This window comes from Vicugna pacos, chromosome 3 (genome assembly GCF_048564905.1).
Source record: "Vicugna pacos chromosome 3, VicPac4, whole genome shotgun sequence".
Taxonomy (NCBI): Eukaryota; Metazoa; Chordata; class Mammalia; order Artiodactyla; family Camelidae; genus Vicugna; species Vicugna pacos.
The window spans coordinates 10813614-10936931 of NC_132989.1; the positions used below are offsets into that span (position 1 = coordinate 10813614).

The window sequence follows — 123318 nt, forward strand, 5'->3', positions numbered from 1 at the left end:
ACAAAAGTTATAAAAGTTATAATCACTAGTCACTTTTTGTCAATAATTAGCCCCATGTGCTTCCTTTCTCTGTAGCTGAGAACATAGGTTTCTGATTATGCTGGAGAATGAAGCCACCGTGCAGGGTGTGTGTGTGAGAGAGAGAGACAGAGACAGACAGACAGACAGAGGCAGAGACAGAGAACAATCACAACGGCTACCACAATCTCCCCGTAGTAAACCCAGGAAAGCGGCAAAGATAACACCTGGAGAAAAATGTTTCCTTCTAGGGGATATCCAGAGAATCTTCCCGGCATCACTCCTCCGGAAATCACAACACCCCACCCAACCCCGCTCAGGGAGCAGGACTGACAGGAGCGGAGGCTGCAAAAGAGCACATGCCCAGCAGCAGGTGCGAGGTTCTCACCAGCCCCGCGGACACACGGCACAGGCCGCTCACACGGGCCGCTCACACAGGCCGGCTTGCTCCCCCTGCCTCTGCCTAAGCTTCCCAGTCATTCTGGCCCCCGGCTTTGTACACAAGCCGTCCAAAACTCTGAAACCAAAGAAAAAAGTCTTCACAGTCCTGAGTTGCATACCTCCAGCTCCAAATCCCTCAGCCTTCTCTTTTTAAAAAAAATGCCTATTAGCGCCATTTCATTTCATCTCATTCTAAAATCCGCTAATTCATTTGGGGAACTAGCTGTTCCATTTTGCTATGTCCCAGAGTTTCAATTATGGAAGCCCCATTAGTTGAACAGAACTTTATTCCAACAAGGAGAATCAATAGGGATGAAGGGGGCGAGGAGGAGCAAGACAAAGAGAGACAGAAGGAAACAGAGAGACAGACCAGGAGTCCAACCAATCGATGTGGAGAGGGAGGAGCTAGAAACACAGAGAAAGGATGAGTTCTTCAAAACTCAAAGGCCAAAGCAGAGCCCAGGAAGGTTTTTAGCACAATCCTGGTTGTTTTCCAAATTCAGACTTGGTGAAAGGGCCCCGGCACGTCTTACTTCCTTCATCACAGATAAGAATGGGAAGTGGTGCTCCTTTTTCCTGAAGTTCCAAGACCCTACGGGCAGGAGTGACCTTCCAGCGTGCGCAGCCATTACCTTAAAGGCCTCAGCAGCCGGCAGCCTTCAGAATCAGCAATAATGGGGATTCTCTGTGCACTTAAGGTAAGTCACAAAAGTTTAAGCGTAAACAGATGAGGTTGGGGGGAAGAAGCGCGGGGAGGTGGTTCATAGGGCTTGGGGGGTGGGGAATCCTGGGAATGCGTTCAAAGGAAACACTTAATTGCCATGAACTTTCAAGTCATCAGCTCTTCTTAAAAGAATGCTCTGTTGCTGGGTCATTTATATGTGTCTTGGGTACAACTTCACTACTCAGGAAATACGTGTACAGTGTTCAATCACATCAGTTCTGGTGGCAGTGGAATGCTTAAGATATGTGAGCAGAAGGCTCTTTTCTGGAATATTCTATTGCAATGCAAAACACTACACACACACACACACACAAACACACACACATCAAGGGACCTGACCCCACAATAGTTTCAGAGGCACCCAAAAGCCCCAACAAGGAGACTGCCCCTACCAAATCTAATGTACAGAGGCTCAGTAGGAAAGAAAGTTGGCATTCAACCACCACAAAAGACAGCTTACAGAACACAGCTTCAGCGTCTACTTAATTCTTATCAATTTGCTTTGAAAAGCCTGACACAGGCATTTTTGAGCCCTTAACAGGGGTGACTGCAGCTCTCCTCGGAAAATTTGATCAGCAAGCTAGTTGCTGCATTCAATGTCCAAATCCCTTAATCGTGGGTAACATGGTTTCAAATAATGATACCACCTGGAAATTGTATAGCATATGATATTCCCACTGGGCCTTCACCCACGTGGTCTCGGGGTGCTGGCAGCCAGACAGGGCAGGCAGGAGGAGAAGGCCACTAGAGGCAGTGTCGTGCCTAAGGTCATACACGTGGGAGGTGATGTCCCAACTGCACGTGTGGTTAAGTCAGGGACAAAATCCCGATTGCAGGGATCTTTCTGATGCCCAGGAAACCTTGCACAGTGACTGAGCCTCACATGTTAAATGTCACTACTCTGCTGGCTCACGGGGGCAACAACACTCACTACCTTCCCTGGCAAGGCCCCTGCTCCTCCCTTAGCCTGCAACGCTCTCCCCCTGGGAACAGCCACTCATTATTCACATCTTGGCTCAATGTCACCTCCCCAGAGAGGTCTTTGCTAGCTATGCTTTCTAGAAGGTAAGCTTTCACTATGACACTTCTTGCTTTATTGCCTACATAGAACTTAGCAATTTCTGAAATTATTTTCTGCACTAGTGATCTTGTTCATCACCTGTTCCCCTACCAGAACCATGAGGAAAGGAACCCTGCCTAGCTGTGCACCACTGTATCCTCTGTGCCTAGAACAGTATCTGGTATACAGTAGGCGCCCCAGAATATTTTCTGAATGACCACTCTATTTCATTAATATAGTCAACCTTGTAAAACAAACAGGAAAGCATTATTATTCCCATTTTACAGATGAAGAAACTGAGGCCCAGAAAGATTGACATGTTCAAGATCTCAGCTAGAAAGTGACAAAGAGTTGGGAAAAGAGCCTGAGTCTTTGACATCAAGTCCTCTGCTACCTGCATTATATAGATTTTATACCAAAAGTTTGGGAAAAGAGAAATTCTTACTAATCAAGAATTATTTTACATACCATTCATTCATTCAACAAAAAAATCCCAAGCATTTACTAAATCCAAGAAGTATATTAAAAACTATAGGAGATAAAAGGATATAGACAAGATATACTTCCTGCCTTCAAGGAACTTAACGTCTTTTAGGTGGATTAAAATAAGCACACAAGTATCAATAAAATAGAAAGTTTTAAGTGCTCTTATGGACTGAACTGTGTCCACCTCAAAATCCAAATATTGGCGCCTGAACCCCCAGCCCCTCAGAATGTAACTGTATTTGGAGATAAGGCCTTTTTAAAAAGTAAAGTTTCAGTGAGGTCATCAGGGGAGCCCTAAACCACACACCCATATTTGGGGATGAGCTTCAAAGAACTGGTTAAGTTAAAATGAGGCCACTAGGGTAGGGCCCTAATCCAACAGGACCAGTGTCCTTAGAAGAAAGAGGAACAGACATCAGGGATGTGAGGGCACAGCAAGAAGGCAGCCGTCTGCAAGCCAAGGAAGGAGGGCTCAGAAGAAACCTGCCAACACCTTGACCTACGACGGTCAACCTCCAGAACTGAGAAATTAATTTCTATGTTCCAGCTACCCAGTCTATGTCTCTCTCCTCCCCTTATAAGGATTCTGGTCACACTGGATTAATAGCCCACCCTAATCCCATATAACCTCATCATAAATAATTGTATCTACAACAAAACTATTTCCAAATAACATCACATTCAGGAGGTCAGGGCTTCAACACATCTTTTGGGGGAATATAACTCCCATCTTCCAATGACAAACCAGGTAAAGGAGCAATTCATTCTCAGTGTGATCACAGCCCAGCCTTCAACAAGTGCCTTCAAACACTCAGTTCCAGTGTCCCCATCCCTAAAGTCAGGCAAGTGACCTAAGTGACTTGTAAGGACCTCGTCAGCCCAGCTGTTTTGGATGTCTTTGAAGGCCACCCTCGCCGTGACCCAGAGTTAAACAATTTTCTTCCCAGTCAACAAACCAGCCACACACATTTGAGTATAATCATTAAACACCTAGCAAGAAAAGCTACCCCACATACGGTTTAATAATTCACATTCCAATCCAATTACTGCACGTTTCATAAACAAGCACTTATTTGAGTACACCATTCCTCTGAGCAGGCAGGGTATTTAGAAGGGGAAGTACAATTCTTATCTTCAAGATACAGGCATGATTAACTTAATTATTCCTCCTCATTTTTATCATTTCCCTTCTACACTGTCTTAGATGAAGACTTCTAGCCAGTGGCTCAACACAGCCACCTCCCCCACTGTGGACCTCTTTGTCCCTCAACATAAAATGCTCCCTTTCTCTCATTCAAAACGCATGTGTCCTGGGTCCCAGGGGAACTTAGAGATTTGACAAGGGTCCAACTTGTTACTTCTTCATCTCTGACTTTTGATTGCACGTGAAGTCAGAGGGAACTTGGTGGGGAGACAAGCAGCAGACTGACGGTGAGGAAACTGTATTGCTTGGAGTATTCGTGACATCTTTCTGGGTCTCTGAATCCCCATCTCTAAAATGAGACTGGATTGGACCAAAAAATTTTAACCTGGGGTATGTGGGCAATTTGGGGGGGATTTAAGGATAAGCCATAAGCTATCTGCAGTAAGTTGTGTGTACAAGGAGCATTCATGTCCCCAGTTTCTATTTGGTGAATAATGTGGTATGAGGGACACTACCTCCGTATCAGAACCACAGGAGAGCAAGTGATCTAGCTAGGGCAATCAGTGCTCTCTCTTTCCTGGCCAAGGGACTGGTTTGGAGATGAGCATGTGCCTAAAACTTACAATCAGATCAAATCTTGAGACCTTTACTGGGAATGCTAAGTCAGAGACATTCTTTCTAGCTGGACATATACAAGTGAGAATCAATTGTCAGGAGATTCCACCAGCAGTCTGGGAACCCACAGGGGAGCCAGCCTTGGGAGAAAGTGGACACTGTAGAAGGCAGAGCAGAGAGACAGAAGAAATGAGTCTTGGTGAAATTGTTGGAGTGCTGGATCAAGCTTCACCTGATATCCCTGAAATTTTATATTACAGAAACCAGTAAATGTCCTCCACTGTTTAAGCTGCTCTGAATATGGCTTATGTACTTTGAAATTAAAGCAACTTAAATGGTAGTATGTTTATATGTGAAATGCTGTAAGGAGAGAAGCCATAGTTTCCAGGAGATCTTCAAAGAGATCTGTGACCCCTCCCCCCAAAATTTTAAATTCTTAAAAAAAAACTAGTAAAATCGTTAAGGTCCCTTTGCAGCATTAGCATTCTATAATCTCATGAATCTATGAAATTCTAAATTGTTGGTTTGACTGATAATGTGTAACCCGCATCATTCTAAAAACAGCTTTATTTTTAAATAAAGTCAATTTTTTCCATTACATCTTATTCCAGAAATGTGTAAATAGAGCAATAAAACTAAACAGAAGGGCAACCACTGTTAATATTTTGGCAACTTCCTCACAATTTTTTCTACTTTTCAATGCATAACCTTAGGGAGGTTTTAATATAGCTGAGTTCATACTACACGTGCAATTTTGTATCAGGCTTTTTTCACTTGACATTATCATATAATTCCCACCTCTTCACAAACCCTTTGTAAACAGCCTTTTTAAATGACTTCCTAACATTCTGTTGAATGGATATTCTGTAATTGACTTTACCATTCCCCAAATGTTGGGCAAACGAGGCTGTTTCTAGGTTTTGTTTTTGTTAGTTTGTTTGGGTTTTCTGTTTTGTTTTGTTTTGTTTTGGCTATTCTGTTTCCTTTTGTAACAAAAGACTCCTTGCTGAATGTAAAGGAAGGAGGCACTGACCCTGGAACGCCCATCATCGTATCAGCCCTCGAGGGGAAAGAGGTGGGAGCACCATCTGGACACGAAGAAGCCCCCACCTCACCATGGAGACCACTCCTGGGTCCTCCATCAATCCAGTGTTAAGCCACCTCTGTCCCTCTTGTGACATCTTCCATATGGATGGAGCCCCACTGGCAGCATTCCTGGCCTCCCTCCATCTGGAGACAGAGTGTCTGCCCTGACTGGTGGGCTTGGGAAAGAGCCCCCTTCACTGACGGCCAGCACTGTCCCTTGTTCCTTCCTGCTGTGTTTTCAGCAGGTCAAGCCCCAGTCTGGATAGCTCTGCAGTGACCCAGCTTTGCCTCTAATGGGATGAGAAGTCTCTCCCTGGTGTGCAGCAGTAAGTCCTTTGAATCTCCAAAATCTATTTGATTGGGATAAAGGTGATATTTTGGTCACCTATTTCCTTAGGTTTTGTTTAATTTTTCCACTGGTTCCGGACTCAAGCAAGGAAGAAGGATGCTGTTCATCCAACCCCTTCAAAACACAACTAAAACAGTAATATCCTCCACTGTTGCTGGATCTCTTCTCTGCCCATCCTGCAAGCAGGCTGTTGGGGTTGGGGATTCTGTTTCGAGGACTCAGCTGAAGGCAAATCCTTCTTACTACCTGTGGATCTTGGCAATCAATACTAAGCTCAGACAATACCAGAGAAGAGAATTTATTACTACTTATAACAGCCACTACTGCTTACTGAGTGGTCATCGTGCCCCCTGCACTGAGTCAGATGGTTACACACTTAGTTCAGGCTTTTAACAAACGCCCTGTGGGGTAGACATTGCCACCTCCATCTTACAGGTGAGGAAGCTGAGGCTCAGAGAGGTCCTGTAACATCCACATTCACATCAGCAGCCGCGGCCAGGCCAGGATTCACACTCAGATCAAGGCCCCTGAAAGCTCGTGCTCTTAACCTCTCAGCAGCCCCGGGGGTTCCTCTGAGGAGCGGTCAGGGCAGCAGCAGGCCAGAGGGAGTGAGGACCCCCACGCCCCCTCAACACTCAGTCCAGGGAATTCCACGAGGCTCAGAGCCTCACCAGAGTCTTCATCTTTCCAGAGGCCACTTTCACAGCCTCAATGTGGTTTAAAGGGACCTGGGCAGGGGAGGAGCGGTTCATGTTATTTATTTGGGGCTTCTGTTTTTTGGGACAAAACTCATATAAACATAAGACTCCCCATTTTCATTTGTACAATTCAATGGCATTTAGTACATACACAATATTGGACAATCACCACACCACTGTCTAGTTCCAGAACATTTCTGTCACCCCAACAGGAAACCGTATTACCATTACAAAGTACCACAAACTGGGAGGCTTAAAACATAAACTTACTGTCTCATACTTCTAGAGGCTAGAAGTCCAAAACCAAGGTGTTGGCAGGGCCATGCTCCCTCCAAAGGCTCTAGGAAAGAATCCTTCTCAGCCTCTTCTGGTTTCTGGTGGCTGTAATAACCACAGACATTCCTTGGTTTGTGGCAGCATCCTCGCAGTCTCTGCCTTTGTCTTCACGTGGTGTTCTCCCTGTGTGCCTGTGCACAAATTTCCCTCTCCTTCTAAAGACACCAGTCATTGGATCAGAGCCCACCACAATCCTGCATGATCTCATTCTAACTTGACTACATCTACAAAGACCATATTTCCCAATAAGGTCACATCACAGCTACTGGGAGTTGGTACTTGAGCATATCTTTAAGGCTGACACAATTCAACCCACCACACCCTCTAATAAGGACCAAACCATTCACACGTTAACATGTTAACAGAAAGATTTTCCTGTTGTCAGTTCCTCGGATCTCAGACCTCAGAAACAGATCCTCATCAACACTACAAAATACCAGTATTTACTGAGCACCTAGTAAGTGCCAAGCATTCAGCTATTTTACGTGGATTTTCTTGTTAATCCTCAAACACACTATGTGAAGTAGGAACAATTATTAGCCCCATCTAACAAGTGAGGAAATTGAAGCTTTAGAAAACTGAGTAACTTGCCCAAGGAATATAGTGATGGATCCAGGGTTTGAACCTGGGAGACTCTCTGACCCCAAAGCCCACCAAAGTTCTTCCATGCTTTCCAAGCTAAGCTGTGTGACCTGGTGCAAGTCAGTACACCTCTCTGGGTTTCAGCGGTCTTATCTGTAAAAAGGACGGTTCCCCTAGGTTCCTAAGGGCTCTTTCTGCTGTGAGTCCACAGTTCTTTGAGCCTTTTCATCCAGAGTGACCACTCACTCTGGCCAGCTGATCCACTTTTGAAATCCACTGCAGAAAGTTCTGCTTCCTCCTCCCTCCCCTCCCCGACAGGAGCCGACATCTTGCAGAGTGTGTTTATCCATGAGTCAAATAAACAGGATTTCAACCCCTTTCCCAAATTGGCATACCTGGCTCCGACAGCCTCATCAGAAGCAGAAATCATTTCCATCTGCATATGTGCTTCGGGGAGAGCCTGCCTAACTGACCCACAGGGAAAAACCAGCTCCACCAGCAACACATATCTTTACAGCACTTGGGGGAAATAAACCCTGAGTTTCTAATTTGTTTCTTATCAGCATTGTGCTTCTGGAACTAAGTGAGACCAGTAAGTACACAATGTCTTTCACTTGACTTATATGAAAGTTCATATTCCAACTCCAGAGAACAGGGTAATGGAAGGGCCTTCCATCTGTCCTGACCCCCCTCCTCCTGGCATTTTTTTCCTCTGCTTTTCATCCCACTTTCCAACTAGGCCACACGTATGGGACTCTAAACATCGTGACAGGAGAGAAGCAAGCAAGGGAAGGGGGTGGGGAGCAATGGAAAGGGTAGTGTCAGTAAGGGAACGGGTGGGAAGTTAAACAGCAGCGCTGAGGGCGAGCTGAACCCAAAATGATCACAAAATCGTAAGATGAATCATACTTACTGGTTGCTACTGGTTTCAGGCATATTTCCTCTTGTAATGCTCTCAGCAATTATGTGGGGCAGCTGCGCTCTGGTCCCCACTTTGCAGATGAAAAAACAAAGGCTCAGCTAGTAAATGAGATTCAGGACCAGGTGTGGCTGATTCCAAAGCCTCTTTCTCTACAACCTGGGGCCCCCAAGGACCACAAATAATAAAACAGTTGCCTCCCTCTTCCTCCAGTTCTCACTGCTATTGGTGTCACAGCTGCCAACCTTCAAGAGCATGTTCTCACGTTTTTTTCACGAAGGAGACGACAAGATTCTGTTCCAATGAAGCCACTAACAAATAAGATTATCTTAGCTCCGGATTCTCAGACAGAATCAATGCTTGGGAAGAATTAACACAGAGGGAAGGGGAGAAAGCGGCCCTCTTCGTCCTCAGCTCTCCTCCCTCTGGCTCCTGCTGCACTGTCAGAATCAAGGGCTGAGCCATTCCCACCATCTCTGCAGGACCTTGCTCCGCTGAGCTGCACTCCCCACATCCCCCCAGCAGAGGAAGCAAGTTGTACAAAACCAGACTCTGCCTCTCTCAGCCTCCCTCACCGGCATGATGAGGACGATACTGGTACCTACTCCATATACCCCACAGCTTCTCACTACCCCTACCCTGAGGCCATATCCAAGCCCAATCCCCAGCAATCGCCATCCAATTTATCTTCCTCCGTTCACTCTTGCTCCCTATAGCCATGCTGTCTACCCAGCAGGCACAGTGATCTTTTTAAAATGTAAATTAAGTCACCTAACTGTCTCGTTCAAAACCCTCCAGTGACATCTCATCATTCCTAGAATTTAAAAAACTCCTGTCATGGTCTTCAAAGCCTACCCCTGCCTGCTTCCCCTACCTTCTTCTAGTTCCTGAAACATGTCAAGGTCACTGCTGTCTTTGCACTAACTGGTCCTTCGGGCTGCCATGCTCTTCCCCAGAGTTTCACACACTTCCTTCCTCACTTCATTTGGGTGTCTACTCAAATGTCCTTCCTCCAGAGCTTTCCCTAGCCTCCACAATCAAAAAAACAGCTTCCCTAGTAAACTCTGAAAACTTATTTGCCTCATTTTTCAGTACATTTATGATTACCTGAAATTTTACATGTGTATAAATTGTCATTGCCTCTCTCTTCCACTAAGGTACAAGCTCTGTGACCACAGGAGTCCTGTCTACGTTGATTATCCAATACTTTTCCTACAGTAGGTGATCAATAAATAGTAGTAGAATGAATGAATGAGATACACAAGTTTTAGCAAAAGATTGCTAGTTGTCCCCAGTATCCATTCTCCTCTTCTTCCTTTAAGTAATCAAAACCCCAAGCTGTAGTGCAACACATCACCACCCACCTGAAGACTAAGCTTCCCAGACTCCCTTGCAGCTAACTGTCTCCATATGACTAGGTTCTGACCAATTAGAGTTGCCAGATAAAATAAAGGATGCCCAAATTTGAATGTCACATTAACAACCAATAATTTTTTACTATAAGTATGTCCCAAATTAAAAGTTCAAAAAATGTTTTAGTATAAGTGTGTCCCATTTGGACAAAAAAAGAGTATTAGTTGTTTATCTGAGATGCAAATTTAATTGGGTGTCTCTCTCATTCGCTGCTGTATCCCCAGCACCTCAGACAGTCCCCAGGTGATGAGGAGGTGCTGGAAAGATATTTCTGAGTCAATAACAGAAGACAGAACATGGATATGGATATAGACATAACATTAATATAGATACAGATGTATCAGAGCCTCTGACAAGCCAAGCAGATTTTACCAGTAGCTTCCAGCATATGGTGACAAGAAAAGTGACAAAACCAAGTGCGTGATGATGCTAATGTTTTGCTAGAGAAAACTCAGCCTTTTAGCATAAGATTTGACTCCCTATTGACATGGAAAACTCTGCTGGGTAGAAATAATGCTTCCACACAATATTAGGACCAAAAGCATCTGAAGTTCAAGTCCCTGATGGGGAAGTGAAGACCAAAGAGGGGGCAGGGTCATACTAACCACAGCAACTGATACCTGCAGAACACTTTTTAGTTTAGAAATGATTGTCACATCCTTTTTTCTCATTTGGCCCTCACAACAATTCTACTGGGCACATGGTGGTATTACTGATAGCATTCTGTTATTTACAATTGTCCAGGTATGGAAGTTACCTAAGTGTCCGTCAACAGATGAATGGATAAAGATGTGGTATATATAAATAACAGAATACTACTTAGCTAAAAAAAAAGAATGCAATTTTGCCATTTGCAGCAACATGAATGGACTTGGAGGGCATTATGCAAAGTGAAATAAGTCAGACAGAGAAAGACAAATACTGTATGTTATCACTTATATGCAGAATCTAAAATAATACAGCAAACTAGTGAATAAATAAAAAAGCAGACTCACAGACATCGAGAACAAACTGTGGTTACCAGCTGGGAGAGGGAAGGGTCAGGGGCAATATAGGGCTAGGGGGAAACAACGGGATTACAAGAAACCATGTGTGTGAAACTTTTGAAAATTGTAAACCACAGAATTTAAAGAACTTTCGTTCAATAAAAAAATGTTAAAATAATAAAATAAAATATAATAAATAAAATAAAAATATTGGTAGCATTATAATTATACTGAATTATCATAATACCTCCTGAACTGTGCACTTAAAAATGGCTAAGATCATAAATTTTATGTTGTGTGTATTTCACAACAACTAGAAATTAAAATTACACATGGGTATATATAACATTAGCCACAAGTCTATTTTGTATATGAAGCAAGTAACACTCAAGAGGCTGTGACTTGTGAAAGTCACACAGTAAGTGATGTGTTGCGGAGCCAGGCTCACACCGGAACTTACTCTGGATCTTTTCTACTTGGAGAGAGAAACCTCACCCCACAGACATGCTAAGAACCAACCTCAAGCTAGATCAATGCCTTGAGTTTTCAAGGAAGCAACTAACAAGTTTAGTCCAGCACAGCTCTTCATGCAGCTCTACTGAAGAGGCCTGCCTCCTGTGTGACACCATGTCAAGGGGTGGCTGATCCAACAGGCCACAGCTCAGCAGACTGCGTGTCATTTACTCTCATTTTGTGATGATTAATTTGCTCAGGGACCAAGGGCATTCAATGGTCATATTAAGATGCAAAGAAAAATTAAACACGTATGCATCCTTTATCTCTTCATTTCGAGACAGGTTAAGTCCTGTCAGTGTCTGCAAAAGGTACTTTCATTGACATTGTTTATCAGTTCCACTTGACTCCAAATTACACTTGAGAAACAAGAACACACACACCACAGTGTTTTTCTACGGAAGTGGTGACTACAGGGGGCAGGATATTAAAGAGAAAGTATCCAGCCTGAGATTCTGGTGCAGCATTAAACTCAGTACAAACATGGCAGCAAGAATCAGGTTCAAACACGCAGGAGCTCAATAAAGCCTTCTTGGAAAAACCCATCCAGGCTTCCTAAATCCTCACTTAATACACAGCATTGTGCACAATGGGTTCCATCTCATGTGCCAGCTTTGCTCCAATGTCTAAACCACTGTGTCAAGAAAGAATCTGAAGCCTGATAGGAAGAGTTACAGCATGGAGCACATTATAACGTAACTGCCTGTTTTCGGCGCCTCCCCCAGCTCTCCCACCTCACTTCCCTAGATCATGCATATGGGCTGCCAGGCCCTGACTCGGTATCAGAATTCTCAAGGTAGGGTGGTATAAAGGTGAACTTTGGAACCAGAGAGACCTGCATTGGAGTCTTAGCTCAGTCGGTGACCACTTCTGTGACTTGCGAAGTTACCTAACCTCCCTGATCTTATTTTCTCATCTCAAACAAGGGGAACAATACTGCCTAATAATATTGCCTGCCCCACAGGATTATTAAGTGAATTAAATGAGATATTTTGCACAAAGCCCTGAGCACAGGGTCTGGTGGCAACAAGGGTTCCAAAACCGGGCTATTCACGATGTCCCACAGTGCCTAGCCCTGCGTCAACCCCAGAGCCCACTTTCAATAAGCATTCATTAGCAGATAGTATCTCAGGATCACGAGAATGAGCAGTCTCTTGGTCGGTTTTCACTGGACATAAGTGAACGCTAATTAGACTTTCTTGAGCACACAGTATGCGCTAGGCCCACCTGCACGTGTTTCGTGTCTGAACTCATCTAATCCTCACACACTGATCATTCTGTTGGGGGTTGGGGGGCAGGCGTGCAGGACCCCACACTGAGGCAACCCAGCTCCCACACGTGCCCTCTGAACCTCACTGCCTCTGCCCAGAAGCAGTTGCTCTATCTCTTGTAATCTGAAAAGCAAAACCTTTTTTTTAATGATTTAAGATGTTAAACACTCACCTGTTGAATGACTGTCAACTCTCATCCGTTATCTGTAAGATCATGAAGATTGAGAGATGGACACTTCTTTAAATTTAGATAAAAATTTTTCTTGAGAACAGGGTGTTAGGGACTAGGCAAGATGCTGTGGGAAATATAGGGGGAAAAAAAAGAATGTCTTCCCTTCAGGGTTCTGAGATGTGAAAGGTGAAATACGACCGCTAGTAGCTGACATTCATTTGGTGTGTGCCGCGTGCCCAGCCACTGTGCTAAAAGCTTTGTCTACATTAGCTCATTTAATCCTCATGCCAAATCGATGAAACAGGTACAATTAATACCCGCGTCGTGCAAATGAGGAAACCAAATATTAATAACTTGCTGGAAGCTGCATGAAGAAAAACCTGTGTAGGCGAAGTGTCACGTGGCTGCCACAGGCAAGGATTCCCGTCCATCTTTCTCTTCCCCACTGTTTTCAAAAGCAGACTGCCTGGTAGGCGCTTGAAACATTCCCAGTGAAGTGAATGCCCACTTCTCAATACATTCCCATCACTAAATCTTGGTGCACTTACCAGACATTAAACTTCACACGCTCACAGTTACAGAGCTGGTGAGTTCTACAGAATGCCTCTCTCGGAGTTTATGGGCCTCTTTGTCCATCCTGCCCACCAGCACCGCCTCTCCCACCTTCAGCACGTGGAGACGGGCCTGAAATGGAGAAGACCCCCTGTCTCCCTGCTCTCGCCTGCTAATTCTCAATTTCAAGGCATTCCATTACACCTGATTTATGGCCTGACATGGCTCATTCTAGCCCACAACCTTGAGCTTGTAAAGCACGCAGGGAAAATTTACTAACGACTGTGTTCGTCTTAATGCACTGCAGGGAATTTTTTAAGTGAAAAAAGCTCAAGAAGCAGGGACATTTCAAACAGCCAATTATGAATAACAATCGTTTGATGGCCAAGCACCGTAGATCTTCCAGCTCATTCGGTTTTCATTTAATTAAATCTTTCATTTCCACGGGCAGCGTGCGGTACAAGCTTGTGTCTGCTTTTGTCGGCGGGAGGTAATCAATAGGAGAAATGTGGACGCATTTCAGCATTTATTAGCAGCTTAACTGGAAGTTGTTTTATTTTAATAACATCCCTGCCTTCATTCTGTTCAGGATAAATCGACAGCTTTGATAAATAATGGACGACAGAAAACTGGTTTATATTATCCCATTAAGAGTAAAGAAATCGGAGAATGAAAGGGAGCTGAGAAAGAAATTGAAAAACACTTTAAAGCTGCATTTTCTTTGTTACCAAGAAAAGGGAGAGACAAACAAAAACTCCTTCCCTTCACTCTAAAGGAGCATCAGACCTATTTGACTTCAACTAAATATTCCTTCCAAGACCGAGACAATACATTCCCTCTTTCTGAAGCATTCCACCACTTTTATTTGCAGACATTTAGTAATTCTTGTTTAATTTCCCTGGGAGCCACAATCTGGATCAGAAAGGGGAGAACCAGGCACAAAGTGTCATTTGTTCACCAGAAATGAACCCAAATAACCAAATGCTCACACCCTCAAATGGTAGGCACGGGGGCAGGGGTAGGCCACCTTAGAACAAACACAGAAGGCCCACCACGGTGAGGCACTTACAAGAGCCTGCTGCACACCTTGGTCAGTGGGATCTAAACTGACCTGTGGGCCAGAAGACCTCTCTTTGAGAACCCTTTTAGCACAGCCAACTGTTTACTGAAGAGTGTCACACGAAGATCTTTCAGGCATCATAAATATAACATCTAACAACTTGAATGTTTTACCACAGTGAGACAACACTTCACATCCATGAGGATGGCAATTATCTAAATAAATAAATAAATAAATAAATAAATAAATAAATAAATAACAAGTGTTGGTGAGGATGTGGAAAAACTGGAACCCCTGTGCACTGTGAGTGGGAATGTAAAATGGTATAGTCACTGTTAGAAAAGTTCGAAAAGTTCTAGAGATGGACAGTAGTGATGGTGTGTCTTAGTGCCACAGAAGTGTACATTCTTAAATGACTAAAATGGTAAATTTTATGATATATATATATATATCGCTACACATGCAAGAAAAAAAACTGAGTATTTTAACCCCCAGATATAGTTGTCTTCCGACATTTTCCATTTGAGCATACTGTGCGTCCATTCATTCATCTGCTCCAGCCAGAGAGCTGGGAGCCAGTCCCGACACCTCCCAACTCCTACCTGGCTTCCCTGCATCGGCTCAGGGCCCACCCTCTGCAAGTAATTCTCCAGCAGCAGCCAGACTGGGCTTTTACAGACCTAAACTGGGTCCTGCCACCCGCCACCCTGGCTACGAACCTTCCACTTGCACTGAAAATCCCATGTGAACTTTTTCTAAAGCCGACCGCCCTTGACCTCGCCATGTTCTCCTTGCGCTGCGTTCTCCCTCACTCTGTACTTCTGTTAGTTCCCCAAACCAACCAGGATCCATCTTCAGGCAGGGCCTTTGCCTGGAACATTCTCTCCTCACCCTTTTCTGGCCACACACTCCTTAGACTTGAGGCCTCAGCACAGACGGCACTTCCTCAAGGGTCCTTCAAAGATGCTACCTTGCAAAAAGAGTCCCTCTCTTCCATTATTCACTCTCCCCACAGCCTCCATGGCACTTCGTGTACATCTATATTTACATGTCTCAGGAGATGGTCAGGTGCTGAGGTCTGTAGTCCCAGCACGTATTGCAATGTCTGGCACAGAGGGTAACTCATTTGTTGGAAGCAGAATAAATAAAAGAATGCATGTTTTTTTAAGTCACCCAAACAATGGGAAGCGGAAACCCTGCCTTTAACCCAAACAGCCTCTGCCTTTTACTTTCTTAGACACTCGGGACAGGGCTTTGCACAGTGACCTGAAATCTGCCCCACTTACACCATCCCACATACCCACACTCATAACCACTGGCGTTGGACATACACACCCAAAGGCAGCCTTGCAAAAGGGCCCTGCTTTTCCCAAGATGGAGATAAGAGCGATGCTTGTTGAAGACAAGGCAATTGCTTGAGTTGTTTCATGCAATGATAAAAATCTGTTGGCCAGTGCCACACAGCCGTTCCCATTCCTTGGTTTTCAATGGCATACTGCCTGCTGTATTAGTTAACAAATTCCTTGAAACAACATGAGATCGGCAATATAGATGGAATATAAAATTAGGTCTGCAGTTGCCAAGCTCCCTGGAGCAGTCCTGACTCCTTACCGCAGCAGTAATGATGAAGCCCGCAGCTCCCTGGCCATCCTTCTTCCCTTTGGCAAGCCATCCTCCTCTAGGTAATGCTCCAACAAACAGTAACTTGGGTAATGACCAATGCTACGGTGATTATTATTGTTATTATGGACTCCATTTTATTCTCATTTAATTAGTAATTATTTTAAATTACATGGCTGAAGAGCTGCTACAGTGGGTGTTTCCTGGCAGTCAGGGGCTAATTCTCCATCAGTGCAGAAATATTGGCTATTTTGAGTTCAGCCGATAGACACCGTAGTGATGAACGCCTCTCAGTGCCATATGGTGTAGTCTAAACCTAGTGTCTTTTCACAACCACAGTTTCACTTCTATTACCATTACACAGAAATACATCAAGACGGCTTCCTCTCTAAACAGAGCTTCCATGCCGGCAGGCCCTTGAGTATTCAGGAGGAGGAAACCAAACTACCCTGCAGCACAGATCAGTGCCAGTTCCTTTTTGCACCCGGCTCAGGTATGCTTAAGTTCACCACTTATTTAACAGGCCATAAAGTGCATGCATCACCTGTTGGACAAGCAAATCCGGTAACAAACCAGGGGTGAAATCTCAAACCCATGGGGCTCACCAGGGGTGATGCATGTGAAGCCACCTGGGTAACACACTGTTTATGCATTTTTAACGCTGAGGAGTGGCTTTATTTCTATGGAGAAATATACCCTCTTCAAATAACTGAATCCAGGGAAAGAATAAGATGAGCTTGGAACATCTTCTTGTGCCATAAAGTAAGGAAGTGCTCAATGACGAAGAAATGTCAAAAGGACATAGAAAGCAACTTGCAATGGCTCCCACTGGCCAAATCTGGGATGTTTTAGCATTAAAATAAATAATGACAGCAAGAGATTAGAATCCAATGAATAAAGAAAGTACCCATGAATCCATACTGATAGAAATAAATGAATAAATAAATGAGAAGGGAAAGCTCTTCTTTACAACAGACAATAAATGCAAAAGGAAAGCTGATGGTATCAGAAAGTTACCATTTGCTAACCATCAGAGTAATGAATTCAGTCAAGAAATGTCAGCATTTGCTAAACTCTAGTGGGTGAGAGACTGATGAGAAAGGAGACATATAGCCTGAAAGTATCTCCTCACAAGGCACTTAGTAATTGCAAAAAGACTTTACAATAACTTTACAGTAGAGACAGCTGGTAGACACCAGTACAATAAGCGGATCAAAGTTAAAAAACACCAGTAACCAGACATCATGAGCCACCCTATGGTATGTGATTTAAAAAAAAAAAAAAAAAGGCATCTGTGACATTCCAGCCAAAACATATAACCTGGGTCTAACCATGAGAAAACAGATCAAGACCAAACTGAACTCCTGCACTCTACAAAATAACTGACCTGCAATCTTCAACCACGTCCAGTCAAAAAAACATAGAATTACCATAGGATCCATCAATTTCATTTCTGTATAAATACTCAAGAGAAGTGAAAGCAGGGACTTGAAGAGATATGTGTACACTCATATTCAGAGCACCAATACTCACAATAGCCAAAAGGTGGAAGCAACCCACGCATTCATGGATGGGTGAATGAACAAACAAAATTGGTATATAATTACACAATGGAATATTGTTTACCCTTAAAAAAAAACAAAATTCTGCACATGCTACAGCATACATGAAACTTGAAGATACCATGCTAAATTAAATAAGCCAGTCACAGAAGGACAAACACTGTATGATTCCCCCTATATGAGGTGTTTAGAGTGGTGAGATTCATAGAGACAGTAGAATGGTGGTTGCCAGGGGCTGGAAGGAGAGAGTAATGGAGAGTTAGTGTTTAATGGGCCGAGTTTTAGTTGGAGAAGACAGAAAGTTCTTGAGATGGATGGTGGTGATAGTTGCACAACAATGTTTCAGTGTACCTAATGCCACAAAAGTGTACACTTAAAATAGTTTGAATGATTAGCACAATTTAAAAAACCAAAATGGAATTCAAGCTTTGGAGTCAAGCCTGGGTTCAGGAGGCAGGAGGAAATTTTTGGAGATGGGTAAGTTTACGGCTACGAATGAGTTTGTGGTAATGACAGTTTCACACGTGTATACTTATCTCCAAACACATCGAGCTGTATGCATTAAATACCTATAGCTTTCTGTATGTCAATCAGATCTCAACAAAGTGGTTTTAAAAAACAAACGCATCTGTGTTCAAATTCTGACTGTGCCACTTACTGCGTGACCCTACGAAAATTATTTTATTTCTTTGAACCTCAGGTTTCTTGTTCATAAAAAGGGGATGCTATTCAAGTCTATAAGACAGGACTCTTCCGTGGCAGAAGATACTACATTTAGCACAGTGCCTGGCACATAGCAGGCATTGGATAATATTAGCAAGATGATAAATATCCCTAGACATGAGCTAACAGGCCACATGTGTTTAAAGAACTAAAGCTACTTTGGTGGGGTTGGAGTATGTGGTGCTGAGCGATGATGCTAGAATGAAAAGCAGATCTTTTATGCCGAGATGAAAGGTTTACACTTTGTCCTGAAGCCTGTGAGGAGTCACTGGAGGGTTGTAAGCAGTGGAGGGAAATATGAGAGAAGGAGAGAGGGCAGTAGGCATCTGTATGTTTCACTCCGTCATGGGCTTTCTCCTCTCCATCAACACAGATAATTAAACTGCTGGCTTCAGGGAAAGCAAACCACTAAGGGAAATGCCACATGTAACACTCTTGTTTTGCATCCAACACCTTATCAGAACAGAGAACTCGGATATAAAGAAGTAACTAGCCACACAATAATGTCAAGTGAGGCTCAAACAAACTCCAAGAATACTGATCTGTCTTTATCTCCCACTTAATCACTGGGTGAGGAGTGCAGGGGCTTCCCAGGCTTCTGTGACTTAACCAAGGCTTCCCACTGCCTTCTCCATCTGTCTCCTAGCCTGTGCCAGGCTTTCTTTGGCCCCTGAACATCTGTGATGAGCAGGGCTTGGTCAGAAGCATTTTGCTGCACATTAAGGATGACCTGTGTCACATGACCTCATCTCATTTCAATGTTCTAATGTGGTCACATTTTCATCACTCTCACTGAATGTCATTCTAAAGCAGCTGCTCTGTACTGATTTTTTCTCTCCATCTTATAAGGCTTCCATTTATGTGAAAGTCAAGGTAATGAAAGTAGCCAAAAGCACACATTTCTCCTGGGTAATCTGCACTTTTTACTTGGTTCTGCTCAGTTCTCTAATGAGATTTTTTATTTAACTGGTTTTTCTAATTACCGAGGTAATACACATTTCACCTGGAAAATATAGAAAATATAGAAAAACACAAAAGAAAAAACAAGGCACCTATAATCTTATCAGCCAGATGTAATGCTCTGAAAATACTGGTATACATTCTTCTAGGTTTCTATTTTCTAGTTTTCTTTCTATGCATATTATTACTTACTCTTTTTTTTAAACTGGGCTCACACTGTACACACTGGAAAACTTACTTTTTAAATAATAACTAGGAATTAGTCTTCGTGCATCACATGCTTAATGTTAGTAGTCGTGTATTGTGACCCTAACCCTATGTCATTAAAAATTATTTAAAAATGTGTTGTAATGACTCCACAGGACAACATCACATTGTGTATATCAGAGCCATGGTCTCCACTGCCCAGGTGGCTGCCTACAAGCTGTGGGCCTGGAATGGGTGGGGTCTCCTGGAATAAGAGAAGCCATCTTTTCTAAGCCACACGATGGTACCACTTTGGCTAGAAAATGCCCAGGCATACAGAGGGAATGTAACCCAGCCAGTCCCATCACTGGAATATTTCAGGTCATTTCTAGTTATCACTATTACCAACATCTTTGTGCACATCTTGTTAAATCAAAGAATACCCAATTTTTAAGGTTTTTGTGTTGCTGAACTGCTTTCCCACCAACACTTCAGCGTGCTCTTTTCTCTACAACTTCCCAATTCTAGGTGTTTCCATTCTCTTTAGTCCTGGATAACTGGATGTGTGACAAGTGTACACCTTGAATGGGCAACTGTTGGGTTACTCAAGAGAATGAATACTTTAAAATGTTTATTAGCAGTATGAATTTCTTCCCTTAAACACAGCCTTAGCCATATTTCTTGCCTGGTTTTCTATTGGGATATTGGTCTTATTGATTTTAAGGGCTCTTTGTATTTCAAGAATGTTAACCCTTTATCTGCCACACATTTTTACACATTTACCCCAATTGTATGTTGCCCTTCAGTTTTGCTTTGGTGTTTTAAAATCTGATCAACATTTTTAACTTGAGAGTAATCAAATCCATCGATCTTTTCCTTATAGCTTCTGCCTTTACCATGATGATTTAAAAGGTTTTCTTCATTCCAAGTCAGATTGATTTCACCCATATTTCTCCAGTTTTTTTTTACTATACATCTCATAACTGCAAGATACACTCTTTTTAACTGGGTTTCGTTTATAAGGTTCAGGGTCTGCTAATCTGTACTGAGCCATGTGCCTGCTTTGGCTGGTAGAGCATTGGATAGGAAATGGAGAACTGGATGAGGAAACGGGGCAATTAATCTTCACCAATGGTCTTAGCCTCTCTGTGCCTAAGTCCTCTATATACAAAATGTAGGAAATTACATTTGGACCCCAAGTTTTACCCTTTTTTAAATTATAAAATATGAGACATGTACAGAGGGCTGTACAGTATGGTGAATAATAATACAAATGTTCATGTAACTGCCATCCATATTTTTGAGATAGAGTGTGAGGGGGAGGTGGAGGAAAGGAGGGTGGGTGGGAGAGAGGAAGGGAGAGTGACAGAAGGGATTCCTGCAGTGCGTCCTTTCTCAAGGACACACTCCTCTTACCTCTTGACAGTCACTATCCTGACTATTGAAGTCTTCACTTCTGTCTTTTACGTGTGCTTTCAGCCTCCTATGTATTCATCACCTATCTTTCCTGTGTATTTCTTAACTTTTTAAAACTCTTTAAAACTCTTAACTTTTTAAAAAAGAATTTTTTTATTGAGGTTTAGTCAGTTTACAATGTTGTGCCAACTTCTGGTCAGCCTAATTCTTCAGTCATACATGAATATATATATATTCATCTTCATATTCTTTTTCACCATAAGGAATAAGATATTGAATGTATCTCCCTGTGCTACACAGGATAAACCTGTCTATCTCTTTTATATATACCAGTCAGCATCTGCAAATCTCTAACTCCTAGTATATCCCTTCTCACCCTCCTCCCCCATAGCAACCACAAGTCTGTATTCTATGTCTGAGTCTGTTTCTGTTTTATATGTAAGTTCACTTGTCCTTTTTTTTTTTTTTTAGATTCCACATGAGTGGCATCATATGGTATTTTTCTCCCTCTTTCTGGCTTACTTCACTAAGTTCTTAACTTTTCTTCCATTCTTATCTATAATCCATTTGGGATTTATTTTATCATATTCTGTGAGGAATGAAAAGTTAATTTTCCACAAGTGGGCTACCAATTATTTCAACACTGTTTCTAGCATGATATTTTCTTCCTGAATCATTTTTTTAAAAGCAGATCTCTCAAGATGTAATTCATCCTCTTTAAGAGTATAATTCTATGAATTTAGACAAATACATAATGTGTAGTCACAACAATCAAGATACACAGCCGGAGTATTTCCATCATCCCCAAAAGTTCATTTGTGCCCTTTTGTAGTCAATCCCCCACCCCCACCTGACAGGCCCTAGCAACCACTGATCTGTCCTGTCCATATAGGTTCTGCCTTTCCCCGAATGTCAACCAAATATAATAATGCACTACACAGCATTTTGAGTATGACGTTTTTTACTTACCACAATGCTTCTGAGATTCAACCACTCCACTGCTTGTACCAGGAGTTCATCCACTTCATTGATAAGAAATATTCCACTGCAGGGACATACCACAATTTATAGATTCAATCTTCCACTGTTAAGCATGATGGTAGCTGTAAGGTTTTTGTAGATGTCCTTTATCAGACTGAGGAAGTTCTAGTTTGCTGAGAGTTTTTATTATAAATGGATGTTCAATGTTATCAAAGGCTTTTTATGCAGCTATTAAGCAAAGCATCTTGTCTGTCTGCCCTGGGAGTGACAGACTCTGCCACCCCAGAAACTCGAGGCTGTAGTCTACTATCCAGGGAAAACTGTCCAGGGAAGCAGTCAGGGCTTTGGGCCCCACATCCACTGATCCCTCTGAACTCTGTGGGCAACTGAGTTTGCTGCCTGACCCCTAGAAGCTTAGAGCTTTTGCTCCCTAAGGGAGAAAAATCCAGGGAAGTTCATGGCATTCTGTGTGCCCAGCATCCAGTGACTGGCTCCCCCTGCTTGCACCTCAGAGGTGGGCTGGCAAAAGCCAGTCTCGTTCTGCCCTCAATATTTCTGTGAGCACCTGGCAGAAGTCTGTGGCAGAGTCTGTAGTTGAGTGGGAACTCCTCCGCTACCTCAGCTTTTCCAGCTTCACACACTCACCCACATGTGTTACAACTCAGCCGTTTTCTTCTCCCAGGTGGACAGAGGCGGTGCCTCTGCTCCCTGTGCTCTGCCAGAGCGGAGACGGTTTGTGAAGCCGCTCTCTCCTCGGAGGGACTTCCTGCTTGGCTGCCTCACAACCTCAACTGTCCCATGGGCTCAACAAAAATAATGATTCTATAATTTATCTATCATTTTGTCATTATTAGGGCACGGGCAATATGCTTAGCAGCTTTCTGAATCTGAAGCATAAGTATAAAGCATTTCAAACCCACCTTTATCCTAAACCAAATGTGTATACTGGAGCCTATTTAGGGGACTATTTTTATTCTTACACAGAATCAAGCTGCTTTGATAATAAATCTTTCTTTCTAGCAGTGTAAGTCACCCTTCAATCTTCTAAAAATTCCTCAGCCTTTTATTAAGCTTCCCAGGTGACCTTAGGATTATATTGTCTAGTTAAAAAAAAATACTTTTGACATTTTTATTAGAAATGAAATGACTGAATTATTGAGTTATGCCATCCAAGAATGTGGTATGCCCTACCATTTATTTAAGTCTTCAAGTCTCCCAGGAAAGTTTCACAGTTTTATTTATATGGGTTCTGCATACTCTCCTTATGTCAAGTTTATTCCTAGCTATTTTCTATACTAGTTTCTGTTTCAATGCCTTTTTAAATTGTATTTTCTGATGATTGTTGATTTAAAGCATAAGCACTGACTTCTGAATACTGATTTTGTAACCAGCTGCCTAACTGAACTCTCCTTACTTCTAATAATTTTTCGGTTGATTTTCTTGGGTTCCTGTAGGCAATTACATGCAACTAATAATTTGTCTCTTCCTTTCCAAAGATCTTCCTCTGATTTCATTTTGTCTTACTGCTCTGACTGAACTTCTGGGAAATATTAAATGACCACGGAAGTGGGCATACTCGACTTGTACCTGACTTTGGTGGGAAACCAGAGCTTCATCAAGAAAAATGATACCTGAGGCAGACACAGTAAACTCCTTCGAGCTTGTATTTGAAATAGAAGAGTAAAGAGCAGCCCCTGACATTCGGAAGCTGGCCAAGCACTCAACGCTGGCCATGCTGTTCTCTTGTTGGACATAAACCATCTCACGGAATACCATCTCAGACAAGGTCATTCTGAGAACATGATTAAATGAGATAAATGAGATGATGCAAATACACACCATAATTCTGTCTGAGAACAAAAATAAGGTCACTAGGCCATCCACAAAATACCAAACATCTCCCTCTTGTCTAAAATGAGTGACTGTTAATTCTTTACCAATTAATCACATCTTTTTCCGCATCCTAGTTTGCCCTCTCTATACATAAAATTTATTGAGATACTCAGTCACATAATTCCCCACCCCAACTTTCTAATGGCATCCAACCCGGGCAAACCCTAGCTTCCTTAGACCCCCCACAAGTCACCTAACCAAAGCCCAGATTCTATAATGGGTTCTAGCTACCATCCTCCTGCTGAGGATTCCCCATGGTTCCCCACAGTGCGTTCTCCCTTGATGTGACAAGTAATAATCCTGACTTGTTCAACTATAATTGTGTTCACAGTGGTCTCTGGCTGTGGGACACTGAGATGTTTTAGGACACTAAAAAGTACAATTCTAGACTTCTTTAGTTAAGGTTTAGTTATAGGGCATTTCTGCCAGTCACAGATACCCAAGCCTGGTTCAGATTAGGAAGAAAACAGAGTGAGGAGAGGGTTTGCAGACTGGGGCAGTGGGGGGGCAGGTATACATTCTAGTTCTTGGGCCGACTTAGAAATTCTTTGACCTATCTAATATCTTTAATAATTCCCTTTTGCTTAAGTTAGTCTTAACAAGATGCTGGAATGGAACAATGGCTGCCTTAGACTGCGGCACCACTACGATAGGCATCAAGATGCTGAAATGACTGTGAGAACATAATTTCTTAACTCCCAAGTATTACTCAAGTTCATCTTTTGGTCAATTCTAACCCAGATCCATACAGAGAAATAGAACGATCCAGCACAGTTCTACAGAGGACTGTCTGTATGTTTTATGCCCTTGTCTATAAATATCATTTTTAATTGTATTTCTTGATTGGCCTTACAGGATCTATCCATTTCAATGATTTTTTCCCCCAAGGAGTCAAGAGTTAGGAGTGTCTTATTATCAAGTAGATTATGTTTAAACTTTCTTAAAAAGAACATATTTCTGGGTTTAGGGCAGTATACTTTTTAAAGTGGTCTATATAATTCTTATTTGAGAGAATCTGAGGTCTTCTCTGTAAATCAATTTTACAACTGTAGAATCAATTTAGATTCTACAACTGCAGAATCAATTTTACAAATTTTTACAGACATTTGAAAAGGACGGGTGTTCTCTTCAGGGTATGAAGTTTGAAACACTTATCACAGCTATTACTATGCAACTAACCACCTTCAATCTCAGGGGTTTAAAAAGTAAGAACTTACTAACTTCTTCATGAGTCTGCAAGGTCAGTTTGCAGTGGTTTTCCTACCCTCAGCTGGTCTCACTCATGCTTCGATCATCAGCTTTTGCTGGGTCGGCAGGTATGCTGATGTCAGCAGGGCGCTCTCTCTGTTTAACAGCCGCTTGGCTGTAAGCTGGGGGTCATAGCTCTCTTCCTTGGGCTCTCTCATCCTGGAGCAGGTCAGCCTGGACTTGTTTACATGGAGAAGCAGATGTCCAAGACAGAGGAAGCAAACAAGGCCGAGGCTGAAAACCTACAGACTGTCACTTCTGCCACATTCTGTGAGTTGAAGTCACAAAGTCAGCCCAAACCCAAGAGGTCAGAACAGACTCCACCTAATAACAAGAGGACCTTCGAAGTCACATTGTAAAGAGGGTACATATAGGAAAAGAGTGAAGAACCACTGCCAGATAGATAAAATGAACTTAAATCATTTAAATCAGAATGTCTTACCCTGGAGTCCACTGTGGAAATTTAGAACTTTTAGATGACCTTCAGGAGGTTTAGAAATTGTCTCAAATTGACTGCAGAATGTGTTCCTCCATATGTACATTAAACAACCCTTAGGTTCATTTAATGCCATTTCCTTAAATTCCACTTCGGTTGATATTAATATTGCCATCCCTTACTTTCCAGAGTGGAATTTTTATGAGTCTCCTTTGGCCATAAGTGAAAATAATAATTCATTCAAGTCCCTATTGAACAAACATAAAAAACATTTTACTTGAGTACGTATGATTCACTTACCAATATATCCTCCCTTCCATCCAATGTATCTGTGATTCCGTAACAGATATAGCCTAAGTTATGTATTAATGTAACTTCCTATAGGCTGCTTTGCCCTCTCTCTCTGAAATCTGACCCTAGACAGCTACATCAGAGACAGGCTTAACAAGAGGTGCCCACTCCTAGAGGTGTTAATAATATCACCTCCGCAATTGTGTCCTGCTTTAGACTTTTTCTGGAAGGTCACCTACTCCAAAAACATTTCCTGTTTTAAACCTGCACATGTGACTGAGCTCTTCTTAATCAACTAAAATTGTTATTAAAATGAAATGCTTGGGGAAAACTAATCATTTTCCATCACTTATAGAAAAACACCTCCATTTTATTTTGCAATGTTCGCAAGACACTCTCTTCAAATGTCTTTCCCCTCAGGCTTAGCTGGGGACTCAGAAAGTCAGCTCCAGTATATTCCCCATCCACATCCCACATCCCACATACATCTTAACTTGTAGAAGGACAAAGTGGTTCTAACATTTATACCACTGAAAACAAAACTCAAAAGTTAGCATTCTGACAACATAATCCTTTACTGATCCACATGACATTTTTCATTTTTACCCTTTCCCTGTCTCTTCAAAAAAATAAACTTTCCCAAAAAACCAGTGACTTTTTCAGGGCACTCCAACGTCTGCTCCCATAGCCCCATTCCTCTGCTTTCACAGCACACAGCACAATGAACACTTGCAATTACTGATTTATAGTCTGCCCTTCCCAGCAGAGTGTGAGCTCCATGGGGCAGGAGCTGATTCCTCTTTCGCTGCATGTATGTTCAGCACCAGGCATACAATGGCTGTCCAATAAAATACGTTGAGTTGAAAAAAACAAAAGCTAACCTTTGAAAAAGAAAATCTGTCATATGATAGCAATCAGGCTAACAGTTACCTTTAGGGAAGAGAGGTAGGTAGTGACTGAAGGGGGCATGAAGGGGACTTCAGGGTTGCTATCATGCTGTTTCTTCATCTGGTTACTCAGCCATGTTCACCAATTGGTCGTTTATTGAGCTAGACTTGTGACTGGTGAGTTTTCTGAATGTGCTACACTCCAACAAAAAAGTTTAAGTCTATCATAATTCTCTGCCAAAGAAAGAAGGAAATTACAAGCATTCAGATAATGCCATTAAAGAATAGTTAATAGACATTAGTTTCTGAAAATGCAAAGTTAAATTTTAAGTGGGGACCAAAATGTTCATTTACATTAGAAAGTGCACCCTCAGCCATGAAACTAACCAGATGTATTCAGTCACAATGGGAAAGATTCATTTTATAATGTATATACAGTGCTTAAAATAGTGCTAGGTACATAGTGCTACATGTTAGCTATCATTACACTTTTTAACACAATAGAAGCAGTTCCAAATGAAGACTTAACCTATCGCAAGCAAACTTCCTTAGAATCCAAGGTTTGTTTCATTTTAAATAGCTTTTGTGTGTGTTACTATTATTTATATATGTATCTTTTCAGAGGGCGGTTAATGAAGTTTATTTATTTAATGTTAGTGGAGGTACTGGGGATTGAACCCAGGGCCTCGTGCGTGCTAAGCACGTGCTCTAACTCTGAGCTATACCCTCCCACTTAACTCTTTCAAAATAGCTTTAACAGCCTGACTGAAGCAGCACCTTCATCTACATAATTTATAGTTATGGAGTCCACGTTACCACTTCACATGTTTTAGTCACAGCCTAGGAAGTCAAAAACTCCAAGGCTAAGACTCGTGGTACACCTGCACTGAAAGCGAGCCCAGAGACCACCTGGCCCAGGGACTGTCCAGCCGCTCATCACCAGGGCGCTCGTTACAAATGCAAGCCCCTGGTGTCCCGCTCCAGATCCTGACTCACTCAGCCTGAGAGCCGGGTCCAGGGATTTGCATCTTCCAGTAAGTCCTTCAGGTGGTTCTGAAGAAGGCAGTCTACAGAGCACACCGAGTCTCTTGTTTTCCAGACGGGTGGCATAGAGGCCAGGGAGGAGGAGATCTGCCCAGAGTCTCCTTTCTAGTTAATGAGCGTGCCAGGACTACAATGAGGGTCTCCTTCCACCACTCCCCTGTCATTTCCGAGATTCCATGCTGCAATAGCTTAGGACCCAGAATGAATCTGTCCTAAACTTCAGTGGCTTATTTCACTGAGCCCTTTGCCTTTTTACCTGCACATTAGGTTAACTACAGAGGCACAGAAACCCACCTATATATTCATTAGGTCTGCAGAACCAGGTACTTGAGAAACCTTGAGTTTAAATCATAGCCTCAATATTCACACATTGTGTGACCCTGAGATAGTTATTTGAATTTGTGTGTTTAGTTTCTTTATAAAGTAGCAAAACAGTATCTACATTTGCAGGATGTTGTGAAGAGCTGTAAAAAATAGAGCACAGAGCATGTCAAATAATGAGGTTCCAATTAACAGTAGCTATTACTAATGCCACCTTCAAACATGGCACTAACACTACATTCTTCATTCAACTAGAGGGGTATTCTCAAAGTGTGGTACCCTACAACAGAATCACCTGTAATTGCTTGTTTAAAACATACATTTCAAGTGAATCAGAATCACTGGGGCAAGACCCAGACGTCTGTATTAACAAGCACACACCCCAGGTTCTACCTCTGCAAAAAACTGTGAGAAACAGTGGGCTGTGAAAAAGAGTGCCTCTTGTCAATGAAAACACAGGTATAGAAAACACAGGCAGAACACTGACATAAATCACAGCAATATTTTTCGAACCAGCTTTGAGAGTAATGGAAATAAAAGCAGAAATAAACAAACAGGATCTAATTAAACTTAAAAGCTTTTGCACAGCTAGGAATACCATCAATAAAACAAAAAACCTACAGAATGGGAGAAAATACTTGCAAATGACACAACTGACAAAGGACTAATTCCCAAAATATACAAACAGCTCATACAGCTTAATATCAAACAAAAAAATACGCAACCCAATCAAAAACTGGGCAGAAGACCTAAATAGACATCTCTCCAAAGAAGACATGCAGATGGCCAACAAGCACATGAAAAGATGCTCAGTATCACTAATTGTTAGAAAAATGCAATATCACCACACACCAGTCAGAATGGCCATCATTAAAAAGTCCACAAATGAAAAATGCTGGAGAGGATGTAGAGAAAAAGGAACCCTCTTACACTGTTGATGGGAATGTAAATTGGTGCAGCCACTATGGAGGACAGCATGGGTGTTCCTTAAAAACTAAAAATAGACTTACCATATGATCCAGCAATCCCTCTCCTGGCCATATATACCCAGAAGAAAATATAATTTGAAAAGACGCATGTACCCCAATGATCACAGCACCACTATTTACAATAGCCAAGACATGGAAACAACTCAAATATCCAATGACAGTTGACTGGATAAGGAAAATGTGGTATATACATACAATGGAATACTACTCGGCCATAAAAAAGAATAAAATAATGCCATTTGCGGAAACATGGATGGACCTAAAGACTGTCATTCTAAGTGAAGTCAGGAAGAGAAAGAAAAATACCATATAATATTGCTTAAATGTGGAATCTAAAAAAAAAAAAGGACACAAATGAACTTATCTACAAAACAGAAACAGACTCACAGACATAGAGAACAAATTTATGGGGTAAAGGAGGTGGGAAGGGATAAACTGGGAGTTTGAAATTTGCACCTCTTGGGGAGCAATGGAAATGTTAGCTATCTTGATGTGGTGGCAGTGGTTCCACTGGAGTATATATCTATCAAAATTCATCAAATTGTACATCTGAATTATGTGCAGTTTATTGTACAGGAATCATACCACAGTAAAGTTGTTTTAAAAAAAGTGCTTCCATATCTTGGCATTTATAAATAACGTCGCAGTTAATAGCAGGGTGTATGTATCTTTTTTAATTAACTCTTATTTTGTGGTTGGCTTTATTCCTTTGATAACTATGTAAGCTTAAAAAGCTAAAGCTCTAAAAGTTCTTAAAAACAATAAACTACATATATGTAAATTTTAAAAATATGTGCAGTATATTATATATACGTATTTACATGCAAGATATTGTATATGTGCAAATTGTAACAATTCTACCTAATCAAACTGAAAAACGAAAAAGAAAACACATGTATCAATGAGAGCCAGGTGGTGTTCAACACTAATTCTAAAAATTTTATGCTAACAAGAGGGAAGTCAGTGCCACCTACTGCCTGATTTTAGAACGCAATCCCGAAATTGGTTCTATTCCTCTCTAGGAAATTGAATTCACTCTGAAAAATTAATCAGTACTAAACAAGATATCCAAGCAATAGAAACTATTGTTGGAAGGAGACATAAAAGTCTTTAACCAGAATGAAACTTTCTAAGTTAAAGGGCTTTCAGAGTTTTAGATTAATATTTCTAATAAACTCCTGTAATTCCAAGTTACTGCTAAAACAGTAAAGGAAAATACAATCCTTCATCCACTGAAATATGCCAACAATTAAAGGATAAACAAAACAACAGAATGCCCTAAAATACTGCAGTGAAACAACATGCAGCAATGCTCACCTCCACCACCCCTTCACCAGTCCCAAGAGAAAAGTCAAGTGAAATAACAAAGACAAGCTTTCTTATAACTTTCTACTCAAGTCCAGTATCAAAGCTGCCACCTGCGGGGCACTAGCTGCAAAGTTAACGTTCCCTTCATACGGTACTCAAAAAAGCCTTCTGAATTACATAGTCTGTTACTATGTTTAAAGGAGATTTTCCCTTCCAAGCTGCAAATGCATAAAATACACCCAGAGGCTCATGAGAGCTGGGCAAAGCCTTATAAATATTCATGTAAAACTAGCAGTTGTGTTTCGTATTTCAATAATTCAATGACAAATTATAAAAAGCATTTGTCTTTAATTTTTGTTGGTTTTAGGAAATAAATGTTAAAATATGTACACTGTGGAGTTGAATACCCCCATCACAGAGTGTGAATGATGGTCCGGTTGCGAAGCTCCTGGATATACTCTCTGGCATGGGCGACTGCTGACTTCGGTGCCTCCGGTGGAGGTGGGGGGCCTTCCACCAACTTCACAAAATAATGGCAAAAAACCTTCTCCATAATCCCAAAGCGACCTCTGCCATGGTATCGGATGCGTTTCAGGTACTGGCCGCGCCCTGAAGTGGACTCCGCTAGATGGGGAAGAAAAAGAGAATAATAGGAAATGACTGCATCCACAAGACTAAAGCCTGACCAGCTGAGGAATGTCCGTCCTCTCCCACACAGGATTCTAAGACTACATGAGCTCATGGCTGGTGAAAGCAGGCTGGTCTCTCCAGAGTCCTTCCTTCCTAAGGACCAGACTCTACTCCAAGTGCTAGAGAAACAAAAAAGAGTGAACAAGACTAGCAAGGGCCCTGCCTCCACGCAGCGCATACTCTAAAGGAGAAAGACAGAAGACAAACAACATCGTTTAGGTCAGTGACAGTGCTACGAATAAAACAGAACAACTACGTGACAAAGACTGATGGGGTGCTGGGGGGCAACTTCAGACTGGGCAGTGTCAAGGGGCATCCTTGAGAAAGAGGCATTTGATCCAAGTCCAGAATGAATCACTCATGCAACTATCTAGGGCCAACGAGTTCCAGGCAGAAGGAACAGCAAGAGCAAAGGCCCAATGGTGGGAATGTGCTTGGCCTGTTTTAGGAAGAGGAGCTGCTAAATCACGTGTAGGAACGCGAAGCATGACACAAACAAGGGGAAGAGGTCAGAGATAAAGGCAAGATCAACAGAGCACTGCAGGCTGAGGGAAGTTCTGATTTTATTCTAATTGTATGAGAAGTCCCTGGAACCAGTGGTTCCCAAATGCTGTCCTCAAGTTAACTGAATCAAACTAACCCAGGGAACATATTTAAAATGCTGATGCTGAGACCCCATCTCTGGAGATTCTAAGCGAATCCAAGGCTGGGCCTTGGAAATCATATCCTGAGCAAACACCACTCCTAAGCAAATTCTGATTCATAGCCAGTTTTAGGAACTCCTGCATCACATCTGCCCCCTCATGTCTCCTCCCCCGTTCTACGTGTCAAAGTTTGACCTTGTAAAATTGGAAGAAACCTTTTAAGTAGTACAAGAAGAAATCATTTACCTGTTCACTCACAGTAAATCACAGTAGTAACCACCTTCTACTATCTTCTGAATTTATTTAGTCTTACTCTTTTAAGCAAATTTAATAAGCCTTTTAAAAAGGCAAAATCTACAGAACACATATCAAATTAATCCACTTTGATACTCACCATTCTTTTATTCTTACTGTGACAGAACTTTATGTTACAGGGACTACATCAAAGTATGTGCTCCACAGCCCTCTAACTACAATTCTCTCATGAAATGGGTTTCAGCAGAAGCATCTAGCTTTGGCCAAGAGAAATCTAAGGATGAAAATGATTAAGAAAACTGCGTAGGGTCTCAGTGAGACAAGGGGAGAACTACTGCCCTTTTATTTACTTCATCTTCGGGGCACTAAAGAAATGGATGTAAGAATTTCCAAAGATGGGGCTGGGGGGGAGGTGGGCGAAATGGGTGAAGAGTCAAAAGGTACTAACTTTCAATTAGAAAATAATTAAGTCATGGGGATGTTATGTACAGCACAGTGACTACAGTTAATAATACTGTACTGTATATTTGAAAGTTGTTAAGAGAATAGTTTTTAAATGTTCTCTCATAAGAAAAAAAATTCTGTATGTATGGTGACTGATGTTAACAAGACTTGTGGTGATTACTTCACAGTACATACAAATACTGAATTATTATGTTGTACACCTGAAATATAATGGATGTATGTCAATTATACCTCAATAAAAATTTTTTTTTAATTTTCCAAAGAAAAAGCGGCAGTATACAAATCACTTTATAATGAAGTATCACCATGTGCCCTGGGTCCACCTGTGAGGAGGAAACCTACAAAAAAGAATAGTGACACTGGGAAGAGTGTAGAAAGCCTCTAAGAAGATTTTACATACATGATGGCTGCTTTTATCCAAAACTGCTACTTTACCCAGTTTGAGCACCACTTTCCGAATACTTTGAGAATAAAGAATACTACTCCAGTGAAAGAAGTATCAAAATTAGCTAATTGTGCAGCACTACACAATCTATCAAAACACAACGACCAACCCTATCAGGGTCTATGTTAACTACCATTTTCCCCCCATCTTTCCCAAAACACTTAAGAGCAGACACTCAATATCTGCTAAATGCCAGTTATGATTTCATCCTTAAGCCATAAAATACCATCTGCCTATCCTTATGCACATAATGCCACCATTTTTTATGTAAAAGCAAAAACATTAATTCTTCTGAAACACCAGGATTCTTTAATACTCTGGAATGGGAACACACAACACAGCCACTCTGAGGCCTGAGTGAAATCAGGACTTCGCCACATTGACTCCAAATCGGTGTATGGTCTCCCCTCCACCAGTCTCCCCTCCACTGATTCTGTATGACAGGGGTTTCAAACTGCTTCTGAACAGAACCATTTCAATTAAAATAAGGCAACTTGTAGATGCCCTTTTTCATCTGGATCTGTTCCTACTGAAACATGGGTGGGGGTAGACCCAAAAGTGTGTTGCCATTCATTCACCCAACAAATAGAAATTCTTAGCCCCTACTGGGTGCCAGGCTCTATCCTGAGCTCTAAGGATACAGCAGTGACCAAGATATCAAGGAGCCCTTCTGTTTGCCCCAGGCCCCACTCAGAAGGTCCCACAGCACAATTTCAATACCACTGCTTAGAGTTACCAGTCTTAGAGCACTGCCTTAAATAACAAAAACCTCTTATCCAAAAACTTCCTGTGGTTCCTTTTCAATACAGTTTTAGCTGAATGCCACAGCCTGCCTTGCTCAGCCCCTGGAATCTAGGCCCAACCCACCTTTCCAATGTTATCTACTCCAGGTCAAGCCTCTACTTCGGTCACACTGTTCTACTCACTGAGCCACATAACTACTGCTCACTGCAACCTATGTGCCTCTGCTGAAGTGGTTACCTCACTTTGAAATCAATCTTTTCCCTTGGACACTCTTTCAGCTCCACAAAAGCCTATCTTTAAAAGCCAAAATGTATTCTTCCCAAGGACTATTACTGTCAAAGAACAAAACTATGTGTGTTAAATGTTTTAAATTGCTATAAAAGACACACCATCACCTAGCTGTACAGGTAGTACACCCACTGAAAGCACTCAAATATCTTTTGAATGAAAGAAAAAACATTAAGACATCTGGAAAATGGAAACAACCTTCTAAAGATAATGTTCAAGATAATGTTCTTTAAAGATAATGCCCAACAGACATCATATATTTAAAATATTGTCAGTATTTCCTATTACTGGTATTTAGGTAAATGCGAACCTTGACCATTTTAACTTTAAAAACCCTCTCCCTCTTCCCCTCATCACTCTTAGCCCAGAAGACTGATTTTACGAAGTCAGTCGGTCACTTTCTCCCTGAAGCAAACCACGTTAGATGTCATGAAGCACGAAGCAGTGACATTTTATTAGTCCACATCCACTTGTTAAGGCCTATTCACGGTGTCATTAGTCATCGTTGTAAGGCTGAAAAGGAAATGAACTTTCAAAGTCTGTTGTCACGCAACACCAGGTATTAGCTTTAGACTGAAGACAAGTATTTGAAGGAATTACCATATAGTGAGAACATATGCTACCAAAGGACTTTCTCTCAAATGCCCGTACTTACTTATCTCAGGGAACAGAAAGAGCTATTGCTGAGCCAAAATGGCAGCCAAGTAACTATCTTTCAAAGCTCTAAAATAAGTCTATGGAGTGAAACATCTAGGCCTTTTCAAAGACGGTAAGCTGATAAACGAGTTTCCCACATTTTATAAGAATCACTAGAGTACTCACCCAGGCCTCTCTTCTGGGGTTTCAGATCCATTGAGTCTGTGGTGAGGCCTGGGAATCTGTATTTTCAGTAAGAACCTCAAGTGATTCTTATCAGAGAAGTTTGGCAAATACAGGGGTAAGATGCCTGAATGTCATGGTCAGATACTTCATCTTCCTGCAGTAAACATCTCTTTTTACTTCATAATAGAGTAAGGCAACAAAATATTTAGCTAATGAGTTTTTAAAATCATAAGACAAGGGGGAAGGATAGAGCTCTGTGGTAGAATGTGTGCTTAGCATGTACGAAGTCCTGGATTCAATCCCCAGTACTTCCATTAAATAAATAAATAAATAAACCTAATCACCTCCTCACTGCAAAAAAAAACAAAAAAATTTTAAATAAATCAAATATTTACTAAAATCGTAAGACAAATCTGAACTTACCAGAGGGTACAGGAGGGGCAGAGCTTTTTCAGCAGAAATGTACATAAGGAGACCAATGAATTACAGGCCCAGTCACATAAAATTGGTTAAGTTTATTTTTGCTTAAAGGCAACACTGGACTTTGCTCCTTCATTTAGGAAGACAGATTAAGCTCTTCACTCTCTCTCTCTATACTACAACTACTGAAATGGATTTAAAGACAAAAATCCATTTTATTTACATCTGAATTTCATTTTGAAGTGTTATATATCAGCTAAGAAGTCAATATTCTTATGAAACGAAAAAAATCAAATTTCACTTGACATTGAGTCACAGAGCAGGAAAGATCACCAAGAGGTTTTAAGCAAATGGTCTTGCTCTTCACTCATTGCATGTCTTCCATCAATTCTGGGCCCTCCCAGCATTATTTACTCATGTTATTCCCACAAGAAAATGTTTATGATTAACTACTGTGGGCTACATCTTCTGAGTTTTAATTTCCTTCTGCATCTATGCATGTATCAGAATATAATTATGTAAGATTCAGCTTTAAAATATTTCAATCAAAAATCATAACTCATTTGAATTTCTGAAGTAGGTGTGGTTGCCAGCATCAATTATAGATGAGTTAAGATTTTAACTTAACCAGAATAATTTTCTGCAGTAGGGCAGAGGTTAAGTGACAAAGTGGAATTTAGATTTCTTTAAAAATTCTAACTGTTGAAAAATTATAAGGCACAGCTAACTTCCTCCATAATGATTCAGCCCTTTCCCCTCTATTTGTAGAGTAGCAGTCCCTAAATCTTGAGATTAAATGTTCTTAGATAAATAGTCCTTCTTATATGTAGGTTTAGGAGATTGAGAAAATTCTGCTTTGACATTACCATCTTTGATTACAAAACTGCTGAAGTTAGGAGTAACTGCTGCATTAACTCCAACCACCACACGACTTTACTGTGGTGTCGGAAGGGGGCAAGAGAGCTTCATTATAAACAGTGATCTCTTTCTAGAAAAAGTGTGTGAAGGTATAGTACTAAAAAATCTCTTACCTTTGCACAGTGCTTCATGCTTCCCAAAGCATCTTCACTTATATTAACTTAATTTGATGTGGAACAGGCATATAAAACTGGAGATGATGCTTCAGGATATAATAATAAAGGGTGGACAAACACATCTGAGTCACCTGAGCCTTTGAAGGCCTTTTATAAATCAACAGACTTTCCATGTAATTGGAAGTTTAATTTATAAGAAACCTTTATGGATGAAGCACCTGGCCTGGCACATCATAAATAAAGATTTTTTAAGTCTACGTGTGATCCTTTATATATATTTCATTTGGGATGACCAATACTTCATTTAAAAAATCAGCTATGTTTTTCTTAGTTTTATTATGATTAAAAAACCACATACTATGTACCACCTTGATATCCATTATTTAATAATTATCAGCAATAGGTTTCATGATCTCAGTCACATTACAGAACAAGTAACAATAAAACAATAAAATTATGACCATTTACAGAAGACTAACAGCATGTAGAAGGCTGAAGAATAAGTTATTATCAGCATTCTCACTGGTAAACACAGTCCTAAGGAGTTAGATATCAAAGATTATTGTTAGATAAAGAACTTGGCATCGCTATTGGAACATATTTTCTAAAACTAAGAATATTAAAGATCTTACCTACATACAAATTGGATCTAAATTCCACATTGTGGTCTCTCACTGCCATATCTTGTGCTTCTAAGAGAACCTTAAACAAGAAAAAGAAAGACATGTATATGGCAGACCATGAATTAAAACAGAATTAAATTTCTCATTTCTTGTTATCTCTGTAACATGACTGCTACTCACATGCCTCCCTTTTATAGTCAATTTTAAAAAGAGAATATCAGATGATAACGATGCTAAGGAGAAGGAATACAGTGAGCTTTCCTTCCTCAGACAAGACCTGCAAGTGCAAGGAACACAGTCCGTCCTGCTCAGTTGTAAATGGAACGTGTCAGCTGAAAGGAGGAGATGACAGCACTTGCAGCAGCACCCTTGCTAATGAACACTGTATCTTTGAGTCAAAAGCTAGCCAAAACCTTCAAGAAGCTCAAGAGGTAAATCTTAATGAAAATTCTTAAACTTTGGATCCAAAATAACCATTAACAACATCAGACAAGTAGAGAAAATCATACTTCAAAATTTCCTTTAAGAATTACTAAATGTATACTCCATAGATATTTTAAATTAAGTTAACTTCCTCCGGAACACATTTTTAAATAGGACAATTGTTGCCAGAAAGAACAGAAATCAGATCTTTCACTACTTTAAGGACGAGAATGTGCTTCAAAGCTGAGTACAAAACAGATACTCAGTCATTGCACTCTGAATGGAATTAAATATAGGTGTTACAATAGAGCCTCTTGGAAGTCTGAATCCAACAATCTCAACCATTCAACTACAAAACTAGAAAATAAAAAAACACTGAAAACATAACATCTGAATTGAAATTTTAGTTAACTGAAAATTAACTGAAGTATAAAAAATAATGCTGATATCCCCAGATAGTCTCAACCATGCCTTTTGAAGCAAGAATGCTCATGCACCTACAGTAAGTCAGCACAAATACCATGAGCACATTTGCACCTAGTAAATCAGCTACATTTAGAGCTAGAAGGGTCTTTAGAGATAATCTAATCCAATCCCACCGAGTCCACAAATGAGAAAAATGGAACTAGACAAGGGTCTTGCCCATGGTCACAACAGAAATTGTCAGAGAAAACAATCAAGTCCCCTGAGTCCCAGTCCAGTGTCCTTTCCACTCGGTTAGTTACAAAATCACTCAGTCACAGAACTGACCCAAAAAAAACTTCTAAAAAATTTATCAAGCCCCCAATCATTAAAAATAAGGCGTATCACTTCATAGACTGACCACAAAATAGAAATTGCCATCTGATGCAAATAAAAGCATCTCAGGAAAAAAATTACTTAAAGCACACAACAGTCCTGGGGTATGAGAACATTAATAAACTGAGTACCCTAAATCTGTGTTATATAAACTATGCATTTACACCAAGAAATTCAGGGAATTCAGGACTCAGGCCAAGCTTACTAACATCTGCAAGACAGCTATGCGCTCCCTCCCCATCAATCTTAGTTTACCTCTTTAATTATCTGGGCCCCTTTTTTGTCACTGAATTCCAATTGAGCCAGAGCCTGGTCAATGGACATTCCTCGTATCTAGAATTAATGAGTAACAAACAAGAGAAAATAAATTAGTTTATAAAGTCAGTGTTCTCTTTTCAATGAAAAGAACCTTACATAATTCAAATAATTTCTAAAAATAACTAACTAGTTACATGTTACTTATTCCTCAATAAGATGGGGAAAACCTTTTTCATTAAGTATAAAAATAGCTAACTAAATGCAGGCAAAAAGGAAGAAAACAAGTTTGAAAAGGGATGCCACCACTCTAAGTCAAAATCAGACTTAAAACATTTTAACAATAAAACCTGGATTATAATGGTTTCAGTGATAATAAAAAAGAGAGCAGACATAACAGAGAAAGACTACAGGTTGGCAAGGACCACACTAGGCATTTGAGATATCTACTATAGAATAAATGTATTACAAGTATATTTGGTGCTTTTGTATTCTCTCATATATAAATTTCATTTTCCAAGGGAAAAACTTAAAAAAAGTCAATAGTTTTGAAATAGGCTGAATTTGCTTCCTGGATTCTTAAACTGTAGCCAAGTTTTTGATACCTTTGTTCTAAATATCTATGGATCCAACATGGTTTAGTTTACCCAAAGGTAAAAATTAAGCAAAACCACTCATCTCTGAGCTATCCTTTTTGGATTACCAACCAAATGTCTGAAAATGCAATTATATTCCTCAATTTCTCGAGAAATCAGGACAGGTTTTTTTGCTTTTCCAAATTTCCTGGGACAAAATCTGTGGCTCCTTTGCCTAAGTGTAGGCATTTTAGCTTACCAATTTTGCCAAATACCACATCTTGTCTTTGCTGTACTTTATCTGTCTTCGACAATGGTAGATTTCCTTAAAACGGGAAGAGAACAAAAAAACAAGTTTATCAAAATGACAGTAACACACTGTTAATAAAGTTTCTAGTTTCTATGCCTAGTGAAAATGCTGCCATAAGAAATTAAAAACTATTAAGAATTTGTAAAGTTACATTTTTCCAAAGTCTCACTATATTATAAAGGTTACTAAGAGAGAAACAACTATAAAATGGCTAGAGGGTGCCAATATTTGCAACATTGCTATCCAGAGGCATAGTAAAAGATTTAAATGAAAGTATTTTTGAAAACATTTACCTGGCTAAAAGAACAAAAGAAAAGGTACATTAAGAAAAAAGTCCCTTGTTAGGAGAACAATGGTGAAATGGACAAAATAACTATTTTCATAAGAAAACCAGTATTCTACGTGTTTGGTCAAGAGCATAGGTTCTAGAATCAGACTATGTGGGTTTGAATCCCAACTCTACCATTTACCAGCTACAAAACCCAGGCTATTCAACCTCTCTCTGCCTAAGTTTCTTCTTTAAAATGAAGATAACAGTACCAAACATATAAAACTCTAAAAAGGATTAAATGAAGTAACCTATGTAAATAAAGTACTTTACAGTGGGTAAGATTTTAGTAAATGTTAGCTCCTATTACCTTCTATTTATAGTAGTAGGTATATCCTATTGAATCTTTTAATCAATCATCCATTAAACAATTTATAGTTCATCAAGCACTTCTCAAGCCTATTATTTCATATGATCTAACTCTGAGAGTTGGGAGAGAAAATATTTTATAAACCTTTTACAAAATGAAAATCAGAGAAATCAAATAAATTGTCCAAGATTGCAAAGTACGAGACAAAGCTAGTGCCACCCAAGGAAGTATGTGAAGGGCCTAATACAATTTCTGGCCAGTGTATCTTTAAAGTTCCCCCTTGGGACTCTAAAACCCACATTCTTCCCACTACTACAGCATACTGACACTTGAAAAAAATTAGAAAACATTTTTCAAGGCAAATAATAGCAGAAAAAACTCAGAACTTTCTAACATTCTGACTCCTGCCGGAAATTTCCAAATGCCCTTAGAAGTAACAGAGCTTTCTCAAGTGGCCATACTTTTAACATGCAGCAGATTTCATTTCAGCTGCAATAGAAGCTGACAAGCTGAAAACTGTAGCAATAGCCTAATTACATTTTCAGCAATAAAGTGTTCTGGGGAGCAGGGAGAGGAAAGAAGAACTGTCATGACTGATAATATTAATCTGCAAAAAATTAATACACTCTATAAAATCTTTTATATAGAAAACTTTCAACTCCTGGTTTGTCACGGTGGGGTATCTTTAAATCCGAATTGTACATGATTATCCTCAAATTGTTTTCTAATGTTTTCCCCCCTTTAAAGGAGGCACTGGGGATTGAACCAGGACCTCATGCAAGCCAAGCATGCATTCTACCACTGAACTATACCCTCTACTCACTATCCTCAAATTTTTAAAAAAGATACTTGTAATCCTGACAAAACACTGAGAAAAAAGAAAGCAACTGTTTACAAAAAAAGGGGAGAGTTATTCAATCATCCTTTTCAAAAACTAGAGCTTAACACGTACTTTGGGCAGATACAATGACTAAGGGGACTTTCTAAAGATAAACTGACGTCTCAGTAAATAAATCTACCACAGGAAATAAATTAAGTGGCAAGGTTAGAGGTCAGAAGGCCTGGTTAAATATCACTGCTATTAATTAACCTACACGGCAAAATTAGGTAAAGTTACATTACAATGTAACGTGTAAAACAGTTATTCAAATGAGGTAAAAGTAAGTCTAAATTATGAAATGTCTAAACCAGTAACTTTTAAACAAGTTAATTTATTTTTAACTGCACATAATAACGCAAGTAACAAAAAAAAAGTCATCTAACTAAAGCTCTAGAATCTCATGGGATCCACATTAGTGACTCATAAGGATCACGCATTATCAGTATGTCAATTAATCCACAAATTAAAAACATGCCTCTTATAGAAATGACTGTTCAAATAGTTTTGATACAGTCTCAGGACGCTTTCAATTTATTTAACATAGGTTTCTTCAAAGATACCATAAAGTAAAGCCCAATTTAACAAGTTTTGACTATTACAAAGAAAGCCTTTTCATTTCTCTCTGGCTCACTTTCTTCACCATGATGAAGCCACTTGTGAGATAAAGTCCACATATGAATCTACACTGTCTGGAAACTGGTGCTAGCTAAACTAGGAAGATAGTCTTAAAAATAACAGGACTAATCTAAATTGGTGACATTCATTTTAACTTACCGCTATCAGATTTACACACTGCTCCATTCACCATGATTTGTTTAACAGCATATTCTAAATGATGAAGATCAGAATGAGGTAGAGTGATAAACACTACCTGGCCCTCTTTTAAACAAGAGATAAAACTGGTTTTTTAAATGTCTGCAGCTAGCAGGCTGGAAAGCCTAGGGGCCGCTGCACATAATGGCACAGTGTATAAACTATGTGGCTAAGTGAGCAAACTACTCCCTGCTAGTAAACAAGGTATTTATGAAGGGCATTAATATTTCAGTCATAACAGTCATGTATAACTGACACATCAGTATCAATTTACCAAATACTATTTAAAGTCAGAAAATGTTAATGTATTTTCCAAGTCTTAATTTGTCCCAAAAAAGGATTATTCCTTCAAACAAAAATCTGTGCAAAACAGAGAAATTGGGTTTCTCCAAAGTGCCTACATAAAATCAAACCAAATGTCTTCATACAGGCACTAAGGAGTATATAGACGCAAAAAGGTTAACCAAAATGTTCCAGTAAATTACAGTATATAACAAATGATCCAATCAGCACTGTTCTTCATTTGCTAGGGTTAAATAGATGATCTACTGCTAACTAAATGAATTTTGCTATTTGGGATGCAGCCTGAAGTACGTTTGTTTTAACATCCAAAAAGACTAGTACTACAAAATAAAAATTTTGCTTTTAGATTCTAGACCTGACAGATACTGTTATGATTTCTTAGTTTCCAATTAATACCTAAGTCCAAGGAGCTCAAGACAGAAGAAAGCTCATTAATTACAGAAAATATTTTATTTATGATATTTGTAAAAAGGTATAACTTTTTCTAAATTTTGGTTGATTACAAAAGGGAGCCAACACTTAGCACCAATTCTGGGACAAATCAAACTTCTAAGATCTTATGGCATAAAAAAGTATGAAAATTTAAGTTTGTTTTCAGATGGCTTCACAGATGAATCCTACCAAACATTTAAAGAAGAGTTAACACCTATCCTGAAACTATTCCAAAAAATTGCAGAGGAAGGAACACTTCCAAACTCATTCTATGAAGCCATCTTCACCGTGATACCAAAATCAGATAAAGCTAACACAAAAAAGAAATTTACAGGCCAATATCACTTACGAATATAGATGCAAAAATTCTCAACAAAATACTAGCAAATGGACTCCAACAACGCATTAAAAGGATCATACACCATGATCAAGTGGGATTTATCCTAGGCATGCAAAAATTTTTCAATATCAGCAAATAAATCAATGTGAAAAACCACATTAACAAATTGAAGAATAAAAACCATATGATCATCAATAGGCGTAGAAAAAGCTTTTGCTAAAATTCAACATCCGTTTATGATAAAACCTCTCCAGAAAGTGGGCACAGACAGAATATACCTCAACATAATAAAGCCATATATGACAAACCCACAGCTAACGTCCTACTTAATGGGTAAAAGCTGAAAGCATTTCCTCTAAGCAGGAGCAAGACAAGGATGTCCACCCTTGCCACTTTTATTCAACGTACTTTGGGAAGTCCTAGCCATGGCAATCAGAGAAGAAAAAGAAATAAAAGGAATCCAAATTGGAAATGAAAAAGTAACTGTCACCATTTGCAGATGGCATAATGCTGCACATAGAAAACTCTCAAGAAGCGACCAGAAAACTACTAGAATTCATCAACAAATTTGGTAAAGTTGCAGGATACAAAATTAATATACACAATTCAGTTGTATTTCTAACAATGAAATAGCAGAAAAAGAAATAAAGGAAACAATACCATTTACCACCACACCGAAAAGAATAAAATACCTAGGAATAAACCCACCTGAGGACGCCAAAGACCTGTTCTCTGAAAACTATAAGACAGTTATGAAAGAAACTGAAGACAAGGGGAGAGGGTATAGCTCAAGCAGTAGAGTGCATGCTTAGCATGCATGAGGTCCTGGGTTCAATGCCCAGGACCTCCCCTAAAAATAAATAAACGTAATTACTTCTTCCCCCAAAATAAAAAAAAAATTAAAAATAATAAATAAGAAACTGAAGATGACATAAACAAATGGAAAGATATACCATGTTCTTGGATTAGAAGAATCAATATTGTTAAAATGGCCACACTACCCCAAGGCAATATACAGATTCAATGCAATCCCTATCAAATCACCAATGGCAGTTTTTAAAGAGCTGGAACCAAAAAATGTTAAAATTTGTAAGGAAACACAAAATATAGCCAAATTGCCTAAACAATCTTGAAAAAAGAAAAATAGAGCTAGGGGAATTATGCTCCCTGACTTCAGGCTATACTACAAAGTTACATTAATCAAAAGAGTACTGTACTGACACAAAAATAGACCACAGATCAATGGAACAGGAAAGACTGTCAGGAAATAAACTCACACACTAATGGTCAATTAATCTACAACAAAGGAGGTAAGAATATACAATAGAAAAAAGACAGTCTCTTCAATAAGTGGTGCTGGGAAAGTGGACAGCTACCTGTAAGAGGCTGTAATTAGAACATTTCTAACATGATATACAAAAATAAACTCAAAATGGATTAAAGACAGATAATATAAAACTCCTAGAGGAAGACATAGGCAGAATACTCTTGGACATAAATCACAGCAACATATTTTTTTGAACCAGCTCCTGGAGTAATGGAAATAAAAGCAAAAACAAACAAACGGATCTAACTGAACTTAAAAGCTTCTGCACAGCTAAGGATACCATCAACAAAACGAAAAGACAACTTACAGAGTAGGAGAAAATATTTGTAAATAATGCGACCGACAAGGGGCTAATTTCCAAAATATACAAACAGCTCATACAACTTAATATCAAAAAACAAGCAACCCAATCAAAAAATGGGCAGAAGACCTAAATAGACATCTCTCCAAAGAAGACATACAGATGGCCAATAAGCCTGTGAAAAGATGCTCAACGTCACTAATTGTTAAGAGAAATGCAAATCAAATCTACAATGAGATAACACCTCACACCAGTCAGAATGGCCATCATTAAAAAGCCCACAAATGAAAAATGCTGGAGAAGGTATGGAGAAAAAGGAACCCTTCTATACTGTTGGTGGGAACGTAAATTGGTGCAGCCACATGGAGGACAGTATGGAGGTTCCTTAAAAAACTAAAAACAGACTTACCATATGATCCAGCAATCCCACTCCTGGGCATATACCCACAGAAAAATATAATTCAAAAAGACACATCCACCCCTATGTTCACAGCAGCACTATTTACAAAAGCCAAGACATGGAAGCAACCCAAATGTCCATCAACAGATTACTGGATAAAGAAGATGTGATATATATATACACACACACACACATATACATATACATATATATACATATATATATATATTATGTATATATATATATACATATATATGTATGTATATGTATATATACATTATATATATATGTATGTATATGTATATATACATTATATATATATATATAATGGAATACTACTCAGCCACAAAAATGAAATAAAATAATGCCATTTGCAGCAACATGGATGAACATGGAGATTATTATTCTAAGTGAAGTAAGCCAGACAGAGAAAGAAAAATGCCATATGATATTGCTTATATGTGGAATCTAAAAAAAGGACACAAAGGAACTTACCTACAAAACAGAAACAGACTCACAGACATAGAGAACAAACTCATGGTTATCCGGGGTAATACAGGAAGTGGGAAGGGACAAATTGGGAATTTGAAAATTGCACCTCTTGGGGAGTGATGGAAATGTTAGCTATCTTGATTGTGGTGGTGGTTTCATTGGTATATAAACATCTATCAAAATTCATCAAATTGTACATTTGAAATATGTGCAGTTTACTGTACAGGAACCGTACCACAATAAAGGTGTTAAGAAAAAATATTTGTTTAAACTATCAGAATCTCTTTTTCTTCTTAGTTCCCAAACATCTGGGAGGTCTGTAAATAAAAAAATTAACTCCCTTAAATAAGAAAAAAAAGAAAAAAACCCCATAAAACTAAGTTAATTCAGACTAGTATCTAGACAGCAATTGAATTTTAATGAAATGCATGCCATCAAGTTCATAGAAAACCTAAGCAAATGACATTACTTAGATGATACTGTCTAGTAGCGTTAAATTCCAAAGGCCATTAAAAGATGTTTGCTGAACTGATTTATAATTAACCCAATTGTTCTATTTCTAAAGTACTTATCACAGTCTATTTTAAGGATTCAAATGTTCCCATCCTGTTTATGCTATTATTACTTATTTAAACTTTTTAACCAATGTGTATGCATCCCAGAGAAAATTTACATTAGGCTAGAAATGAGTCTTTTATCTCAGACTAGAGCAATCTCTAGCAGTGTGGTGAACATAAAAGGATTCTGAGCAGCTAAAGATAAAACTCTAGAAGAAAAAAGATATCTCTGGAAGGAATCTAATGATTAAATTCAAACCTCAGCTTCAAATTTTTGTGAAATACAAAAGAAAAGAAAGAAAAATCCCACAACCAAGAGTGTCTATGTTAAAATATAAAATACTGAAAAACCGTATATATGATTTAAATACTGGCCAATGGTTTAAGCCACTCTTGTCAACTTCTCATGCTCCATTATCAAGAATCCATTATCAAGCCTCTGGGAGTCAAAAAATCAAACTCAATCCCAAGCTATTAGCTTAGTTTTAGAGTTAAGGTCCCTATCCAGGAGGTTATGTCAAAGGCAAGCAAATAAGTCAAAGATGATCTTTTTAAACTACCAAAATAATAAATCTAGAACATTTTCTGTATCAATTAAAGGATCAAGTAAATTGCTATATAATTCTTTCTTTTCTCAACATGGAAAAATAAACCATTGCTTTATTGAGTGAGAGTAAGAGCACTTTATCAAAACCAAGGGATTATTTCTCCCCACAAACTTACAGCTGGTCTCCGAGGTTCTCCAGGCAATTGTGGAGGATAAACAATTTTATTCTTCTTCTCCCATTTTCGAGATATTTCAAGAGACGTACTTGTGTGGATATGTGATTGGGGTAAAATGTTGTGAGCTGAAAGAAACCTGTAAAACAATGGATACTCAGAATCTTTTCCAGAGCTTATTTATCTTTCTGAGCAACATGACCTCAAATTTGATGGGAAATATTTAAGGATCACAAGTGGAAACATTCTACATGTATTCATTAACAGAGACCATTATTACATAAAAAACCACAAAGAGCTAGTTTGTTGAAGGCTAAGAAGAGTGAAAAGTTAGTAATTCACATAAGTCAAATAATAAACAGGTATTAACCCAAGATCTCTTGCCCAAACTGGCCAATAAAATTTATTTTTTAGAGATTTTCCCACTACATATATATATAAATATATATATATTTATATTTATATTTATATATATACACACACACACTCACACATTTTTAATTGCGGTATAGTTGATACACAATATTACATAAAATTTAAGAGTACAACATAGTGATTCATAATTTTTAAAGGTTACATTCCATTTGAGAGAGCCCAGAAATAAACCCACACACCTACAGTCAATTAATATTTCACAAAGGAGGCAAGAATGGACAATGGAGAAAAGACAATCTCTTCAATAAGTGGTGCTGTGAAAGCTGGACAGCTGCATGTAAATCAATGAAATTAGAACACTCTCTTACACCATACACAAAGATAAACTCAAAATGGCTTAAAGACTTAAACATAAGACAGGACACCATAAATCTAGAAGAGAACATAGGCAAAACATTCTCTAACATAAATCTTTTTTTTTTTTTTTGCCAGGGGGGAGGTAATTAGGTTTATTCATTTATTTATTTACTGGAGGGACTGGGGACTGAACCCAAGACCACGTGCATGCTAAGCACGCACTCTACCACTGAGCTATACCCTCCCCTCTAATATAAATCTTAGCAATGTTTTCCTAGGTCAGTCTATCAATACAATAGAAATAAAAGCAAAAATTTTTTAATGGGACCAAATTAAACTTAAACGCTTTTGCACAGCAAAGGAACTATAAACAGAATGAAAAGACAACTCATGGATGGGAGAAAATATCTGCAAACGATGCAACTGACAACGGTTTAATTTCCAGAATATACAAACAGCTTGTACAACTCAGTAAAAAAAAAAAAGTGGACAACCCAATCGAAAAATGGGCAGAAGACCTACACAGATATTTTTCCAGTGAAGACATACAGATGGCCAACAGGCACAAGAAAAGATGCTTAATATCACTAATTATCAGAGAAATGAAAATCAAAACTACAATGAGGTATCACCTCAAACCAGTCAGAATGGCCATCGTTAAAAAGTCCACAAATAAATGCTGGAGAGGGTATGGAGAAAAGAGAACCCTCTTACAATGTTGGTAGGAATGTAATCTGGTGCAGCTGCTACGGAAAACAGTATAGAGGTTACTTAAAAAACCAACAAAATAAAAAGAGTTACCGTATGACCCAGTAATCCTACTCCTGGGCATATATTAGAGAAAACTCTAACTCAAAAAGATGTATGCACTCCAATGATCACAGCAGCACTATTTACAGCAGCCAAGACATGGAGGCAACTTAAATGTCCATCAACACATGAATGGATAAAGAAGTTGTAGTAGCAGGGGAGGGTATAGATCAGTGGTAGAGTACATGCCTAGCATGCACAAGGTCCTGGGTTCAATCCCCAGCACCTCCATTAAAAAAATAATAATAATTAGATAAACCTAATAACCTCCACCTCCCCCCGACAAAAGAAGCTGTAGTATATATACGCAATGGACTACTACTCAGCCATAAAAAAAATGAAATGCCTTTTGCAGCAACATGGATGGACCTGGAGATCATCATACTAAGTAAAGTATGTCAGAAAAAGAAAGGCACAATATGATATTACTTATATGTGGAATCTAAAAAAAAGACACAAATGAACTTATTTATAAAACAGAAAGAGACTCACAGACATAGAAAACAAACTTATAATTACCAAAGGGGAAGAAGGAAAGGGATAAATTAGGAGTTTGGGATTTGCAAATACAAACTACTGTATATAAAACAAACTAGGTCCTACTGTATAGACAGGGAATTATTTTCAATATCCTGTAATAACCTATGATGAAAAAGAATACATATGTATAAATGTATAATTGAATCACTATGTTGCCCACCAGAAACTAACGCAACAATGTAAATCAACTATACTTCAATTAAAAATTTTAAAAAGTGAAAATAAAAATAAAAAAACGTAAAAAACAACTGCTTCCCCCCACTGCCTTAGTATTTTGTTCTTGTCACTCATGCAGCAATGAGTTGGACTACTCCTTTACTATAGTTAGTTGGGTGTAGAAAAATGAGTTCCCCTAGTAAGTATATAGATTTCAGCACCTTGAGGGCAAGTATGGCATCCTTTGTACTCGAGCACCAAGGACAGTATCTGGTACATAGATACCGAGTAAATATTTAACCCAGACTTAAATATTTGAAGTTGTTGTATACTGGCAGATTCTCACACAATATATGCTACTAGCTTATATACTTGGCAAAGCCTTTGTTTTTAATCCTCAAATCATTCAGGCTAAAGAATTTAAAAAATCTATTCTTCTTCTAGTGGCTCATTTCTCCTACTCTACACCTCAAGCTCACTGATGAATGCCATCAAAATACCTGACAAAATCCTTTGCCATCCACATTTAGGTTCCACTATTTTAACTGAAAAGCACAAAACTAGAATACATGATATTAGAGGGCAGAATTTCCTAATAAAACCATAAGCCAGGTGATGAGGGCAGAGACTATGGAGTCAAATAGACCTGATCTAAATCCTAACTCTAATACTAGGTGAACAGCCTTGGGGAAGTCACATAACTTTCTAGATCTCAGTTTTGTTATCAGTAAATGGAGCAATAATAATTACCTCATAGGCTTTCTCAGAAGCTCAAATGAGATATTGTAAGTTAAATACTTAATCTGACACATATTATGGCTCAATAAATTTTAGAATGAGAAGAACAATACCTACTTTATTCTGTTAGTGGTGGATAAATAATTACTGCACACCACCCTACAGAACCTAGCACATGATGAACACTGATAACTAGTATTAATTTTACACAGGACTTCTGAGCAGTTCATCTTTTCTGTTGTCCAAAAATAAACAAACACCGTGAACTGTAAACTTCATGTTAGACAATTTTAAACCATCTCATGTTTATAACCATGGTCATTTGTTTCTATGAAGTTGTACTTTGTTGATGCACTAAGTTTGTCAACTCCTGGAACCTCATTTTCTATATCTATGAGAAAGGGAATTTGAGTACTTCATCTCCAGGGTCTCTCAGAACCTTAATCCTATATCTAATTTCAAGGTTGACAACATGATTACAAAAATAAGAATGCCTTGGCTTTTATTTAATTCTTCTTCAATGAAACCACTACTATACTGAACAGTCTGAAAGACTGCTTGAGGGTGAGGTCGATGCTTGCTGTATCCCCCATGTCTAACACAGTGTCTTACACTCCTCAAATCCTCAATACACATTCAGTGAATTAAATACAATGCTTAATAAATTAAATACATTATGACTGAATAATGATAAAGCTTTCTGAATACTTGTAATTCTTTCAGGGCTCAAATGCTTCATAAAATGTATTATCAAGCAAATAGTAAACAACTGTAATCTAGTTAAATTAAAATATTATTCCAAATGAGGTACTTAATTCAGAACTGTATTGAAGCAAAAAGTTTTTAGGTGCCCTCTCCTGGCCAACTGTGGGAATAACACTGAATTAAAGCAGGAACCGATCCTAAGGTCCAATTGAAAATAGAACTAATTCAAAACTTAAGGCTTTTATGAGAACTTTTTATGTAAGAAAGCCCATGAAGAGTCACTAGAGAAAACAAATTCAAGAAAAGGAAGCTGGTAGAATTAACCTATGATAGCATGGGTTATTGCTAGGATCCATTTCCTTCCGTAAAACTGTTTTCTAACAAATATTAAATTTTAAGTCTGCCTAGAGCTCTAGCTTACTGTTAGCATTCTAAAGAATGAAAATGAGTTAAAATCTTTAAAAAAAAAAAAAGCAAGTAAACAAAAACACTGAAAAGCAACGAGGATCAACTTTTATCATTTTGAAATTCAAGTATCACTACTGATATTTACTTCCTTCCATTTACTAGAAAACCCAAACCCCTTTAGCTTCTATCACTGTAAATTGAGTGAAGGAAGGCAGGCATGAACCAACACTCCAGAGTGCTTGTACACAACACATACACACAGGTACCCAGAGTACAGTGAGACTGCCAGAGCTCAAGAAGAAAGTAGACGGTATACTGGAATTAGCACATGAATTCCCTTTCTCTCATTATTCTGCTGTTTACTATCTACCAGTACCTGAGGATTAAGTTTAAGTACCACTTTTCAAATCCTGCCCATAGTCATTAGGCACTAAAGAGAAGCAAATACAAGCCAAATTTTAGGATTAAGAGTTAACTCAGATAAGGCAGAGTATCTGAAACTTTCTAAAGTTAAAATCTGATAGAATACTTCCTCTTTGTTACTCAGAGTTCATTCTGAAATTTAGTACAAGGTATACCCAAATCCCAAGTGAAGATAATACTGGCCTCAGGCTCAATCTTAAGAAAATCATGTTCTTAGATGCATCAAGGTAAAAAAATTCTTTGTTCCATATTTACTTTCGACAACATTAAATTAATCCCACACTTGAGACTGAATAAAAGAACATCCTCCCTCTTGCCTCAATTAAAATCTAAAATAAAAGGCTGAAGTGATGTGTACAGTCTCATAACACAATATAGTTTTACTCTGCAAAAGTCAAGGACAATCCAACAAGGAAACAAAACTTTAGCAAACAAAAAAAGTGAAATCCCAGCAACTTTGGGCTATGATAAGCTCAGAGTTTTTCGATCTCTGCACTACTGACATTTTAGGCAGATCATTTCTTGTTGTAAGGTTTGTCCTGTGCCTTCCTCATAGGATGTTCAGTAGTGTCCCTGTCCCCCACCTCTACCCACTAGATGCCAGCAGCACCTCCTATCTGAGTTGTAACAACCAAAAATGTCTCCAGACATTGCCATATGTCACCTGGGGCAAGGTATATGGCAAAATTACTCCCAACTGGAAGTCACTATTAACTAAAGTAGCAGCTAAAAAAATTGAAAACAAAAAACAGCTAATTTTTGCAGACTACTGAGCATGACCTCTCTGTTCCAAAAGGCTGCTGTTACCATGCTATACACATGTGGATGGTTAACAAGCCAGATTTTCTCACTCCGTAATCAAAGATGACTAAATGCCTAAATTTTACATTCTTATTCATAAACCCCAAGCGGGCCCTTAAGGCTGCCTGGCAGTCCTAATATATTTCCCTAGTCCATTTATTCTCCTAGCCTGTGCAGACAAACTTCATATCTCTTCTTGCTACTCACAACCCCCTATATCTCCTCCCTTATCCTCAATCTCAGCTGACAATCACGCCTACTCACTGAGAAAATTGAAGAAACAGAAGAGACAATCCACAAGCTCCCACCACCTAATCTATATACCTGTATTCATGTTCATAAATATTTACTACCTTCTCTTGTTACTATGCCTGCACCGTCTATGCCCTAGCTTGGACCAATCCCATCCCTTGCTCCCTAGATCCAATTCCTTCCCACCTACTCAAGGAGACTGCTCCAGCAATTCGTTCTTCCCCCTTTTAAATCATCCATTTTTTTCTTCTCTATTGGACTGCTCCCATTAGCAAACAAATATACTCTAATATCTCCCAACTTAAACCGTCCCCTGACCAAGTTCCTCTAGCTACTGCTGAACTCCTTGAATGAGTTACCTAAACTCTCTATGCCTAATTCTAGCCCCACCCCCATTCATCCTTCACCCTCTCCAGTCAGGCTCTTTTGCGTGCATCACTCCACCAAAACTCCTTTATCAAGGTCACCAAGATATCTGTGCTGTAAAATCCAACGGTGAACTCTCAGTCCTTATCTCAGAATGATCTAAATATCTCTGGCAAAAGGGGTCTGACCACCCAACAATTCCAATGCTGGGAGAGGTTCCTCACACCACCAACAATCAACGCTCCAGCTAGGTGTCCTACAACTGAACTCAATTCTAACACTACCTACCTAGAGACAACATCAGATTCCACGAGTTAATGGCCCAGTCGCACAAGACCACCCTCCAATTCAGACGCCAATGGCAAGCCCAAGTTGTTACCTGTGCTTCAGAACTACTGGCTATAAATCAAGAGGTTCTCATGATCCCCTCCTAGGGTTTAATTAACTTGCTAGAGCAGGCCATAGAATTCAGGAAACCTATTTATGCACTAGATTACCAATTTATTAAAAAAGATATTAAAAGATGTGAATCAGCAGCAAGAAGAAGAGACACATAGGGCAAGGTCCTGAACATAGGCTTCCGTCCTCTTGAAACCTGGGGCCCAGCACAGTGGCACACTGAAATGTTCTGGTTCCCCAACTCAGAAGTTCTCCAAACCCTCTCCTTTTGGGTCTTCAGGGAGGCTTCATTACGTAGGCATAATTAACTAAATCATTGGCCATTGGTGACTGATTCAACCTCCAGCCCTTCTCCCCTCCGTGGAAAAGTTCCACCCCTCAATTCATGGTTGGTTCCCCTGGCAACCAGTCCCTAATCTTAGCCGCTTCCCAAAAGTCACCTAATTAACAAAAGGCCCGTTGTGGTGGAAAGCGGCTTGTCAAAAATAACAAGACAGCTATTTCACTTTTATGGCTCCAAATACATTTCAGGAACTGAGGACAAGAGACCAAATATGACAGAAGATGCTCCCATTACCCTTATGGCTCAGGAAATCCCAAGGGTTTTGGGAGCTGTAAGCCAGAATTACAAAAACTAAATATATATGAGAAATATTCTCATAAATCACAATATCACATCTGGTCACGTGCTCTTCCTTGAAACACTTTATTTGGGTTCTAGGACACCACACACTCTGGGTTTTCCTCTCTACATACATCTCCAGTCTCCTTCTGTCCTCCTACCTGGATCTGTGAATGTTGGCTGTCGCAGTAGGAATCAATCCTTGGACTCTTGTGCTATCTATATTCACACTCATGGTGAAGTCAACCACTCTCCTGGCTTTAAACACTGTTCATACACTGATGACTACCAAATTCACATGCCTTCTCTGAACTCCAAACCTAAAAATGCAATTGCCTCCTCACTTCTCCACTGTTATGTTACTGGATCTCCCAAACTTCACAAGCCCCAAACTGAGCTCCTGACATTCTCCCTAAAAACTGCTTCTCTGGAAGTCTTCCTATCTCAGTCAACAGAACTCCATCCTTCAGTTGCTCAGGTCATAAACCCTGTATCACCCTTCTTTCTCACACCCCATATCCAATCCATCAGTAAGAACTGTCAGCTGCCACTGATATACTGCCAAAATCCAACCACTTACCCACCTTCACAGCCACCTAATTCAAGCCACCAAAATCTCTAACCAGAAATATCCAATGGTCTTTGCTTCTATCCTGTTCTCCATCCCTGCTCTGGTCTAGTCTCAGCACAGAAAGAACCACTCAGACAAAAGTCAGATCACAGCACTCCTACACACAAAACCCAGCTATGCTTTCCCATCTCACTCAGAATAAAAATCAAAGCACTTACAATGACCCACAAAGCTCTACATGATCTCCTAGTCCTTTTTCTGATCTCATCTCCTATTACCAACTCTGTCCTCTCACTCCCTGCTTTCAACCATACAAGGTATGTTCCTTCCTCGGGACTCTGCACTCATGGTCCATCTGTCTAGAATGCAGTCGCTCGATGCTGGCCTAGTTTGACAGCATGATCCCTTATTTCCTTCAGATCTTTACCCAAATGCTTTCTTCTTCGTGAGGCCTTTCCTATCCAAAACTGCAACCTCCCTCTCATATACACATACTTCCTATTTCCATTCTCTGCTTTCATTTTTCTCCTAAGCAGTTGTCATTATCTAACACACTCTGTATTTTACTTATTTTGCCTATCATTTGCCTCACCAGAGTGTACTCGCCATGAGGGCAGGGATTATTATGTTTTTTGTTCACTACAAAATTCCTGGTGTTAGAACAGTACCTGGCACAAAGCAGGCACTAAATACGTATTTGTAGAATGAATTCAAAAATACAGAGAACAGCCAGGTAATATAAACATGGTAAGAGAGCTGGGTATGAATAAGTAGGCAAAACTTTAACATGTGGTTAGAAAATGAGGAAAACTGAAGAATATATGGCCCATCTAAACAGTGGTACACTCTTCTGCTCTAGAAAATTGTTGCCATACCTTACAGTGCGTAACAGAATCTAGAAACCTAGATTTTGATGAGAAGGCCACCAGTTTTTAAATGTTGATTTAAAAGGAAGTTTTTAAATACTGTATAATCCAAGCAAAACACACCTTTTGGCTTGACTTATCAAATAGATCTCCAATCTGTAACCTCCTAGGGTAAGCTACCAGAGGCCCAAAGCAACTACTTAAAGAAGTCTCAGTCTTCCCTGCCCCCATGTTATTCTTCTTTTTCATGACATAGCACATGTATGTGTGTGTATATACATATATAAATATCTGCATGTTTATATATTTGGGGGTGTTTGGCCTACTATAGAGAGGGATGAGAACAAATAAAAAACAAAGTCACAATTCTCAGAACAATTTTTAACAAAGAATTTGAGAGTAAATCAAAAAGTTTATAAATATATTCTTGATCAACTTCCTACTTCACAGACTTAACATCTTCCCTCAGAGAAGCTAGTGTGAGCCCCTGACATCAATAATCAATTGAAAATAAAGCATTAACCCTTTCAGATCACTACTGTATCATTCATAGTAATAACAGTCATATTCTAATGAGTAACTCATTGCATGGGCAAACAGAGCTTCCGAAGGCCTTATTTTAACTTAAGGAATAATTAGAATAAAGAAAAATAAATAAAATAGAATAAATAAATGAATTTGGATAATCAGCACAAACTATTCTATTACATAACGGTAGAAATCTGTATCCATGCTAAATTTGCCATTAGGATTTCTTCTTGGTACTAGAGTGGAAAAAAAAAATCTCAATTCCTGGCAATATTTGAGACTACAACTTGCCATCTGTCAGGCTGACTTATACTTTACTAACTTATACCTACTGACCAACTAATAAGGATAGGGTACTCTGATGTCTTTTTCCGGACACCACTTCTGACACCAACGAGTAGGGAGGTTTTCTATACCAACAATCAATTCTCTAACACTAACTGGGTATCCAACAATTGAATTCAATTCTAACCATCTACCTGAAGGTTAGCTTCAGATCCCATAAGTTAAAGGGTGCAGTCCCACAAGACTGCCCCCACTTCAGAAGCCAGACACAAAAGGGGTGTCGAGATTACCCACATTTCTGCCTGGCTGACTACAAATCTAGTTCTCATGGTCCCCACCCCCACCCCCAAGTTCAATAATTTGCTAGAAGAGCTCACAGACCTCAAGGAAATACTTTTCCTATGTTTATTATAAAGGATTCAACTCAGGAACAGCCAAATGGAAGTGATGCATAGGACAAGGTATGGTGGGGAGGGCACAGAGCGTCTATGCCCTTTCCAGGCACACCACCTTCCAAACACATCAATGTGTTCACCAGCCCAGAAGCTCTCAGAACCTTGTACCTTGCTCCAGTTTTTGTAACCTGATTCCCAGCTCTTATCCAATCTCTTTGTTTCAAAAGGGGCTCATTATGAACAACAAAAGACACTCCTATCACTCAGGAAGTTCCAATGATTTTAGGAGCTCTGTGCAAGGAACCAAAGACAAAGACCAAATATATTTATTATACTACAGATACTATACTAGGTGATGAGAAGGCCAAGAAACATAAAGCTTATTTCTAGCCCTCGAGTGATTTGAAATTCAGAGAGAGAATTAACCATAAATGTTTCACAGGCATTAGAATGTCAGAAGTAACAGGAGGACTATAGTAACTGGGATGGCTTTAAGGAGCTGGAACTTGAGCTGCATGTTGAAGAAAGTGCAGGCTTCCACATTCAGAAACCTGGTAAAAGAGCACTCCAGGCTGCAGACACAGCAGAAGTAACGGTGTGATTTACAGGGCATCTTGCTGAAATAAAGATTTGAAGATGAGGTACAAGACGTCTTGTGAGGGAGAATGCAGTGGACTGAATGGTGGCCTCACATCCTCTTCCCCAGAACCTGTGAATAATACCTTCTACAGCAAAGGAGGTAATTAAGTTAGGGATCCTGAGATAAGGAGCTTATCCTGGATTACCTTGTTCAGTCCTAAATGTAATCCCATGTATTTTAATGAGAGAGATGCAAAGTTTTGAAGCAGACAAATGGAGGGAACTGTAAGTTGAAGACAAGCCAGATGTTGGAAGAGGCAAGGAATGGATTCTCCCCTACAGCTTCCAGAGAGAATGGCCCTGCTGATTTTGGACTTCTGGCCTCCAGAAATACAAGAGGATAAATTTCCATTGTTTTAAGCCACCCAGTTTGAGGTAATTCGTTATAGCAGCCTTAAGAAATTAATACAGAAACTTTTCAGATACAAACCAGATCAACCAGATACAAACTCTAATGGAAAGAGGAGTCTTGAGAGTGCTTGAAAGGAATAAAGGGTCACGTAAACAAGAGACTCACTAAATGAACATAAATATTATGGAACTGAAAATGTCCATCTATAAGGTCTCCTCATTTTAGGGAATGGCCATTTTAGGGCTTACTGACAAGCTACAACTAATGGTCAATTTTTCTTTTTCAAAAGTAAATGTCAGTATATACTGGATTTCCATCTAAATCTATTTAACTAAAACATTAAAATAAAAGATCATTAAACTGCACCATTTTGATCGTGGTTTGTAGTTCTTGCAGACTGTCTTCACTTTTAGGAGATATAGTCTGAAGTGATTAGGAATAAAGTACCATAATGTGTACAACTCACTTTCAAATGACTCAGGGGAAAAAAGCATGTATATTTATAGAAACACTTAAAGTCATGTTATCAACTGATGAATCCAGATGAAGGATTCTTTCAATTTTCCTGTAGGACTGAAATTTTCAAAATAAATCAAGGGAAATATTTCACCCATTAACACAAGGGTCACTGCCTGACATATTTTCCAACATACTTTACACCATTAATCATTATTGTGTAGTTATGTTTATTATTATTATTATGTGTACTATTACTTATGTTTACTTATGCTGTCCCAGTGCAAAGATTCCTAGATTGAGGATTATGAAATTACAAGTCAAACTATGAATGTCATATGCATTTTTTCTGGGAACACGTTTTGTGATTTTTGTCATAATTTCAAAGGGGTCTGTGACTCAAATTTAAAAACCACTGTCCTAAAACAACCTCTCAGATCACAGGGTAAGACTTAATTAAGAGTACACATCAATGTGGTTGTCAAATGTGGTCATGGCAATCAGAACACTGAAAGCATAAACACATAAAAACCAGAGATAATTTCTACCCTTTACTTTGGAAAAGTCCCTTAAGAGTGACTCGATTAAATAAAAAAGTAACCTAATGTATGTTTCAGTTTATCTTCTGCGAATCGTCCTATAAAAGTAGGGCTGACAGATGAAATACGTAATCTCATCTAGGGGTGCTGAGTAGCTACTGACTGGTTTCAGCATAAAATCTGACTCCTCTCAAAAAACTTCATGGCAGTAGCATCTCCATCACCACACCTCCACAGTGCCAGGCACTATGATAGACATTTTATGTACTAGTCTCTTAATTCTCACAATCACCCTTGAAGTTAAATATTATTAAATATCATTTCTTGAGATGAGGAAACTGAGCCTCAGAGAAGTTAAGCAAATGGCCTAAGGCCACACACAACACATGACCCTGACAGCGACCTAAAATCCAGCTCTGTCACCTGCAGCCCAATGTTTATTCAAATATATCACACTGCTGTCATCATTTTTCCACCAAACTGCTGATTCATGACATTTCCAACTTGGCTTTCTTGTGGAGAATTTTAACTTATGTACAGTTTAGTAACTAGTGCTGTCAAACTTTTACACTGACCTTTCTATTTCTAAACCACTAAAATGTACTCTTCACTCTTTTAACTAGAACTTTAAAATCAGCTCTTTCAGACTCACCCAACAGGGCTCATCACTGTTTTCCTGTGATGTCAGAGAACACGACTTACAGCCAGAGAATTTTCTGTTTAGATCCTAGATTTACCATGTCCTTGCTGTGTAACCTTCAGTAAGCCACAGAACTTCCCAAATGCATGCATACGTAGAACGGGAGACTTGAAATTCAAAGGTTGGAAATTGTCAGTCTACTACCAAATACAGCCTGCAGAAAAGTTTTATTCGGTCAGCACCACTGTTTCTTAATCCAATTCAATGCTTTTAGATGAGGAATGCACGCTACTGACAGCCAGAGGTCCTACCATTCTCTCTTATTTTACAAAGACCACTTCTAGTTCATTCATTTCTATTATCTGTGTGGTATCTGTATGCAGTTAGGTATCCAGTCACTAAATCAGATGATCTCTAAGATCTTACACAGTTATCATGAGCATTATTTTCACCTTTTGTACTTAGTTTTCATATGGTCATTTCCCCACTAGGAAGTCCAGAACAGGGTTTCATAAAATTATGTAACTTTGAAGCTAGAAAGAGCCTTAGAGATTATCTAGCAAAATCCAACCCTCTTGTATTACACAGATGAAAAGGCTGAAGCCAAACTGCTTCAGCTACTTGCTCAGAGCTTCCCAATACATGTCAGTGCCAGACAACTTAAATCAACCAAAATTGACAAAATATTCCAATGGGCAAGACCCTATGATGGAGCTACAAAGAGAAGCAAGAACTGTTCCTAACTGTCCAGGAGATATAAGGTAGCAGACACCTACCTATACATGAAGCCATTATTTAAGGAACACATGTTAAAAGGAAGGAAAAATTAATTTCTTTCATTTTTAGTGAGATCTGAGAAAATCTCATGAAGTTAAAACATTTAAACAGAGGGTCTGAATAATGAAGACTGCTGTTAATGACAGAAAGTGAGGACAGAGAAAAAGCCAAGAAACAAGTAAAGGCAAAGCACTCTCAGAAAAAGTAAGTACATCAGCACGGCCACGGGTGAACTGATAGAAGACAATCCAACATAGCAAAGTGAAGACAAATCCTAAGTGCCAGTACTTTCAATTTTATTCTTTAGCCCACATCTTCGTCTCTCAAGCCAGGAATCTAAGACAAGGCTAAATATAATGGAAACTCAGTAATAATTCATAATGATAAAAACACTGATGGCAGTTAAGATTTAAGGTGGGATCATTATATGCCATGCACTGCGCAAAACACTTCACATATATTACCTCACTTAATCCTCATTACAAATCTATAAGGTAGGTATTAACATTCCTCTCATATCAGGAAAGAGAACTTAAGGTTAGAAAGAATAAGTAACTTTTCCAAAATCACAGTCTGTCTCCAAAACCTACGAACTAAACCTCAATTAAGTTTAACAAATGCACTGAGTAGAAAATTTACAATCAATTATCAATCTCCAAATACGAACAGCTGTACTACAGAAGAGGCCCTATGAGAAGGACGCAGAGAAAACTTCTTGCCAGTACTGACTCAATTGCATTCCTTAACCCTAAAGAACGATATTGTCCTAAGGTCAAAGAATACTGTAAAAAAATATAGTATAAAACTTCCAAACTTCCTATAAATAGAAACCTTGGGCAACTTATTTTACTTTGGGGACTTCAATTTCCTTGTGTGAAAAAAGGGGTACAGCAGTACCTACTCTACGTAGAATGTTGCGTATGAAGATTTTAACACAACGTCAGGCTCAGTGTAAACCGCATTTGTCCACAACACTCCCTGCTCATGTAAGCAAGTTAACTAGAGAGGGAGCCTGAAAAGTACGCTCCCAACATGGTTGGGAGAGTCTAATCTTACCAGAAAGAACAGAAAAGAGTGTTGGGAAGACATATTTACAATGTTGCTCGGTCACAGGTAAACCTGAGCCCTGGAGGTATATGCAATACGGCAGCGAAAAAACGAAGTGCAAAGTGGACTCTGGCTGTCTGGTTCGCTAGCCTCAGAGCCTAAAGCAGAGCCCGACACCTAGACTCTCAGAAACGGACTGGCACATAAGGGAGCCTTGACCCTTTCGCAACTCCAAGACGAGAGACTTACCCCAACGCCAGCTTCCCCCTCAGATTCTGCAACCATAACGCACCTGCAACATCAACGCAAGCCGTCAATTCAGACTCACCTCCACTCCCTTCTTCCATCCCTTAAAGAAACCCTTACCCGAACGTTCCAGTATTGCCGCAGCCATCTTCTCCCACCCTCTACGGAAGCCTCCGAGGTCAGACGCCGACTGAGCAATACGCATGCGCAATTCTCGGGTTTTTCTCCCCACCCACCCTTTTTCTCCCCACCCATCCTTTTTCTCATCGCGAGACCGAGCGGCACCTACTCCCCAGGTGTCGTCATGGAGATTGTAAGCACGCTGCTGGCGCTTCCAGCATGGTCCCGCCAGCCTGGCTTCGGATGAATGAATTAATAAACGCCCTAAATTAGCGAGTTTCCGGAGATTCATGGGGATCCAGAAAAACTGTGAAGCCTCGCCTCACAAATGACCTGGAAAGATTAGGAAAACAGAGATCGTGAACAAGCCAACTAACGGGTGGGCTTCAGTTTTCTCGTCAGTAAAACAGTCTGACATAAGTATTCTGTGGCATAGGCTTGTAAAGATCACTAGAGATAAATGAAAGCTCTTCTAAAGAGCAAACATACAAACTACTATTTATAAAATAAATAAGCCACAAGGATATACTGTACAGTTCAGGGAATATGGCCAATATTTCATAATAACTTTAAATGGAGTATAATCTACAAAAATTTTGAATCAATATGTTGTACACCTGAAACTCATATAATACTGTTACTCAACTATACTTCAATAAATAAAAATAAAAAACAAACAGTTCAAATACAAAGGATAACGCTAATCTCCAGGTTGACGTCCAAAAGATGAATTAATATTCATCAGGCACTTGCTACCATATATGCCCGGTAAGCGTTTCACTAAATTTCAGATATTCCTCTGGCAATCCAACAAGGCATGGATTATCATCTTCCTTCTCCAAATGAGGGAAGAGATGTAGGATGGGTTAAAGTCTCTCAGATAACAACTGGCAATACTAGCTTACCCTTGAGTATCAACAACCCAGAGCCAGATTTTCGACCCAGTTGCAGAAACTCTTCCCTTTTTGATTTCTTTTTCAAACTTTCATCTTTTTGTTAATTGGCTTCTTGTAGTTATCTTTAAAGCATCTTCAGAGCTAGCAATACACACACACAGAGCTTTAAAAAAAATTTTGATGGCATGCTGTAGAAAGTGAGAATGCCTAAACCCGGGTTTGGGCTCAGGCAGCACCCGACACTCGGGCCGCAAGCGGCGCTGGGAGGCAGAGCGCATGGCTCCGGGCCCCGCCCTTCCCAGCCAGAGCGCGCGGTGTAGCCTGGACCTCCGCGCGCGCCGTAGCGGAGGGCCCGAAGAGGCGGAGCTCCGGGCCAACTCCGCCCCCCTCCCGGCTACGGCGTGAAGCTACTAACGGTCTGCCGCAGAGGTTGCTTCCCTCGTCCCTGGTTGCCGGTGATCATGGGGCAGGAGCCGCGTGTGCTGCCGCCCTCCCCTAACTGGTATTGTGCCCGATGCAGCGATGCAGTGCCCGGGGGCCTCTTCGGTTTCGCCGCGCGGACCTCCGTCTTCCTTGTCCGCGTGGGCCCGGGCGCGGACGCGATCCCGGGGACGCCCCCATTTCGAGGTAATTCCCCCACTTCTTAGCCCCAGCCTTCCTGCACTTCTTGCGTTCCCCCGGGGAGCCGAGTGCGCGTCTCCAGACACCCCTCTCTCTATAGATGGGGAAACTGAGGCTTGGGCAGGGAGAAGGGTCTGCTCAGTCATCTAAACTGAGTCGCGTCCCGGTCTCCAAGGTTGAGCTCTACACCACGCTGTGGCTGAGCGATCCCGCCTCCTGGCGCGCTCACGTGGATCCGCGGACTTACTGCAAAGTTATCCCTGTCTAATCTCAGTCGTTTATAATATCTAGGCCTTCCTCCCCAACCCCGTGTGTGTGGGCCCCTGAGAGCCTCCCTGGGGTTGGGGGCTGCCTACAACTCCAGGCCCTAAGCGAGATCCTGCCAAATACTCTATTCCTAGAGACTTCTGGCCAGATCTAAGAAAGAATCCCTTTTACATTGTTCACTTGAGCTGCTCCTCAGCCTGAGAACTAGGCACTTAAAGGGATATAAACAGCATTTTATAGCTGAAAAGACCTAGGCCCAAGAGGATAAAATGACTTGTCTGAAGTCACGTGACAGAGCCAATACCAGAACTTTGGGTTTCGGATCATGAGTCCCTGGATATTTTTGTCATACCATTGGATAAGTGAGATCCCACAAACCATTTAACAATAGTATGATTCTACCAGAAATCTTAGGTAGCACTTTAACCTGGAGTCTGGTTTTGCTTGTAGTCATAGGGGAGTTGGTGGGACACACCGAAAGGGTCTCTGGCTTCACCTTTTCTCATCACCCGGGTCAATACAACCTCTGCGCCACCAGCTCGGACGACGGGACTGTGAAAATCTGGGATGTAGAGACAAAAACAGTTGTAATGGAACATGCACTCCATCAGGTACCATGGCTTACTGGTTTCTCGGACCATAATTGTGTATCTGTGCCAGGCTTCTCTTGCTTCAAGTATAGTTTTGCTAGTTCATCTGTGCAAGGTAACTTTTATTACTGTGTTAGCTCATTAGATAAGAAGCTCTATATTGTAAGGTACCTCAAAACTTTTTTGGAAGGAAATGCATACAGACCAGAGGTCAGCAAACTGTACTGTTGCCTGCTTTTACAAATTGTTTTATTGGAATACAACCACCATCTTCAGTTAAGTGCTGTCTACAATTTTAAGTCCTGGCTGCTTGCGTGCTACAACAGCAGAGTTGAGTAGTTGCAGCAGAGACAATATGGCCCACACAGACTAAGATACTTACTCTCTGGTTCCTTACCTGAAAAAGACTCTTGATGTACACTACAAATGAATGAAACTTGTTGCCAAACTAGATGATTAATTGATACACCTGCCTTTTAAGAGAATGTAGGAAACGAAAGGACTCACTTAATCTTAGTTAAGAATTTTGCATTAATCTATCAAAGGAAAAATTTTGGTTCTTCAATTCCCAGTAAGCTAAGTCCTCCTATCACTTGGTGATAATGTCTTATTGCTATACAAGTGGTCCTGACAGTATTTATTAAGTACCTAGATAATGTGCCTAGCTTTATTTATACAGGTTAAAAACTAAATAAAAATTTAGCCTTGACAAATGAAAAGCCAATACATTTTTGTTTTGTTTTAAAGCATACAATATCAGCATTGCATTGGTCTCCTCGAGTAAAGGATTTAATAGTATCTGGAGATGAAAAGGGAGTAGTTTTCTGTTACTGGCTTAACAGAAATGACAGCCAGCACCTCTTTATTGAACCCAGGACAATTTTATGTCTTACTTGCTCACCTCATCATGAAGATTTAATAGCCATTGGGTAAGTCCTGTGTCATCTGTATGATTTATTCTTGTTTATGACCTTATTTTGCATTTGCTTTACCTTCTATCCCTTTATTCTTTAGAGGAAACCGTTTATAGGTATTAACCACTCTCCCTGCATTATTTGTTCCTGTAACCTCCAGGTCCTCACTATCTCTCCCACTCTCTCTAGTTTCCATGATACTGCACTTTCCATGATACTGCACTTCATATCTGGTTTCTTCAGTTAACCTCCAAATGTCAGAAATGCCCTCTCACCTTTTTTTCCCCTCCATACTTAACCTTAGTATAACATTTACTTCCAGGGTGTCACATGACTCAGCTCTGTCTCTGGTTCTCAGCTCTCCCACTAGATTGGGAAAGTGATCTGGTATTGGGATCTACCTCCCCAGTGATCACCAAGGTTGTATCACGTAAACTGGCTGGGTGGGCATACCCCTCTCCTTCACCACTCCATTTACTTTTCTCCCAAAGATGTCCATTCACTCTAGTTAGAAGACTAGACACAAACACAGAATGCTGGAGGAGAAAGTCCAACCAGAGTTGATTCAAAAGACCAAGGGGTGAGGTAGCTAAACATGGAGACAACTTTTCCACGAAGTTCATTGTGAAAATGTGCATAGACATGAAGCCAGAGGAGGTATCTGGGGGTCAAGGGAGTATTAAATGGAAGATAACAAAGGCATGTTTTTATGCTGATGGAAATGAGACAGAAGAGGGAGAGCTTGTTGCAGGCGTAAACAGTGATAAATACAGGAGTGATACTGAGAAGCCAAGAGGGAACTGGATCCAGATTACAAGTAGAAAGAACAGTTGAGAATATGGAAATAGGTGCAAGTAGGTTGGTCGATCTGTTTGATTCTGATGGCTTCTGATTTTCTTAGTGAGACACAAGTCAGAGAGATGGAGTCAAGTTCAGGGTAGGGAAGGAGCTGGATGCAGCAGGAAGGTATGAAAACACTCATCTTGGAGAATAGGAAAATGAACTTACTGAGGGAGATTGCAGGTCCAGTGGTCCCTGTTGAGTGCCAAGCTAGGGATCATGGTTATGAATTCTAAGTAAACTACTCAAAGTGATTGAGAAAGAAGATGGTTGGATTCAACCAGGTTTGGGGTTTTGTAGCATAAATATCCCTGGGGGGTGGGGCAAAGGAGATAAGGGTGTTTTTTAAGGACTAATTATAATGATGGATCATGAAAACCTTGCTGCATGGATATAAGGACAGGAAGACAGATGTGGGTGAGTAACAGTGCAAATGGAAGGGGTTCTGTGGATCGGTGGTCTCTTTGAAGTGGGAGCCTTGTTGCCATGGGATACAAGAGAGGGGGAGCAGAAAGGGTGGTAGGCAGGGGCAGAAGAAGGTTGAATCAAACTGACCTTGAAAGATAAGCAGGAATTCACAAGAAGAGTTTTTCAGGTAGAAGACAGACACAGGATTGGATTAGAACAATTTGTTTTCAGAGGTTCTTCAAAACAGTGATTATTCCATGAAGTCTTGACTGAAATTGCAAAACACCTTGATCATATGACTGATTAGGTTGTATCGCTTGATGGTTTTCAAAGTCCATGTCTTCAAAGATTTGATATAGTCTATGATTTGATTTTTTTTAATAAAGCTATAATGGAAAAAGAAATGTTTTAATAAAAGGAGAAAGACAAAGAAAGCTATAGTGGTGTTTTTCCCAGTAGGATTGTCAAGTATGTAGGAAATATAAATAGGTACACCTACTTTGGAGAGGAGTTTCACACTTTCTAGTAAAGCAAATATATATATATCAAAACATCCTGGCAGTTCTATTACTAGGCATAAAACCTGAAATTGTATTGTGCATAGGATTATTAATAGCAGCATTTTTTGTTTGTAGTAGTAAAAAATGGAAGCCCTTCAAAAGGGAAATGAATAACTAAACATGTAGTGTATTGATGCAATGGAGTATTATACCACAGTATAAATGATCAGGAGCTAAAGTTATATGTGTCAGGTTGGATGACTCTCAAACAGAATGAGTATAAAAAGCAAGCTACAGAAAAGTAGACTGCATGATACCATTTAAATGAAGCTTTTAAATATACAAAGTAATTCTGGATCTTGTTTAGGAATATACATAAAGAAAGGCTAGGAATGATAGAACACAAAATTCGTGAATACCAGTTTACCTCTGGGGAAGAAAGGGGGAGAGAAGTTTGATGGGAGTGGGATATACAGAGGACTTTAACTGTATTGGTAATTTTTCTTATGCTGGGTGGTGGATCCTTCTTTATGTATCTGAAATACATCATCATTTAAAAAAACAGAAAGAAGTATTAGAATTTCTCGGTTTCTTCTGAATTCAAAAAACAACAGCCTGGGAATATCCAGATGTAGATGCTAGAGTTCTGCAGCCTTTGTTAGAAAAGTAAGATCATTAGTAAAAATGAAGGGTTTTTATTTTTTTAGTGTATTAGGACAAATTCATCTCCAATTAGCGGAATTGCTGGGCCTCTGTAACAACTATTTTTTTGTAAGTTCCCCTTTGAGCACAAGCAAACTCCACTGTTTGACCTCGTGCCAGGCAATGTGTATAACTCAGTGCCAAGAGTTTGATCATGGGGGAGGGTTTAAAAGACAACAATATGAAATAAGCACTTTGGTTTTAAAAGGACAAAAACAAAGACTGTTTCTTGCCCTCTCCTCCCCACCCCAAATGCACTTAACTTTTAGAAATGCACAGTAATTCCTACAGTGAAATATTTACTAGGGAGACTGTCTTCATTTTTCAATAATATTTCCAACTCTTGCTTTTCAGCTACAAGGATGGCATAGTGGTTATAACTGATATCAGTAAGAAAGGAGAAGTTATTCACAGGCTTCGAGGCCATGATGATGAGATCCACTCCATAGCCTGGTGTCCCCTGCCTGGTGAAGATTGTTTATCCATAAATCAAGAGGAAAATTCAGGTAGAGATGATTTAAGAGGGTTCAGTATTCTTTAGACCTGAAGAACAAAGTGGGTAGAATAGTATCATTTGAATTACATTTAAAACTTCAGCTGTTACAGATCAGATCTAAGAAAGCAATAACTAAGGTTTGGGAGCTCTTGCAAACTGTGTTTCTTTGATAAGCACATGTTTAATTCAAATTAAAAACAAAATTACCATCTATCCTAGAAGAACCTGAAATTCCCAATGGGAAAGTTCCAGCACAAACTCCAGTAGCAAAAGGCTGCTACTTAGCCACTGGAAGCAAAGACCAGACCATTCGAATCTGGAGCTGCTCTAGAGGCCGAGGTAAGAGTCAAGTTTGATGTTCTTTTGTGATATAATCTGTATCAATCCAGTAGAATTGGAAGCAGAAGCTTTTTTATTGTCTTGTTACCCTGAGAGTGTGTCATCTGTCAGAAAGTAGTTCTTCACTTTTCTATCCAGAAAGTTGCTTCCCCCAGTTTAGCCTGGGCTGGAGCGCTCTGTGCTCTGCACATCTGGCTTTGGTGTTGGAAATGAGAGTTTCTAATCATGCATAGAAGGGTCACTATTTGGCATGGAGGGCAAGATGTTTGTTATGAGAATGGGAGTGTCGGAACGTGGCAAGGCCTGGACCACAGGAATGGGAAAGCACTCTAGAGCTAGACCTTTTAATAGACAAATGCAGAATAAATAATACACACCCAATATAGAAGTACATGTTAAAACGAAAAAGCTCAGTTAACCCAAATTACAGAGACGCTCAGTCATATAACTTTCCCAAGCTTCTCTTTGAATGAAACTTTGCCCTTAAATTTATAGATTGAGAGGCACTCCAGATAGAATGAATGCTACCTTTATTGTAAAAATCTAGCCTTTATCTTTATAGCAATATTCTTTCCTCAGTTTATTTAAAACCGTAGAAGTTTATTTCCTCTTTGTGTAAATGCATTAGTGCATATAAAGCAGGTAGCACAGTGCTTGGCACATAGTAAGGGTTCAGTCCGTGCTCACTAGTAGTATAATAATAATATAACAGTGGTTGGAAAGCAGAATTTTTTAAGATTTATGCCCTGTTTTTTGGACATACTTTGGCTGATATTCCCAAGTGGGGACAACATCAGGCTAGAAATCCATCCAGAAGGGTAACCTCTAAACTTACGGATCTCTAGTCCAATGGTCATCAGCTGTGGTCATGCCACAGAATTAGCTGGAGGCGCCTGGACCCACTTCAAATCTAGTGAGTCACAATGTCTAGGGGTGGGGCCCTGGCATATATATGTATTTTCAGAAGTGCCACAGTGGTTCTGATATGCAGTATGGACTAAGAAGCATTGATTAGTAGCATGTCAGGCATGGAGGACTTTCCTGCTGCAACGTATTGACTGCTAATTTGTCCCCTTTGTTGGATTTCTCACCAATTGGAAGGACTTCTATCCTCTGTCCTTCCAGCTTTGAAGAATCTTGTGTTGTGTTACCACTTGGATTCTCAATCCCAGTTGGAAACTTCATTTTCTTACACAATATGCTTAATGTTTAAATTGCCAAGACAGCCTGTAAAAGCCTGTAAGACCTAAATTAGCTAGGCTGTACTAACCACTGTGTGTGTGCTAGTATGTTTCCATTGAGAAAATGAGGTCTAATTCTGAGAAACCAAAGTAACAAACTTTTAAGCCACAGACTGTATTGTGAACTGCTGGTGACTTCTTGCACGTACTTTCACTGTCTTGACTGTCCATGAACCTTCTTTTAATCTGCAGGGGTGATGATGTTGAAATTGCCCTCTCTAAAGAGAAGAGGAGGGGGTATAGACCCAACTGTTAAAGAGCGCCTTTGGTTGACACTCCATTGGCCCAAGGATCAGCCGACACAGCTGGTATCCAGCTGTTTTGGGTAAGTTTTTTTTTTGGCCGAGCTCACTGACATTCTGTCTTCCTCTCTAGCCTTAGGAATTCCTAGGCTTCTCTTTGTAGACACAGAAGATGGAGAAAGCAATAGCTGAGGATTATATTATGTTGGGCCATTTGTAACAGGAAAATCATAGAACTGATACCTGTGCTGTCTAATAACAAGAGTTGTGAGAAGATCAAATAAGTATGGCTTAGTAGTTAACAGTGTGGACTCAGAAGTCAGGCAGAACAGTTTCTGAATCAGTCTGTTACTTGCCTGCTATGTGTCCATGAGTGTGACCCTTCCCTCTTCTGAGCTTCAAATGACTTCACATAAAAAAGGGGGAGGTTATAGTGTTTCCAGTCTCTTAGGATGATTATGACCATTCATTAAGCAAAATTTATTGAGCACCGGTTTCTAGTTGATTGAGATGATAAGTGAATTCAAAAAAATATTTTTTGTATTGAAGTATAGTTGATTTACAAAGTTGTGTTAGTTTCTGGTTTGGTAAGTGCATTTAACAGAGAAGGACCCTGCTTTTAAAAGGGGTAATATAGGTAAAGCATATAGAAATCTCCAAAAATATTAGTCATGGCCCTACTACACCCACTGCTCCAAAAACTGTTAGAAAAATCTGTTCAAAAAGCAGTCCAGGTATATAGCTCAGTGGTAGAGTGCATGACTAGTTTGCACAAAGTCTTGGGTTCAACCCCCAATACCTCTCTTAAAATAAATAAATAAAAAACTAATTACCCTCAAAAAAGAATTTTAAAAAAATTTCAAAAAAGACTTAAAAAAAAAAAAGCAGTCCAGTACATTCGAGTGATTCAAAAAGAATGAAAGTACATATAATAAAAAGTACCTTTCCCACCCCTGTCTTCTCGAGCTGCTTGGTTCTCCGCCCTATAGGCAAGTGACTCATTTTCGTGTGTGTTCTTCCAGAGATACTTTGTGCATATTTCAGAATACATAATTTTTCTCTCCTTAAAGGAAGAATGAACATAACTTATTTTGCAGCCAAGGGCCCCAGATCACTTATTTTCAGATTGCTTGTGAAAGAAAACTAACCTAATGCTTGGTTTTCCTTCACAGAGGTGAACTGCTGCTCTGGGATCTCACTCTGTCTTGGAGACGGAAATATACCCTCTTCAGCGCTTCATCAGAAGGGCAAAATCATTCAAGAATTGTGTTTAATTTATGTCCTCTACAAACCGAGGATGACAAACAGCTGCTGCTTTCCACGTCAATGGACAGAGATGTAAGAACAGCTTGTTTTGCATTCAGCATTGTTGAGCACTGATTTATGACTCCGATGGGAGTAGAGGACTTTTCCAAAGCATGCATCAGCTCTCACACCTGACCTTACCTCCAGTTCCAATTTGAGAATTACTGTTACTATTCAGCACTAAAAACATTATCAGGAGAGAAATAAGGGAAAGGTTAGGAGCCACCAAGATGCCTTATGTTAAAGTAAATATCATAAGTAAGACTAGATATGTCCATGGGGGATGTATGAGATCGTCATGGTATAGCTTTAAAATACCCTTATCTGTAGTTTAACCATCTGCTCTTCATGAAATCTCTGTGGTAGAGAACTGACTTTATTTAAGAGACCTTACTATTTTGCAATTAAGCTAGGCTTGTTTGGTGTACTTTTCCTCCTAAGCCCATGTGTTAATTAAGAGACAGTTACAAACTTAGCAGTCCTCTTCTACTGGGTATGATAACATATTTAGCTTTTTGAGATAAGAACGCTGATTCTTCCATTGTCCTGAAGCCATCTTCATTCTTATTTAGAGTTTGGCAAATGAGAAGGTTACCAATGCTGTAATAGAACAGAATGGAAAGGCCACTGAACTCTTAATTTTGTGACCCTCAATTCACTTGACATCTCAGGGAATAAATGTATTCTGAGATCCCTTTGAGGATTTTTTTTCTAAGACACTTTTTCCAATTCCTACTGAAATAGTTAAATCACATTATCCTAATGCACTTTTTGAGCCCATCCTATTTATATTGTTGATTCTTTTTCTTCTTTCTGTGATCTTTATAAAGGCCGTAACCCTTAATCTTTTACAGGTAAAATGTTGGGACATGGCCACCCTAGAGTGCTGCTGGACCCTGCCTTCCCTTGGAGGGTTTGCCTACAGTCTGGCTTTCTCTCCTGTGGACACAGGCTGTTTGGCCATAGGCGTTGGGGATGGCATGATCCGCATCTGGAATACACTCTCCATAAAGAACAACTATGATGTGAAAAATTTTTGGCAGGGTGTCAAGTCCAAGGTTACAGCGGTATGGATGCTTTCTTTGAGCTTGTCATGAACAATTTTCAAATAAGTAATTCTCTTTTAGAGAATACTTGTTCATATACTTGAACTACTGGAAACTGAAAAACTTCTTCAAGGGTATTTTCAATGAAGCTTGAAACTAGGAAAGCAGAAGGACCCTCTCTAAACCCATTACCTCCTAATTCAGAAATCTGGCTTTGTAAAATTTAGGCTTTGTTCAAGTCACTCTGTTTTCTAATAGTAAGAAATTGGAAATAACCTCAAAGTACATTCATACGAGACACATTAAGTTATAACCACACGTTGGAATGGTATCAGACTATTAAAAGTGATAATGTTGATCTTTCTTTGATATGGGAACATGTTAATGATTCATGAAAAATGCAAATTACATAACCTTTAATGAAAAAGAATATGAAAAGGAATATATGTATACATATGTGTGGCTGGGACATTATGTTGTACATCAGAAATTGACACGTTGTAACTGACTACTTCAATTTAAAAAATATTCAAAGGGAAGTTTGAAAAAACTAAAACACATGGAGCTATTTGCCAGTCCCCCCCAAATGCAAATTACCAAACATGGAATGCAGATTACAAAATAATAATATGTATAATTTTTTTGTTTTTCTCCAAATTGAAATCCCTGTTGTGGCTGTTTAGTCTCAAAAAAAAAAATGTTTGTAGTTTAAAAAGAAAACCACAATACAGAAATGTAGAAAACAAAAGATGTTTCCAACCCCACCCTCAACTACATTCTCCCCTGTCCATCATCCAGAGAACCACAGTAGACAGTTTGTGGTGTATCTTTCCAACTTTACTTAGTTATTAATAGAATCAGTTTCTAAATTTTTCTGGTATCTTGTTATCCCCACTCAACATCATTTAAATGTTTGAACCTATTTTTGTTTCTTTAAATTGTATTTTCAAAACTTTATTCACAAAAAGATGTCTGGAAAGATACAAAATTGTCAGTGGGGTGCTTTGGATGGTGAGATTACTGGTGACTTTTACTTTGTTTTTAATATTTCTTTGTTTCTCTCTTTTCAATGAATTTGTTACTTTTAAAATTAGAAGACACCAAGAGCAAGAAAGTTTTCCAGTTGAACACTTGAAGAATAACCTAAGGCTTCCCTTAACACTGCCCTTTCACCATATTTTTTTGTAGCTGTGCTGGCACCCAACCAAGGAAGGCTGCTTAGCTTTTGGAACTGACGATGGAAAAGTGGGATTGTACGACACCTACTCCAGCAAGTAAGAAACAGATGATCGTTATTTAGCTCATTGGCCAACATGTCAGTGACGGAGTTAATTTTGAGATGACAAACCCGGGTGTACGTCATAATAGGCCTGGGAAACATCTGTAAGATTCTGACTCTGAGACTGAGGCTTAATATTTTAAAATTTTGAAAAGTTTTTTAGGTGATGTTGGTTCAGCCCATCTGACCTGTACGAACCACTGTTACAAAACATTTGCTTTTGTTTTCCCTCAATGTTTTTTTTACAAAAGTTTTTCGGCATCCAAGAATGTTAAAAGCCTGGAACAGAGAACACCTCTGTACCTTCCATCTAGATTCACCAGTTGTTAACATTTTGCCATACTTGCTTTATTTGTGTGCACTTCTGAAAATAAACAGTAATCCATGATATGACCTAATATCCAGAGCATATACAGACTTCCTCAGTTAAGCCCTATTTTTCCTAGCTATTCTTTTTCAAACCTCTTTTCAGCCAGGGTTTACATATTGTGTTTTGTTATATCTCTTTAGTCTCTTGCTCTAGAACAGTGCCCTCACTGCTTTCCATAACACTGCCTTTTCAGTTTGAAGATTTCAGATAAGTTGTTTTGTAGCATATTCTACATTTTGGACTTGTCTAGTGATTTCTTTGTGGTGACTTCTAACTCATTTCACTATTCCCTATATTTCCTATAAACTGGAAGCTATGCCTAGAGCCACACTGTCCATTACACACTAGTCTTTAGTCACAAGTGACTACTGAGATGCGCTGTGAGTATAAAATACACTCCAGCGTTCAAAGACTTAGTCCCCAAAAAAGAATGTAAAATGCTTCAATAATTATTTATTTTAAATATATTTTAAAAGATAATACTTTTTATACACTGAGCTAAATAAAATATATTATTAAAATTGAATTTCACTTGTTTCTTTTACTTCTGTTAACATGACTACTAGGAAACATTAAGTTGCAGGTGTGGCTCATGATTATGGCTCACAGTATAAACTTGGACACAACCTATTCTAGATGCTTGCTTAGATTCCAGACCTGCACTGTTCAGTTTGGAAGCCACTGGCCACATGTAACTATTTATACTTAAAGTAATTAAAATGTAGTAAAATTAGAAATGCAGTTCCTAGTCACATGAGCCACATTTTCGGTGCTCAAGGGCCATATCTGGCTAAGGGCTACTTTATCGGACAGCACTGTTCTAAGACCATGGATTGGAGAACCATGGCCCAAGAGTTAAAAATAGTTTTATCTTTTAAAATAATTGAAAAAAGTCAGAAGGATCCTGGACTTTCTTCACTCTCCCTCTCCTTTATACCTTGCCTTATTCCAACAAAGATTTGAGCCAGCTGAGTTGCACTAAATGAACTTCACATTTTTTTATACACTGATTCTGCTAATAGCTTCGTAAAACTGGCCATTCAACTATGAGTCCAAAATATCCTCCTTCTAGGATTTTTATTTCCTTAAAACTTTCATCTATGTTTTGTTTGTTTTGTTTTTTAATTAAAGAGACATACCACGTGTTATCTGGGGGAAAAAAGTAGCTCTGTGTCATCACACGATTGCTGATGAATCCTAGTAAATCACTCTCTTCTGCTTATAAACTGGATATTCAACCTGATACCAGCAAAGATACATAGTAGGAGAAAGGACATTGCTATGGATATTGTTAGGTGTTCAGCCAGAACTGTTTATTCTATTTCTTTTAGTCAAAATAAATTTGGTTTATTGTCTAGAATGATAATAATAACTGTTAGAAGTCAATAGCTAGTTCAGTTGTGGGTTCTGGAATCCTGGAATTCTAAAATCATACAAACAGTATAGTAATATGTTAAAGGTAATAACCACACTGCCCCATACCGCTATACTGCATATCGTTAATCACAACAGCCTCAAATGCAGCCTGAAGAGCAAGATTTCTTTTAAGAAAGAAATCAAAAACTTTAGAATCTATCGACTTTAAAATCTTTATTTAAGAATATAATGTTAATGACAAGCTAAGCTGAAAATGACTTCTAGTGTTTTACCTGGATATAGGGTGGACACATTTACATGCTGATAATATATGCTCAGCAGTAACTTTAGTTCTGGCCTGCACAACTTGCAATTTCTGTCTTGTCTTATTTTTGTCTAGTTGTGATAGCCTTTACACAGGTATATAACTATAGTAATATTAGAGTATTTGACATTTAAGTGAAGTGGGCAGCCCAGAGGAAGAGGGAAATGATCCTAAACTGGCCAGTTTTGAAGGGGAGGTTGGGTTAATAACATTTTTATCTGCGTAATGTATGTTTGGGACTTAGTTATTTTGTTAGTAGATATCATTACATGGTATTATTGTTTAAGTGTTTGCTTCTTTGCAATCGGTTATTTGGAGAAGCTACTGTTAAAATTATTTTTCTTTAGTATCAGCAACTAAGTTTGTAACATGGACTTTTTTGAAAAAGATGGTCTGTTTTCCACCGTGTCTTCTTGTTTAAATCTTTCTGTTTGTAACTCCCCTTCCCCCTAGACCTCCACAGATTTCTAGCACATATCATAAGAAGACTGTGTACACATTAGCCTGGGGGCCACCCGTACCCCCCACAGCACTCGGTAAGTGTCTGAGTCATTCTCTTTCAGTTTTAATCTGGGGATATTCAAGCTGGAAAGAGTCATAAATATTCTAGCACAGTGACTGCTTATGCGAGCTGCTGTGTCCCCAGGGGTCCATGAGGGCAGTTGTAGCAGGTGATAACATTCACCCAGAATAAGCCTCTCCAGACTCCAAATTAAAGCATTATTTAGTCTCTTTGAGCTGAATTTTTTCATAGTGAATGTAGTTATTTCATGCTGGGCCCTGATACCCAGTCAAATAGTTGTCACTAAAATTTGCTATCACTTTAATTTTACCAGATTTATAATGTCATTTCACTGCACTAATGGAATAATGATCATCTGTTCTCACCTACAGTTAAATCAAACTTAGAATTTCTTGAATGATCTCCTCTTGCCTTTGACTGTACTCTGACCCTCTTCCTCTTCTAGCCCCTCAGCTTTGTCTTTCTCTTTTCACTCCTACAGTGGTAGGTCTTGCAGAATATCTTTTAAAATGAGTGTATTCAGCAAAAGTCTTTGGTAATCTTTCCTTAACCATCTATAATGAGACATCTAAGTTTCCATAATAGGTGCATTACATGGGACAGTGTAAATCATTAGAACTCAAGCAGCATTGCAGTTGTAGCTCATTTATTCATTCATTCAACAAATGTTGATCCCTGATTTGTGCCAGGCATAGATCTAGCACTGGTGAAAATAAAACTTGCCCTTACAGAAACCCAACAGAACCAGTGTTTGCTTCTTAAAAATCAAGATGATTACTGTAATACCTAAGAAATCATTGCTTTGAGAACACTTTTTACAGTTAGTCATAGGAAGTCCCGCAGCTCCATATTTTTAAATGCCCAAAGAGTACTTGTTTCTGGAAGAAAAGATAAATTCTCAAAAACTTTGAGCACAGGTTTTCTGATGCCAGCTTTGGCACCCCTGCTATTTTGAGTAGCAGAAGAATGTTTAAAGCATTATAAATATTAATGTAGAATTAATATACTTTTTTTTACTTTTGCTCCCAACAACTGTGATAAGATGCAAAGGACAGTGACTTTATTCCAATGTATTCATACAATTCTTTTTTAAACATCTCATAGTATGGTATGGTCGTACTAGAGCAACAAATAGCTAAGCTGGTGAAGTACAAAACTGATGAGCTTTATTTTCTTATCTCATGTAGGAGGAGAAGGAGACAGACCATCACTCACCTTATACAGCTGTGGAGGAGAGGGGATTGTCTTACAGCACAACCCCTGGAAACTCAGTGGAGAGGCCTTTGACATCAACAAACTCATCAGGGACACCAATTCAATCACAGTGAGTTCTTGTGGCCTGAAGTCTGCCCTTGATCTCTGCCTCTTCTTGGTTTCCCATCTTGTATAATAAATGCCATGAAGAGAGATACCCATTATGCTCAGTCAGATTCCTTAGATGTTCTTAAAAGGCTCAGTGAATTTGTGAGTTATAACACTTATCTTAGAAGTCTTTATCCTTGAGTAAAGCAGAGAACTTAACCCCAAAAAAAGTTTGTCTCTAATGCAGTGGTGATTTATTACAAACTTTCAGATCTTGAATATAAAGCATGCTTTTCAGGCCAGCCACTTCCTCCAGAGTGAGGCCTTGGTGAAAAATAACTTTATAAAATGGTATCCAGGTGCAGCTGCAAAAGGTATTTTGCTCAAGACAGACCTGTCATTTTGGTTTTAATATTTTAGTGAAATAATTACATATTGACACAAAGCTGCAAAAATAATAGAAAGAATTTCTTTATATCTTTGACCCAGATTCCCACGTGTAGTCATATTATCTTTACCATTCTATCAGTATATCTGTATGCCAGAACTGTCTGTTTAAGTAAAACCATAAGTGTTGAGATTTCCTTACCCTTTGAAATGAGCATTTTGTATTGTTGGTCATCATTTTTGTATGGCTAGCATAAAATTAACACTTAATCATAAACTAAATTGTTTTCATTGACTATATCCTTCATCGTCTTAAACATTATGTGAATGTTAACATGCAACAATGAATGAAGAGACAAAATTCCTGTTCCTAACAAGCTTTTTGGTTTTGTGGCAGTTAAATATATGGATTGGAAGTTCATGCAAGGAGTTTGGGCTAGAAATAGGAATTTGGAATCTCTTTATGTGAATGGTAGCTAAAGACTCTATGGGCATGTATGAGGTGGTCTGAAGAGAAGTCAGAAAAGAAAGCCCAAGCAGCCTTGGGGAGCACAAAACAAAAGGTTAGGAGAAAAGAAAAATCCTGGAAAAGAAACAGAAAAGATAGGAAGAAAACAAGGGTAGTGTGTATGACTTCTGTTAAGGTGACTATGACCCCCATGTTATCAAAGCCAGTGGACATGATTCATGCTTTACTGTGGGATAAAAATCATTTAAATTAAGTTCATTTCACATCATTAGACACTATAGACGTTTAGTATTTTCTGGCCTCTTTTGGCGAATTATGTTGATTATTTATAAGAATGGCTGTTGTATAATTAGAACATTTTTAAAGTAGGACTTTTTTTTCTCACACTGTCATCACTGATTCTTAAGATGTGTGGTGAGAGGAACAATGTTTTTAGTCAAGATTGGTTTGTTTTGCTTTCTAGTACAAATTGCCAGTACACACAGAGATCAGCTGGAAAGCAGATGGCAAAATCATGGCTCTTGGCAATGAAGATGGGTATGTGTTTGCTTTTTTTCAAAAACAAAAAAACTTGGTAATTGCACATGTATTTGATCATAGGCGAGTGCTGTCTGTAATGTCAGTTGGGGAAGCGTATTTGTATTTGATATTCTGACTTATCCTTGGCATCGTTAAATGACTCAGGAGCTCTCTGCATCTTTAAGAACTGCAAAATAGGTTAAATATTTTCAGCTCAAAGAAAATGTTTGCCTATTCTGTGTTTTGGTTATTGTATGCTTCCAGAATGCTCATCTCCTGAATTTAACTGCCTAAATCTCCCTTCATTTCTTTAAAGTAAGCCTAAACAGAAATGCTTTTTAGGCGTGCCCTTTCTAGTGTTGATCATAGTAACACAGTCCTCATTGGTTTATTAATTATTCTTTTAGCTTCTCCCTAGCACCATTTATTGTAAGACACAACTTTCCAGAGATTGTTGAGATTTTTTTAAGCTGTTTGAAAGAGCCACCTTTGTACCTGTTTCTTTGCAGGAGAGTGACCTTTGCAGTTTAGATAATGTTATCCTCTTCATGTCACCTTTCTTTGATTGATGGACTGAGGGAGACACCTGTTTATATTGGACTGTAATTTGAGCATCCATCTTTCTTATGTTGGTGTGTTTCTTATTCCAGATCAATAGAAATATTCAGGGTTCCTAACTTGAAACTGATCTGCACCATCCAGCAGCATCACAAGCTTGTGAATACTATTAGCTGGCATCATGAGCATGGCAGCCAGCCAGAGCTGAGCTATCTGATGGCCTCTGGGTCCAACAATGCAGTCATTTATGTGCACAACCTGCAGACTGTCATAGGTAACTTTGGTTTCTTTCCATACTGGGGGTGGTATATGTGTTCAGCTACTTTTTGTTCAGTCTCTGTACCTTTCTCCTTTCTTTTTACTATTAAAATAAATACCATTCTTAATAATTTTGTCTTTCAAGAGTAATGTATCCACCTTATTTAAAATACAACAAAAATTTCAAACGTGACAAAAATGTTTACTTAGAAAGTGAAAAGTTCTTCCCATAATCACATCCCTCAGTAATAGCCAGTGTGATTACTTTGCTGCATGTTTTCTCCAGATTTTTTTAAGGATAGTTATTGCTAAGTGACTCTTCAAAAAGACTGTGCCAGTTTATACCCCATTCCATCAGTGTTTGAGTATTTGATGCACATAACACACATCCCATTCCCATGTGTGACGACATTTAATTCTCACGATCCTAGGAGATAAGTTTTGTTATCCTCATTTTCCTGATGAAATTGAGGCCCAGGAAGGCTAGCTCCCTTCCTTAAGTCCCACAGCTAGTATATAGTAACGCCTAGACTCACGACCCACACTGACTAATGGCAGAGTCTGTGTGTGTTCTGGTAACTACTGGTCCCTGCCTGGTAGCTTGATCTTTTTCATATTTTCATAAGGAGTCAAACTTCTCTAACCTCCTCAGCATCTAGAAGAACATAAATGGCCAGAAAAGCCTTTTTTTTTTTTAAATGTGAAGGAAAGTACAATTACTTTTTTCCTAATATGAAGAAATTATAATGTAACACTAACCTGTTGTCAAAGTGCTACAGAGTATGGGCTGGCAACCATAGTGAAAACAGCTGACATCTTAAACTTCTATAGCACTAATTTCCAGTAGTTTCCTGAGAATGCTTATTTGTAACAACAAAAACTTTTTGATTCTAGCAATGACTCTCTCAAGTTAAAAGTAATATGGAGAAGCTATTAATGTATACACAGATTTTTGTAACAATAAATAGTAGGCAGTTTGTAATTAATGACCATATACATTAGAAAGCTCATCCTGGTTCTATGATTATTACTGGGATTCCAAATTAAACATCTGCTTTGGCAAAGGGCATTAACTTAATTTTTTTAATTGAAGTATAGTTGATTTACAATATTATGTTAGTTCCAAGTATACAACACAGTGATTTTAATATTTTTATAGATTATATACACTTACAGTAATTATAAAGTAATGTGTATTTCCCTGTGCTGTACAGTCTATCCTTTCTGTTTATTTTATATAGTAGTTTGTATCTCTCAATCCTCTTCCCCTGTCTTGCCCCCACCTTCCCTCTCCCCACTGATAACTACTAGTTTGTTCTCCGTATCTATGAGTCTGTTTCCGTTTTATTATATTAATTTGTTTTACTTTTAGATTCTACATATAAGTGAAAACATAAAGCATTTCTTTTTCTGTCTGACTTACTTTACTAAGCATGATACCCTCTAGGTCTGTCCACGTTGTTGCAAATGGCAGAATTAACCTCTTTCTTATGCCTGAGTATTCTATTGTGTATATATACACCACATCTTCTTTATCCATTCACCTGTTGGTGAACACTTATGTTGCTTCCATGTTTTGGCTATTGTAAGTAATGCTGCCATTAACATTGGAGTGCATGTATCTTTTCAAATTAGTATCTTTGTTTTCTTTGGATACATACCCAGGAGTGGAACTGCTGGGTCTACTTTTAGTTTTTTGAGGACCCTCCATACTGTTTTCCACAGTGGCTGCACCAGTTTACATTCCTACCAGTAGTGTACTAAGATTCTTTTTTCTCCACATCCTTGCCAGCATGTGGCGTGTGTTCTTTTTCATGATAGCTAACACGTGTGAGGTGATCTCTCATTGTCTTTATTTGCATTTCTCTGATGATTAGTGATGTTGAGCATCTTTTCATGTTCCTGTTGGCCATCTGTACTTCTTGTTTGGAAATGTCTATTCATCTATTCAGGTCTTCTGACCATTTTTTCATTGGTCTGTTTTTTGGGTTTGGGTTCTTGATTGTTTTTTGTTGTTGTTGTTGTTTTGACATTGAGTTGTATGAACTGTTTATATATTTTGGATATTAACTTATTGGTCATATCATTTGCAAATATTTTCTCCCATTCTATAGATCTTTTCATTTTGTCAATGGTTTCCTTTGCTTTGCAAAACCTTTTACGTTTGAGTCCCATTTCCTTATTTTTGCTTTTGTTTCTTTTGCCTTAGGGAACACATCCAAAAAATACTGCTATGATTTATGTCAAAAAGTGTTCTCTTCTAGGAGTTTTATGGCTTCAGGTCTTACATTTAGTTCTTTAATCCATTTTGAGTTTATTTTTGTATATGCTGTGAGAAAAGGTTCTAAATTAATTCTTCCACATGTAGCTGTCCAGTTGTCCCAGCACCACTTATTGAAGAGCATTAACTTAATTGTTGAGAGCAGTGCAGGTATTTGGTGTAATGCTATCATCCTAGTTTGTTTTTCATTTCATGTCTACCGAAAAATAGGAAATGGCCAGAGTCTATTTCATTTTATTTTTACCTTCTTATATTTAAATAATTCAGACTTAGAGGAAAGTTGCAAGAATAGTACAGAGAACTTCCATATTACCCCTTCAGAGAGTCAACAACAACATTCTGTCATATTTGCTTTGTTCTGTGTGTGTATGTGTACGCATTTTTTCCAAGCTGTTTGTGTCCCCATATCACTTAATATTCATGTATTTTGGAAAAATTACGATACTCCTTTACATAACCACAATTCCATTATAAACTTCAGTTATTTGAATACAATAGTTTGATCTACTATCCTTAATCCTAGTTTTTTCAACTGATCCAGTATTGTCCTTCATATCTAGAACAGTTGCTCAGCCTTTTTTTTTTAAATCTTACTTTATTTTTTTTTTTTGAAGAGTACTGGCCAGTTATTTTGTAGATGTCCCCTCAACTTGATTTGGTCTCATACTTTCTCACGAGCAGATTCAGGTTACACATTTTTAGTTAGAGTACCATATACGTGACGCTACCTAGCTCTTGGTATCACATACAAAGGTACCATTCTCATTTTGACGGCTTTTAGAAAGAGAGCATGATGGGCACTATGAATGTGCCCACACTCTCAACAGTATTGCCCACTGAAAGTTATATAGAAAAGCACACAGCAAAATCTTCATTCCTGCCATGTTCCTTCATACCCTCCTTTATGTCTTTCTGCTGTTGTTATTGGTAGAAATGACATCGTTCTCTTGTCTTTTAGAGAGCAATTCTGAATCTCCAGTGACCATTACAGAGCCCTACCGGACCCTCTCAGGGCACACAGCCAAGATTACCAGTCTGGCATGGAGCCCACATCATGATGGAAGGCTGGTATCTGCTTCCTATGATGGTACAGCTCAGGTACTGTTGCATCCTTGATTCTGTGGGTTCTTCACTATGTACTTTAACTTAAACTGGTTCCTCTTTTCCCCTAGTTTTGTGTGTACTCCTTCCCTCACCATTATCTTGAATGGAAGGAGATTTTCTGAGCTCTAAAGGGCATTTGAGTTTATTCCACCTATGTGGGCCCTTGGCGGGCTAAGATTGTTTTTTGGTTTTTTTATTGTTTTACTTAGATGAAAGGATAAGTATTGATAGGAACTAGCTAAATTCTAATACTTTTAAAGATTTCATTCTGACTTACTGTCATTATGATGGACTAAAGTTGATGTGAAAAGTCCCCCCCCATTCCAATACAGAATGGTAACAATAAATTATGAAAACAATTTCTAATAATAAATTGTTAAGTCCGAAATCTCCAAATTCTAAAAAATAAAGATGAGATGCCAAGCCAGAGATATAAGGTGAGTTTCGGATATCAGAACCAGAATAGACTTTAGGAGCTGGGGATCTAATTATCTGTGATGGATGTCTGTTTCAGTGTTCAGTGATAATTAACTTTGTGCACAGAGCTAAGAGCCATGAAGGGCTGCCTTTTGTGAAATGGAGACTGGAGTAATTCAGGAAACTGATCATTTGCCCAGGGACATGGGGACAAAAGAATCAACTGTAAGAAGTTAGAATCCTAAGAATGCATCACATATGTAGGAGTAGGCTCTGAATTAGAATTCTCTTCACAGTATCAGAATCCCCAGCCCAAAAATTAATGTATAATATTGGTTCAGGACAGTGAAATCCATAGGGTACCACTGAAGCTCACTGAAAGTCATCCCCATGGGAATGCTTCTACATCCCAGAGCACATAAGCCTCCAACAGGAAAAGCATTCTTGAAACTGAACTCCTAAGAGAAAATTACAAATCACAAGAGGAAATAAGAGTACAATAGATTTCTCAAAGTTTTTTCCAAAAGCTTGCCCTACCCAAAAAAAAAAAATAGACCATTTATTCTCCTGTGTGACTTTTGGTTTTAGGTGTGGGATACTCTCCAGGAAGAGCCTCTATGCAATTTCCGAGGACATCGAGGTCGACTGTTTTGTGTGGTGTGGTCCCCACTGGATCCAGACTGCATCTACTCAGGGGCAGATGACTTCTGTGTGTACAAATGGCTCACTTCCATGCAAGAACATTCCCGGCCTCCTCAAGGTCAGTTAGAAGGTGGAGCCCATAAAGGCTTGCCTAATTCCTTTTCTCTCTCCTTCAGTAACTGAGTTGATCAGGGAGTCAAGCGAGGAAGACACTCATGCTGGGCAGCAGAAGAGTATGGTAAGGGTTGGGAGCCTAAGCACGGATAGCAGCCATGAGGGGCCTGAGGACAACACCCAGAGTAACAAGTATCCCTAGCGCCCACATCGTGCATTCTAAATGCCATTCCCCCTTAAAAGGGACCGGCCAGGGCTCCTCGGAGAAATGGCTGGTTCCAGATTAGCTTAGGAAAAACACAAGATAAGCCTGCAGCGTCATCTTACGCCACAAAGAAGAAGGCACTCAAAGAACTAAGCTACCTCAAAATGACAAGTCAGCCTGAAGGGACTGGCTTCCCAAATGTGGGACAGTTTGAACTTGAAAACAGTTAACAGGAGAATTCCATTTCTGGCTACGAAAGATTAACTGGTAGCAGATTTGCCCACCAACCACAAATAGCTAGAAAACTAGACAGTGTATAAACACCAGAAATGTTCCCAAAGAAATGAAATGATGTATCCACAGAAAGACTTGTAAAACCTTTATCTGTAATTGCCACAAACTGGAAACAAGCTAAGTATATATTAGCTGGTAAGTAAACGGTGGTATATCCATATGGTAGAACTCTACTCAGCAATAATATAGAGTATGAAATACAAATCATGTGAAATTCTTAAGTAGGCAAAACAAAGTAATTGCCTAGGGCTTGGGGACAGGGTTTGTCGTACTACAAAAAGGCATGAGGGAACATTCTGAAGTAATAAAAACATTTTATTTTATTTATGGTCGAGGGTTACCTGACCACACCTTTGTCTAAACTCATAAAAGTGTTAAAAAATGAGTATATTTTCTTGTATTAAATTATACCTCAATATAGATGACTTTAAAAAAACAAAGGATAAATAACTTGTAAAACAAAAAATAAGTAACAGTGATATATTAAGGATCTTGTGGTGGCTCACAGTGAAAGAGAATGTGACAATGAATGTATGTATGTTCATGTGTAACTGAAAAATTGTGCTTTACACTGGAATTTGACACAATATTGTAAAATGACTATAACTTAATTTTTAAAATGTTTAAAAAAAACAGTAATACATTAAAACATAAAATAGGAATCAATGAGTCCATACTGATAAAAATAAATGGATGTCTAAATAGATGCAGAGAAGCAAAAGCTCTTTACAGTAGAATGCCAACTAATGTAGAATGAATGATGAAAGAGAAGACTGCCATTTGGCAGTCACCAGAGTTACAATTTTTCGTCATGAAACCTCAATGGATAGTAAAATTAGTGAATGCAAATACTTAGTAATTACAAAAGGGAAACAGTTTTTTAAGGGAGAAACCCTCCCAAGCCCCATAATCAAAGTACATAACCAAATAATGAGACAAATGGAAATTATGTGCTACTTCATAGGTTGCACTGAGGTGAGAAGAGAGCCTCACTTCTGTGTATTGCAGCTGAAAATGCGTAACAAAAATCTAATCACAAAAAGCATAATGCAGTCCCAAATCGAGGGAAATTTGACAAAACAACTATCCTGTAATCTTCCAGAGTTTCTAGTCCTGCAAGTCAAAGGAAACTGAGCCTGTTTCAGGCTAAAGGAAACTAGAGAAACACACCAAGCCAGTGCAATGTGTAATCTTGGATTGATTCCTTTTGCTATAAAAGACATTCTTGGTACAACTGGCAGAACTTGAATGACATGTGAATTAGGTAGTAGTCATGTGTCATGGTTAATTTCCTGATTTTAATGGCAATGCTATGGTGATGTAGGATTCCTGTTTGTAGGATACACACTGAAATATTCAGGGGTAATTGGGCATCGTGTTTATAGTTGATGAAATATCAAAAGGTTTTGGTTTGGTTAATATTTTGATAATATAAGAATTCATTGGGAGGGAAGGGATAGGGTAAAAATGTTACCAAAAAGAGTACAAAGCTTTTGGAGATTATCCCCTAATCTTTTAACCAAGAATACATATTTTAATATATCCTTTTCTTAACTGCAATTCCTATAGGCAAGAAAAGTATTGAATTAGAGAAAAAAAGGCTCTCTCAGCCTAAGCCAAAACCAAAAAAGAAGAAAAAGCCCACCTCGAGAGTGCCTATAAAGCAGGAATTGTGTGACCAGAATGAAGACGAGGGCATGAAAGAGAGCTCGGGCCCTGTTGAGAACGGCGTGTCGGACCAGGAGACCGAGGAGGAAGCCCGGGAGCCAGAGCTACCCTGTGCTGTCACCTCAGCCGGTATGTGGCCAGATCCCATGTTTCACTCACTCCCTAGGACTTAACAGTCACGGCCAGGAAACTAGGCCAGGTCCTTGCTCAGTGTGTAACTTCTCTACCTCTGACCTCGTTTTCCCAGCTCCTTAACTTAGGTGGTGTCCTTTGTGCCCTCAGAAGCTGCATTAGTTTTTTTAAAAGATTTATTTAAGCCTCAAAATAATACCTTTGAAATATTAAGGGGCCTCTAATGGATGACTGGGATAGAAATAGTGAAGTTCGATAAAGAAAACTTCTCATCAACGTGGGCAGGGTAAGACCGTGGGACAAAGTGAAGCTAAGGCAGTGTGTACATAGAAACTTCCATGGGGAAAACTTAACAATGTGACCATATCCGCCATGTTTATTGAAAGAAACCACTGCCCCTTACAAATGTCTGACCTGGAAGCTACTACCACCACTTTGGGAACTTGGAAGTTCTCATTCCTCCTACTTGGATTTGTACCTGTTTTTTTTTTTCCTGGAAAATAACTATGAAATGTGATTAGGTTCTTCCAGTCTGTTAAGCTATAGTGTTAGTTCTCAGATTTCTCACAAAACAGTTTTTTAGGGTCCCATCACTAATTTCTAATAATGAGATTTGAAAAGAAAAAACTGTAACTGGATAAAGTTTTATTAGTCTTTTATATATTTGCCTTAAAGCTCTGGTGCATAGTAAACAATATAAATGGAATGACTCATGTTTAATTCCAAAACAACATTTTGATGTGACAATTTAAAATGGCCAAAATAAATGGTACAGAGGCATCCCTGACCGTCTCCATCCCAAGAGATAGCCATTGGGACCCATGGTTTGGGTAAATAAAGATCTGAAAGCTTAATGGATTTATTTTTTAGACTCATCAGAATACATCTTTATCACAGAATGGCTGCATAAAATGTCCTTTACCCCTATAAGTCAGCAACTTGGTTTTTTGTTTTTTAAGTTTATGGTTGTGTACAACTCAGGATTGTGACTCCATATCCCATACACTTAATATTGGTAAAGTTGTTACTTACTTGTGTAATTAAATATGCAGTTAGTACTCTGTCATCACCTAACTATGTAAGAAGTCCTTTGCCACTGGAGCCAAGTGTGGAAACTCTTGGGCCCATGGTATAAAGCTGTGGAGGCTAGAAGCTTATAACTTTTCCTTAGGTCAATTAGTGAGAGTTCTAAGTAATAAACTTAGATCCCCCAGAACACAGTTTGTGAGGTGGGGAAAGGGAGGCTACCTGGGCCTCCTTCCTAAAGTGTTGTATCTCATTTTGGGGGTAACAGATTAAAAATCATATCTTCAAGCCTGGTATAGCTCTTAATTTTTAAAAAGAACTAGATTCTACATTGTTCTCATCCAAACTTTTTTTTCTTTTTCCCCATGATGTAGTTTCTAAAGAACCAATTAGCTGCACTCCAGTTTCTGTAGGTTTTGAAAAGTCAAAAGTCACCATTAATAACAAAGTCACTTTACTGAAAAAGGAGCTACCTAAAGAGAAGTCAGGTTGGTATCTAATAATTAAAATATTTTGTTAAACCATCCTCACATATTACATGCAAAGGAAAACTCAGGAATGTATGGCTTTTGTTTTTGTTTCAGTTTTTAAATATTTTTAAGTGTTTTGGCTATGTTTACATTTGGGGTCTATTTTTAGTACTTGAGGAACTGTCATTTTGCAGTTGATGTTGCTTGTTCACAGGGACATGTTTGTGTGTATTGTGAACATTACACACACCTAATTTAATTTGAAAGCTTCTTTATAAGAGTGGGAACTTTCTCTGCCTAGCAGTATCCCTCCAGTGGGTTACATTTACACAGTGGGCATTCAGTTTTGTGTTTCCGATCAAGTCCTTTTCAGACAGTCGGTACCCTTACTGTATTTCAGAAGCCTTAATGAAGAAGCGAAAAGCTCGTTCCATCCTTCCACTGAGTACGAGCCTGGACCACAGATCCAAAGAGGAGATTCATCAGGACTGTTTGGTGTTAGCCACTGCAAAACACTCCAAAGGTACAAAAAATACACTTTCTTGGCCCATCCATAGTCTTCTAGGAATTGGCACATAAGAGGTGCCAACAGAATGAATAAATAAATAAATAATTTTTTAAAAAACAGGTGCCAACAAATGTCCAAAATTGTTTTCTGTATTTCTGCATTCTTTCCCAAACATCATTGCCCTGCATCCTGCTGCCAGCCTTCCCATCCTGACCCACTGCCAGCACTCCCCAAGCCTGTGCGGTATAATGCTCTGCTTTTCTGTTAAAAATCGAGTTGTTACCAGCCATTTGTAGGCTGGGGTTGGTATGATGGCTTAAACATCTCTGCATAAATCAGTTCCATCAGCTATTTTTCTCCAGTAAGCAATATCTACATGGAGTAAAAAATTATTTGCTTATTAGAAACATATCCGTAATATGGCAGTTCCTTTAAAAATTTTTGATGGGAGTTTTTGGTTTTAATTTTTCAAAGGCCTCCTCTAATGCATGTTGTTTTGATATCTGAACAACTTTATGTGTTGAAAAGGGATCTACATGGTAAAATGAAATTCAAACAGTATAAAAAGAAAGCAGATTTCCCTTCCACCCCTGACCCTACTCTTCCATTTTTTCCCTGAAGCCACTCTACTATCAGATTACTCAGGTGACTTTTTCAAAAAAAAAAAAAAAATGAATAATGAATCCCTTTGTGGTAGATTCTGGTTTATACAGGACATTTCTTATTAGTTTTTTTGGTTTGTTTTTTTACTGCACTTAAATACACTAGGGTTGTTTTCTCTTTTTTCACTTAAATACACTGAATTTGGGGTTGGCTTTTTTACATTTCTCTTTCTTCCCCACATTTTTTTTTTTTTTTTTTTGAGCAAACTGCAAACTGAGCTGTCTCACTGGATTTTGCCCAAGCTGAGCCTAACAAGGGTTTTCATATTCGGCAGGGGTCTCTGTTACGGTTGAACAAGGGCGCAAGATGCTTTTTCTCAGCGTCTGAAACGGGAATTCTAGGTGTACATTTGGAAGTAACTAGACAGAAAACAGTTACCTATGAAATCACTTCATCTGAATTTTTGTCTTTTTGAATTAGCAGAGCCAAATGAGGATGTGTCTGCTGACCTTGAGGAAAGATTTCACCTGGGGCTATTCACAGACAGGGCTACCCTGTACAGAATGATTGAAGTTGAAGGTGAGGCAAGTCAGTCAACACAGTGCTGTCTTCCTTAACACTCTGTACCTGCCTCTTTTGTGGCTGCCGTCCTGTGGCTGGTAACTGTCAGTTTTACGTGTCAGCTACTAGGTTTGGGGCTCCCCTATTTGCAAATTCACACCCTACCTCCCATCGTCACAGGACCGTAAACATGCAGCGTTCACTCTGAGTGAGTGACAGTGCACGTGAAAGTGAGTGGGTGGACAAGTGACTGAGTGGGCTGCACGCCTCATTATGAACACTCTGGGAAGTGAGTCACCCATCAGCCAGAGACTGCACATTCTAGGGGTTTGTTCCTCACTTCCGTCCTGCCTTTTTCTTAAGTCAGTGCAGGTAGACATTTCTGAAACATCTTACAGATGTTATTTCTCCTCCAAACAGGAAAAGGGCACTTGGAAAATGGCCACCCTGAGTTATTTCACCAGCTCATGCTTTGGAAAGGAGATCTAAAAGGTGTTCTCCGGACTGCAGCAGAGAGAGGAGAGCTGACAGACAATCTCGTGGCTATGGCACCAGTGGGTATGTTCTTTTCAACAAAAACTCTATCATTTCTAGGATATGCTGACTAAAGATAAATGTCATCCTGAAGGCCAGTTTGGCCATGTCTAATAATTAAAATGTACATCCCTTTGACTCAGCAGTGCTAATGTAGGAATTTTACTGTACCCACTCATGCAATATGACAAAAAACACAGACTGTCACTGCAGCGACATCTATTAATACAAAAGGTCACAAGAGCCTCCATGTCCATCAGCAAGAGACTGGTTAAATCCTGTATATCTGTACAGTAGAAGCTACTACAGAGAGCCCAAAATGAGGCAGCTGTGTACACTCTGATGTAGCACAGAGCTCCAAAAGACAGTAAGTGAAAAGAATCAACGTGTAGAAGTACAACAGAATATTTATACATGTATGGTTATATATTCATAGACTATCGCTAAAAGTTTCAAAAGAAACTGGTAATAATGGTTGTCTCCAGGGAAAGGAATTTGGATAAGTTTGAGTGGGAGGGTACCAGGATAATAAGGAAATTTTTATGCCATACTCAGTTTTTTATCTTTTTATTCAAATATGCTAGGAGACAGAGAGATGGAAGTACACAGGTTATGAGTGTACTTGAGATTCACTAACTGAATACACCTTTGTAACGAGCACCCACAGCGAGAAACATAGCATTACCGTCACCCTAGACGCTTCTCTCATGCTCCCTTTCAGTCAGTCTGCACATACTCCAACAACAGTAACCACTATCCTGACTTCCACACTCTTGTACTTTTGAAATCTGTACTGTTTTTTATGTATTACATAATCAAGAAACAATTTATATTTCATAACAGGCATGGGGAGAGGTAGGTGAAACAGATGACCTGTAGTGGCTGTTGAATTAGTGTCTAAATGTTCTGCTTAATGCAATGACTGAAAATAAGGCATTTTCAACCCAAATTTTTTTTAACCTGCTTCTTATTTAACCACATTTTTGTTTCTTCCCTTCTTTCTATTTTTTTTTCTCTTTTAAGCTGGTTACCATGTGTGGGTATGGGCTGTGGAGGCTTTTGCCAAACAGCTGTGTTTCCAGGACCAGTATGTCAAGGCTGCCTCTCACTTGCTTTCTATCCACAAAGTGTACGAAGCTGTGGAGCTGCTCAAGTCAAACCATTTCTACAGGTCTGTATGGCCCAACAGTTGAACCACTAGTTGGATATAATGTGAAATTAAGCTGCCTAACAACTCCATTTCAAAAGCCAGCATAAAACCTTTACTGTAATTAAACTTCTCAAATGTACGGAAATATATGTACCATCTCTGGCTGGTCAAAGCTCAGATGTCTCCCAGCCCTGAGTGAGCTCTGGGAATTATTCGGCTTCAGTTCTCTGACTGTCCTTTGTCCAGCTGTAAAGGCTTTCCTGCATGTGGGTGGCTTTTGATTAGCCAGACTCAGCAGGACCCCTAAGCACTGCCATAGAGCTCTCTCTCTCTGGACAGCTCCTTCCCTCCTGTCCTGCCCTGCAAATCCCAATCTGCTGAGGCTCTGCTGGGGTTCCCCCCTAGAAAAATGGCTTTAGGCAGAAAGCCAGGGCCATGTATGGGCTCACATCCTTTGCTTCCTTCTCTCTGGGATGACAGTCCTATGCTGCCTCATGTCCAATATCTGAAAACAGTTGTTTCATAACTATTTTGTCCAGTGTTTTAATTTTATGACAGGAGGCTAGGTCTGGTCCTAGTTATTACTCCATTATGGCTGGAAGTGGAGGTCTCAGAATACGTACTACTTAAATATCACTGTCTCAATCACCTTAGTCTAAAACATTTTTATTCCAGCTCCAACTTTATGTTGACTGCAACCAAGAAGTTGTATGTCATTTGGAAAATGGTAGTTCACTTAGTTATATAGGTCCTCCTCCAGATGTTAACATGTATCATTATAAAGTATCCAAAAAAAATCACATTCCTTACTTCATCAGAAAAGACTTAAACTTCTGGGAAGCTGTCAGACTCACAGCTAAAATTCTAATTTTCACTCAAAAGCTCCAATTTTTATCATTGGCAGCAGTACTGTTAGTTGTTTTCTGTGAAATGACAGGCTTACTTTTGTTCACTTTTGAAAAAACATCTGCTAGATACTCAACGCTGACTAACTGTCATTTGTTACTAGTCATTCTTTTAAGAAGTAGTAAGATTCCATCTAAAAAAAGCAGCTGGTTCAGCTTGCAGTTCATTTGTACAAGATTTTCCCTACGACAACCGTCGTACTTCGGAATGCTGCAAAAAACACAGAATATTCTTCCCATTTTGCACACAGAGTAGTAACAAGCCATTGTAGGATTTAGTGAAATTTATCATTTTTCCTGCTTTATCAAAAGCATTTACTTTTTTTTTTAACTACAAGGGCCACTACCTTGATTCTTGCTCAGATGCCAGCAGTTTACCCAGCAGTGCTTTTGCACAATCAGTACAAATGTCAACACAGTAAGAAAAGGCATGTAACCTCTTGACATTATTATAAAAATAGTTTTGACCCCCTGAAAGGGCCCTGAGGACTCCTGGGAATCCACAGACCACAGTTTAAGAACTGCTGACCTAGGTTAAGAATTGAGCACAGTACATGGTTTTAACTTGCCATGTAATGTGGAAATCTTTTTTTTATGGAAGTTGGAACAGGACAGACCACACAAAAGGGATGATTTATCCTATCCTGCAGCCTCTTACAGAGGAGCCTTTTCAAATTAGCTAATGACCTATTTTTGCCTCTAGGGAGGCTATTGCAGTTGCCAAGGCCCGGCTGCGCCCAGAGGACCCGATCCTGAAAGACCTGTACCTCAGCTGGGGGGCCGTCCTAGAAAAAGATGGCCATTATGCTTTAGCAGCCAAGTGGTAAGTCTGAGAGAAACAGGAGCCACACCCAAGCATAGAAGAGCTTCTGCCAGGAAAAGCAGAGCAAGAACTGAAAGTATTAAGTTTAGAGGTGGAGGTAAAGTGACCAGCAAATTAAAAACCATATGTGTATTAAACCCAACTTCATAAGACTCATCAGGATCTACCCAGTTGGTATTTATCTAAACCACCATAACTATGTAAGAAATCCTAGTTAGCAGACTCAAAAATTACACCTTTCTCTGGGGAGGTCTTATATTATTAAATATGGAAAACAGGAGGGAATGACTCCTCCACTTGGGTTCATCTCAGCAACTGTTGCAGTTCCTTTATTTCCTTAACCTGTATGATGCTATCTGTCATTCTCTGTGCTGCACTGGCCTCAGCCTGCACAGGGACAGCTAGAGGCAATGATATACCCGGGACCAAAGGAAGACACGCAAGACGAAGTGGACAGAAAGAAACAATTCGACCCTCTGGGCAGCAGGAGTAGGAGATCTGCTTATGACACTCTGAGTTTTCTTTTGTATTTTAGCTATTTAGGGGCCACTTCAGCTTATGATGCAGCCAAAGTTTTGTCAAAAAAGGGGGACGCGACATCACTTAGAACTGCTGCAGAGCTGGCTTCAATCGTAGGAGAGAATGAGTTGTCTGCTTCCCTGGCTCTCAGATGTGCCCAAGAGCTGCTTCTGGCCAGGAACTGGGTGGGAGCCCAGGAAGCCCTGCAGCTTCACGAAAGTCTAAAGGTCAGTCTGTTACTGCCTTTTCCTGCTTTTAAGAGGGAAGAGCCCCTGATCCTTTTCTGAGTTAAATTCCAAGTGAGTTACCCGGTTTCACAAGCTGTACCAATTTGGCTGGTATCCTGAGAAGTGTCCATCAAGCCCTGGCCGTACCATGGCTCGTCAGTTGCCGTGGTCAGAGTAATTGGTAATATGATCATTGACAGTAACTCCCACTGTTCAGCAGTTGAATGGACTAGTCCACTCAGCCCCTGGGCTGGCCCCTGGTGTGTCTTCCCTGATGTCATCAGCACATCAGTGAAGAGAGAGAGGGTCTGCTCTGAAGACAGAGGGATTAGCTCTAACAGAAATCAGGGTGCTCTGCCTCAAGCAGCCCTCTTCAGCTATAAGCCATAACAAATCTGGAGTGAAATCAAAACATTTGTTAAATATTTTGTTCACATCTGGTTAAAAATGAGTAACTTAACCATTGTCTTTTTTGACACATCAAAATAGAGATTATTTTAAAAGCTTCAGCACTCTCACCTAATTTCTAAAACATGCGTACATTGAGTCCATTTTAGAGAACTCTGCTTGCCAGATGCTTTGTAAACTTTTTCAGTTCCACTTTGCCTAGTAGAGTAACTGGGGCTAAAGGCAGTTCTAGCTGAACAGTCAAAGCCCAGGAAAAATGTTAAGTAGATTTCTGGGAACTGCAAAATAAAAATGGAGGTGAAAGATAGTGTCACTTGGTAATTATTTATAAAATGACCAAATCTAGAGAAATCTTAACTTATCCACAACAACAAAAAAGTTTCCAGAATGGTTATTTAGCACTTCTAACTTTATGTTAAATATTGTTCTGATAAGGGCTATTTTGGCTATATGAAACAGAGACCTTCCCAAGTTTAACTGAGAAAATATTGTAGGGTACACAAGGAATCTCATGGCAACTGAAAATCCAGCAAAAATAAAGATTTTTCTAGGCCTTTCCTCTGTGCTTCTGTTCTCTTCCAGCTGATTCCCTCTGCCAAACCTGCTTGGACATGGCCCCTAACCATTGCCCCAGCTCTCAGATCTCCACGGCTTTCCTGCCCTGGGACCTTCTGCCAATTACGCTTTAGCTTCTTTATTCCCTAATCTGCGGCTTGAGCAGGAGGAAAGAACTGGATGAGTCCAGCCTATCTTTTCTCAAACTGGGCTATACAAGTCTTAGGTGGCTGGCCTGTGTGTGGCTAAATTTCAGTGAGTAGGGCTGTAGTTGGGATTCCCTGGTATAAACATGGTTGCCTGCGCTCCAAGGGCTGTGGGTAGGAATCCCCTAAGTGGTACCTGGAACACTGGTCTATTAGTTCACTTCTTTTCCCCTCACACAAGACTCAACACTGGGCAGCAGTCCACTGAGGGGGTTCAGTTGCTGCAAATGCAAAGGGGGAGGAAGTGAGAGACTAGAGAAAGTTCTAGATAATTAAGCACTTCCCTGTGTAACAGTTCCTCTCCTTTGTTGTTGGGTTCCAGGGTCAGAGACTGGTGTTTTGCCTTCTTGAGCTACTGTCCAAGCACCTGGAGGAAAAGCAGCTTTTGGAGGTCAAAAGTTCCTCTTCTTACAATGCTTGGACCGCAGGCGGCGAAGGGCCCTTTGTGGAGAGAGTGACTGCGGTGTGGAAGAGAGCCTTCAGCCTCGACTCCCCAGAGCAGTATCAGGCAGCATTTCGGCAACTGCAGAGTGTCAAGTACCCTTCTGCTACAAGTAACACTCCCTCCAAACAGGTGCTCTCTCCGTGGGAGCTTCTGATATTAATCACTCAGTACTAAGACTTCTTTAATCCATGTCTAGTATAACACAGAAACCAGTAGAATGCCAGTCTGCATTTCAGAAAAGACTAAGGCAGGCCAAGGAAACCTAGAAAGATCCCTTCAGACCAAGTAGAGCCCTTTAGCTTTGAAGTAGTCTTAGATCAGTATTCGCTTTTAAAAAAAAAAATAAGTCTAAAAATAAAGAAAAGCACAGAGACTAATAAAAAGTACCCATCAATTAGAATTAACACCTGTTCACATTCTGTCATCGTTGCTTCATGGAGAATTTTGGTTTTGTTTCGTATATTCTTTTGTTTTTGGTAAAAGAAATACAATCAAGTTGAAGTTCCTCATGTTCCCTTCCTCATTCCCATTCCCCTTCCCTAGCTCACCAAAGGCCACAAGTCAGACCACGTGTGCTATTTTGTGGCTTGATTATTTCAGTGACCTTGTTTGTCAGATCTATCCACATTGATACAAAGAGAACAAGCTGATTCATACAGCCACCACACACATCCTATGAATACTTTTATCTATTTTTTCTTTTGAAAATGAGGGAACATTGTATTTTTGAGAAATGAGATGTCCTCAAATGGTATCGCACTTTGGAAAATAGTTTGTCAGTTCCTTATAGTTAAACATACATAAGCACGATGACCCAGCAATCCCACTGCCAAGTTTTTCACTAAAAGAAGTGAAATCAAATGGCCACAACTTATACACAGGTGTTCATAGCAGCTTAGTTAAGAGCCAAAAAGTAGAAACAACCCAAATGTCCATCAGTTGGTGAAGGGATATACAAACTGTGGTGTAAAAGTAACAAATTACTAGTGTAAAAATACTATCAGAGAATCTTGAAAGCATTATGGCAATTCAAAGAATGAAGACACAAAAGACTACATACTCTACTGTTCCGTTCATATGAATTCTAGAAAAGACAAAATTATTACTGGCAAAAACTAGATCAGTGGTTGCCAGGGGACAGGGAGAGGGGAGCTGACTGCAAAGGGGGACACAGGAGTATTTTACAATGAAAATGTTCTATGTCTTGATTTTGGCGGCAGTTACACCGTGTGCGTGTGTGTGTGTGTTTATCAAAATTAATCAAACTACACACTTAAAATCGATAAATTTTCTTAATTACACTCTAGTTTTTTTTAATTAGAGCTTTTGGTTCCAGAAACTCACTTTTTTTTTTAATTAAATGCAAATATCAAGGCATTTTCTTAACATGAGCAGGCTTTAACACCAGACAGTGCATGTTGCAATGCAACTACATATGAAAGTTTCAGATGGGGAAGCAAAAATGGGTGAGGGAGGTGGAGGGCCTTTCTTAAATGTAGACTGTATTTCTTCCCACATGTAGTTAATAGGACCAATTTTTTTAATTACATTTTTTATTGAGTTATAGTCATTTTACAATGTTGTGTCAAATTCCAGTGTAGAGCACAGTTTTTCAGTTATGCATGAACATACATATATTCACGGTCACATTTTTTTTCACTGTGAGCTACCACAGGATCTTGTATATATTTCTCTGTGCTGTACAGTATAATCTTGTTTATCTATTCTGCATATGCCTATCAGCATCTACAAATTTTGACTCCCAGTCTGTCCCTTCCCACCCCCACCCCCTTGGCAACCACAAGTTTGTATTCTATGTCAATGAGTCTGTTTCTGTTTTGTATTTATGTTCCTTCTTTTTTTTTAGATTCCACATATGAGCAATCTCATATGGTATTTTTCTTTCTCTTTCTGGCTTACTTCACTTAGAATGACATTCTCCAGGAACATCCATGTTGCTGCAAATGGCGTTGTGTTGTTTTTTATGGCTGAGTAGTATTCCAGTGTATAAATATACCACATCTTCTTTATCCAGTCATCCGTTGATGGACATTTAGGCTGTTTCCATGGCTACTGCAAATAGCGCTATGAACACTGGGGTGCAGGTGTCTTTTTCAAGTAGGGTTCCTTCCATACAGATATATGCCCAGGAGCGGGATTCCTGGGTCATATGGTAAGTCTATTCCTAGTCTTTTGAGGAATCTCCATACTGTTTTCCACTGTGGCTGCACCAAACAGGAACATTTCTGGTATCATCCAGTGCTTGCTATGACAGGGTGTTTGACTGAGATCTGACTCTCTAACTCCTCCCTCCAGCTCCTGCTTCACCTTTGCCATGACCTGACCCTGGCAGTGCTGAGCCAGCAGGTGGCCTCCTGGGACACAGCTGTGGAAGGACTGCTTCGGGCTGTAATGCGGAGCTACGACTCAGGAAACTTCACCATCATGCAGGAAGTGCACTCAGCCTTTCTTCCTGAGGGTAAGTGACCCCCCACTTATGCAGGGGCCCACTCACTAATGGATGCTATAACCACAGCCCAGTGGTGTGTCACCAGGAGTACATAGGTTATTGAAAGACAGAGACAGTCACTTAGTAGAAAGTTTGAATTGTCTTATCCAGGTTCCTAAGAGGTAGCCCAAAAGACCAAGCTGTTTTCCTTTACCTGGTCCTACCTCCCTTACTGTCTGCTACGTACTTTCCTACACAGAGCTAGAGAGAGACAGAGAAATATCAGTGTGTTCACAAGTTAGTAAGAATGGAGAAGACACTTCTTGTTACAGAACTAAATCATTGTGTTTTTTCAGAGACACGGTGGGATCTTACCCCCAGAGCCTTCAGTAGGACAGATGGAATACTTTTTCTGTCATTCTTGAAGTGGTCTAGCAATGAGGACATCATCCTGGGCTAGGAAGTGTTTAGCTCTGCTTGGCTTTTGATGGGAGGCATGTAGTCCCGTGGATCACATGGGGGATCTGATCTGCCTCTTGGGTGACAGGAAACAACATGGGGGCAGGAAGCCAGATTTCTGGCAGATAGAGAAATGCACAACCCTAAATCCTGTTCTTCTCCTAGGCTGTGACCACCTTAGAGACAAACTGGGTGACCATCAGTTCCCCACCACACCAGCTTTCAAAAGTTTGGAGGCTTTTTTTATTTACGGACGTCTGTATGAATTCTGGTGGTCTCTCTCTGGGCCTTACCCTGAATCCAGCATCTGGGTAAGGGCTGCTCACAGAAGGACGACTTCTGCTGAGCAAAGCCAGCAGTTGGACAATGTCAGCCCTGAAGAAACTGAGCCCAAAGCTTCTCAGCCAGAGCCAAGCAGGCCTCCAGAACTAGACATGAGACTCACAGAAGAAGGTGAGCAAATACTGAGCGCTTGTAAGGAGCTCTTTTCAGAAGAGCACGCCAGTCTCCAAAATTCACAGAGAACTGTTGCTGAAGTTCAAGAAACCCTGGCAGACATGATCCGCCAACACCAGAAGAGACAACTCTGCAAACCCACGGCAGACGGTCCTGCTAAGAATGAACCTGAACAGGAAGCAGAACAGTCCCTCTCTGGTTCTCAGCACCAGTGGTGAGTACTAGTTCACTACCAGGTGGCGCCAAAAATACCCTGCTGGATTCTCACCTAGTGCTTGACGAGACTCATCTGGTCACTTGGAAGCACCACAATGTAGTCATTAAAGCACAGGCTGTGGAGTCAGGTGTGGGGTTCTAATCTGATCCTGCTCAGTGACCTAACAAAGAGTCTTAGTGTCTCTGAGCCTTAGTTCCCTTGTCCATAAATGGGAGTACAAACTCCAACCTTGCTTGAGAATTAAACAAAATCACAAATATTGTTAATAACAGTAGTACAATAAACCCTACCTTTGTCCAGTAAGCGTAGATTTCCCAAAAAATCAATCATGTAAAAAATGGGAGTTGCATTATCACATCATTAATGACAACCATTGTTTTTCAATTGTTCGGTAGTATACCAAAAAATACACAGAAGAGTAGTGTACAGAACTACACGCTGAACTGAGAAAATCCCAAATGACCAGACTGCTGTATGTAGCATCTTAATCACTTCTGTTGAAATCAGGGGCCAGGTGGATGGCAGCAGCCAATCACCAATCATTGTACAGCCCATCTGCATTACCACAGGGCACTTTTCTGTAGGCATCTGCAGTGCTAAGCAAATACTGCTTGGTTATTCCAAGTGCCTTTTACCTTGATTATATCCCCCCAGCACAGGGCCTAAAACATAGTAACCAGTACAGTCAATAAACGTATGGCTGTTATTGCTAACTTTAAAACATTAAGAAGCTTTGAAATCCCTACTTTTTTTTTGCTCTAAAAATACTCCCATTGACATCTTAAGTCAGAGTTTTGAGTTACTTTTCTAGTAAGCTCCCACACTCTAGGCAGCCTTAGGTTTGCTTTTAATAACAGGAAAAGCACTAAAAAGTTATCTAACCCAGCAGCTCTTAACCTTTGGATCAGAGGAAGCCCTTTGAAAAGCTTGACACTCTTTCCAGAAAAATGTGCATCCATGCATCCCATGGGTAGGAACTCCAGCTCTGTCTTACCATTCCCCAGAGAAATCCAGGCCCTCTGCACTTGGCTGCAGGTTGAATCCCCTACAGGTTCTTAATTTTCATTGGAGCTATATGTCTAAGAAGTGGGGATTTGGAAAATGGTGAGGAATGATACTGCATTTTGAAAACTTTATACCACATCACATTAAATTCCCTTCTCTTGGCCTTTGTATTCAAAGATGAGATAAAGACCCAGGTGACAGAGTAATTTTGTTTATAGGATAATATAATTTTGTTTATATAGATAATATGTGGGGCAAGACATATGATTTGTACTTTTTTTTTTATTATCATTACTAGTAAAGAAGAAAAAAGTGAGCCAGTTTCTTTGCCTGAATTAACCAAAAGGCTTACAGAAGCGAATGAGAGAATAGCTAAGTTTCCTGAGAGTATTAAGGTAAGATTTATATAGCCGATCATTTGGTAAAACATTACTTTCTGTAATATCACTTGACTACACCAGATTCTTTAGAGGTCATCTACTTCTCTGTTAAGTTTCTAAAATCTCTGCATATTTGTATATGCTTAAAAAATTCAGGATCCTTTGGTTAACTAAAATGTTTTATAAGAGTAGAATTACTGACAACACAGCAAATTTCTAACCTCAGTCTTCAGAAAAATCTAACAAATTTTGTAGCTGGAAGTAAAATAAAATTACAGTTGCTACCACGTATTTGATCGCTTACAGATGGATAAGTGTATCTGGATGTGGCTTGGCCCTTAAGTAGTAAGGGAAGCATCATGTTTTGAATTAATTTGACTAGGGCTCTGGAAAAAGACTGGATCTTTTGAGAGGGACACCCCAGTTTTGAGTATCATCTCTCCTTTGAGTAAAGAAGAGCCTGCGGAGAGGAATGGCTCAGCCATGCCTGAGAAGTGTTAGTACATGAGGCTGAGTCGCTGCAGCCTTCTGTGCAGGTGATTGTGGCTCTTTTGCAAATGCTTCCTTGTTCATCCCCGTGTCATCTTTCAGACCTGGCCCTTCCCAGATGTGCTGGAGTGCTGCCTCATCCTGCTTCACATCAAGTCTCAACATCCTGGCTGTGTGACGCACGAAATGCAGCAACAGGCTCAAGAGCTCCTTCAGAAATACAGCAACACTAAAGTTTACAAAAGACACTGCCAGACCTTCTGCACATGAACTTTCAAGGACCTTTAAGAAACTGTGCCAAATTCAAAATACCCAACACCTTTCACCTCTGCAGTTATACCTCGCCAGACATTCACTTTGATCCAGAGATGTTTCTGCAGTGATCCAAAAAATACAAATGAGGGTCAAGTTTGAATCTACTCTACGCTTAGGCACAGTGGAATCTGCCTTTGGACTCAACTGTGGTTTCCAGGGAGGAAAGATGATGAAAAGCCAGCAGTAGTTATTCAGAACTAACACCTGCAGAGTGATTGTTGGTCATCTCTAAAGCCTTATGCAGGTTTCACCCAAAGAGGAGAAACTTTTTAAATCACCCAAAGTGTCATATTCTTCAACACAGGCTACCTTTATAAATGCTTCACCTGATCATAAATACGTCAGTCTTGTTTGAGATATAATTGCTGCATTTTATGACTATTGGTATCATTTTCTTCCCTGTTTTTGTTAACCTGGGTTCTCCCCTTCTGCTCTTCCAGACTGAAGTTTGAATGTGAAATAGGCCTTACCCATCATGTTGACTCTTTACCCTGTCTGAACTTTAGGTCAAAAGTTTGGTTTTAGTGTTTCTGGATAGCTTATTTGAACAAATCACTTACTAAAGCTTTAGAAGAACAAATAACTCAAATGTGTCTTATCCCTTTGGTTTTGTAAGAAATGACTGATGGTGATCAAAATAGCTCGGGAAGAAATTACCTTTTCAGTGGTTCTTTAATCTTTTTTGGATCACAGGACCCTTTGCAAATTAAAGCCACAGATGATCTTTGAAGAAAAATGCATATTCCTCATCTTTCATATGTAACTTTGGGATCACTGGACTCCAACTTTGGCATAATGGAATCCTACATACTATTTAATGGTAAATCCTTTGGAGTTTTGTGGGGGGTTTGTTGTTGTTTTGTTGGGGTTTTGTTGTTGATTTTCCCCCCTTACTAATGAGCATTTTCTTGAGATCTCGTCTTCTCTTTGGTTATTTCCATAGTTGAACAGTGTCAGGAACAGATGTTTCCATTATATCCCAGTTGCTAGGATGTAAAAATCAGGCAGTCTGGGGTGAGGTTGGTAGGGAACACTCTTTCCCAATAATTGAACTATTTTGAGATTCATCATGAAGGCTTTCCTCCTCCAGTGCCATTTATTTTTCAATTATTTCCCAGAGTTGCGGGTGGTGAGGCCAGCAAGAATGAAATTTATTTAAAAGGAACTCTCTAGGAAGGAAAAAGTTTTAAGAGTCAGTTTTCAAAGATCTGACTCCCTGGGGTTTTGGTTTGGTTTGGTTTGGTTTTATTAGACCTAGCTTTAGGATTTTAACATGCTAAACCAAAAAAGGAACTATTGTAGGATTTAGATCCTCATAGTTATTTACAGTTAAGTAAACTTTAGTTAGAAGATGCATTGTTACTAGTGGCTGGAGAATCTACTTTGTTGCAAAGATATAAATAGACATGCTTAAGTGGAGAACTCAATACCAACCAGCTCTACAATCTTTGTTAAACAAATGCTTCACTTACAGAAATGAAAAAAATATTTATTCCCTTCCACTTGAGTAAAGAGCAGTATTATTAAACTGGAATTCTAAACTCCTTCATGATTTACCAAAACCATCCCCTGTGAGCACACTCCCCAATTACTGCTTTGGTAAGAACAAGAATTACAGACAACTAAGCAAGAAAACTACCCAAAGCAAAGATGACAAAAGTGACAAAACTCCATTTCTCTCAAACTCCTCTTTTCCAATACTAGATACTGTACTGTTTGTATCAAGCTGTTCAAATCTGAATAAATGGTTTTCATTTCCTTCTCCCTAATCATTAGAACCATGAAGAGCCAAAGCACAGAGGAGATGACTGGAGCTTTCTGACTGGATAAGATATATCAATAAATGACTGAAGAATTAGTTTTGATACTTTACCCCATCCAAAGTAACTCTAGCTCTGATAGGTAACTGTATCTCTAATACAAACCACCATCCTACTGCCCAGATGACAGCACTAGCCTCCCACTCCCAGCATCTCCCTGAATCTGCTCTTTGTTACTAATTATCCATTCTTCATATACCAATGATTAGTCTAAATGACAAATCTCATCAGCTTCCCATTAGAAAACTTTCAGTAGTTTCCCACTGCTATTAGAAAGGAGACACTCTTGAACGTGGCTTATAAAAGCTGTGCCTGGTCCCAGTCCTTAACCTCTGGGCCTCCTGTCCAGACATCCCCATCCTTGATTCTAGATCCCAGCCACACTGGCCTCTGAGCTGCTGGAACCCACCAAGTTCTCTTGTCATCTCAGGGGTTTTGCCCGTTTTGTTCCTCTCCCTGGCCCACTTTGGTTCATCTATTAAATTTCAGATGAAACGTCCTTTCTCTAAGAAGACTGTCCTTGAACTTAAACCTCAAGGACATCAGCAACCTGTACTTTATAGTTCACAAATGGTATTTTTATAAATTACTCTTGGCAATACAGCTGTAGATTGTAAGCTCAAATGAGGGTAGAGATTATGTCTTCCATGTACTGTTTTATCCCTAGCACCTACTTACAGTGTCTAGTATCTAATAAGTGCATAATGGAAACTTACAGACTGAATAAATCAGGAAACTGAAAGAATGCTCATTAATAACTTGAACTTAGAGGACTCTAAACTGAGCTCATTCATACCGGTACTGGCTGACACCTAAGGCTTGAGGCTGGTCGTCAACCTTACTACATTAACAGAACAAAGGAATTCAAGAACACTTGGCAGTAAAATAGCTCCCCACCCAGCCACGATTTCGCTTTCCACAGTTTCAGTTACCCACAGTCAACAGCAGTCCAAAAATATTAACTGGAAAATTCCAGAAATAAACAATTTTTAAGTTTAAATCATGCCCACTCTGAGTAGCGTCTCACAGCCGTCCCACTCCGTCACTCTTGATGTGACTCATCCCTCTGTCCGGCATATCCACACTGTATGCTACCTGCCTGTTAGTATAGGAAAAAACAGTACCCATGTAGGGTTCAGTGCTACCAGTTTCCCCGCAGGTGAGGGAGGACTACTATGTACGTGGAGGAGCTGAATTACACCACAGTGAGCATTCTCTTGGTCATCCTTCAGCACCATTCCTTTCCGAAGATAACCACTTAGACAGCTCTATACACAATCGTATTTATACAAGGTGATGTTCTTTCCAGTTCTACTAGACTTGTGCCCCTTCTTTAGCACCACTTTAACAAGCTGTCTCTCAACTCTCCCAAGCAATGACCAGACCCCCACTTAACACTGAGTTCCTCAACCCTTCAAACTCAACATTTCTCCTGACATGTCAGTACGCCTGTTCTCAACTGTGGCAAAGATGAAATCCCTATTTTAATCCAAATTTGTTAGGACATCTGTGTCGGCCTCACAGTCACCAGCATGTCAAAGCTCCTTGGTTGAGAACCTATGACCTTTGCTGCTTTTACCATAAATCTTAACATGATAAATGTATCTCTTCCAAAATGTGAACATCTCAGTCAAATCCAAGATCTGCTCCTGCACCTGACTTCTTACAACCCCACCTTTGGGGGTCAATAGAAGGACTAGAAACGAAGTCCTGAACCAAGACTAGGATATCAGAAGTTCAACTTGTCTAAAAGTAGTCCACTAGTTAACAAGCCAATCAGCCATATATAAGGCAGTAGCACCAGGAAATAGAATTAAAACTGGTTTCCTAGTAATGCCAAATAATCAGCAGGGGGTGTAAGTGAAGAGACAATTCCATTTACACAGCTGCTCATTAAAAGCTTCCTACAAAATGAGACATCATGTATGCAAGCCAACTTGGAGAAAACAGAGGAAGAGTTTGGGAACAGACAAGATGCTTCTATGTCACTGACAGTGAACGACCATATTCTAGAGCCAGCAATTCAGAGCTTTGAAAGACCAAACCTTCATGCCAGTGGTTAAAAAGAAATCTTTATTTTACAAAATTAAAAACATAAATAATATTTACAAGCATCTTAAATACTAGCTTATAATACTTAACATTTTTTAATCATTTCAAATTGAGTTTTCCATAAGCTTTTAAAATGCAAGACTATTCACCCACTTCAGTGAGTTACCAGTTTTCATTTCCACTATTCCAACAGAGTTTTTGGTTTTTTGAAATTGTCTGTACTGTAGTCATTCAAAAATAATACAGTGTACTTTTTAAATGACTAGTTTAAAAAAAAAAAATCACAGTCCTGAGCTTCCTACCCCAGTTGTGGGATATTACTCCAAAAGAACTCTGTAAACCAAATTCCTTACTGCTCTGCTTACATGTAACCACTATAACTTTTTAGACTCACATTCCTGGTACTCACATTAATCCCTCTCCCTAACTTCTCTTCATTTTTCTGAAAAGGAAAAGCAGGGAAGACAGATAAGAGAGACAGGAGAATACAGATGACCATCTGAAATCACATTACTGAAAATATAACAGACTTATGATCCAAAAATCTGCCCCTACTTACTTCCTTCAGCATCAAATCCAAGATGTTTTACAAAATGAAAACTCAAAATGATTTCGAATGATGCACATGTGACAGCAAATCTCAGTGGCACAATGGAACACAGACTTAAAGACACTTACGTGACTAATTTAATACCCATTCTGGAGTTCCTCGTGAATAAAGGGTAGGCAGATTCAGTAGAATTTTGTTTTTAAGAAAAGTTTTCATTATCTGGTCTTCATATTTCAGCACTGAGTAATTCATTTCCACGTAACAGTACATAAAGAAAGACTAACAAGGAATGAGGAAAGCAAATGTCCTCAAGAAAGGTCAAAATAAAAAAAAACAAAAGGAAAAGACTCAACATCTATAATCCACTTCACAAGACCACCATTTTGTTCTACTTTCCCTCGAAGCCCTCAGCTCAGCTGAGAATCACTGCAAGATGTCTTCATCCTCAGAGGTTAGCAACAAATTTAAAAGAAAAAGAATGACAACAGGTAAGAGTTATATACATTTTACTAGTTTGTTTCTGACTTGTCCTGAATATTTAAAAAGGTGTCAAATGAGCCATGGATGCTGGTGGCAGGAGGCAACTGGAGAGGAGAGGCTTAGGGATGAGGAATAGGGAAGACGTGTTTACAAATTCAGAGCAAACTCCCTTCTTCTGGATCTAAAATAAAGGCATCTTTTGTCTTCAGTGAAACAAAAGTCTTTCTGTCAACGCAGATGGTAGGTACAGTTTGCTCAAAAGAAGCGTTTTCTCTTGGGAAGGAAGACAAGTGTACACAGACAGTCAGCACAGTGAGCACCACTCTGGGACCAGGCCTGCCCTGCAGAGCCTCGCCGCCATCACTGCTGCATGTTGTTGATGATCGCCAGGATGCTCATCTTTTCCTGGGCAGAGTCCACATCCTCATTCTGCTTCTGGGCCACTCCCGTGCCTAGGCCATAGAGCCGCCCACAGTATTTGGCATCATCAATACTGTCCTCAAAAAACAACTGCAGAAGAGGACAGAGAACCCCTGTGAGAACCATGCCAAGAGTCATGCCAAGGTGCAACACTACCACATCAGCACCTCCCAGCTCTCTTAAAGCCCTGAAAATCTAGCAACTAGAAACTAACTTCATAAAGAAAGGCTCCAAACCTTTCCTACATTCTTTTCATGTTTCTCTCTCTCTAGGATCCCCTCTCTGAACAGACTTCTACTGTCCATGAGTTTTTACTGCCAGAACTCTGTGCTGCTGCTGCTGCTTAGTACAACTGTCTCTACCTCCTCTCCTAACAGGCAATGCAGTGGCTAAGAGCTTGAGCTGACTCGTGTGATCTTAGGAAAGTCACCTCAACGCTTCTGAAGTCATGGTAAAACAGGATAAGGTAACAATAGTTTGTTCTAAGTGAGAAAGTGGACACTAAGCACTTACACAGCAAGGTGTCTCAACCTTCGGGGCACTATTGGGCAGGATTAACTCTTTGCTGGGGGGAGAGGGAGGTTGTCCAATGTGTGTGGTACTGTACGATGTTTAGCAGCTTCCCTGGCCAATAGCATACAACCCTACTCCCCCCAGGTTGGGACAGCCAAAAATGTCTCCAGACATCTTACCAAAGGTACCTGGGGGACAAAATTGGGAGCACGATGCTGCCAGCTTTGTTCTTCCTTTCCAAGACTGCTTTGGCCATTCAGGATCTTTTGTGGTTCCATACAAATTTTAGGATTGTTTGTTCTATTTCTGTGAAAAATGCCACTGGAATTTCGATAGGGATTGCAAAGAATCTGTAGACTGCTTTGGGTAGTATGGACATTTTAACAATATTAATTCTTCCAGTCCATGAGCCCAGAATATCTTTCCATTTATTTTTATCTTCTTCAATTTCTTTCATCAGTGTTTTATAGTATTCAGTTTACAGGTCTTTCACTTCCTTGGTAAAATTTATTCCTAGGTTATTTTATTCTTTTCGATGCAATTGCAAATGGAATTGTTTTCATAATTTCTGACAATTCACTATTAATGTATAGAAACAACAGATTTTTGTATACTAATTTTGTATCCTGCAATTTTACTGGATTCATTTATTAGTTCTAAAGGTTTTTTGGTGGCATCTTTAGGACTGTTTATATATAATACATAATCTGCAAATAGTGACAGTTTTCCTCCTTTCCAATTTGGATGCCTTGTATTTCTTTTTCTTGCCTAACTGCTCCAGCTAGGACTTCCAATATCACGCTGAATAAAAGTGGTGAGAGTGGGCATCCTTGTCTTGTTCCAGATCTTAGAGGAAAAACTTTTAGCTTTTCACCATTGAGTATGAGGATAGCTGTGGAACATTTGATCATTAACAGAACTTAGCATAAAATAAGTGGATGGTTTAACAAATGTGTTCATATTATAGAAATGAGAAGAAAAGCAAATAATTGCAAGGATTAGAGGTGTGAGGAACACTAAGTACACATCTAATCTTAAGCATGCTGAGTGGCCACCTTTTCAAAATGCTTCTGTGCCTCCCAAATCACATTTAACATATTGAACGTATGTATAACAAATAAACCAAAAGCAACTGCTTTCAAAGTGCTCATCAGCTGCCAGCAGAAACTATAAATATGCAATAAACTTCAGCCCTGAAAGCCTTGGCCTTACCTCTTTCATCCTGAAGAAGGCCATTCCTGTCAGCAGTGAGTCTGAGCCTGCCTGGTGCTGTCTTCCAATTCTCTGCAAATCCAACTGATCAGCAACTTCCTGAAGACCTCCCTGGAGATGCAAGGAAACAAATGTAATATTACAGACCCAACTCCTCCACGGGAGTCAATTCTGTCTATTCTTGAGTTTCCTTCCTTTGGTGATAGGGAAATAGGAACAGGCTATTTACTTAACAGGCCTTAACCCAGCGGTACCCCTTTTTAACCCTCCAAATGACACACTGTGTCATACTCCACTTTTCACTCCTTTCTTTTCTGCATCATTAATTTTGTCAGACCTCTGCCCCTGAAAGTCCTAACTTCTGTGAAACAAGGCTGAGGAAACAGTAAATGCCAATCCAATTCTAGCAGCAAACCTCTTGTGTCAACAATTAGGGTGGGGAGTTCTTAAACTGTATAGGGTGAAGAACCCTTCTGAGAGTCTGGCACACTGCAGACCCCATCCCTAACAACTTGTACACACACTTCATGTTGCCCACTGTTTCACTAGGTTCATGAGCCCTACATGAAGAATGCCTGCCTTACAGTAAGAGAAGCAGAGGGCTCCCTTCATGCCCAGGTTCAAGACAGTTACACACAAATCCCTGTGCTGATCAGCTCTATATGCACCCTGTCGAGCACAATGCTGGCACCCAGCAGACACTCAAGGGCACACGCTGAACAAACTGCAATAAGGCAAAATGACAAGTCTGCTTCTGTCACTGCTGTTACTAGTATTAAGAAAAATATTACGTACCTTAAGATTTTTGCAACTCTTCATCAGGTATTTCACATCATAAATGGATGGGAAGAAAAGGTTCAGAATATGAAAGAATTCATGTTCCTCTTCTGGCAAACGAGAATCCGTAAGTAACTTTACCATGTAGCCAAAGTCATAGCCACTACAAGGAGAGAACGAGGCAATGAGATGAAGGAGAAGCAGTGATCAAGCCCCAGTGTTCGACTGCTTTACTTCTCAGAGCTTATGATGCTACCTCGTGTCAGAACTTTCAGTTTTCCAAAGTAGTTTAACCTACTGTAATCTGAACTTTCCATTAAAAAACAACATAACAAATTCATATGGGAGATACATAAGAAAACCCAAGGGTTTGTAAATGTGCGTTTTATTCATCAATAATTCAAAAGTACTGCACAGTAAAAATAACATCTCCTGAGCAGAATATGGCTTTTGAGTACCAAAGAAAACCCAGGCAAGCCATTTAAAAGACAATCAAGTGCTTCCATCCCTCCGACCCTCCACCTTTCAACTTGACATATACCCACTGACAGCCACATGAAAGAGCCTAATACTGTGTGAAACAAACCACCATAAGCTCCAAAGTTATTTTTTGAAATATTGAAATGTGAGCAACAGTTACCATTTCATCATTATAGCTGATGTGAGCTACAAAAGAGAACCAAGAGGACTGCAAAAATACCATGAGAATTCAATTTCCTGCTCCCAAAGCAAGAGAGAGACACATTCTCTCAGACTGACCTGTGAAATGAAAGCCACTTGACGTTGTCACAGAGGACCACCCCTGATGTCATAAGGAGCTCTGCAAAGTGCAATGTGTCAATCCCTTCCTCTTCATGCTTCTGAAACTGCAGTCCTGAGTTAGCAAGGAGATCTATGGAATCCTGGGAGTACATGTCCTCTCTAAAAAGAAAGGTGTTCACTTAGTGGGTAAGGTCACAGAAGTAGTGGGCAACAATACTACCATAACTCATACATTACAGAACAAGTGTTCCTAAAATGCTTCCATAGTTTAAGAATAGATCAACTCATTGCTTCCAGTGTTCTAGCAAGCACATAAGGTAATCCAGTAAATTTTATGTTATGTGGTTTTTAACCACAATTTTTTTTTAAACTGCATCAAAATTTGTTCAAAATCATATAGGTTTCAGTTCCAATTACCCTTGATTAGCACCTACTCCATACCTTATATCTATTATGAAAGACAGTAATAACCCTGTCTTACAGATAAGGAAACTGAACTACAGAAGGTAAAATAACTGATCCAAATTCACCCCGCTAATAACTGTAATTCAACACTGATCTCCTAACTAGGGAATTGATTTCACTTTTTCATTCCAAACAGCCTTACTGAGATAGATAATCCACATACTAAACAATTCACTCATTCAAAGTATACAACTCAATAGTTTTTAGTATATTCACAGAGTTGTACAACCACCACCAATTAGAAACCATTTCACGACCTCAAAAAGAAACCCCATATCCATTAGGCTATCACTCCCCATTAACCCATAACCTCCCCACTGCCCTCTCTAGACAACCACTAATCTATTTTCTGTCTCTATACATTTGCCCATTTTGGACATTTGTATAAACAGAATATATAATATGTGGTCTTGTGTGTCTGGCTTCTTTCCTTTAGCATGTTTTCAAAGTTCATCAATGTACAGCACATATTAGTACTTCATTCCTTTTTACTATCCAGTGGCATGGATATACCACATTTATCCATTCCTCAGTTCACAGACATTAAGAATTTCCACTTTGGGGCCTTTATGAATAATGCTGCTGTGAGCCTGCAGGTGCAAGTTACACATGCATGTATGTTTTCATTTCTCTTGGCTATATGCGTCAGAGTGGAGCTGCTAGATCATACGGTAACTCTATTTTTAACCTTTGGAGAAACTACCTGTTTTCCAAATAGGCTACACCATTTTATATTCCCAATAGCAATATATGAGGATTCTAATGTCTCCACACCCTCACCAATACTTGTTATTATGTCTTTTTGATTAAGGCCACCTAGTACATATGAAGTAGTATCTCATGGCTTTGATTTGTTATCTCCCTAGTGATCAATGATGGTGATCATCTTTTCATGGGTTTATAAGTCATTTTTTTTAAGGGAAGTACTGGGTATTGAACCCAGAACCTCAAACATGCTAAGTATGTGCTCTACGCATGAGCTGTTACTCTCCCCACCTTTATAAGCCATTTTTAAATCTTCTTTGGAGAAATGTCTATTTAGATTTTGTGCCCATTTTTAACCAGGTTGTCTTTTTATTGTTGACTTGTAAAATTTTTTAATTTTATTATTGTATTATTTCATTATTTTATTTTGGTGGGAGGTAGTAATTAGGTTTATTTATTTTAGAGGAGGTACTGGGGACTGAACCCAGGACCCTGCGCATGCTAAGCATGCGCTCTACCACTTGAGCTATACCCTCCCCATGAAAGTTCTTTAAGAGGGACATTACATTCCAAGATGCCTTATCTCATCTTATGCTTGACAGCTGTCTAACCCCCACTTGGGTTTGGTGGAAACAAAACTTAAAATTAATAAAATCAGTTAGAAGCCAGTCTGCACAAATGTAGCAGATTTAAGAATAACACTGAGAGGGGTCTCAGACACTTACGTAAGGTTGAATTTGAAGTTAAACTGCCAAGTGTTGATTCCAGAAGGATATTCTCCCTTCTCATTCGTGAATGTGAGGCCAAGCTGGATAATTTTTAAAAGGTCAACATTGCACCGTAAAAGCTGATACTGGTAATCTATGGAACTACGAAATTCACCGATTGGTCGCACCACAACACCTGGAAATTCTGTGTCCTAGAAAAGGAAAAAGTCTCTCATCATACAGTTTCACAGAAAAGTAGGTATTGAAGTGATCATTCATAAATAAAAATTTTACCTCAACTTATAAAAGTTAGGTGACACGCCCCAAGCTCAGGCACAAAAATTCACCATAAAATACTGATTTCATTGATATCTACACAGAAGGACCTAGAATCATGAAGATCTGCACCACAACTTGGAGGTCCTAAACAGGATGCGAACAGAAGTAGTTGACTAACTGCAGATCCATTAAGAACATTCTAGGTTCATATACAGTCGATTAGGAACACTCTAGGTGGAGAACAATATACGAATAAAAATGCAAACATAGGGAGGTCAAACAGCTATTCAGAAAATAAATACATAAACAAACAGCCACGTGTGGCTTTAGTAAAAAGCCTAGAACAAGATCATAGAGTTCTAAATACCAGGCTAAAGAGTTAATTCTACGATCTCCACAGCAGGAGTCACAAACTCCAGGCAGCTAACAAAGGAGTGAAACACACTGGGTATGAAAATGGTTATGAGTAACAGGGACTGGAGCAAACTAAAGAGTACCTGCCTCCCCTGAAAGAGACTCCTGATACCACCACGATACACGTGTTCCCTGCCAGCCACTCAAGGTCAGGCAGGAATGTAGACCCTATAATGCCAAATCTTCCCATTTTTTCGAGATGCCAGACATAGGGAATTTAGGTAAGGTCTCTTGATTTTTTAAATACTGGCAACTACTTATTAAAAACTGCTTTAAACCCTGTCTGTCAAATTCACCATATCTGTGTGACAGACGTACCCTATGGGCTGACACAACTTCTGCTTTAAAGACTTCCAAACGAAGAGTAACACCACAAAGAATCTAAGACACTAGAGGTTACACCCTTCTCAGACATGCTGGCTACCCTGATGTTTCATAAAAGCAACACATCCTTCCATCACATTTAATTTACCAAAGCTTTATTCTAATTATTTATTTAAAATTCCCACATTAAATATTCCCTAAGTCCATACCAGAAAGTGAGTCAACTAGAGTAGAGCTCTTTACCATGGCAATATAACTGTAACTGAGCACGATTTCCCGGATCTTCCTCATCTCTTCTTCTAGATTGCTGGCCCAGACTTCACAGATCACCTGGCTGTTCTCCACAAGTGCCGCAGGCATCCTGAAGAGACCTGAAGTCGATTTCAGAAGACTACGACAGAGGGCAAGCCAACGGTTGATCCGATCTACGTTCAAAAGCACATTTTGAAATCACATTAATTTATATATTGGCATAAGATGTTAACACAACAAAGACATCAAAACAATATTTTACCATCACTTCATCAGCTTAAGCTAAAACATTAAGACTATTATACTTATTCTCCATTTTATATGAAGGGGAAAATTGCCTTTGTAAAGGCAGACAGACAGACAGACACACACACACACACACACACAGAGACACACTCCTCTCTCTATATATGTATATACCCCCTTCCTTTCCTCAGTTTGTTAACCTAAAGAGACTAAAATTACTTAAGAAACCTAAAGAAACTTTGGCCCAAGGTGCCCTTTAGCACAGAAATAAAACTACCCTAAACCAGTTTCTGAGCCCTCTCCAGACCTACCTGAAGACTAAAATAGTTCCCTGTGAACACAAATATGCCCTCAACCATGACTTTCATATCACTTTGCACAGAGACCAAATCGTGCAAAAATTTCTAAAGGAATCACTTTCGCCAGTTTAAATGTGCCAGGATCTCTGAAAGCCTGAAAGAATGTGGACCTAAACTCTCGCACTGAAGTCTGAACACTTACACGGTGACTATGGGCCAGGGACTTCCCTCTCCACTCCCCAAACAACGAAATTCTTTTTCCCCACATTCCAAAAGTCAAATACAACTAGAGGCAAATAGGTCATGAAGTGAGGGATTTAAGCTGGAAAAACCAATCCCACTTGCTAATTTGAACCTTTAACAATCACCATGAAAATTAGAATTTGAGTCATTAATGTCTACTTTTAAGCATATAATATTCTAAAGGAACTAAGCAGCAATTCAACAATAGGAACAGAAAAGACAGCAGGTATAAGCAGTTCAACCAGAAACAGAATGATTTATAGTGTATCCTCTGGGAGCAAACTGCGGGAGGCAACAGTACTCTGCAAGAGAAAACTCAACATGGTTCAGCCTGAGAGTAATGCTGTTATTACAGCAATGAGATGCTTAGTTATAAAAAGACGGAAAGAAGCTTATCTTAAGGGCATTTATTTAAAAGGCAAGCCCACGGATGGATCCTCAACACAATGTAAGAGTCCACTCCAGTGTGTATACTCGGGAAAATTCCTAGAAAGAGTAAAATGAATCTTTGCTTTCTATTTTCAAGAAAGGCAGATGCAACAATAAGAATCTGGGTCAAAATAAAACTGGCATTCTCAAGTGTCATCTCCCTGAGACACTTCTGAGAAACCAATCTATTGGTCTGTCACCAACCCTTGAAAATTCCATTTATTCAAGTAACTCTACACTTTGACAGATGCCTCTCTTAAATTACACTAGACTTACTGTAATTACTCTGAAACTTATGTAGCCTGTGGCAGCTTCCTAAAAATTATGGGTGGTGGACACTTCTTAAAGGCAGAATCTAGTTCTCATTTTTGTTCTATACATAATGGGCATGAATTAAAGGCTTACAAATGACCAAATCAAAAACAACAGAAAAGAGCAGAAGTTCAGACTTTGTTGCAATAAATGACCATAATTTTTTAAATGTTGGGACTCAGAACTTTAGATTCTAAACCACACTTAAGGTTTTCCCCTGCAAAAGGGCATAAAACCATTTCTATGCCCATTAATGTTAATCATTCCAGTGAAACAACACACTTCCTTTCTGTGTCATTTCAAATACAACCAAAACTACTTTAGGGGAAGTGGGTATCACTAAGTGGAGATATTTACATAATAGCAAAAGCAACAAAAGTAACTCTAACAAAAAATATCTTTAGCATCCAAGCAGCAAAGAGCTGTTTTAAAAATAGGACAAACAGGTATTTATATTAAACCCTTAGAACCAGGCTCCCCAGCTAAGAAAGAAGCTTTTAAGGTCAAAAGAAATCAGAAAACAATCTGAAGAGGCTCCCTCTGGTCAAATAAAAGACAATGTGAATATCATTACAGATAATTACTACAATGCATTACAACTTCTCGGATAGATTTAAATTTAAGAGTTCATAATGAACTAAGAAAATAAACTTAATTGGCCATCATTGGAGAATGCTAGTGAATGGACTTATTTTTAAAACTACTTGTTTTTCCTATATAAACTATACCCCCCAAGTAACCAAATAGTTAAAGGGAAGTTTCTCTTTATCAAAGTTATATAGCAAAATATAAATACGGAATGATGGAATATCCTCATTTCATAACTCCTAATGAATTCATAGATCTGGGCAATAATCATAATGGCGTTTATATGGATTATTGAGAAAAGACAAATCTATAAAGACAGATAGTAGCCTACAGTGGTGGGGTTGGACTAGGGGTTAAAGGTAAATGGGACTGCGGTATCTTACTGAAGTGACAGAAATGTGCCCAAACTTAATTACAATGATTATTGATAACTCAGTATGTTTACTAAAAATCAGCTAATTCTTCGTAAAAATGGGTGAGTTTTATAGTATGTAAAGTATACCTCAATAAAGTTGTTAAAAAATCACAATGGCTGTAATCATCACACAAAGAGACCACCTGGTATTAGAGCCGCCACACAGAACACATCACCACTATGAAATAGTCTTGCTAAAAAAAATCTAACTTGAATCTGACCAAGCCTCTAGATTTAACAATTTACCGGAAAGAAAGAAGACAGAGAAACAAGTTAGATGACACCACAGAAATGCAATCAGCAAAATCCAGAAACTTCTATGAGAAAATACAGAACCCAGATTATTCAACAAATAAATTGCAAGCAATAAAAGATTCTTAGTAGACCTATCAACCAATCAAAGCATGCACACCTTAGTTAAATCCTGCCTTAAATAAACTGCTAGAAAAAAAAAAAAAAACTATGACATTTTTGAGACGGTAGAAATCTGAACAATGCATCATTTTGGTTTCTTGTTTCAGGGTTTTGTTTTGCTTTTGTTGTGTGTTAAAATCTATTGTGATTATGGTTTGTGGAAAAAGTTCTTACCTTTTAGATATAACGCAAAATAGTTACAGGTGATGTACCAAATGTGGGGTTTGCTTCAAAATAACAGTGGAGAAAACTCCCAACAACTTTGTACAGTACTACTTTTCTCTACATTTAACAGAGAAGAAAACTGAAATTCAAAGTCATTAATGTAAAAACGTAGTATCATGGGTTTGATTTCCAAGAAAGTTCTTTTTACAACGTAAGGGCAGGAGATTTAGAGGTACAAACTATTATGTGTAAAATAAACTACAAGGACACATTGTACAACCTGGTGAATAGAGCCAATATTTCACAATAACTATAAATGGCGTATAACCTTTAAAAATTGAGTCACTATATTGTACATCTGTAACTTACATAACTATACTCCAATTTAAATTTTTTTTATTATTTTTAAAAGCTAACCATTGTCATACAGACAAATGAGGAAGTCAAAAGCAAACCACTGGCCAAAAATACTTAAGACATTCTTGCGCCAAACCCTTACCTAAGAAAATTGTGGAAATAAACAACAACCTGCAAACCCCAAGGTGTAGTGCCACGCAAAAACTGAAAAGGAGTCACATTACACACATTTAACTTAGCATAAATTGCTGGATATACTAGCCCCCAGAAAGAGAAATAATAATAAGTAACGCCAGCAATTCTGCCTGCCACTTTCCACTCAGACTCAGTGAACACATGCTCCAGAATGAGCCTAAAATGGGGATCACAAACATACTGTTCCCCTTGCTTATTAGTTTTCCTCCTTTCCAGCCTCTAGCGCGCCTCACAGTGCAGAAAGACTTTATGCCATTCAATTGTGTTTATTTGTGCAAAAGAACCCCTAAAGGTATCCTAATTACATTATCTCTCTTTGGTTACAACCAAAGAAACAGTAACAAGTTTCAAAACTGAAGGAAAAAAGACTGCTGGATATACTGAGAAACACAATGGCCATCTCCAACTCTGCAACTACCTAAGAAATTTTTAAGGATAATTTTGGTTGCATGCAATGTTTGCCTTACAGGATGACTTTAAATCTTGATTCCCACATGAGCTGTTCCACTTTACATGAAAGCAAAATACAAGCCCTGAAACCTGTTGTTTCCCAATATGAGACTGTGCAAGAAAGAAAGGTCACACAGAAGTTACGGAGGTTCCTGCCCTGGGCTGGTCTATAGAACGAACTGTGCAGATCGCCACCCCCCCACACATACCAATGCAATGATCTACAGTGTAAACTTCTCCAAAACAAAGTTCCCTATTGACACAGGAAAGCTCTGAAGAGCAACTAATTGATTTAAGTCACCCGAAAGCTTTATCTGCAAGCAATCCAGAGTACCAGACCCTGTTTAGGAAAAGAATGTTTTGGTTTTCCTGCTTTTGTTTTAAAGGAAACATTCTAGAGGGCCGAACAAAGGCTTTGCCGCGCACGGATAAGATGGAAAAGGAAGTACAGCACTCTAGAAGAAATGGCAGCCGCCTTGAAGAGGGTCCTCTGCATACGCGGCCGCTGTCCTCGGCTCCGGACCCCGACCTGCCCCCGCCAAACAGCGTCCCAAGACATTCCCCCGGACCGAACCGTAGCTCAGCCAGTTCTTAAAACCATCCATGTGGCCCAGGCCTGTAAGCAGGATCCTCCAGAGATCAGAGATCTGGTTCACAAAGCCACAGAACAGCAAGGAAAAGTTGTGGGGCCACAAAAACCAAGAAGGGAGAGGCCCGCAAGGTTCCAAACTCAGGTCCCCTCCCTTACACGTCTCCTCCTCTTCCCGTTCTGATCACGCTCCCACTTCAAACCACCCTCATTCTTCTCCTTCTCCTCCTAATCCCCCCGCCTTTTTTTGTTTGTAAAACAAAGATATTAAAACTACAGGCATTAGGGCCAGACAGACCTATGTTCGAAGCCAGGACAAGGAGTAGCTGTATGGCTTTGCGTAAGTTACTTAACCCCTCTCGTGCCTCAGTTTTCCCTTCTTGTGAAATGGGCTTAATGATGCTACACCCTCTCAGAGAATTGTAGTAGAATTTTAAAAAATGAAGCATATAAGGTGCTCTGGAAAGGCTTGGCACAAATCACTAGAATTATCGTGTGGCAGTGGTGGTTATTATTACTACTATTCGACGGGCCTCTCTTTACACACCGTGCCCCTCACGCAAGCGCTCACTCCCTTCCCTCCCGCAGGCCCCCCTTGCCTCCCATACTCTCTCATCTCATGCTCCTCACTGATAAGCTCGGGCCTGCTTACCCTGACCGGCAGGGCCCGCGAAGCGCGGGCAGGCGGCCGAACTCCCCGGGTGCGACGGCGGCGGCGGCGGCCCCTGACCCAGCACTCTCCTCCCCCTGCCCCGGATCCGCTCGTAGAACTGAGGGCCCAGTGAGATGGGCGCCCTAGTGCCCAGAGCGACCTTATGCACCGCCCACCAAACAACCTGGCCGCACCACTCTACCCACCCGATCCTCCCGACTCGCCTGCTCCCTTTGCGTCCCTCCGAGCGCGCGCGCGCCTGATCGTGCCTGCCCCTCCCCTTCTGCGCGCCCTGGCGACTCCCTGCGTGTTCGCCCAACCTGTGAGTTCGCGGGAGCAGCGAGCAGGCGCAAAACCGAGGGTTCGCCGCGGAAACGGCGGGGTGTGGCGACCTCGGAGGACGCATGCGGAACATGGCCCTCCCTAGGCCCTCGCGCGACTGGTTGAACCAATTCAATTGAGCAAGATCACTACTCCTCCATTTCGATTCCCCTCCCGCGCGTTCAGGGAGTGGGCATGGTCTAGAACTAGCCCCACCCCGGAGTGGGCGTGGCCTAACCAGACCAAAGGGCGTGGCCCGTCTGATCAAATCCCTCAGAATACAACGTCCCCTCCTCCCTGTTTTGAAGGACTGTTAAAATCGTTGGCAGAAGCGGACGTGGGGAGAGGTTGGCTGGGCGACATCCTGATCCCTTCCTTCTGTACTAATGCAGCCCCCTGGACCCTTCATTTACAAAACATCTACCTGACGGCTTCCTCTCTGGCAGACATTTGATTGGGGGTGGGGCAGGAGCCCCAAACCGAGTCTGGGTGACGTCCGCCAAGGCCCACCTCCTTCCTCCCGGCCCCACGGAGCTGGGAGTGCAGTGTTACCACGGCAACCGCCGGGGCCTGCCGGAGTTACAAAGAAGACGCAGCCTCGGTTGGGGAGGAGCTGGGCGAGTCCGCTGGCGTCCTCCTGCCTTTCGGGAAGCTCCGAGACCTGGCGGACGCTAAGCAGGCTCGCCAAATCTTCGTAGCGAGAGCAGTGGGGCCCAGGCCTAGTTTAGGGGATTCCTTAAAGCCCCCTCCCGCCCTCTTAATATCTGTGACTACTGTTTGAAAAGAGATATCTTTGCCAATGCCTCCCCTTGGCAGAGTCTGACCAGGCTTGGATACAACGCTGCCTCGTGTTCTTTAGCAGTGGGAAAGAAGACAAAGCGCTGACATCCTGCAAATATCTGTCAATTCCGAGCCGCCCTCATAGTCACGCAAGAGCTCCACCTTGTCCCGGCTAGACAGTGCAGATATCCCAAAGCATGGCTCTATTCATAGTACTGGACGCGTTCACTTGAAGAGGGCTGTTGGTAAGTGGATAGCAAATTCACCCCCAAGTCACTGGGCCTTCATACTTGTAAACATTCCTTCTCAGGGGATTCTCCAAAATCATCCTTTTTCCGGCAATTTCAACCTTGATTTCCAAAAGCTACTCTCCAGGGAGATGAACTTCCACGTCCAGTTCCCAAATTTGAGCATCAAATGCACTTTCTGAACTCCTCCCCTTCAAATGAGTGTCTCCTTATCTGCAACAGGGATTTGAATAACTATCTCACAAGATGTTTGTGTTAAATGGGAAAAAAAACACTCCACTGAGGAAGATATGTAAGTGTATTCAATAAAGAATTGTTTTTGGCCTCTCTCTTTGTTATCCTTGAGATACTCAGTGTTAGCTCTGCTGTGGACTTAATCATTCCGTTGAGCAGTGAGGGAGAAGGCAAGACGCTCCCTTCCCCTCTCCCCACTCCACGTCCTGTGAGCTTCTAATATCCTTTCATCTACTTGTAATTACATTCAGGAGAGAAGAGTGGGATCAGTAGCTAGTCACATAAAAAGCAGCCTGTTTTTCCTGCAGCACTGGGCCTGGTGTGCCCTGAAATAAACAGGAAACACACCATCTCCTGTCCCCCAATTCCCCCTCACCCAGAACCGAGTGTTCATTTCTCAGTTTTCTGAAGATAAATGTAAAACAAAAACACTGGAGGCTTCTATTTCAGGAGGTAGTGGAGTGTTTGTTGTGAACAATGGATTTTTTCCTGCACTTACACTATTGCAAAATTAGAATAATTGGGTAAATAAATCACTGATTCTTGATGGGAGGGAGGCCCCAAATAAGAGGGTAGTTGGAAAAGAATATAGTCAATATAATTTCATATATGAAAAATAGGCTATTGGTTTTGAACTACAAACTATAGAAAGTAAGGCTTGAATACATCTCAGCTGGGAGGGTATAGGTTTCAAAAAACTGAAGAACATGGGTTGTAAAATGGATCTCCTGAAGAACTAGACAGGTTGATATCCTTAGCCAGTCAAACCTTTCTGTTTATTACCAATCCTAAATAAATCTAATGATGCATTTTTTACAATTTATTTTTGTTTGTTTTTGTTTTGTTGGGAGGCAATTAGTTTTATTTATTTACTTATTTATTTTAATGGAGGTACTGGGGATTGAAACCAGGACCCCGTGAATGCTAAGCACTGAGCTATACCCTCTCCCATAACAATGCATTTCTTAAACTAGAATATGTGTGGGAAGATAAAATCTAAAAATACATATTTGGGTTTGAAATATTTTGAAAATGGGGAAGGAGGTAAATGCCTCCAGGCATATAGTATCACAGTATGAGCCCAAGCCTCAAAAATCTTTATATCCCTTAGAGTGCTGGCACACTTAGATGACTGTCAGCTGATTAATTCCATTGTTACAGTGCCCACCACCCAGGCTTAGCCAAGGTCTGTCACTTTGTGTAATGTTGTCTTTTACCAGATCATAACTTTACATTCAACTGAACACGCACCCAATTGGCTTTTTTCCTTGGTAGAGCTGGAATTCATTTCCTGCTTTTGAAGTGTGTTTTCCCTGCTTTTTCTACATAATTGCAAAACCTTCTGACTCTTGAAAATTATCAACAGATCATCAAACTTCCCCTAAATATAAAGCACAGATCAGGTTTCATGACAAAGCATTTGAGTATTCTTTTGATCTTTTGGTTACAACCTGAAAAACCTTCCAACTAGATCAGAGATCAGAGCTCATTTTTTTTAACATTTTTTTACTGAATTATAGTCATTTTACAATGTGTCAAATTCCACTGTAGAGCACAATTTTTCAGTTATACATGAACATACATATATTCATTGTCACATTTTTTTTCACTGTGAGCTACCACAAGATTTTGTATATATTTCCCTGTGCTATACAGTATAATCTTGTTTATCTATTCTACATATGCCTGTCAGTATCTACAAATTTGGAAATCCCAGTCTGTCCCTTCCCACCCCCTGCCCCCTTGGCAACCAGAAGTTTGTATTCTGTGTCAATGAGTCTGTTGCTGTTTTGTATTTATGTTCTTTTTTTTAAGATTCCACATATAAGCTATCTCATACGGTATTTTTCTTTCTCTTTCTGGCTTACTTCACTTAGAATGACATTCTCCAGGAACATCCATGTTGCTGCAAGTGGTGTTATGTTGTCGGTTTTATGGTTGAATTTTATTCCATTGTATAAATATACCACCTCTTCTTTATCCAGTCATCTGTTGATGGACATTTAGGCTGTTTCCATGTCTTGGCTATTGTATATAGTGCTGCTATGAACATTGGGGTGCGAGTGTCATTTTGAAGTAGGGTTCGAATATATGCCCAGGAGCGGATTCCTGGGTCATATGGTAAGTCTATTCCTCGTCTTTTGAGGAATCTCCATGCTGTTTTCCACAGTGGCTGCACCAAACTGCATTCCCACCAGCAGTGTAGGAGGGTTCCCTTTTCTCCACAGCCTCTCCAGCATTTGTCGTTTTTGGACTTTTGAATGATGGCCATTCTGACTGGTGTGAGGTGATACCTCATTGTAGTTTTGATTTACATTTCTCTGGTAATTAGTGATATTGAGCATTTTTTCATGTGCCTATTGATCATTTGTATTTCTTCCTTGGAGAACTGCTTGCTTAAGTCTTTTGCCCATTTTCAGATTGGGTTTTTTTTTTTTCTTATTAAGTCGTATACAGAGCTCATTTTTTAAATCCAGAAACGGATATTATTTTATTTGTATCTCATTTGATTTCCTTGAGAATCTACTTAAGTAAAATTTCACTATCTACCAATAATAATCATAAAGCTGATTTCAAGAGCTGGAATGTCTATCAAGATGTTCTAACTAATATATTCCCCTAATTTCACAGAAAGTAATTAAACAATTCAAGCTCACCCAGCTCCCAAAGATTGAACCAAGATTTAAGTCTTCTGATTCCCATTCCAGTATGGGATCAGGTGTTCAATTAGTTAGTTGTGTTTATGGTCCAATTGCTATGGGGCAGGGCCCCACACTGGCACTGGAGGATGCACTCGTGAATGAAACATACATGTTTCCTGGCTTTGATGCAGGAAAATGGATGTGTGGCATGAGGAGGGCCATATCCCAGGTCTCGGGTGAGCCCCCGGAACGTGCTCCACCAAGTGTGGGTCTTTGGCTTCACACAGGAAAGAATTCAAATGCGAGCCACCGTTGAGTAAAGGTAGATTTATTTAGAGAGATACACACTGCATAGTGTAAGGCGAGAGAAAGGCAAGGAAAGGGGTGTGGGAATTGGGTGCTCAGGTTAAAGTAAAAGTAGGTACACACTCCACAGACAGAGTGCAGGCCGTCTCCAAAGGGAAGAAACCCAAAAAAGGGCCACTAGGCGTGGTGTTGCCAGTTTTATGGGCTCAGTAGCTTCACACACCTGGGATCAGGCCACCACCCATTCTTTGGCCTTTTGCCATTACCCTTGGGACTGTCATGGTGCCTGCGGGCATGTTATTTATCAGGCCATTACAATGAGCATATAAGGAAGCTCAAGGTCGACTAGAAGTCAAATCTCTTAATCCTCAAGGCCAACTAGGAGGTGAATCTTCCATTTTGGTATTAAACTGCTGTCATTCCTAGAGGGACTGTGCCCTGCCCTCTTCCATCCTGTCTCAGCTTGATGGAGCTTAAAGTCTGGTGGCAGGGGCTGACAATAAAACAAGTAAACAAGCATTCAAGTAAGAAATAAAAGGATAATGGGAATTTTTGAGAGCTAACATGAAGGAAACGAATGAGGTAAAAGTCACGGAGAATAACTGGATTAGGGGAAGATACTTGGGCAATTACTTAAAGGTCAAAGAAAGCCACTCTGAGAAGGTGGCATTTAGGCAGAGCTGAGAAGGACCCAAGTTGGGGAGAGAGAGGCATGAGAAGTTGTGAGCAGTACATTTCAAACAGAGGGTTAGAAGTGAGTTTTGCCTGTTAGAGGCAGTGAAGGGAGGCCAGGGCAGCTGCCTGCAAGTGGAGCGAGAACAGCAGTTTAAGATGAGGCTGCAGAGGAAAGCAGTCAAGTCAAGTAAAGGTCCGGGAGGCTTTAAACCATACTCTATTCAAAGTGCTTCAGGAAACCCAGAAGGATTGTACTTACAGGAATGACCTGGTCCAATCTACGTTTTTAAAGATTACTTTGACTTTAATGGACAGAGCGTGGAGCAAAGGCAGACATGTTTGTATTACACTAACTTTGGTAAGAAAAGAAAGCTAGCTTCTCCCAGGCATGGAAAATATGTTGCCTATGGGAATACTGGCAACTTAGTTACTTTTATTAGGTCATTCTGATTGAGAGTTAGTTGCCACTACATCTTTTGATTATTGTTATTGTGAAATTGTTCAAGGCTGCTAACTGAATATTCAGTACTTAGAAAGAAGAAAGTTGATCTCTGTCTATATGAAGCTAGGCAAGAAGAAATACAGGCCAAGGGCAAGAGAGTAGGAAAGCATATTAATATAGATAACAGTGAAACTTTTATTTTGGGACTGTAGTAAGTTCTAAAGCTCTCTTCCTCCTTCTCCCTGTGCATGAATGCCTTAAACCCATCCATCTCTGGTGCTACAGCCAGATCTCAAAAAAAAAAAAAAAAAAATCCTGGGTTTTTTTTTTAATATGACCAGCACTTAAAATCTGCATTTGAACTTCTGTAACATTCTGTAATGTTCTAGGAGCAATGGGACCCAAAGTCTTCGAAATATTTCTGAAGTTTCTGACCAGATGTGTTGCCTTGGAGTGTGGGATAAGGGATGTATTTCAGAAAAACTGGTAAACAATTATAAATCTCAACTCCAGATTATCAGACATCAGAACTGGAAGGAGTCTCCCAGATCTATTAATCCAACTCCC

The 123318-nt window shown here is 39.7% G+C and overlaps 3 protein-coding genes and 1 long non-coding RNA gene across 15 annotated transcripts; 2 read left to right on the top strand and 2 right to left on the bottom strand.

Annotated features, from left to right (window-relative positions):
• Positions 1-30618: 30618 nt before the first annotated feature.
• On the bottom strand, positions 30619-61843 carry MRPL22 (mitochondrial ribosomal protein L22). Of its 3 annotated transcripts, XM_006214980.4 has the most exons (7): positions 60698-60782; positions 60581-60623; positions 46288-46423; positions 39031-39096; positions 38197-38274; positions 36730-36799; positions 30619-30914 (listed from the first exon to the last, which is right to left on the bottom strand). In XM_006214980.4, the coding sequence occupies exons 1-7, from the start codon at positions 60780-60782 to the stop codon at positions 30703-30705; spliced, it is 690 nt and encodes a 229-aa protein (XP_006215042.4). In that variant the 3' UTR covers positions 30619-30702. The 3 variants fall into 3 exon arrangements, with proteins under 3 accessions (XP_006215042.4, XP_072810137.1, XP_072810144.1); XM_072954036.1 differs by lacking the exons at positions 60581-60623; positions 60698-60782 and adding an exon at positions 61603-61843; XM_072954043.1 differs by lacking the exon at positions 60581-60623 and having other exon boundaries at positions 60624-60725.
• Positions 61844-61978: 135 nt separating this feature from the next.
• Positions 61979-101775, top strand: GEMIN5 (gem nuclear organelle associated protein 5). 4 transcript variants are annotated; one of them, XM_015248450.3, is made up of 28 exons: positions 61979-62220; positions 62932-63092; positions 63819-64000; positions 66790-66941; positions 67151-67270; positions 68704-68836; positions 69926-70091; positions 70913-71125; positions 72293-72378; positions 74888-74970; positions 76145-76281; positions 77579-77652; positions 78285-78466; positions 81690-81829; positions 82841-83012; positions 85077-85304; positions 86708-86821; positions 87204-87326; positions 88395-88493; positions 88896-89033; positions 90033-90180; positions 91768-91887; positions 92423-92633; positions 94125-94376; positions 96564-96726; positions 97321-97825; positions 99132-99228; positions 99805-101775. In XM_015248450.3, the coding sequence occupies exons 1-28, from the start codon at positions 62055-62057 to the stop codon at positions 99970-99972; spliced, it is 4533 nt and encodes a 1510-aa protein (XP_015103936.1). In that variant the 5' UTR covers positions 61979-62054; the 3' UTR covers positions 99973-101775. The 4 variants fall into 4 exon arrangements, with proteins under 4 accessions (XP_015103936.1, XP_006215041.1, XP_015103937.1 ...); XM_006214979.4 differs by having other exon boundaries at positions 88398-88493; XM_015248451.3 differs by having other exon boundaries at positions 67154-67270.
• On the bottom strand, positions 76102-117944 carry CNOT8 (CCR4-NOT transcription complex subunit 8). 7 transcript variants are annotated; one of them, XM_072954118.1, is made up of 7 exons: positions 117104-117301; positions 111741-111922; positions 110499-110692; positions 108601-108762; positions 107860-108004; positions 107065-107175; positions 76102-76338 (listed from the first exon to the last, which is right to left on the bottom strand). In XM_072954118.1, the coding sequence occupies exons 2-7, from the start codon at positions 111855-111857 to the stop codon at positions 76273-76275; spliced, it is 795 nt and encodes a 264-aa protein (XP_072810219.1). In that variant the 5' UTR covers positions 111858-111922; positions 117104-117301; the 3' UTR covers positions 76102-76272. The 7 variants fall into 7 exon arrangements, with proteins under 7 accessions (XP_072810219.1, XP_072810226.1, XP_031528796.1 ...); XM_072954125.1 differs by lacking the exons at positions 76102-76338; positions 117104-117301 and adding exons at positions 104929-105429; positions 117849-117944; XM_031672936.2 differs by lacking the exons at positions 76102-76338; positions 117104-117301 and adding exons at positions 104929-105429; positions 117424-117578.
• On the top strand, positions 117604-118781 carry LOC140691192 (uncharacterized). The gene is made up of 2 exons (XR_012066744.1): positions 117604-118449; positions 118569-118781. It is a non-coding gene; the product is annotated as an uncharacterized lncRNA (long non-coding RNA).
• The last annotated feature ends 4537 nt before the right edge of the window (positions 118782-123318 follow it).

Excerpts from the sequence above, each read along its gene's own strand:
- MRPL22 (XM_006214980.4), bottom strand. The coding sequence starts at position 60,782 with ATGCGTATTGCTCAGTCGGCGTCTGACCTCGGAGGCTTCCGTAGAGGG. Across the intron at positions 46,424-60,580 it reads AGGGGGAAGCTGGCGTTGGG|GTTTCTTTCAGCTCACAACA; the intron begins GTAAGTCTCTCG and ends ATTGTTTTACAG. Across the intron at positions 36,800-38,196 it reads GGGCCCAGATAATTAAAGAG|GTTCTCTTAGAAGCACAAGA; the intron begins GTAAACTAAGAT and ends TTCTTGTTTAAG.
- GEMIN5 (XM_015248450.3), top strand. The coding sequence starts at position 62,055 with ATGGGGCAGGAGCCGCGTGTGCTGCCGCCCTCCCCTAACTGGTATTGT. Across the intron at positions 88,494-88,895 it reads CAGAATGATTGAAGTTGAAG|GAAAAGGGCACTTGGAAAAT; the intron begins GTGAGGCAAGTC and ends TCCTCCAAACAG. Across the intron at positions 91,888-92,422 it reads TATGCTTTAGCAGCCAAGTG|CTATTTAGGGGCCACTTCAG; the intron begins GTAAGTCTGAGA and ends TTTGTATTTTAG.
- CNOT8 (XM_072954125.1), bottom strand. The coding sequence starts at position 111,857 with ATGCCTGCGGCACTTGTGGAGAACAGCCAGGTGATCTGTGAAGTCTGG. Across the intron at positions 110,693-111,740 it reads GTTACAGTTATATTGCCATG|GACACAGAATTTCCAGGTGT; the intron begins GTAAAGAGCTCT and ends TTCCTTTTCTAG. Across the intron at positions 108,005-108,600 it reads AAGTGGCTTTCATTTCACAG|TGGCTATGACTTTGGCTACA; the intron begins GTCAGTCTGAGA and ends CTCTCCTTGTAG.